The 121896-nt window shown below is 57.8% G+C and overlaps 9 protein-coding genes across 13 annotated transcripts in view; 3 read left to right on the top strand and 6 right to left on the bottom strand.

Annotated features, from left to right (window-relative positions):
• Window positions 1–1949: 1949 nt before the first annotated feature.
• Window positions 1950–12790, bottom strand: TFE3 (transcription factor binding to IGHM enhancer 3). Of its 2 annotated transcripts, XM_029067696.2 has the most exons (10): window positions 12372–12790; window positions 9026–9139; window positions 6503–6785; window positions 6074–6313; window positions 5658–5762; window positions 5163–5280; window positions 4252–4308; window positions 4081–4156; window positions 3810–3957; window positions 1950–3316 (listed from the first exon to the last, which is right to left on the bottom strand). In XM_029067696.2, the coding sequence occupies exons 1-10, from the start codon at window positions 12497–12499 to the stop codon at window positions 2951–2953; spliced, it is 1635 nt and encodes a 544-aa protein (XP_028923529.1). In that variant the 5' UTR covers window positions 12500–12790; the 3' UTR covers window positions 1950–2950. The 2 variants fall into 2 exon arrangements, with proteins under 2 accessions (XP_028923529.1, XP_028923530.1); XM_029067697.2 differs by lacking the exon at window positions 12372–12790 and having other exon boundaries at window positions 8960–9058.
• A 5854-nt stretch (window positions 12791–18644) lies between these two features.
• CCDC120 (coiled-coil domain containing 120) lies at window positions 18645–43503 on the top strand. Of its 4 annotated transcripts, none has more exons than XM_029067691.2 (11): window positions 18652–18703; window positions 34386–34456; window positions 37933–38034; window positions 38513–38646; window positions 38790–38903; window positions 39088–39373; window positions 39483–39539; window positions 39945–40134; window positions 40459–40557; window positions 40700–41500; window positions 41890–43503. In XM_029067691.2, exons 3-11 carry the CDS (start codon window positions 37986–37988, stop codon window positions 42005–42007), a joined length of 1848 nt encoding a protein of 615 aa, XP_028923524.1. In that variant the 5' UTR covers window positions 18652–18703; window positions 34386–34456; window positions 37933–37985; the 3' UTR covers window positions 42008–43503. The 4 variants fall into 4 exon arrangements, with proteins under 4 accessions (XP_039768308.1, XP_028923524.1, XP_028923521.1 ...); XM_029067688.2 differs by lacking the exon at window positions 18652–18703 and adding an exon at window positions 31676–31753 and having other exon boundaries at window positions 34327–34456; XM_029067690.2 differs by lacking the exon at window positions 18652–18703 and adding an exon at window positions 31678–31753.
• A 443-nt stretch (window positions 43504–43946) lies between these two features.
• Window positions 43947–46297, bottom strand: PRAF2 (PRA1 domain family member 2). The gene is made up of 3 exons (XM_029066968.1): window positions 46092–46297; window positions 45764–45981; window positions 43947–44991 (listed from the first exon to the last, which is right to left on the bottom strand). The coding sequence occupies exons 1-3, from the start codon at window positions 46268–46270 to the stop codon at window positions 44852–44854; spliced, it is 537 nt and encodes a 178-aa protein (XP_028922801.1). The 5' UTR covers window positions 46271–46297; the 3' UTR covers window positions 43947–44851.
• A 3593-nt stretch (window positions 46298–49890) lies between these two features.
• WDR45 (WD repeat domain 45) lies at window positions 49891–55427 on the bottom strand. Its single transcript, XM_029067988.2, has 10 exons — window positions 55291–55427; window positions 55113–55187; window positions 54578–54682; window positions 54367–54472; window positions 54178–54272; window positions 53976–54055; window positions 51524–51732; window positions 50912–51013; window positions 50481–50626; window positions 49891–50358 (listed from the first exon to the last, which is right to left on the bottom strand). The coding sequence occupies exons 1-10, from the start codon at window positions 55337–55339 to the stop codon at window positions 50249–50251; spliced, it is 1077 nt and encodes a 358-aa protein (XP_028923821.1). The 5' UTR covers window positions 55340–55427; the 3' UTR covers window positions 49891–50248.
• A 1862-nt stretch (window positions 55428–57289) lies between these two features.
• GPKOW (G-patch domain and KOW motifs) lies at window positions 57290–68110 on the bottom strand. The gene is made up of 11 exons (XM_029068012.2): window positions 67905–68110; window positions 65858–66015; window positions 65606–65745; window positions 62285–62391; window positions 61678–61906; window positions 61254–61386; window positions 60369–60486; window positions 60036–60225; window positions 58884–58953; window positions 58023–58108; window positions 57290–57837 (listed from the first exon to the last, which is right to left on the bottom strand). The coding sequence occupies exons 1-11, from the start codon at window positions 68063–68065 to the stop codon at window positions 57703–57705; spliced, it is 1527 nt and encodes a 508-aa protein (XP_028923845.1). The 5' UTR covers window positions 68066–68110; the 3' UTR covers window positions 57290–57702.
• A 6095-nt stretch (window positions 68111–74205) lies between these two features.
• MAGIX (MAGI family member, X-linked) lies at window positions 74206–89540 on the top strand. Its single transcript, XM_029067352.1, has 10 exons — window positions 74206–74279; window positions 78524–78664; window positions 80665–81140; window positions 81524–81991; window positions 83403–83603; window positions 84005–84102; window positions 84249–84272; window positions 84672–84833; window positions 85065–85203; window positions 87097–89540. Exons 3-10 carry the CDS (start codon window positions 80807–80809, stop codon window positions 87579–87581), a joined length of 1911 nt encoding a protein of 636 aa, XP_028923185.1. The 5' UTR covers window positions 74206–74279; window positions 78524–78664; window positions 80665–80806; the 3' UTR covers window positions 87582–89540.
• A 4043-nt stretch (window positions 89541–93583) lies between these two features.
• Window positions 93584–97902, top strand: PLP2 (proteolipid protein 2). Its single transcript, XM_007668157.4, has 5 exons — window positions 93584–93812; window positions 96383–96538; window positions 96660–96755; window positions 97036–97126; window positions 97282–97902. The coding sequence occupies exons 1-5, from the start codon at window positions 93717–93719 to the stop codon at window positions 97302–97304; spliced, it is 462 nt and encodes a 153-aa protein (XP_007666347.1). The 5' UTR covers window positions 93584–93716; the 3' UTR covers window positions 97305–97902.
• A 294-nt stretch (window positions 97903–98196) lies between these two features.
• PRICKLE3 (prickle planar cell polarity protein 3) lies at window positions 98197–110551 on the bottom strand. The gene is made up of 8 exons (XM_029067916.2): window positions 110369–110551; window positions 109435–109520; window positions 107151–107334; window positions 105249–105362; window positions 103479–103616; window positions 100543–100746; window positions 100183–100369; window positions 98197–99343 (listed from the first exon to the last, which is right to left on the bottom strand). Exons 1-8 carry the CDS (start codon window positions 110408–110410, stop codon window positions 98304–98306), a joined length of 1995 nt encoding a protein of 664 aa, XP_028923749.1. The 5' UTR covers window positions 110411–110551; the 3' UTR covers window positions 98197–98303.
• A 3575-nt stretch (window positions 110552–114126) lies between these two features.
• The window catches only part of LOC100680776 (synaptophysin), an 8568-nt gene continuing 798 nt past the window's right edge, over window positions 114127–121896 (bottom strand). Inside the window, exons 2-7 of the mRNA XM_029068078.2 lie at window positions 121226–121291; window positions 119466–119590; window positions 118797–118995; window positions 118230–118421; window positions 116276–116585; window positions 114127–114358 (exon numbers count right to left, since the gene is read on the bottom strand). Coding sequence (XP_028923911.1) covers window positions 116280–116585; window positions 118230–118421; window positions 118797–118995; window positions 119466–119590; window positions 121226–121291 — 888 coding nt within the window. The 3' untranslated portion in view covers window positions 114127–114358; window positions 116276–116279. The remainder of the gene's footprint in view (window positions 114359–116275; window positions 116586–118229; window positions 118422–118796; window positions 118996–119465; window positions 119591–121225; window positions 121292–121896) is intronic.

Here is a 121896-nt window from a genome sequence, read left to right as displayed (position 1 = left end):
AGCAGTGTGGCCTAATGGAAAGAGCCCAGGCCTGGGAATCGGTGGACCTGGGTTCTAATCCCAGATCTGCCACACAGAGCTGCTGTGTGACCTTGGGCAAATCACCGAATTCCTCTGTTCTCTCACGGACAAAAAATGGGCATTCAATATCTCTTCTCCCTCCTACTTAGACTGTGAGCCTCATGTGGTTCAGGATGATATTGTTTCAACCCTAGCGCTTACCCTGTGGTAAGCACTTAACAAATACCACAATAGTAATAATAGTAATCATGATGATAATAATGTTGTTGTTGTTCCTGCACCAGCAAGTAATTCCCAGGACCAAGCTGCATTTTTCACTGATGAGCAGCTCTGGACAACCCCCACTTCAGCTGCCCCTAAAACCGGCCGCTTCCCAGACTAGCTGTACTCGGTCCCAATTCTTCCAAACGTTTTACATCCTTTTCCGACTCTTCCAAACAGCACTTTTGGCAGGTACACCTGCTGTAGATGGCTTGAGACTTCCTCGACTTTCCTCTACGACCTGGGACAGTTCTCTGCACCCAATAAGGCTCTCTATAAATTGACTGAAAGTTCCAGTGGAGAGTTTGGGGAGAGTAGGGGAGCATTACAAAGTGTCTGAAATCTGGGAATGATAAAGAGTAGTGTCAGGCAGGCTCAGGAGTTCCTCTCCCTCTTCTTCCCCTACACTTCCCCCTCTTTTTCTTGATGGTATTTGTTAAGTGCTTACTATGTGCCAAGCCCTGTGTTAAACACTGGGGTGATCAGATTGGAACACAGTCTCTGTTCCACATGGCACTCACTTTTAAGCAGGATAACAGGTATTTTCAGTCATCTTCAGGAGAAAGTTTGCTTTTTTTTTTAACCTTATGAAAATCCTTACCTGCTTTTCTGCTCACGCTAACGGGACTCTGTCCCAGGTCCTTTCCTTTCCTTGCTCTCCACCGGCTCTCTTGGAGAGCACATCCATCTATGCAGTTTCAACAATCGCCCATCGGGCAATCTCTCGATCTGTATTTCTAGCCCTGACCGCCCCCATCTTCTCTCTTCTCCTCCTGAGACACCTTCACTCGGATTTCCCAACGCAAATTTAACGCAGCACGTATTTTCCTTTCTAAACCCTATCTCCTAACCATACATCGCTATCCTCCCTGGTCTCTAGGCTTGCAATTTAGGGTTCTGGGGCTAATTTATAAATCTGTCACTTCCTCTCCATTCCTTTAACCACAATCCTATTACGGTGACAAGCCTTGTTTGTCTTGGGCCAGCCTATCTACAGCCTTTCCCCATTCCACTGTGCCCTACACACCCAGCAAAGAATCTCTCGCACAATTGGATTATGCCACTCCCCTCTTCAGGGGCCTATAGTGGCTCGCCACCAACTGATTGCTGCATACCTAACTGCTGTCTTCTCCTGCTACAGTCCAACTGACATCCCTTCCTAAACACCCCTCTGTCTCAGATCCATCACACATAGTATTGCCCCCTGCTTGAATGCCCTCCTCCCCGTCCTGCCAGCCATCTTCCTCACCGTCAAAGTTCTACTACAAACTCCCTTCCTGCACCAAATCCTCTCACACTAATTCCCACAACCCTGGATCGGTCCTCAATTCCAGCTGTCCCAGCCCAGGTGCCTGCCTAACTGGAAACCCGCCTCCATTTCTGTTCCACTGTAGAGCCCTGGTCTTTGCACTTTGGTCCGATCTCATGCCTCGTCCCTCAGATTGTAAGCACCTCAAGGTAGGGTCCGTGTCTTCTTCTCATGCAATTCCCCATCGTACCTAACAGAATGCTCGGAAGAAAGCCGATGTTCAATAAATACCACCGATGATGACTGTGAAACTGAGGACGAAAGGAGTCTGGCCATTTTCTCCTAGTGCCCTGCGGGGGGAGGGCCCCCTCGCCCTTCTCCTTCTCTACCGACAACATAAGACGCAGTGAGATGCAGGACCAGAGGGCCGGTATGATTTATTTCTCAGCTTCAGGCAGAGGCCATGATGTTGGGCCGGGGTCTCAGTTTCAATTAAAAAAAAAAAAATGTAAAGAGTGTCCCCTCCCACGCCCTTAAAAAAAAATCGTCAGAGAATCAGAGCCGGAGGGCGATGGCATCCAGCCTCCGAAGGAGCCTCCCGGGCACACGACTGCCTGCCCTGGGGCAGTGGCCGGGCGCACCCCTCTCTCAGACCCGGCCCTCAGGCCCCCTCTGGGGTGAAGTCCGCCAGGCCAGCAGGGGGGTGAGGAGACTGGAGCCAGAGATGGGGAGAACGTGGATGGCTCCCTTTGTCCTAGGGGGAGGGAGGGGAAAATGATTACCCCCACTCCCTCCCGGCCCCCCCTCCGTCCAGTGGGACCACAGGCTGCTTGGAAGGCCCGGGGGAGCCCTTCTGCTTAAGCTCCATTCCCTCCCCTAGGAACCTTCCTCATTCTGCCCTCTTGCCCCCAGAGCAAACCCCTTAAAGGAAGACGCTGGGAAGCTGGGCAGCCTGGGTTCCATTTCTCCTACTCAGCAACACCAAGAGGGTTCAGAACCCTCCTTGCGGGCCCTGGGGCAAGAGGGTCTCCCTCCCTCGGGCAACGGGGGAGGAACTGGAGCCCTCCCCTCCCCAGGCAGAAGGCCTCAACTGGCTCTCGTCCTCACCCCCCTCCGTCCCCTCACCGCCGGCACCCCAGCCGGACCCAGCCTCCGCTCCTTTCCAGGGAAGGGGAAGGGCCGAGGAAGAGAGAGAGTGAGGGAACAGGAGATGAGGGGGAGTGTAGTGGCATGGTTGGGGTGCTGGGACGGGGCAGGGGGAGATGCCCGGGTGCAGGAAGTCCCTACGGCTTGGGGTGGGCTGTAGAGTGCACACAGGCCTTTCTGAGGAGGGGACGGAGCTGAGAAGGGAGCTCAGAGGTGGAAGTGAGAGCCTCGGGGGGCTGCGAGTCTCAGTCTGTACGGGCAGAGCAGGGTTCATCACGAGTCCTCTTCCATGCTGAAGCTGCTGCGGCGGCTGCTGCCCTTGGAGGCGCCGGGGGAGACGGAGGAGAGCAGGGGGTCGGCGGCCCCCAGCGGGGACAGGCCGGCGGGGCCGCCCTCCTCCATCAGAATGTCCTCGATGGCCGTGTCAGGCCCCAGCCCCAGCTGGAACGGGTCCCCTAACTCCCCCAAGGGATCGCTGGAGAAGTTGAGGTCCAGGATGGAGTCGGCGGGAGGGTGAGGGGGCGGTCGGGCGGCAAGGAAGGGTCCCCCCTCTTCCGGACGCCCGGGCTCCGGCTTCAGCGTGTCGGTGGGCGGCGGGGCGGGGAGGAGCCCGTGGATCTGGGCCTGGAGCTCCAGCTCCTTTGAAGGAAGGAGGTGGGGAGGGGGACAGGGAGAGGGAACATCAGTTATTCCTAAAAGGAGCCTTGCCTTGAGCTGGGGGGCAAAGCAATGGCCTAGGGCTGGGGGGTGAGAGGGGTTATTATGATTACTATTACTACTACTAATAATAAAGCCTCCCCTGGGGGGGGTCTCTATTATTATTAGTAGTTGTAGTAATCGTAATAATAATCGTGATATTTCTTAAGCGCTTACTCTGTGCCAGGCACTGCAGTAAGCGCTGAGGTGGATACGAGCAAGTCGGGTTGGACACAGTCCCTGTCCCACATGGGTCTCACAGTCTCAATCCTCATATTACAGATGAGGTCGCTGAGGCCCAGAGAAGTGTAGTGACTTGGCCCAGGTCACACAGCAGACAAGCGGCGGAGCCGGGATTAGAACCCAGGTCCTTCTGCCTCCCAGGCCCGGGCCGGGACCGGAAGCAGGGGGCGCAGCGAGCGGGGCGAGGGCTGACCTGGACGCGGAGCTGCAGGCTGCGGTTGGCCTGCTCCAGGCTGCGTTGCCGGCTTTCCATGTCCTTGGAGCGCTGCTGCTCCTTCTGCAGCTTGCGGATATAATCCACGGAGGCCTTCAGGATCGTGCCTTTGTTCCAGCGCATCTCCCTGGGTGGGGTGGGATGGGCGGGGGCGGAGAGTCTGGGCAGGCAGCTCCTCCCACCTCCCTCTGGCCCTGTAAATCTGCGCCCTCTCCCCCTGCCCGCCCAGGGCCTCCCCACCCCAACTCACGGGTCATTGGACTTGGGGATCAGGGTGCCCAGCTCTTTGATGCGGTCGTTGATGTTGAAGCGCCGCCGCCGCTCGACTGCAAGAGGAGACGAGGAGAAGGGGAGGGGGTTGAGGAGGGGGAGGCCCGCTGCCCGCGAGACCCTGTCCCACTCCCAGAGCAGCCCCACGTACTCAGGTTGTGATTGTCCTTCTTCTGCCGCTCCTTCAGGAGGGCCTTTGCCTCATTCTCTGTGGACGAGAGCAGAGCAGAGAGAATTCAACAGTCAGCGGGGCCAGGAATGGGTGAAAGCCACCAGCGTGGCCCGGCTTGCTGGGAGGGGGCCTGGAGGGTCTCGATTAGCTCTCTGCCCTCCACTTCTCCACTCTCTTCTCCCACTCCACCCCAGCTCCCGCCACTTGGTTCCTCTCAACCCCTCGGTCACCCACCCACACACCCCCTCCCTGTGCCTCTTCTCTCTCGGCTGACCCCAAGCTGCAGCACTCCTTCCTGGCTGGAACTCCCCTCCCCCACCCCATCTGTCAGACTGCTATTTCTCCTCCTTCAAAGTCCTTCTGAAATCACAACTCCCGGAGGCCTTCCCCAATGAATTCCTCATCTTCCGGCCTTTATCCCCTTAACTACCACTCCAGCAGTTGCACGGCGCCTAAGCACTTGGGCACTCACCCCCACCCGCCAACAGACCCCGAGAGCACTTGTGTCCAGATCTTTATGCTATTACCTCCTGTCATTTCTTTTCACATCCATCTCCCCTACTGGACCGAAAGCTCCTGACAAAAATTACGTCTACCAACTCTGTTGTACATCCCCTAAGTACTTAGTACAGTGCTCTGCACACAGTTGGTGCTCAATAAATACCACTGCTCGATTAGGTGAAGAAGAGAGAAAAATCCTTGCTGACCCCCCCACCCCCAGCCCAGGCTTGTTGCCTCAGGCTAGATGAGGAAACCGAAGCCCTGAGCTGGGTCAGAGAGACGGGTCCAGAGTCAAGTGGAGAGGTAGGGGTTCCCATCACCTCTCCCGACTCTCCCCGGCCTAGGGTTTCCACGGAGGACTTCCCGCCAGAGGAGGGGCGGACCCAGACCTGAGATCTCTCTCTTGATGTTGGGCAGGTCAGCTGGGCAGGAATTGCTCACAGTGATGGCCGGGGTGGTTACGCCTTGCCCATTGTAGACATCCAGGAGGTTCCCGGACACCGGCAGCTGGTTGGGGAAGAGACAGAGAGAGATGGAAGGGAGTCTGCGGGAGACACCGTTCCATCCCGTGCCCTAGCTAAAGTCCTTTGGGGACCCAGGCTCGAGCTGGCCTAGGGAGACACTGCGAGGCAGCCCAGGGCACTTCCCTCCGCCTCGGCAAGGGCTCGGAAGAGTCCAACCCTCCGTCCACCCTAGCTTTACATCTCTGGATGGGACAGGCCGATCCCAAGCTCGCTCTGTGCCCTCCTGGCCACAGAGAGGGCGGTATTCTGCCCCAGCTGTGTGGGAGCCCTCCCAGGAGGCCCCCACCGCAATTTAAAGAGCATTGCCCAGATTCCCCACCCCTAACTCCAGCCCACACCAGCCCCCTCATCCCCCCTCACCGTGCTGGGCAGCTGCAGCCCGGCCCCTCCTCCGGGCAGGTAGTTGAGTATCTCGTCATTGTAACTTGACTCCAGGCTGATGATTTCATCGATGACATCATCAATCTGGTAGGGGAATGGACAAGGGATTGGCCACTGCTCCTCTAAGGCCTAGGCGGGGAGGAGGCGCAGGCCACGGAAGAATGGGTCGGGCACAAATGGGTCGGCAGAGAGGAGGCCGACTGCTTCTGCCAGACCTCTCCCTTCTCCTCCCGTCCCACCCCAACCACTATGAGCCTGGCAGAAGGGGCCATTAAGAGAGGCCTCAGTGGGGCACAGGTGCCCCGGAGACCCAAGGGAAGAGAGGTACGACTAGAACCAGGGAGGAGGATGGGGGAGTGGGGTGGGTAAGGGGGGCGGGCACCGTTCTCTCTCACCTCCTTCTCTGAGTTGGAGCTGATGTTGAGCATGGCCATGGGGCTGTTGGGGGCGCTGCCGCTGGGAGGGGGCAGGGCAGGGCCCTCGGGTTGAGGGCTGGGGGCAGGCGGGGGCACGGGAGGTGCCAAGGCCTGGGAGGCCATCTTGGGGCCCAGTGCGGTCGACAGGTACTGCTTCACCTGCTGCCTCTGGGCCTGCTGAATGTGGTACTTGGTGGGGTTCTCCAGGTGCGTCTGGACCTGGGAGAGAAAGGGCGGAGCCGGGCTGACCTTCGGCGACGTGGAATTTTCTTCCCGGCCCCGGAGGACTGGAGCCCACCGAATCTCCGCCCTACCCCGGCCTTCCCACCTCTCCGTTCCCCGTTGACCCCGAGCCCCGGGCCGGGTGTGGGGTTAACCCCGGCCCGGCGGCCACCTCGGGCTCCTCACCTTCAGAACCTCCATAGGCACCTGGGCGGGCGCGGGCCGGCCCATGGCGCTGTTGACGCTGATGGCGGGGGTGGCGGGGACGGGAGGGGCGGCCCGCTCCGCCAGAAACTGGGCCGACGCCGCCTGCTGCTGCTGCTCCCGCCGCTCCTGCTCCTGCGTCTGGGCTCGCATCAGCTGCTGGCGCAGCAGCACGCGTGACGACATGGTGGAGGCCCCGACGGGCAGGCCGGGGGCGCTGGGGGCCGCTGCCGGGGGGCCCGGGGGGTTCTGCAGGGTGGGGAGGCTGTGGGCACAAGGACCACCGGGTCACCGAGGGAAGCAATGCCCCCTGGATACCGGGGCCCCGGGGGGCGGGGAGTGGGTGGGAACGGGCCCGGACGTGTCCACAGGGGAGACGGACTAGAAGGGGAGAGGGGAGGGATCCTGGGCGGAGGGCGCAGGGCGGCCTGGTCCTGGCTCGGTCGTGGCCTGGCCTGGCTCCCCGAGCCTCAGTCCCAGCCCAGAGCAGGTTTCCTTGCTGATTACGAAATCAAAACTGCAACCAAAACAAACTGGGGAAGGGGAGGGGCCGGTGGGGGTTGGGGGGTGTGTGTGTGACAGAGGGGGCTAAACCGGGTACCCCTCCCCCCAGCTCCTCAGATTGGGGGTGAGTGGGAGGGGGGGGTCCCTCCGATCCAAGGCCTTCAGCTTCGTTCCTGAATCGGGGAGGGTGGATTTCCCAATAGAGCCGCTGCCCCCCGGCCCCCCCGGCCCCGGCCTCGATGGCGGCCCCGGCCGCGCCGGCGGGGGCCCGGCCATGACTCAGCACATTCCTGGGCAGCGGCGACAACAGGATGGAGGAGGGGGCGGGGCCAGCCTCAGTGCCCGGTGGCCGGCCGCCCCGGTCACCGGCCGCCCCGGTCACCGGCCGCCCCGGACAGGAGGGTGGCCCGGACAGAAGGCCGGCCCGGACGGGCCCCGAGGCCCACACCTCTCCTTGGGGTGGGGAGAGACCAGGGTAGTACACTAGATCGAACCCTCATCCTGGACGCTGTCCCCCTGCCCCTCCCCATCCCCATCCGATGTCCCCCACTCCCGGCCTGGGTCCCCCTCGCCACACTCATCTTACCCTCTCCCTCCGGGAGAATCCACTCCAACTATCCTCTAAGCTAGGGAATGGAGTGCAGACCAATCAACCCTTTGGTTTCCAAGCTAAGCTGATCTAATCAGAGGCCTTGGACCAAGGGAGTGGGGGGGAGGGTTGAAGAAGGGAGAAGGGGGTAATAAACGAGGGTTGTGGGAGAAAGGGGGGTGGAAGGAAGGAAGAGGAGAAGGGGAGGGCCAAGGGGGACAGGGGACGGGGGCGCGATGGAGAGAAGATGACAGGGAGGAAGGAGAGCAGGGAAAATGGGAGAGAGGGTGAAAGGAAGGGATGAAAAGGGGAGCCAGAGGAGGGAAGGAGGGATGGGGGAAGAGGACAAGAGGGAGGGGGAAGGTGAGCAGAGGGTGAATGAGAGCAGGGGAGGTGGGGCGGCGGGGAGGGGCAGAATGGAAGGGGTCTGGGTCCTGGGTTCTCTCTCTGAGGAGCTAACAGGGCTGTGGAGTTTACTGGGAGGGTAGCCCCAGTTCTGTGAATCACCACTCTGTTCTGAGCCTCAGTTTTCTCTTGGCACGTTTCCAAATGTTTGGGGCTTGTAAATGAAGGGCCAGAGTGCGGTGGTATCATTACCGCTGTGGTCATAAAACACCCAATCTTCAGAATTAGTTGTTCTCCCAGCTGTTGACTTCCTGGTCTCGGCTTGGGACTGACCCTCAGAGAGCACCCCACGAAGCCGGCCACAGAAACACGACCCCTTTGCGGGCCTTCCCCGGAACGCCTCCCGCGCCACGGAGCCCAGGCCTACGTCCACAAGATGCGATCCCCACTATCACCCCAAAGCTTCTGCATGCAGCAACCATGCAGTGCAGAAGCAAAGCCTTTTCTTTCATGGTACTGGTTAAGTGCCTACTATGTGCCAGGCACTGTACTAAAGCACTAGGGTAGATACATGGTATTAAAAACTTTTCAAAACCACAAGCAGAGGGGACGATGGAATACAATCGCAAATGCTTTCTCCATTTAGGGCACGAAGAACGTTAAGACTCGGGAATCCTCGGACAGCATGGATCAGCAGTAGGGATCGGCAGAGGAGGTCACCAGAGGCCGGAGCTACGCTCGCCCGTGGCCCTCCTAAAAGACCATCTGTGCCCATGGCCCAGAGCGCCCAAGCCCAGGGGTTCCCTGTCTGAATCAAGGCTCCAGAGACCTTGAGATTCAGGGAGTCTCCCCCCCCAGCCCCTTCTCCCCCCGACCACCCCAGATAAGAGGCAACGAAGATGACCGTTGGCTTCGGAGCTGGAGGCAAGATGTGTCTCCCCCGCCACCCCCTCGTCACCCCCCGCCCGCCAAACAGGGCTGCTTAGGTTCAGACCACTCACCTGAAACCATCATTCATGGCCAGAAAGAGCCAGGAGGGGAGGCTGGAGGAGGGCCAGGGGGCCTACCTGGTGCCTAGGGGTTGGCTCTTCAGCTCGTAGAAGCTGTCCTGGGTCAGGGACAGGATGTTTTCTAGTTCAATGTCAGCGACGATGCCAGATTCTGGCAGGAGGGAATTCAGGCTGGGGGAAGCAGGGGTTGGGAAGAGAGAGAAGGACCCCCAAATCAATGGAGTTACAACTTCCAACCCCCGATCTCCATTCCCCCTCCCCCCAGCCCTTGTACACAGGGTGCGGGATGGGGTATTATCCCCACCCTCCCATCAGGAGGAACTGTAGGACACGGGTCTTGCATGCGACCCACCAACATCCAGCTCCTCAATTCCTTGAGATGGGTCCGTCTACTCGCATTTCGCACAGGGGTTCAGCCTGAGGAAGCCCCGGGCTCCCCCGTGTCCTGCAGAACATCTCTCCCTAGTTCTTACAAAGTGACTGGACCAGGGTGGATGTGTTCAGGGGTGGTGGGTGGGTCCTGATGTCCTCCCTCTGCAGCTTCCCCACATCTGGTCACCTCACAAGGACCCAGAGCTTTCCGGGAGAGGCCTTAACTCTCCAGTCGGGTAAGAAGTACCTAAGGGTCCCTCCTTGCCCAATTCCCACTCCAGGGGCTGGGCAGGCAAGAGCCGGGAGGGAAGCAGCCGTGTGGGGCACCCTTGCGAGGGCCGGGAGGGACAGACGGACGGGCAGGCAGTCAGGCAGACACACTGGCGTTGGCCACCCCCACCTTGGGCCGGAGAGAGGCCAGAGGCCTAGGCCCAGTTTACCATTAATAGCAATACTCCTTAGAAGCAGCCGCCGAGGGGCAGCACCGAAACACCGAGCATCTTTAAAGGGCCCGCGCCCCGAAGAGGCAGCGTTACCCAAACCGGGCCAGGAGGCCAAGGGAAAGTGAGAACGGACTGAAGGGTATCTTCTTCCACTCTCTGGGCTCTTAAGGCCCAATCACCTCTCCCCTGCCTATTATCCATCAGTCGATCGATCAGTAGCATTTATCAGACCCCACCAAGCGCATTACTCCCATGTCTCTAGTGCACGTTAAAACCCAACTGGCCGTGTTGAAAAGTCCAGAAAACCCGGTGCCAGGCGTCACCCCGACTTCTGCATTCATTCACTGCTGTGAGACCCCAGTATTTTCTAGAACAGGCTCTCCCACTTTGGGTCTCGGCTTCCTTCTCCCCTCGGCAGCCCCACACGTTATCGCCCATCTCCTCCTCCTCCTCTTGAAAAAACAGAACCCATCTCCCGGGGTCAGGAGGGGTGGGAAGCCTTGCTCCCCAGCTCACACACCCTCTACAATATGGCGTTTTCTCCAGGGTTTCAAAGCAAGTCCAAAACCGCCAGGAAGCTTCACCCCGATCCCAGACGGGCAATCTCTCCCTTACCAACCCTAAAGTTCCAGTCTGGCCTCATCAAAGGGAACCGGAGTGGGAGGCCAAGGGAGCGAGGGGTGGCACCGGGGAGCAGAGAGGAGAGAGCGGCTCCACGGGACTTTGTTATTGGCAGGCCTGCTACGGATTGGGCTGCCTGTGTCTCTGTTACGGTAGGGCCTACAACAACACAGAATGGGAGGGAAAGCTGGCCGACTCTCCTTCCTCCCCCCGGGGCCTGGCCCCTTGAAGTCTGGTGGTGGGCAAGGCCAGAGGGGGAAGGAGCCAGGCCAGAGATGGTGCTGAGCTCAGCAGAAGACTGGGGCCCCCAGCAATGTGCTGACAGTGGCAGGAAACTGACTCAGGCCCAGGCCCCAAGCCATCCCATGTTTTCGAATCCTCTTTCAAGGGGCCGGGAGCTTGGGGAGGAAGGATTCTCCATTCCCTTCCTACATGCTCCCAGGAAGTTTGGGGCAGAACCAGGATGAAAGGCCAGCACACAGTGTCAGATCCTCCTATTCAGTCCTGGGGTGGGGGTCGGGGGGGGGAGAAAAGCAAAGAGCTCTCTCAGCTTCCTTCAGTGAGAGGGATTTGGGAAGCGTGGGATGCAGTGGATGGCCCCACCCTGAAGACGGGGGAAGGGGGGTGGGGGACAAGGGGCGATGGTGCAATCTCAGCTCTACAACAAAGCAACACAATCATTAACCCAGCCCAGCTCTCGGTCAGGGAGGGGAGGAGGGAGGCTGGCCGGAGATCAGACAGAGAGGGAGACAGAAACACGGGGGGATCTAAAGCCCAGAGAGACAGGCCGAGGAACCAGGGAACAAAGGCAGCCAGAACTAGAGAGGAAGATCTAAAGCTCAAGAGGATGGAGGGAGATGGTCTTTAAGTGATCTGAAGCTCAGAGCTAAGTGGCTAAATGGTATTTGTGGGGTGTTTACTCCTGACCTGAAGTCTGGAGAGACGACTGGAGGGACATATTAGGAGGCTGGAAGGGTGGGCACACACAGATGAGAAAAGACACTTCCTGGGGATGCCCTTAAAAAGCAGCAACTCCACCGCCTCAGCCAGGATGCCTTTCTGTAAAGTTGCTTGGGTTTGGGGACTTTCAGCTTGCCAGTCCTCATTGACCCCAAAGAAATGCTCTGTGTGTGTGTGTGTGTGTGTGTGTGTGAGAGTCTGTGTGTGTGTAAACCGAGGCAGATTCAGGAGTTGCACCCTGAACCCTGGCGTTCAGACTTCCAGCCCCCTCCTGCTCTCGGTGTCACATCTCCTCGCGGCTCAGTGGAAAGAGCCCGGGCTTGGGAGTCAGAGGTCACGGGTTCGAATCCCGACTCTGCCACTTGTCGGCTGCGTGACCGTGGGCAAGTCGCTTCACTTCTCTGGGCCCCAGTGACCTCCTCTGGAAAATGAAGACCGTGAGTCTCACGTGGGACAATGAGATCACCCTGGATCTCCCCCAGCGCTTAGAACAGTGCTCTGCACATAGTAAGCGCTTAACACATACCAACCTTATTATCATCTTCTCAGCAGCAAATGGGCAACTGATGCCAGGTCAAAGGGGAGTCACTTGTTGACGCCCGATGGTGGGACTCCACGTCCTCACCCTGGGAAGCCTGATTACTGGAGGACAGGAGGCCAGGGACCTGGGGATGGGGCCTGCTGACCCTCTGTCCAACGGAGGACCCCACTAAAGGCAAACCACAGATACCTGGCAACGCTGATGGGGAAAATCCGGGAGGGCAGTTGGGGCCTAGCTCACTCCCCGGGTTTTCGGGCAGGACTGGCGCCCCCGTGCCTCAGTTTCCTCTCGGGAGGCTCAAGGTCTTTCCCTGGGGGGGCCCGTCCGGGCCAGAAGTATTTGGGAGGGTCCCCCCCCCCCCCCGCCCCGGCCTGTCCCGCCTTCCTGCCCGGGGCGGGGAGGCCCGAGGCTCGGGGCCGGGCCCGTCCTTCCTCCCCGCACGCCAACCCCCGCCGCCGGTGGGTACCTGAGCAGCTGGACGGAGTCGGCGGAGCGGCCGTCCTCCAGCAGCACGAACACGGTCTGCGGCGCCCCCGGCCCGACCCCGCTCGACTCGGCTCCGTCCCGGCCCGGCCCGGCCGCCGCCTGAGACATGTCGCTCCGCCCGGGCCCTGCTTCCTCCCGAGCGCCCCGCAGGCGGTCAGGCCCGCTCAGGCCCGACCCCCCAGGTCTCCTCCCCCGTCCCGATCCTCCCGTGGAAGCAGAGTCCGGAGCCGGTTGACCGGCTGGGTCGGGTCAGTCCATGGGCCCCGGCGGCGGCCCCACCGGAGCGGTCCCGGCCGGCTGGGCAGGGCTCGGCTGCCTTCGGCTGGACTCGGCCGCGTTCGGCGGCGTTCGGCGGCGCTCGGAGCCGATCGGGGCAGGCCGAACCGGGCTGTGACTCATCCCCCTCCCTCCCGCCTGGGGAAACTCCACCGGAAGTGACATCAGAGGGGCGGCCCTCTCCCTTCAGCGGGCGGTTGCCTCCTCGTCCTCCTCCACGTCCCAGTCCCCATCCACTCTCCTCCTCACCCTCCCTCCATTCATTCAGTAGCGCTTACTATGCGCAGAGCACTGCACTAAGCGCTTGGAATGGACTATTTAGTTGCCATTGTTTTTACGAGATGTTCTTCCCCTTGACTCTATTTATTGCCATTGTTCTCGTCTGTCCGTCTCCCCCGATTAGACCGTAAGCCCGTCAGACGGCAGGGACCGTCTCTATCTGTTGCCCACTTGTTCATTCCAAGCGCTTAGTTCAGTGCTCTGCACATAGTAAGCGCTCAATAAATACTATTGAATGAATGAATGAACAAATGGGCAACAGAGACAGTCCCTGCCCATTGGGCTGGGCGGAGGGGGATTGACGGGAAAGACCCGCCCTCTCGCCCCGTGAGAGGGAGACCACTGAGGAGGTCCCGCCCCGTCTGGCCTGGCCTTCCTCTGCCACTTCCCCTTATAAATAATAAGAATAATAATGGTATTTGGTAAGCGCTTACTATGTGCAAAGCACTGTTCTGAGCGCTGGGGGAGATACCAGGTGACCAGTTTGTCCCACGTGGGGCTCACGGTCTTCATCCCCATTTGACAGATGAGGCAACTGAGGTACAGAGAAGTGCAGAGACTTGCCCGAGTCACACAGCTGACGGGCGGCAGAACAGAGATTAGAACCCATGACCTCTGACTCCCAAGCCTGGGCTCTTTCCACTGAGCCACGCTGCTTCTTTAAACTGCCAGAGCGGTGGAAAGACAAAACACAACACAAACACACACTCTCTCGCCCTCCACTTCCTTCTACCCACCCCTGACCAACCTGGGCCACTGATGGACTGGAGAAGGAGTCGAGGAGGAAGAGGAGGACCCTGGCCCTCCTCCTTAGCTTCACCTCTGAGGTCTCCACAACAAGCTCAAGAACCTCCTCTCCTCTTCTGCTCCTAAGAACCGAGAGCTGTCCCGGAATGGGGCCCTGGCATTCCAATTGCTGGGCTAATAATCATGATTACTGTGGTGTTTGTTAAGCGTCTATTAGGTGCCAAAGACTGTACTAAACCCTGGGAAGGATATGAGGTAGTTCAGTCAGACACAATTCCTGTCCCACATGGGGCTCCCATTCTGTGGAGCAGGGAGAGCACATATTTAATCCACATTTTACAGGTGAGAAAATTGAGGTATTGAGAAGTTAAGTGGCTTGTCCAGGGTCACACGGCCAGCAAGGGGCAGAGCTGGGATGAGAACCCAGGTCCTCATCTGGACTCCCAGACCTGTGTTCTTTCCACAAGGCCACACTATGGATCAAGACAGTGGAGACTCCAGGAATATTCCAGAGCAGGGAGGAGAAGAAAGAGAGAGAGAAGGGCAGAAGGAAAGGAGGAAGAATGAAGGGGAAAACTTATTGGTCCTCACCTATCCCTCAGATGCCTTCTAAGGCAGGCTGGTCCTTTCTCTTTCCTTCTCTTGCCACGGTTGTGGATACTCCCTTCCCCCTTCTCCCTTCGCTGGGCTGAGCGGGGTGGAGGTGGCTTTCACCATGGGAAGCCATTTCCTGAGATTCAGCTCCATCCTGTTCCACCCCTTTCCACCCCTAGCCACCAATAAAGCCCAAAGAGAGACAACAATGACGCTGAGTCCCCCAACCAACTCAATTTCCAGCACCCTCGGCAGAGAAAGGAAAATGAAGTTATGGCGACCCCTTCCCCCAGCCCTCAAACCTCTCTATTCCACTGCCTCTCTTCTAAGCCGTAATTTACTCAGTCTTAGATCTGTCCCTGGAAGAAGCAAGGGTCTAATGAGGTCAAGCGTTAAGGATCCCAAATTCAATTCAACACTTTATTTCATCTCGACACTGAGGCAAGGTCACGGGTTCACAGTCAGGCGCAACAACACAGCTAAACATTTACTTGCAGACAGGTATATACATGCAGGCGCCAAAAAAATTCAGAGAAGCAGATAGCTGCACACACATACACAGCCTCACATGCCCAACCTGCCATCTGGGCCTCAGGTCCCCCTCTGGGGTGACCATCTGCCTTGGCACCAGCTAACACCTGTCCTTGCCCCTCCTTCACTGGGCCAAAATGAGGGTGAGGGGCTGAGGGTGGACCTTTTGCTCTTCTCAGACCTCTTCATTTCTCTGATCTGCTGGGCTGAGCAAGACTGAGGTCTAGAAGTCGGAATGCAAAGGGAGTGGGAAGGTGGCAATCTTGAAATAATTACCTCCTCACTAGGCAAACTAGATATCAAAAAGATGAATGGAATAGGATAAGGGAGCAATAAGGTCACAGCTAGACTGGAGAGAGCATTGATTCAGGGAAAAAAAAAATCCCGGTAATAGGAGCCAGCAGGCATATGCTCTTTTCTCTCTCTCCTTTATCTTTCTTTCTCTCCCTCCTTTCTCTTTCCCTCTCTCCCTTTTCTCTCCTCCTTCCTCCCCGCCTTTCTGGGGCATCAATTCAAGAAGAGGGCAGCTGTCCCGGGTTCTCAAATCTAATCGGTATTCTTTGAGGGGGGCAGTTGAAATAGAGGTAACTAGGGGAGAACAGTCAAGACCATTTGTTTTTTAAAATTCCACAAACTTCAGAGATCAGATGCTCATGCAGTTCAAGTGTCTGTGTGTGCATATGTGTGCATCTGATGTCATGGGTGTGTGTTTGCTTGTGTTGCCATAGAGTAGTTGTGCATTTATACACAGAGTGCGTGTTTTAGGTTACAGAGGCAGAGAGAGAGGGATTATAGCGGTGGAGAGGAAGAATGAAAATCCATTCATTCATTTCATTCAGTCGTATTTATTGAGAGCTTACTGTATGCACAGCACTATACTAAGCGCTTGGAAAGTACAATTCGGCAACAGGGACAATCCCTACCCAACGGGCTCACAGTCTAGAAGGGGGGAGAAAGACAACAGAACAAAACAAAGCAAGTGTCCAGGCATCAATAGCATCTATATAAATAAATAGAATTGATCTATATACATAGCATCTATATAAGTAGAATTATTGATCTATATAAGATAAACAGAATAATAAATATGTACATATATACACAAGTGCTGTGGGGCAGGGAGGGAGTAGGGGTGACGGGGAGGGCAGGAGGAGCAGAGGAAAAAGGGGGGGCTCAGTCTGGGAAGGCCTCCTGGAGGAGGTGAGCTTTCAGTAGGGCTTTGAAGGGGGGGAAGATGGAGAAAGTGGAGTGCAGTTAACGGGAGCACAGACTGGACTGTAAATTTGGTAGACATATTGCTAACCCTTCTACCCGGCTCTCTGCTCCTCCCAGGCCTCCCTGCCCTCCCTGTTCCTGGGGCTGATGAATGCCCCATTTCAACTGGGGTAGCCCAGAATGGGTTGAAGGGCTTCCGAGGGAATGCGCTGCCCCGACACCACCCACACCCACACCCACACACACCCCTCCCCCCCCACAGAACCACCTCCAGTTTCCCACCATTCATTCATTCATTCATTCATTCATCCATCCATTCAACAGTATTTACTGAGCAACAGATAACGACAATCCCTGCCCAATAACGGGCTCACAGAATACACACACACACACACACACACTCCCAGAACCATCTCCTTTCCCAACCAGCACACACACACACACACACACACACACACACACAGAACCACCTCCTTTCCCCACCAGCACACACACACACACCCCCCCAGAACCACCTCCTTTCCCCACCAGCACACACGCACACACACACAACCACACAGAACCACCTCCTTTCCCCATCAGCGCGCACACACACACACACACACAACCACTTCCTTTCCCCACCAACACAGACACACACACACAGAACCATCTCCTTTCCCCCATCAGCGCACACACACACACAGAACCACTTCCTTTCCCCAACACACACACACACACAGACCCACCTCGTTTCCCAACCCAACATACCCCGCCCCCCGAGAACCACCTCCTTTCCCCACCAGCACACACACACACACACACACAGAGAACCACCTCCAGTTTCCCAACACACACACATGCACACCTACACACAGAACCACCTCGTTTCCCAACCAGCACACAGACACACACAGATCCACCTCCAGTTTCCCAACACAACACACCCACACACAGAACCACCTCCTTTCCCCACCAACACACAGACACACACACACACAACCACCTCCAGTTTCCCAGCTCACACAAGGACACCTACACACAGAACCACCTCGTTTCCCAACCAGCACAACAGACACACACAGATCCACCTCCAGTTGCCCAACACCCACACACCCACACACAGAACCACCTCGGTTCCCCACCAGCACACAGACACACACACACACACACAGAACCACCTCCACTTGCCCAACACACACACACACACACACATTCCCACACAAAGAACCACCTCCAGTGTCCCACCTCGTGTCCCACCAAAACACACACACACAGAACCACCTCCATTTGCCCAACACACACAATCCCCCCCCCGCCCAACCACCTCCAGTGTCCCACCCATGCACCCCCCCCTTCCACTTTACCATCCCCGTCCCCACCCCGAGACCGGTACAAAGACAGCGCCCCTTCCCCGAGAGGGCGAGGCAGACCCGAAAGCGGGCAGGGGCCCAGAGCCGGGGCGGGGGGAAAGGAGGAAGGGGTTTCGAATGATCATTTAATGGCTCTGGTGGAGCGCTGCCCCTGTGCAGAGCCCTGGGCTGAGCGCTTGGAAGGGAAAATGGGGGGGGAGGGGGGGAGGGGGAGAGAGGGGGAGAGAGAGGGAGAAAGAGGGAGAGAGAGGGAGAGGGAGGAAGAGAGGGGGAGAGAGGGAAAAGGGGAGGGGGGGAGAGGAAGGAGGGAGGGAGAGGTGGGAGGGGGGAGGGAGGGGGGAGAGGAAGGGGGGAGAGGGGGGAGAGAGGGAGGGAGAGAGAGAGGAAGGGGGGAGAGAGAGGAAGGGGGGAGAGAGAGGGGGAGAGAGGGAAAAGGGGAGGGGGGAGAGGAAGGAGGGAGGGAGAGGTGGGAGGGGGGAGGGAGGGAGAGGGTGGGAGGGGGGAGGGAGGGAGAGGTGGGAGGGGGAGAGGAAGGGGGGAGAGGAAGGGGGGAGAGGGGGAGAGAGGGAGGAAGGGGGGAGAGAGAGGAAGGGGGAGAGAGAGAGGGGGAGAGGGAAAAGGGGAGGGGGAGAGGAAGGGGGAGAGGAAGGGGGGAGAGAGGGGAGAGAGGGAGAGGAAGGGGGGAGAGAGAGAGGGGGAGAGAGGGAAAAGGGGAGGGGGGAGAGGAAGGAGGGAGAGGGGGAGGGAGAGGGAGGGGGAGAGGAAGGAGGGGGGAGGGAGAGGGAGGGGGGAGAGGAGGGGGGAAAGGGAGGGGGGAGAGAGAGAGGGAGAGAGAGAGGAAGGGGGGGAGGGGGAGGGGGAGGGGAGAGAGAGAGAGAGAGAGAGAGAGAGAGAGAGAGAGAGAGAGAGAGAGAGGGAGAGGGCGAGCGCGCGCGCAGGACCAGCCCTGCTGTAAACCCCGCGGGCAGGCGGAGGGGGCGCGCGAGGGAGGGCGCGCGCTGCCCCGCCCCGCGCTGAGGCGGCTCGTGCCCGAGGCGGGCGCGAGGGCGGGGAGGGCGCGAGCGAGGCGGCGGGCGCGAGGGCGGGGAGGGCGCGAGCGAGGCGGCGGGCGCGAGGCGGGCGCGGGGGCTGCTGGGGCGGCGGCGCGCGGTGGCCGGCGCCTCCTCCCGCCTCAGGGGCGGCCCGGCCCGGGAGCCCAAAGGGGGCCCTCCCCGCCCCCCGCCGCTCGCCCGCCCGTCCGTCCGTCCTCCTTCCCACCCGCGGGGGTGGGGAGGAGGCGGGGCTGCCACCCGGAGCGCGCCCCCGCCTGGCCCGAGCGGTGAGTAGGACCGGCTGAGGCCTCCCGCGCGGGGACGCGCGCGCGCGCGCGCCAAGGCTGCCCCTCCCCCCCCCTCGGCCCACAAAGGCTGGGAGGATTTGCCCCCCCCCATTATTAATAATGAGGATATTCGTTAAGCGCTTACTCTGTGCAAAAGCACTGTTCTAAGCGCTGGGGGGATACGGGGTCATCGGGTTGGGGGGTCCCCCCAACTCCCCTTCATTGAGGCGTGCGTACGATCGTGTTGATGGAGCGCTCACTCGGTGCAGGGCACTGGACTAAGCGCTTGGAAGGGACAGTTCGCAACAGAGAGGCAGTGTCTGCCCCATAACGGGCTCACGGGGGCATCGCCAGGGGCATCGCAAAGGGCATCGCAAGGGACATTCATTCGTACAATCGTATTTACTCTGTGCAGAGCGCTGGACTAAGCTCTTGGAATGGACACTTCGGCAACTGAGACCGTCCCTGCCCCATAACGGGCTCACAGGGGCATCGCAAGGGGCGTTTATTCATCCAGTCGTATTTATTGAGCTCTTACTCTGTGCAGAGCGCTGGACTAAGCGCTTGGAATGGACAGTTCGGCAACAGAGACAATCCCTGCCCCATAACGGGCTCACAGGGGCATCGCGAGGGGCATTGCAAGGGGCATTTATTCATCCAGTCATATTTATTGAGCTCTTACTCTGTGCAGAGCGCTGGACTAAGCGCTTGGAATGGTCAGTTCGGCAACAGAGACAATCCCTGCCCCATAACGGGCTCACAGGGGCATCGCGAGGGGCATTGCAAGGGGCATTTATTCATCCAGTCATATTTATTGAGCTCTTACTCTGTGCAGAGCGCTGGACTAAAAGCTTGGAATGGACAGTTCGGCAACAGAGACAATCCCTGCCCCATAACGGGCTCACAAGGACAATGCAAGGGGCATCGCAAGGGACATTCATTCATACAATTGTATTTATTGAGCGCTTACTCTGTGCTGAGCACTGGACTACGCACTCGGAATGGACAGTTCGGCAACAGAGACAATCCCTGCCCCATAACGGGCTCACAAGGACATCGCAAGGGGCATTCATTCATACAATCGTATTTATTGAGCGCTTACTTTGTGCTGAGCACTGGACTACGCGCTTGGAATGGACAATTTGACAACAGATAGAGACCATCCCTGCCCTATAACGGGCTCACAGGGGCATCACGAGGGGCATTCACTCATTCAATGGTATTTATTGAGCACTTACTATGTGCAGAGCACTGAACTAAGCGCTTGGAATGTACAGTTTGGCAACAGATAGAGACCATCCCTGCCCAATGACGGGCTCACAATCTAAACGGGGGAGACGGACAGCAAAGCAAAACAGAAGACAACATCATCAAGATCAAGACAACATCATCATCACCCCCCCCCCCCCCCGAACCACCTCCACTTTCCCACCAACACACACGTACACACACACAACCACCTTCACTTTCCCACCAACACAAACACACACAACCACAACACAAACACACATAACCACCTCGTGAAAATGCTGCAGTCTCTGATCTGAGAAACCCCGAACAGGCGCCGGGGTTTCCTCTGGGTCCGGATGGGGTGGAGGCCGCAGAGGGACCGGCCACCCTGTTGCATTGTGAGATTTGGGGGGGATCTGTAAAGCGAGGTGCCGCCGAACGAGTCAGTAGCTGCGAGAAAATGGGGGAGAATCTATAGGTTGGTGAGGGTCGATGGAATGACGAGGCTCCTCGCTCCCATTTCCTCAACACGCCTCTTCTTCCTCACTCTTGTACTGTGCGTACTCTCTCTGACACAGAATTTATGATCCAGAAGGGACCGAGCTAATGTGATTTTGCGGGTACGGAGGCTGGGGAGTAAAGAGAAGATTAACTATTGAACCCAGGGACTGTTGGAGTATTCAAAGGGGGAGGGGAGAGAACTTGACATCCGCTGAGCCTCAGTGGGCTCGGCAATTCCATTCCCACCTCAGGAAGCATTGCTTCCCTCGCATGAGGCCTGGACGGGAGGCTCAGTCCAGTAGATACAGTGCTCTTAATAGTAGTAATAATAATATTGGTATTTGTTAAACACTTACTATGTGCCAAGCACTGTTCTAAGCCCTGGGGTAGGTACGAGGTGATCAGGTTGTCCCCCATGGGGCTCACAGACTTCATCCCCATTTTACAGATGAGGTAACTGAGACACGGAGAAGTGAAGTGACTTGTCCAGAGTCACACAGCTGACGTGTGAGGGAGCCGGGATTAGAACCCATGACCTCTGACTTCCAAACCCGGGCTCTTTCTATTGAGCCACACTGCTGCTCTTCTGTGGAGCGGATGGAATGAAGACCCCCCCCTCGCTCTTCCACGTTAGGCCAAGCTTCGCTAAAAGGCTTTGATCTCTGCCACTAAACTCCTGGTGAGGAAACTGAGCGTGAGTCCAGACCGTCTGGTTAAGGAGGAACTCAGAACACCGTGACGCAGGAAGCTCTTCCTTCCGTGGTTTTTTCCCTCCTGGGGGGGAAACCTAGGCTCTTTGCCTCAGTTCCCTTCCCCAGTCCTTCATCCACGGGAGGGTTATTTCTTTCCAGGCTTGGGAGTCATGGGTTCTAATCCCAGCTCTGCCGCTTTTCAGCTGGGTGACTTTGGGCAAGTCACTTAACTTCTCTATGCCTCAGTGACCTCATCTGTAAAATGGGGATGAAGACTGTGAGCCCCATGAGGGAAAACTTGATCATCTTGTATCCCCCCTGCCAGCACTTAGAAGCAGAGAAGCAGCATGGCTCAGTGGCAAAAGCCCGGGCTTGGGAGTCAGAGGTCGTGGGTTTCTCATCCTGGCTCCATCACTTATCAGCTGTGTGACTTTGGGCAAGTCATTTAACTTCTCTGAGCTTCAGTTGTCTCATCTGGAACATGGGGATTAAGTCTGTGAGCCCCATGTGAGACCACCTGTTTACCTTGTATCGACCCATTGCTGAGAACAGTGCTTTGCACATAGTAAGCACTTAACAAATACCAAAATTATTATTATTATTATTATTAGAACAGTGCTTTGCACATAGTAAGCACTTAACAAACACGAAAATTATCACTATTATTATTATTAGAACAGTGCTTTGCACATAGTAAACACTTAACGAACACCAAAATTATTATTATTAGAACAGTGCTTTGCACACAGTAAGCACTTAAATATCAAAATTATTATTATTATTATTAGAACAGTGCTTTGCACATAGTAAATGCATAACAAATACCAAAATTATTTTTATTTTTATTATTATTATTAGAACAGTGCTTTGCACATAATAAGCACTTAAATACCAAAATTATTATTATTATTAGAACAGTGCTTTGCACATAGTAAACGCCTAACAAATACACTGATCATTATCTCTCCCGGGCTTAAATAATAATAATAATGTTGGTATTTGTTAAGCACTTACTATGTGCAGAGCACTTGTTCTAAGCTCTGGGGTAGATACAGGGTAATCAGGTTGTCCCACCTGAGGCTCACAGTTAATCCCCATTTTACAGATGAGGTAACTGGGGCACAGAGAAGTTAAGTCACACAATTGACAAGTGGCAGAGCCGGGAGTCGAACCCATGACCTCTGACTCCAAAGCCCAGGCTCTTTCCACTGAGCCACGCTGCTTTCCTCGAATATTGTTGCTAGGCATTGCTCTATAGCCTCTCCAGCCCAGAAACAGACCCCACCCCGCGATGAGGGAATCGTGGCTAGTCTTTCTCCGGTGGAATCGTGGCAGAAGATGCTGAGGGGAACCCCTTCGCTCCGGGCCAGAGAGGGGGTGTGGGGGAGAGCTGCCCAGCACCGGTCCTCCTGCTGCTCCAGTAGAGGGCATCCCAGGCCCGGTGGAGCCCCGGCCGGTTTCCGTTGGACCGGACCTGGCCTCCAGCTGGGCTCCTTGCCCTCCGGTGGGAAGATCTGGGGGAGACTCCTACGGCGGAAGACACCCCCAACCCCGGGTTTGATTCCTGGTGGGGCATTTGGCCAGAGGGAGGGAGCAGGAAGTTGGGAATCACAAGGGGGGCAACTTCTCACGCTGAGCTTGGGGGCGAATTTGGGATGGGGCTTCCCCGGGGTTGAACGGACCCCAGTCTTGGCCTCCTCCAGCTGGCTCCTGACCTCAGTGGCATTTGGGGGCCGGTGCCGGGGGCAGGCTCCAGAGCCCACTGTAGGTAAGAGGAGCAGCGAGGCTTAGAGGTTAAAGCACGGGCCTGGCAGTCAGAAGGACCTGGGTTCTAGTCCTGGCTCTGCCACTTGTCTGCTGTGTGACCTTGAGCAAGCCACTTCACTTCTCTGTGCCTCAGTTCCCTCATCCGTGAACTGGGAATTAAGACTCAGCCCTTTGTGGAATGGGGACTGTGTCCAACCCGATTTGCTTGCATCCACCCCAGCGCTTAGAAGAGTGCCTGACACCTAAAAAGTGCTTAACAAATATCACTATTACAATTAATAATAGTAATAAGAGGAGCTCCTGGAGCTTAGCAGGGGCAAAAAGGGCCTTTCGATTGGCCCCAGATCTCCACTGAGTTCCAGTACTCTGTTGGGGAGAGAGAAGTTCCCAAACTGGTCCCAAAGTCTGGCAAGAGCAAGAGGAGTCCTTTACCGGCTCCTAGAGCATCCGCCGGGCTTCCCGACGGGGGACGAGGAGCCTCATCCCTCAGGCGGGGGCCAAGGGAGAAATGGAGCCACTCTCTTGGCTTTATTTTTGGCCTCCAAAGTGGGGTGGCTATTGTGACTGTTGGCCCTGCCCAGAAAACTAGGGGATTTCTCTACTGGCTTCCTAAAGTGCTGCCTTCTTTGTCTCCTTATCTCCCCACCTCGTCCTCCCCTGACTTTCCCATCACTGTAGTCCGCACCACCATCCTTCCTGTCTCACAAGCCCATAGCCTTGGCATTATCCTTGACTCTCCTCACTCAATCCACATATTCAGTCCGTCACCAAATCCTGTCGGTCCCACCTTCACAACATCGCTAAAATCCAGCCTTTGGTCTCCATCCAAATCGCTACCTCGTTAATACAGTCACTCTTCCTATCTCGCCTGGATTACTGCATCAGCCTCCTTGCTGACCTCCCAGCCTCCTGTCTCTCCCCACTCCAGTCCGTACTTCACTCGGCTGCCTGGGTCGTTTTTCTACAAAAGTGTTCAGAACATCACCCCTCCTCCTCAAAACGCTCCCATGGTTGCCCATCCACCTCCGTATCAAACAAAAACTCCTCACCATTGGCTTTAAAACACTCTATGACCTCGCCTCCTCCTACCTCGCTTCTCTCCTTCTACAACCCAGTCCTCACGCCTCGCCTCGCTCCTCTAGTGCTAACCTTCTCACTGTACCTCAATGTCTGGCTGCACCCTTCCTGCCTCCGGCATGGAACGCCCTCCCTTCTCAAATCCGACAGACAATTACTCTCCCCACCTTTAAAGGTTTACTGAAGGAACATCTCCTCCAAGAGTTCTTCCCAGACTAAGCTCCACTTTCTCTCATCTCCCACTCCAGGGTCATCCTGCCTTGCTCCCTTTGCTCTTCCACCCTCCCAGCCCCACAGCACTTATGTACATATGTATAATTTTATTTATTTGTCTGTCTCCCCCTCTCTAAGATCGTTGTGGGCAGGGAATGTTACAGTTTACTGTTTTATTGTACTTGCCCAAGTGCTTAATATAGTGCTCTGCACACGGTAAGCGCTCAATAAATGCGACTGAATGAGTGAATGAATGTCTCTGGGAAGTTGAGATCCCTGCCTAGATTCCATTTCTGATGAAATTGTATCTCTCCCAGCGCTTAACACCGTGTTTGGCCTAAGCGCCTAACAGATTCCACTCTTATTAGCTGCACTCCCTGACTCGTGTAAACGTCAGCCAGAGCAGGGTGATGGGACGGGAGGGTAAATTTGTTTAGGTGAGTGATAATCCCACTTATCAGCTGTGTGACTCTGAGCAAGTCACTTAACTTCTCTGTGCCTCAGTGACCTCATCTGTAAAATGGGGATTAACTGTGAGCCTCACGTGGGACAACCTGATTACCCTGTATCTACCCCAGCGCTTAGAACAGTGCTCTGCACATAGTAAGCGCTTAACAAATACCAACATTATTATTATTATTTGTGGGTGGGCTGGGTCTAAATATGTAGTGGGGAAAGGAGGTAGTGCTCTGGGAGGGATCTTCCCAACCAGAAACCTTCCACCTCCTCCTCTCCCTCCCTTCCTCCCGCCTCTCCTTGCCTTCCTCCTCCTCACCTCCCTCCCTCCTCTTCCTCCCTTCCCTTCTCCTCCCCTTGACTTCTCCCTCCTCCTTTCTCCTCTTCCTCCCTCCCCTCTTTTCCTTCCCTTCCCTCAGCATCACTAGCCCACTGCTTCGGAGAGGACCAGCTCCGAAGTACTTTTAGGATTGATCCTCCTCTCTGAGGAGGGAGTGATTTGGGGGTAGACTGTGGGTGGGATGGTCATTAGCAATTGCTTTAGAGAGTAGGTGTGTCCTATTTCCCAGCCATTAGAATCTGGGTGAGTCTGGGGGTTGGGGAAGGTTTGAATGTGTGTGTGCACGTGTGTGCACGTGTGTGGTTTCTTTTAGTCTGCAGATGTGTGAGTTGTGTTGGGGGAGCCTAGAATGATCATCCCACAGGCCTAGGGGAGGGGAATGTGTCTGAGGGGGTGTTGTGTTCTGAATTTCACCTTCTCAAACTGCTTGTGCCTTTGTGTGTGGCCTCAGCTGCTTCCCTCTGCCACAGCTCCTCTGACCCAGTGAACTTTCCAGAGAGGCTGAATTTGTTCCATTTCCTCCAAAATGCTAACTAACTCCCCCCTCCTCCTCACACACATCCCCAGGTCCTCAGTCTGGACTAATGATCAGGAGCAATACAGCTTCGGTATGTGGCGGGGGGGGGGGGGGGGGGGAATGGGGGAATGTCCACGGGGTGGACAACAGACGGAATCGATCGAACCATGACAAGTGGCCTGTCCTTGGGGACATCTGCTTCACAACAGAAAACCTTCAATATCCCAAGTCTGAAGGTTGGTCGCTCTTTCTTGGCAAGGGGACATTCCAGCCAGGGTTCTGTGTGAAAGTCTCCCTTACTGGGCAATCAGGGAAAGCATTCAGCGCTCCCTCCTCCTCCTCCTTAATGGGTTCTAATAGACCTGGGGTCTAGTCCCGGCTCTGCCACTGCCTGCTGTGTGACCTTGGACCAGTCACTTTAATGTATCTGCGCCTCAGTTTCCTCATCTGTAATATGGAGATCCAATACCTCTCTCCCTCCTGCCAAGAGTGTGAACTCCATGTGGGATAGGGACTGCATCTGACCCGATAAACTTGTATCTACCCCAGCACCTAGAACAGTACTTGATACTCTGTGTCAGCGCTTGACAGATGCCACTATAATTAGCAATAGTAGTCCTACTAGGCAGTTCACAGTGCTGCTTCCATAGTACGAGCCCCAGCGCTGCCTGAAGAAGGAAAGAGGGAAATAAGATAGATCTCTCCCTAGCCCTTGGCGGGGGCCTCCGGCGGTACAGAGATTCTAGGCTCTGCCAAAGGAGGAGGCAGGGAGTTGCCCCTGCCTTGCTTCGAAGAGGGAGGCGAGGAGACTCAGCAGTGGAGGAGAGCAGGAAAACAGTGGGCCCCCAACTGTAATGATTTGGCCATTCTTAGCCTCAGGGCCCCGCTGAGCCTCCTCGGCCTGGGTTGGCTGCGGGACTTCAGGCCGGCCGGGGATCTGAGTCAGGACAAGCAGTTCCAGCTCTTGGCCCCCACAGTCTTTCTCTTGGCAGGTGGGAGCGGAAAGGAGGCAGGAGGTGGCTTACCGGGAGGTGAAGGAAGGGACACAGGGCTGTGGGGGAGGTAAGGATGGAATAAAGGAACCTTTGTGTCTGTCTCCCGGAAGCTGCAGACCAGGAAAGGAAGGTGAATTGCAGAAGAGATCCCTGCTAGGGGTTGGGGGAGAGTGAGGGGGGGGGTCTGGGCTAGGAAGAAAAGAGGGGAGGCAGATTGTAAGCGTGGGAGGAAGAAAGAATTGATCTCTCCCCCAGGAGGCCTTCCGTGACTAACCCCTCATTTTCCCACCCTATTCGCCCCTCCCTTCGGCTTCGCCTGTGCATTTGTAGCTGCTCCCCTTAAGCACTTCGGTACTACTTACCTCACCGGGTGAATACTTACCTCACCGGGTGAATACTCCACTTACCACAGCACTTGAGTCCTTATCTTTATATTCGGCCATTTCCCCAAACAGTAATCTATCTGAAGGTCTGTCTGTCTCCCCCACTAGATTGTAGATTCTGTGCGAGCGGGCGTCATAATAATAATAGTGATGACGGTGTTTAAGCGCTTACTGTGTGTCAAGCATTATGTCTACCAACTCTATTTTACGTTGTGTACTCTCCCAAGCACTTAGTACAGTGTTCTGCACGTGCTAAGTGCTCAATAAACCACTGGTTGATCGATTGATGGGAAAGTAGCTTGGCCTAGTGGAAGGAGCCCACACCTGGGAGTCAGAGAACCCGAGTTATAATCCTGGCTCTCTGCCACTTGCCTGCTGTGTGATCTTGGTCAAGTCACTTAACTGCTCTGTGCCTCGATTCCCTCATCTGCAAAATGGAGATTCAATATGTGATCTCCTTCCTATTGAGGCGGTGAGCCCCAAGGGAGACCTGATTATCTACCCCAGCAGTTGGCACAGTGCTTGGCACACAGTAAGAGCTTAACAAAAACCACAATCATTATTGTTGCCTGCTGAGTGACCCTAGGCAAGTCACTTAACCTCTCAGCACCTCAGTTACCTCATCTGGAAAATGGGGCTTCAGTACCTATTCTCCCTCCTCCCACGTTAGACTCTGAGCCCCATGTGGGGCAGGAACTGTGTCCCACTTGATTATCTTATATCGTCTCCAGTGCTTACTCCTACTTACTACTTAACAAATAGCACAGTTAAAATCATTATTAATAATAATAATGGTATTTGTTAAGTGCTTACTCTGGGCCAAGCAATGTTCTGACTGCTTGACCTCTTCTCTCTAAACTTGGGAGAGAACCCGGGTGATGTCCGGCATCCTTCCTCACTCACACTCCAAGGCAGGAGTAGACCTGCCTACTCCTACTTCAAGCTTAGGGGAAAGGGTACTCCCAGGTTACAAAAGGTCCTAGAGACCATCCCTAAGTGGACCTTAACTGGAAAATAATAATAGTAATGATAATAATGCTAATATTTGTTAAGCGCTTGCTATGTGTTGAGCACTGTTCTAAGCGCCGGGGTGGTACAAAGTAATCAGGTTGGACACCGTCCCTGTCCCACATAATAATAATAATTATGGTATTTTTGTTAAGCACTTAATGTGTGCCAGGCACTGAACTAAGCACTGGGGTAGATACGGGAAGTAGCGTGGCTCAGTGGAAAGGGCTTCGGAGTCAGAGGTCATGGGTTCGACTCCCAGCTCTGCCACTTGACAGCTGTGTGACTGTGGGCAAGTCACTTAATTTCTCTGTGCCTCAGTTACCTCATCTGTAAAATAGGGATTAACTGTGAGCATCACGTGGGACAACCTGATTACCCTGTATCTGCCCAGCGCTTAGAACAGTGCTCTGCACATAGTAAGCGCTTAACAAATACCAACATTATTATACTAGCAAATCGGGTCGGACACAGGCCCTGTCCCACATGGGGCTCAGAGTCTCAATCCCCACTTTTCAGATGAGGTAACCGGTGCCTAAGAGAAGATGAGCGACTCGCCCAAGGTCACACGGCAGACAGATGGCAGAGCCCGGTTAGAACCCCATCCTTGGGAGAGCAGCCGAGGGGGTGAAGGAACCAGGTGGGGGACAAAAGACAACAGCCGAGGGTGAGGTCAAATCGGGGGTACACGGGGGGCTCCCCGAGGGGCTTAGAATTTTCTCCCAGCCAACCCAACCATTTGCCATAAGCAGGCAGTTGACAGCTCCTGCCAACCTCCCCGTTTCGTTTCCCCAGGGGAGAAGCCGCAGACAACAGAAGGAAAGATACCGTGTCTTCCAGTCCCCACAGGCCTGGTTTGGGAGGGGAGCGGAAAGCAAAGAGGCTCTGGACCTTAACTTCTGCATGTCTGTACCCTGCTCACAGCTGCCCCGCAAAGAGGGAGGGACAGAAAAACAAGAAGGAGAGAAGCATCAGGGAAGCAGAGGTCACCCGGCAGCTGGGCCCCGGGTTCTTCCTTCCCCTGTTTTTTTTTTTTCCCTCATTTCGGACCATCCTACGCTGAGGCTGGGATTCACGTGTGGGTTTCATGCCTCCCCTTGGGCCTGGCCCGTGATCCAGAGGCTGGCTCGAGCTCCGGAGAAAGGGAGGGGGTGGGGGCCAGCCCCCCAAAAAGGACTCGCCCCATTCTCTCCCCACGCGGCACCCTTGGACTAATGGCTTCTAGAGCCAGCCACTTTTGCATCCTCATCTGGGAATCTGGTAAGAGGCAGCCTATCCTCCACTACTTCCAGGGTCAGGCCAGAGAACTTCCCCCTATCGCCGGCCGTGGAGGAGAATGGGAAGCGGCGTCGCCTAGGGGAAAGACGCAGGCCTGGGAGTCAGAGCCGACGGGGAGGGGGCTTCTAATTCCCGCTCCGCCACTTGTCTGCTGTGTGACCTTGGGCAAGCCACCGAACTACTCTGTGCTTCGGTTCCCTCATTTGCAAAAAATGGGGATTCGATCCTGGATCTCCCTCCTACTTAGACTGTGAGCCCCATGCAGGACCCGATTATCGTGTATTCATTCAATCGCATTTATTGAGTGCTTACTGTGTGCAGAGCACTGTACTAAGCGCTTGGCAAGTACAATTCGGCAACAGATAGAGAGCATCCCTACCCAACAACGGGCTCACAGTCTAGAAGCGGGGAGACGGCCAACTAAACAAAACAAGTAGGCAGGCATCCATCAAAATAGAAAAATAGAACCATCTACGCCAGCGCTTACAACAGTGCTTGGCATATAGGAAGCGTTTAGCAAATAGGGCAATTGTTATTATTGTTATCACCTTCATCTGGGGGAGTCCCTCTCCCGGGAGACCACATCTCCTTGGGCTTTAGTCGGTCCGTTGGGGGATGTCCACGCTACCCAACAGAGGGCCAGTTGGCAACAGGCCGGCCGGAGGAAGAGCCCGAAGACCCGTGGGCGCCCACCCAAGTCCGGGCCGCCTGTCCGGGACCCCCCCAGCGCCCTTTGCAGCCAGGGAGGGGGGTCGGAGGGGGCTCTGCGGAGGAGGGAGGTGGGCAGTGGGGCCGGACTCCTGTGTCCCTCGGCACGGCGGGGACGCCCCCGGCCCAACCTGCCGGGCAGCCGGTGGAGGAATTCGTGGAATGCCTGGCGAGCCCAGCCCCCCACCCACCGTGAACCCAGGCGTGCCCCTCCCTGGGGGGCCGGTGCCGGTGCATACCAGCGGCTTGCCCACGGAGGGGGGCGAGAGGTGAGCGTGTGTGTGCGTTCATTCATATTTATTGAGCGCTTACTATGTGCAGAGCACTGTGCTAAGCACTTGGAATGTACAGTGTTGGGGATGGGGATCCCAAGCTCAGGCCGCTAGGCCGGGGCCGGGGAGAGGAAGCTGGGGCTTAACCTCCGTGGCAAGAGTCCGGGCTTGGGAGTCAGGGGTCATGGGTTCAAATCCCGGCTCCGCCGCTTGTCAGCTCTGTGACTTTGGGCAAGTCACTTTGCTTCTCTGGGCCTCAGTTCCCTCATCTGTAAAATGGGGAGTAAGACTGGGAGCCCCACGTGGGACAACCTGATTCCCTGGTATCCTCCCCGGCACTTAGAACAGTGCTTGGCACATAGTAAGCGCTTAATAAATACCAGCCCTATTAGTATCCTCTGTGACTCAGTTATCTCATCTGTAAAATGAGGAGTAAGACTGGGAGCCCCACGTGGGACAACCTGATCCCCTGGCATCCTCCCCAGGGCTTAGAACAGTGCTTGGCACATAGTAAGCACTTAACAAATACCAGGCTTATTAGTATCCTCTGTGCCTCAGTTATCTCATCTGTAAAATGGAGAGTAAGACCAGGAGCCCCACGGAACAACCTTGTCTCCATCCCAGCGCTTAGAACAGTGCTTGGCACATAGTAAGCGCTTAACAAATACCAGCACTGTTAGTATCCTCTGTGCCTCAGTCATCTGTAAAATGGGGAGTAAGACCGGGAGCCCCACGTGGGACAACCTGATCCCCCGGTATCCCCCCCCAGCGCTTGGAACAGTGCTTGGCACATGGTAAGCGCTGAACAAATGCCAGCATCATCATTATTATTAATAATAATAATAACCTCTGCAGCGCCAGAGCCCCGCGGAGCGTCGGGAGGCTCCGGACGTCTCCGTGCCCGCGCTCGACCTACTTCGCCGTCTACTACCCTGGTTCAGTGGAAAGAGCACGAGCTGGGGAGTCCGAGGTCACGGGTTCGAATCCCGGCTCTGCCCCTTGTCAGCTGGGTGACTGTGGGCAAGTCACTTCACTTCTCTGGGCCTCAGTTCCCTCCTCTGGAAAATGGGGATGAAGACTGTGAGCCTCCCGGGGGACAACCTGATGACCCTGTGTCTCCCCCAGCGCTTAGACCATAGTAAGCGCTTCACAAATACCAACATTATCATTACCACACCGTGTCATCTACTACACAGGCCTCCCCCCCCCGCCCCCCATACACACAGACCGAGGCACACACCTCCGGGAGCGGATGGTGAAGGTCGGTGGGGTGTTGGACGTGGACCATGTCCGAGGGGGGCAGTCCCGAGGTCCGGAGGGGGGGCTGGGGATGACCTCGAACCTCGGACAGGGGAGTCCGGCGGCCCGGATCTTGGCTGCAAGCAGGGCGTCGTGAGTCACTCCCTGGCGGCGCCCTCCGGGCTCCTCGGGCCCGCCGACGGGGAAGGGTTAAAAGGTGGGGCCTGGGCGCCCCCTCCCCCTTCCCTCCCCTTTCCCCTCCCCTGTCCCCGCCCCCCGCCCCCGGAGCGGCCGGCCCGGCCGGGCCCGGGACCGGGATCTCCGCGGGGACGGCGCGACCCCCCACCTGTCGGAGCCGCCGCCCCGCCGGCCAGGTGAGCGACGCCGGGGCTCCGGCCTCCGGGCGTCGGGCTGGAGGGAGGCCCACCGAGGCCTGGCCCGGGGGGGGGGGGGGTGCTGGGGAGGGGGGCTGCTGGGCCGGGAGCTGCTGGGGAGGGGGGCTGCCGGGCCGGGGGCTTCCCGGGGTGGGGGGCGGCCGGGGCCGGGGGCTGCCGGGGCGGAGGACTGACGGTGGGACCCGGCCAGGTTGGAATTGTTAGCTGTGCTGGGCGTGTTGGAAGGCCCGCCTCCCGCTTCCCCACACCCGCTCCCACCTCTTTATCCGTCCCGTGCCCGCCAAAGGGAATGAAGAAGGGACCGGATCGGACCGGGGGTTGGGGGGCGGGGGCCCGCATTCAGATTTCCTGGTCGCTTTATTAACCCTCCGTGGCCGGGCTGGCTGCCGAATGGCGGAGTGGGGCGGGGGGGGGGACGGACGGACTCTTGCCCACCCGCCCTTTTGGAGACAGAAACGGGGGCAACCCACAAAGCGCGACGGCTGGGACCACCCGCCCCCCTTCGCCGGGGAGCTCCGTGTGGGCTTGCAGCGGCGCTTGACACCTAGTAAGCGCGTAACTGTAATAATAATAGTAATAATCCGTTTGGGGGCCAGACACTCCCGCTCTAAAACCCCACCCCTGATCCTCGGGGAGCCCTGCTTCCTCACCTGGAGATTTAGGGGGAGGGGTGGAATCGGGACCCGGGACCCCGGGCCGGCCACCGCCTGGGGCCTTGGGAGGGAACTTGGGGGGGGTCGGAGGCCGGGTGGGGGGCGGGGGTGCCCAGCTCAGCCCGACAGCGGGGGAAAACGATCCCCGCTTCCTTCCCAGGAGGAAACGGCCTTGCCGGGGCGGAAATGGGTTTGGGGAGGTGTCTCCCCGAGGGGGCTAAGCCATCCCCCTTCCTGCCGGCCCCCAATCCCTCGCCCTCCTCTCAGTCCCCTTCCATCTTTCCCAAGCCTCTTTCCCTCCAGCCTCCCTTGCCTGCCTCTGCCGCTGGTCCTCTGTGGGACTCCCTTTGCCCCAGTCCTCCCAGTCCCTAACTAAGCAGCATGGCCTCGTGGCAAGAGCGGGGCTTTGGGAGTCAGAAGTCGTGGGTTCTAATCCCGACTCTGCCACTCGTCTGCTATGTGACCTTGGGGAAGTCACTTAAATTCTCTGTGGCTCAGCTACCTCATCTGCCAAATGGAGATTAAGACCGTAAGCCCCACGTGGGACAATCTGATTACCTTGTACCAAGCCCTGCGCTTAGAACAGTGCTCGGCACATAGTAAGCGCTTAACAGATATCGGGATTATCGTTACGTCCCAACCCCTAAATCCGAGGGTTCCGTAGCCTTCCTTTTTGTCCCCCAGAGGTTACTGGGATCCCAACGGCCAGCACCCCTTCCCTGTAGGGCTCGCCTGCCTTTCCCCGCATGGGGGCTGGCTTTAGGGGGGCAGGAGGCGGAGAGGGGGTTGCGGGCTGCCTTAATAACGGGCTCTTGGATCCCTTGTAATTGCACGTTTAGGCCTCTCAGACACACGTCCCCAGTTAGTAGCGCAGCGGGAGCCGGGGTGGGGGACGCGGCTGAGAGACGGTGACCCGGAGTGGGGTGGAGTGGCGTGTCTGCGAAGGCCACCGGGCCTGGAGTGGAGCCAGGAGGTCGTGGGGCAGGAAGGGAAGCCCTGGAACCAAAAGTCCGCTTTCGGGGAGCGGGTCCCGGGGCCGGAGGAGAGGGTGCCCTCACACCTGGGGAGGTCAGGGAGTGTCGAAGGTGGCCCAGGTCCAGGGCCGCGGCCTCCCGGGTGTGTAAACAGTCATTACCCGGAATCGTCTTTACCCGGAGTGTTTGGGAGACCTGAAAAACCTGCCGGGACTCGTTTCTCCCCACCCCCACCATACCTGGTGCTGACGGCGGCCGCTTCCCTCTCCTCCCAAATTCTGCCCCGTCTGTTCAGGAACCTTTTCAGGACCCAACTAGCCTCCGTCTGCTCGGTGGCTTCTCTCTAGCCACCGCCGCCTCCAGAACCGGCTCTAGGAGGGGCTTTGATTTGAGCCCAGAGGGGGGGTGGGCAGCCGAGGGTGGGGGAAGGGGCGCGGGGCCCGGCGGCAGAGCTCCTGGCTCCACTCCCTACCGCTGAGGACCTGCGTGGAAGCACTGCGAAGGAGGCGGGAAAGCGTTGACTGTGCCTTCCCCACATCTCGGAGAGCTGAGACTGAGGGGTCTGGCTGAATTTTCCGGCTGACAGATCTGGCTTAAAATGCCCGTCTGATGTTCTGATGGGGCTCACGCTCTCAGCTTGCCCTTTGCCAGCTGGAAAGGCCTCTGTGCTCTCCGCAAGAGGAGGAGGGGGTCCTAAGGGGCTTACGCATCCTGGAATGGACAAGAGAGTGTAGCCCACTGGAAACGGACGGGCCTCTGGAGGAAGGAGTGGTTGGGCTCACTGGGGCAACTCCGTGTCCCCCCCACCATTGCCTTATGACTCAGGTGTGGCCCAGGTTGGCAGCCTGGGATTTCTGCTCCCAGCCTGACTCATCCCTTAGTTATTTATGCCTGGGCCTGATGAATGGCATCCCCTTATTCTCAGGGTGCAGTTCTGGTAGATGAAGCTGCCTTACCCAACCCTGGCTGTCTATTTACTCCCAGCCTCCTGCCTCCTCAAATCAGAAGAGTAAAGGTGGAGTCACACAGGCGTCGGGATCAGCCTTCCTGGAGAGGTGAGGGGTCGGTGATCTTGGGGTTGGGGAGGGGGCACCCCGGGAGTCGGGGGCAGTGACAGAGTCACTCTATGTTCTTGGGAGACCAAGAGTTATAAACTGGGGATATGGCAACGGGATAGGGTGGGGAGGGGAAGCAGGGGCACCGGAGAGCAGCGACCTCCTATTCCCTTCCCTAAGCGGGAGAAATGGGATATTGGCAGCTATCCCCATCACCGTGGCATCCCGAAACATCCCTCTAATCACCCCTCTAACCCCTTTTTGAACTTGCTGTGCTGTCCCGAAGACCAAGCTGCAGACTCCTCACCATCGGCTTTAAGGCGCTCGTTCCGTTCTCCCCCTCCTACCTGACCTGGAAAGTCTCCCACTACATCCCAACCCGCACATTTGGCTCCTCTAAAGCCAACCTGCTCACTGTACTTCCGATCTTGTCTGTCCCACCAGATCCCCTCCCCCTTTTCGTGTCCTTCCTCTTGCCTAGAACTCCCCATCTGACAGACCGCCACTCTCCCCATCTTCAAAATCTTACTAAAATCATCTGCTTGACTATGCCCTGATTTCTCTTACCTATTCGCCCTCCTTTCTACATTGCGTATGCACTTGGGGCTGTATCTCTTGAGCACTTTGATTCGCTCCTCAGCCCCACAGCACTTAGGTACCTATCCTAAAACTCTGCCATTTCCCCTAGCTGTAATTTATCTGTTCGTCCGTCTTCCCTCACTAAACTGGAGGCTCCTTGAGGGCGGGAATCGGATCTTCTGAATGTGTTGTTCCGTACTCTCCCAGGCTGCTTACTACTACGGTCTATACGCAGTAGGTGCTCAGTTAGTATCATTGATTCAGTGGGTGGGGAGGAAATGTGAAGCTATGAGACTCTTGCTCCACTTCAGCGGACAGATGGTCCTCTGATGGGCGGGTTCCCGGCCTCGGGGTGCGGGGGAGGGACCGCCTGCTTATCTGTCCTGTCCTTTGGGTGTGGGGAAGGTGAGGTCATTAAGGCCACCTAGATGAGAGCAGGCCGGGAAACTGAGGGCAAACTCCAGGCCTCACGTCACCGGTGAGAGTGGGCGACGGGGCCGGTCTGGGTCCGGGGTGGCCTGGAATCCCAGCCTCCTGGACAGCACGTGTCAGAAAACATCCTTGGGTGTCAGTGCCTCAGCTTATTCCTCCGAGAAGGGAAGAGGATATGGGGGATGGGGCCATGTGTAGCCAAGTGCCTGAGAGGCTTTCCGGAAAGGGGTGGGAGCTGAGCAAGAGGTGGTTGACTAGATTGAAGACAAGAAGCCAGGCCCTTTAGGAGGAGGGAGGGAAGGAGTAGGGAGGGAGGCTCCGGTGTCTTCTCAGTGGGAAGCGGCCTCGGGGTGGAGTGGAGGAGGAGGTGAGGTCCAGGATGAACAGCCCTTGCTCCACCCCAGGGTAGCCTCCCTGAGGGGATTTTCCAGAGAGGACAGGCAGAGAGAAGTGGGGACACACTCTTGTTTATAGAATTTGGATCTTTGGACTTTGCCAATACTGACTATCTTTTCCCCTGCCTGGCATTTCCCCTGGTATTGTTGTCTTGACTGTGAGAGGTGGAATGAGACCAGGTAGGGGGACAGTGGGCAAAGTGTTGGGCCGCTCAGAACTGCCTGTGCCTGCTGACTTGTCGGCCACCCTTGCTCCTCTCCGGGCTTCTGCCTCAAGCGCTGCACGTTTTGCAGGTCGGCCTAAATAGAGAACTGGAAGGGAAGGGGTAGGCAGGGTGGGCATTTCAGGATGGGGATGGTCTTCGGGAGGAGCATCCGGCCAGGAGGAGGGGGTTTTTTGGAGGGAACGTGGGAATCGGCCCTTGGCCTGAGGGCTGTCTAAGGGAGGGGCGGACAGAGGGAGGGAGGGGCAGGTCTTCCCGGGCTGTGGGATTGTGTGAGGAGAGAGGGGCAGGTCTTCCCCGGCTCTGGATTGTGTGACCTTGGGGTCGCAGAGTGGGGACCCGAATGCTGAAGAGCAGGCATCAGGTGGCAAATAGCCAATCTTTTGGGACTCCCCCTGGAGGTGCCCAGCTGATCGCCTTTTTGGAGGCCGGCCCTGGGGGCCATATGGGCCAGTGGCAGGAGCTGCCACTGCTGGCGTGGGAGAAGGGAGGGAGAATCCAGGGAGGAACAGACTGGGTGGGAGGGCGAAAGGGGAGGGACCTAGGCCCCAGAGGCTTGCTCTGGGGGAAGACTAGGGAGGAGCCCAGTAATGTCAGGATACCCAGCTGGACAGAGCCTGGGGCCTAGGGCCCAGGTCGAAGGGTCAGGGCTGCCCGTAGAGTGGGATCATTGCAGCCATCGACCCAGGCCTCACACCTGGAGGGCCGCCGCCCGGCCCGGCCCGTGGGGCTCCAGAGAGCTGCCACTCTGAGAGAAGGCCAGCGGCCGTGGTTACCGCCTCCCAGAGTCCGACTGGTTGGGGCCGGCAGCCCCCTAAGGCGCGGGAAGGGAGGGACAGCTTTTCTCCTGAGACCTGCCACTGTCGTTCTGCCAGGGCGATCAGTGGAACCTGGGGAGGACTTAGACCCCCATCCCATCCCACCCCGGCCTTCCTCCCCGGGACCATCCCGTGAAGAGCCACGGGAGGGAGGGAGGTGGCGGGGTATAGAACTGGGTGTGTCCGGCGGGGAGGCAGTATTCTCTACTCTCCCTTCTACGTGCAGGGTGGAGCTGCGTGCCTTCCTGAGGCAGGGATGCTGCTTCAGCCGCACGGCAGCAAAGTCTGCCGAGGGGAGAGGCCCTGACAGGCTGCTGGGGGAGGGAGGAAGGGGTGACGTGTGAGTTGCATCTGCACCTCCTCTGCCCCTCCCTGAAGCACAACACCTTCACCTTCAGAATTTAGAACCCTCGGAACTTAGAACACCCTCTCCTTTCCTCTCTCCCCCCCATCTCCTCAAACCTTAGCCGTCTAAGATTAAGGCAGCTAAGATTAGGGCTTTGACTGAAACTTGGAGTCCCTGAAGTCTGCCCTCCTGGCTCCCTCCCTCTCCCAGGGCCCTGTGCTGGCAGTGCCTGGAAAAGTGACTCTTCCTCCTGCACCTTGTCCATCCAGCTCTGTGGGCTCTGCCACGAACAGTGCTCTGCACCTAGGAAGCGCTCAATAAATACCGCTGACGATGATGAACTGAGGGGGCCCGAGTCTAGTTGACTCTACTTAATGAAGCTTTACGAGCCCCCCAAGTTCTCCGGTCCCTAGTATAAAATGGAAAAGAATCAGTATTCCGGTTGCCCAGGTACTCGTCTTTACTGCCTCACAGGGGCCTGCGTCAATCCCTCCATCTTTCCGGTCGGTCAGTTGTATTTTTTGAGAGCTTAGGGTGCGCAGAGTATTGTACTAAACACTCGGGAGAGGCCAATACGACATTAAACGGACACATTCCCTGCGGGACGGGCAGGGGTGAGGGGAGGGACGTGGAGAGATTTTAAATTGTGACCTGATGAGGTGTTCTTCACCTCCCCCTCCAGACCCAGCCTAGGGAAAGGCATTGGAGGAAGCCCATTGCCCAGCCTGTCCCAGGATGGAAGTCAAGGGTCAACTCATCAGCTCGCCCACTTACAGCTCCCCAGGTACAAACTCTTCCTGCCCAACCAGTACTCGTGGCCCAGTGGAAAAAGCACGGGCCTGGGAGTCGGAGGACCTGGGTTCTAATCCAGGCTCCGTCACGTGCCTGCTGCGTGTCCTTGGGCGAGTCACGTCGCTCCTCTGGCCCTCCGTCTCCTCATCTGTGAAAAGGGGAGGAAATCCCTAGTCTCCCTCCTCCTTAGACTGTGATTCCCCACCTGGGCCAGTGACTGGGTCTGACTGACTTGTCTTGAGCCTACACCAGCGCAATGCTTAGTACAGTGTTTGGTGCATAGTAAGCACTCAACAGATATCCCAGTTGTTGTCGGTGTTATTCCTCCAAAGCAGGGGAGGGGAAGCCTGGATGGGTGGCTAGCAGAGCAACGGCAGAGAGGTGCTGTCGCCGCCCCTCCCCGCTCCCCTGGGGACCCCCACCCGACTCTTGATTCCTGCACTCACCCCCTACCCCCTCCATCCTCCCAGCCCCCCTGCAAGGGAACGTGAGTCCAAAGGTGAAGATGGAGCGGCTGCGGGAGCTGCTGGAGAAGCAGCGGGGACTGCAGGAGGCGCTCAGCTTGAAACTTAAGGAGCTCCGGAAAGTGTGTCTGCAGGAAGCGGTGAGGGCCGCAGGGGGTCACGGTGGGGGGGCCCGCAGGGGGAGCGGCCAGGTCCCGGAGGGAGCCGGTCGTGGGGAGGGGGGTAGCCCTGAGCGCCTATCAACCCCCCACCCGCCCCCTCCTCCTGTCCCCATGCCCCCCAGGAACTGACAGGCCAGCTGCCTGCAGAATACCCCGCGGAGCCCGGAGAGCGGCCCCATCTCTTGCGGCAGCGGCGGCCCCAGCGGCCCGTGTGCCCCCGGGGGGCCAGGGCAGAGGTGAGCGTGGGAAGGGGGTCGGGGAGGACCGGGACCCCACAGGGTGCGGTCAGGCCTCTCATCCCCCAGGGAGGGAGGGGGGCTGCGCCGCCCGGGCCGCCGTGGGCACCTGGCGGATGGGTGGGTGGGCGGATGGATAGGGTCGCTGAACCCAGCCCAAGGGAGAAATGGCGCCCCTCCGCAGGAGCTGCAGCTCGAGGCGCTGGAACGGGAGGTGTCAGTGCAGCAGCAGATCGCGGCGGCGGCCCGCCGCCTGGTCCTGGCCCCGGAGCTGAGCGCCGAGCAGCGGCGCCGCCGCCGGCAGGTCCAGGCCGACGCGCTCCGGAGACTGCAGGAGCTGGAGGAACAGCTCAGCGAGGGCCGAGCGCGCCTCGGGGCCGGGGCCGGGATCCCGCCCCTCACCCCCGCCTCCTCCGCTGGCCCGGGCCCCGCCCTGGGCCCCGCCCCGCGCCTCATCCAGCTCGGCCAAGGTGGGTCCCCGCTTGCCCGGGTGCTGGGGGCCAGGGCCGCGTAGCAATTTCTGGGAGAGGGGGCAGAGCCCGGAACGGTGTCTCACTTGGTTCCCCCTTCCCTCCTTAGAAGATGCTCTGCATTCAGAGAGCAGCTCTCTATCGGAATCAGCCAGCCATGACAACGGTGAGTGTGGCCTAGTGGCCAGACCTCAGGCCTGAAGACCCTCAGGTCTGAGGGTCCGAGTTCTAATTTTGCCATAGCCCCATTCATGCTGTGTGACCACAGGCAAGTCACTGAACTTCTCTGGGCCACCTGAGTTTCCTCATCTGTGAGTTGGGGATAAAACACTTCTTGGACCTTCCTCCCCCTTAGACTGTGAGCCCCATGTGGGATAGGGACTGCATCCAATTGATTACAGCTGCATCTACCTCACTGCTCTGTACATAGTAAGGGCATAACGGACACCTCAATTTTTATTACCGTTCGATGGTGAGGGTTGGGAGAGGTCGGGGTTCGGATGCTTCCGTAGGCCTGGAAATCCTGGCCCGCTGCCCCTGACGCTGCCCCTTCCCCTGCCTGTCCTTGCAGATGAGCCCCACGGCTTCCCCTCAGGGAAAGGGGGTCCCCAGATGGAATGGCCCTCGCCCCCCAAGGCCCGGGATCAGCTGCGGGCAGTGTCCGGAGGTAGCCCCGAGCGGCGCCCCGGCTGGAAGATACCGCCGAACGAGCTCTGTGGGGACCTGCGGAACCGCCGTAACTCCGTGGCCAGCCCCACCAGGTGGGTGAGCCTGGGAGGGAAAGGGCAAGGGGGTGGCCCCATCACCCAAGCGGGAGCAGGCAGAAAGCGAGGGGAGAACTAAATTCCGGTGGCTGCGGGACTTCTTTCCCCCTGCTGGTTCCTCCCCGCCTCCGCCCCCGGCCCCCGTGGCATACAGGGCCGGGGAGGGGCAACAGGAAGAACTGGGGCAAAGTGGCATTTGGGGAAGGCGAGTCCTGCTTTCGGGAGACGGGGGCCTAGAAGGGTGACAGCCGGGTGCGAGAAGGCTGCCGCTCTCCGAGGTCGGATATGCTCACCCACCCTGACCTTTTCGCCTTCCCTCAGCCCCACCCGCACCCTGCCCAGGAGCGTCTCCAGCTTTGAGGGACGCAGCGTGCCCGCCACCCCCGTCCTTACCCGCGGCGCTGGGCCCCAGCTGTTCAGGTAGGTCCCGGGGAGCCTCTGGCCCAGCCAGCCCGTGGAGTGGAAGATCTGGGGAAGGAAATGCCGGGCCGGAGGGGGTCGACGGAGGCCAGTGAGATGGCCCTCTGACCTCCGCGCTCTCCGGGCTCTTCCTCCCCCTCAGGCCCGAGGGCCTCCAGAGCCTCCACGCCCGCCAGTGGTCAGGTAGCCAGGACTCCCAGATGGGCTTTCCCCGCGAGGGCCCGTGGGACCGGACCGCTCTCTTCGCCGCCCGCACACGCCGCAGCAACAGCTCCGAGGCCCTGATCGACCGAGGGACTGGGCCGCCACCCGCTCCGGCTCCCGCCCCGCCTCCTTTCAAGAGCACCGAGGCCCTGCACGACCGGGCCTTCTCCTCCCGCACGGCCGGCCCGCCTGAGCCTCCCCGGGCTTCCCGGCCCAGCTCGGCCGCCCCCCGAGGCCCCCGGGCCCCTCCGGCCTACGGGGACCCGCTATCGGACTACTACCAGGAACGGGGGCCGGGGCGGAGCTGGGGGGACCCGGAAGGGCCCGGGCACCTCTCCCGACGGGATGCGCCCCCTCTGTTCTACGTGGACAGTCCCATGCTGCGCAGCAAAGAGAACCATTCCCGGGTGGGGCGCACCAAGTCCTGTGGACCCCCGGAAGGGCCTCTTCCCTTCTGGGCCCCGCCCCCACCAGGCCCCCTACCTGCTGCCCGCTTTCGCGGCCAACCGGACCACGGGGAGCGGAGCGCCCACAAAGCCCTGGCCCTGGAGGGGCTGCGGGACTGGTACATCCGTAACGCCAGTGCGTACCCACGGGGGGTGCTGGAACGGAGGGCGCCCCCCGGCCTCTACCCCGGCCCTCGTTTCTATGAGCCGGGGCCCCCGGAGCTCTATGGCTACGGCGCCGTCCCCCCCTTTCCCCATTCGCTGAGCTTCACCGCCCCCCCGCTCTCTGGCAGGTACGGGATGTTGTTCTGACGGCCGCGTGGGGGGCGGCGGGCCCGAAGGGCAGTTTTGGGTGGGAGGGGTGGGGACCTCCTGGGTCCTGGGAGGAGTTGTGCTTCTCCTCCCCAGGGGTGGGGGGGGCCCTAGAGGTCCCCGGTGCCTGCAGAGTCGCCCAAGGAGGAGGCTCCGATCAAAGCCGTCGCCTCCGCGGGGACGCGAAATGGGGGAGGAGGGAGCCAGGCCCTACGTGGGGGAGTGGGAGCCGTGACTCGCCGTCTTGCTCTCGGGCCGATTATTCCCTAATGCGTTTCTTCTCTCCCTGTCTCTGTCTCATTTTCTTCTTTTTTCCTTTTCTTTTTCCCTTCTTTGGGCCTGTCCCCTCCACCCCCCACTACTACCAAAGACACTACGCGGACTTCCTGTGTGCGCCGGAGCTGAGCTCCCACTTAAGTGACCTGAAGTTAGTTGACGGGGAGCGGTCCCCGGACACGGACCCTAATACCCCCGGGACGCTGGTGTAGCCCCCTCGGGCCCCGCAGGGCCCGCCGCCTTGACCGGAGTACCTGGGAACCTGCAGGCCGGGGAGCCGGGGGCTTCTGGTGAAGGTGGAGGGGCTGGCGGGGCGGGGCCGACGGAGGATTTCCGAGGAGGATGCGACCGGCTGCGCCTCGTCTCGGAGCAGGAGCGCGGGTCGGCCCGCCCACCGCCCTCTCCGCTTCGTCTCCCGGTGGCAGCTGGTGAGGGCGAGGCCTCTCCGCTTCCCCTTCTCCGGGCTCAAACCGCTGGCTGGTTTTAGTGGGGAAGCCTGGTTAAAGAGATCAGATCCCTCACCTCTGTCTGCACTCGTTCCCTGTCCTCCCAGCTTTCTTTTCGTTCTGATTTACATTCCTCGGCTGAAGTAGGGCCTCCGGTTTGAAGGGCCTATTCCCGGTTTCTCACCTGTCTCCTACTTCCCTCCAAATTAGTCTAGCGAAACTGTGACGTTGAAGTCTTGGGCTGCGTCCCTCCCGCCCCAAAGAACAGCCCTGGGGTGAGGGGGAGTCCTGAAGGTCGGATTTGAGAGTCTCCTTCCCCTCGGTCCCGGCTGACCGGGCCCTCCAGCTCTCCTCTGGTTTCCATCCTCTCTCACCCTCCATCTCCTACCCGATCTCCATCCTTTGCAGATGGGAGGTGAGCACTTTAGGGGAAAGGGCTCCCCAGTGGAGCCCAACTTCCTCCTCCGGCCTCCCAGGGCAGAGATGGTGGGCTCTCGGCCTAAGGCTTCCCTCCTCTTCCCCGTGGCCCGGGGCAGCAGAGAGCAGGGAGAGGGTAACACCCCCAGACTAGCAGGGACTCTGCTTCACCCCTGCGGAGCATCTGCTGTGAGCACTGGGAAGGCTGGCCCTTTCTTGGGGACCTGCCCTCTTATCCCCTATCTCCCCTCCCCTCACTATTCCGGGGGCACCAGCTGGCTCTCCCAGAGCAGCAGGTTTACCTTGAGTCCCTGGTTGTGATTTTAGCTGTGACCCTGCCTCCCTTCAGTCCGTGAGTGAGCCTCCAGGGGCTTTGTACTGCAACTCACGCAAGGTGGGATGGAGAGTGTGTGTGTGTGTGCGCGCGCGTGTGTGTTTTGTGTAGTTGTAGATCGTCACGGCTGCAGGTGAGTATACGTGTGTGGATGGAGTTGGGGGGGCCCAAAGCATGTGCCAGCGGGCATGTTTTTCGGTGCGTATACTGCTGCGTTGTGGGTGGAGTATGGCTGGAGGTTCGTATTCATGTCTTCCCCAGCAGGATACACAGCTCCTGCCATCCGTGCTCCTGTCACTTTTTAAACAACTCCGCACAAGATGTGTTTTCTACTGTGTTGGTCAGGCCCTCACCCGAACTGGGGGGCTCTAGAGGAAGGGGGTGGGGGCGGGGCCAGGCCCCTGTCGCTCAGTTATTTTATCCTTTCTTTTTTGTACAAGGGTTTAGGGGCTGGCTAGAACCTGCACACTGGAATGAGTTTCTATAATAAAGATGTAAATTGCACCACCCACCCCATTTTGGCTTCATATTCTTCTGTGCCAGGGCTGCGGTCCCTGCCCTCCCCTCCTGGCTCCAGCCCGATTTCCCCGGCGCCAAACTATCATTCCCGACCTTTCCGCCACCGCTCCCCTTGACCGATTAGCTTTCTCAGAAGCGGCACGGTACGGTGGTTAGAGCACGGGGCCGGGAGTCGGGAGGTCACGGGCTCTAATCCCGGCTCCGCCACTTGGCTGCTGTGTGACCCTGGGCAAGTCGCTTCTCCCCGTCTCAGTCACCTCATCTTTAAAATGGGGATGGAGACCGCGAGTCCCTCGTGGGACAGGGAATGTGCCCGACTCCATCTGCTTGTATTCACTCCAGTGCCTGGCGCACAGTAAGCGCTTAACGAAGACCATCGTGGGCATTTCGGAACCCTCTCCCAGGGTTTGACCCATTTGATTCAGCACACCGACCTACACTGGTGAGCACGCAATTTATTATCGAGCACGTGGGAGCCACCAATAAATAGGGGGAAGCAGTGGAGCCAGAGACAAGGGGTAGCAATCCCCATTCAGCTTTCTCCCCCGCTCTCCCTCCTCCGGGCCTCCCCCGGCCCTTCCGGGAGGCAGGGGGGACACTCCGGTTCGTCCTCTCCCCAAGCCCGCGCCCGTGCCACCAGGCAGGCAAGCGGCAGTAGCGGAGGAGAAAAGCCAGGAAGTGAACGACATGGAGGTTGCCAGGAGGAGCCAGGCCAGGAAGAGGACGGGCGGGCGTTGGCTCCTCAGCTCCGGCGGGGGCTCCCTCCTCCTCGGCATGCAGTGGCCCGGGGGCCAAGGGTAGGGATGAGGACTAGGAGGTCAGTCTTGGGAACGGCCTGGAATCCCGGCAAGCCCGCTTTTAATCTGACTCGAGTCCTACCGTGTGTGGGTGTGTCTCCCTTCCACTTTCGATGGTGAGTTCCTCGGGTGCTCCGTCGATATCCTCGTGTTTCCCCTCAGCATCGAGCGGCAACTGTCGGTGCTGGGGCCGCGAGGGAGCAGTGGGTGGCCGAGGCCCCGGTCCTACCCCGGGGGTGGGCAGGGCTGCCGCCCGAACACCGCCCTCCCCCTTGCCCGCTGCCCTGGGAGTAATAATAGTACCGCGGGGGCGGGAGACGGGGCGCCAGGAAGCCTGGATTCTGAGGCGGCCTGCCAGCCCTCCTGTTCCAGGACTTGGTCCCGCCCCGACACGACGTGGCGGACTGTGCGGCGGGTGGGGGGGTGTCGGGGTTCCCTGCCCCGGGGAGGGCGGGAGGTAGGCGGGGGAGGGGGAGAGACTACGGCCGGTGGCCCCAGGAGGGTGGCGGCCAGCCCGCCGCACGCCCGAGGACACAAGACGGTCTAGGACCCGGCCTCCTGCTCCTGCCCCAAGGCTTCCAGCAGCAGCCCCATGGGTGTCCTCTTCAGCCCGATGCTCTCGATCTTATTCTCGATTTTGTTCTTCAGGTTGCGCAGACGCAGGGAAGCGTGGACCAGGATCACTATGGTAGGGGAAATGGGGGGGGGGGGGGAAAGAAGGGAGGGTCAGCGGAAGGAAGAAGGGAGGGAAGGAGGGAAGGTCTGCGGAAGGAAGGAGGGAGGGAGGGGAGGAAGTTGGGCCAGCGGAAGGAAGAAGGGAAGGAAGGGGGGCCAGGGGAAGGAAGGAGGGAGGGTCAGGAGGAAGAAGGAAAGGAAGGGGGGCCAGGGGAAGGAGGGCGGGCCGGTGGAAGGAATGAGGGAAGAGGGATGGAAAGAAGGGAGGGTCAGCGGTAGGGAAGGAGGTAGGGAAGGAGGGAGGGATGAAAAAAGGGAGGGTTAGTGGAAGGAAAGAGGGTGGAAAGGGAGGGTCAGGAGCGGGAAGGAGGAAAGGAGGGAAGGGTCAACGGAAGGAGGGAGGGAGGGATGAAAAGAGGGAGGGTCAGGGGAAGGAAGGAGGGGGGGAGGGATGAAAAGAGGGAGAGTCGGAAGGAAGGAAGGAAGGAAGGAAGGAAGGAAGGAAGGAAGGAAGGAAGGAAGGAAGGAAGGAAGGAAGGAAGGAAGGAAGGATGGTGGAAAGAAGGGAGGGTCAGCGGGGGAAGGAGGAAGGGTCAGCAGAAGGAAGGAGGGAGGGATGAAAAGAGGGAGGGTCAGTGGAGGGAAGGAGGGTGGAAAGGGAGGGTCAGCCGGGGGAAGGAGGGAAGGATGAAAGGAGGGAGGTGAGGGGAAGGGAGGTGAGGGGAAGGAAGGGAGGTGAGGGGAAGGAAGGGAGGAGGGCGGGTGGGCGTTGGGGCTTACGCAGCACGGGTCCGGCGATGCCGAGCAGGAAGACCCCGGCTCCTCCCACGGCCCAGAGCACGAGCAGGCCGGCGGCGAGCACGGAGGCCAGGCAGGCGGCGGGGTGGTTGCGGCGGCAGCGGCGCACGGACGCTCGGCCCTCGGCCAGCCACGCCAGGGCGCCCAGCGCCAGCGCCACCACCAGCGCGCCCAGGACGGTGTGCAGCGGACGCAGGTACCTAGGGCCGGGCGGCGGGTCAGGGGGGGGTCGGGCGGCGGGTCAGGGGGGCCCGCCCCACGCCCCCCGCCCTCCCGCCCACCCGCCCGCCGCCCCCGGCCCCGCACTCACCCGCCCAGGACCAGCCCCAGCCCCCCGCACAGCAGGTAGTTGGTCTGGTAGTACAGAAGGTTGTTCACCACCCGGTTGTGCCAACGCTGCGGGTCCCGGAGGTCCGGGGCCGCCAGGCGCGCCGACCCCAGCAGAAAATCGTCCAGCGTCCGCAGCGGCGGCAGCCGCACCTCCGACATGTTGGCGGCGGAGCTGGGCTCGGCGGGGAGGGGGGCGGGCGGGGCGGGACTACAACTCCCGGCGGGCCTTGCGCGCGGGACCGCGGCCGCCGCGCCGCCCCCCTCGCCGAAGGGCAGGGCGGGAAATGGAGTCCGCGGGCCTCCACAATGGAAGGGGAGGGCCGAAGCGCACGGGGCGGGGAGGGGGCGGGGCCCGCTGGAAGGAATAATTAAAAAAAAAAAAAAAATAGAACGACGGCATTTGTTAAACGCTTACTATGTGCCGAGCTCTGTTCTAAGCGCTGGAGAGGACACGAGGCCATCAGGTTGTCCTCCCTGGGGGCTCACAGTCCTCATCCCCGTTTTCCAGAGGAGGGAACTGAGGCCCAGAGACTTGCTAATAATGATAATGGTGGTATTTGTTAAGCGCTTACTATGTGCCGAGCTCTGTTCTAAGCGCTGGAGAGGACACGAGGCCATCAGGTTGTCCTCCGTGGGGGCTCACAGTCCGCATCCCTGTTTTCCAGAGGAGGGAACTGAGGCCCAGTGAAGTGACTTGATAATGATAATGGTGGTATTTGTTAAGCGCTTACTATGTGCCGAGCACTGTTCTAAGCGCTGGAGAGGATCCAAGGCGATCAGGTAGCCCCACGCGGGGCTCACAGCCCTCATCCCCGTTTTCCAGAGGAGGGAACTGAGGCCCAGAGAAGTGAAGTGACTTAATAATAATGAAAATGTTGGTATTTGTTAAGCGTTTACTATGTGCAGAGCACCGTTCTAAGCGCTGGAGTAGATACAAGGTCATTAGGTTGTCTCACATGAGGCTCACAGTCTTCATCCCCATTTTGCAGACGAGGTAACTGAGGCAGAGAGAAGCGAAGTGACTTGCCCATAATCACCCAGCTAAGTGGTAGAGTGGGGATTCGAACCCATGATCTCTGACTCTCAAGCCCGGGCTCTTTCCACCGAGCCACGCTGACTTGTCCAAAGTCACCCAGCTGACAGGCGGGGAGCTGGGATTTGAACCCCTGATCTCTTTCCTCTGAGCCACACTGCTTCTCACTTTGAATAAACTGAGGGGAGCCATGGTCTTAATCCGCCCTATTTAGTGAGCGCTTGCTCTGTGCAGTGCACTGTACTGAGCCCTTGGGAGAGTAATAGTAATAATGATGGCATTTGTTAAGCGCTTACTGTGTGTGAAGCACTGTTATAAGGGCTGGAGGGGCATACCAGGTGATCAGGCTGTCCCAGGTGGGGCTCACAGTCTTAATCTTAACAGTATTAAGAAAATACCATCCTTAATTCCCATTTTACAGATGAGGGGGGATTTGTCACACAGCTGACAAGTGGCGGAGTGGGGATTAGAACCCACGACCTCTGACTCCCAAGCCCGTGCTCTTTCCACTGAGCCAGCCTGCTTCTCTAATAGATAGAGCTTAGAAACTTATAACCCACGGAGGGATCACTATAGAGTGGGGAAAAGGAGAGAGGGACGAGCTTGTGACGTGTTAGAAAGGAAAACTGAGAGATTCAGAGAGGGGCTGATTACGGAAGGTAAGAGAGAGGAGTCACTGATGACAACAGGCTTGTGGACTTGTTGGACAAGGAGGATGGTGGTGGAGCCAGGGATAGATGGGGCCCCTCCCCAAGCCCCCATCACGGTCACAGTGAAGAGTCATCCCCCCGAGGCCGACGTGAGCCGGGGGCCCCCTACCACCGGACCCCCAGCCCCCCGGAACAGCCCCAAGCTGTTGGAGCAGGACGAGCAGAAACCTGCATTTTCCACATCTAGAAAGGTGTAAAGATCTGGCCGTTGGACTAGGGCCAGGGAGTGGCAGAAAGCCTGGAAATTCCTCCTTTCGGCAGACACCAGCTACAGTTTGTGCTATTGCAGTAGCCCGACTGTTTGTGCTAGAGTTGGTTGGGTCTGTCGTCACCCCCTCAACCCCCCTTTTTGGAGCGCCAGCCCCCCGTTGGGCTAAGGAACCGTGCCTGAACGATTACTTTGGAATCGTATTTTTTGCTGGAGATTAAAACTGCTCTGCCCAGAGTGATGACTGGTATTTGTTAAGCGTTATGTGCCAGGCACTGTACTGAGAGCTGGGGTGGATGCAAGCAGACTGGGTTGGACACAGTCCCTGTCCCAAGTGGGGCTCATGGTCTCAATTCCCATTTTACAGATGAGGTAACTGAGGCCCAGAGAAGTGACGCGACTCGCCCTTGGTCACACAGCAGGCAAGTGGCAGAACCGGAATTAGAACCCATGACCTTCTGATTACCAGGCCTGTGCTCTATCTACTACGAAAGGAGAGTAGTAAGAGAAGATTTTGGGTGCAGGGGGAAGACAAATTCAGTTTCTGTCAGACCGTGTTTGCTGGCCACGGCCCCTTAGGGGAGGAGGCTTGGGATGCCAGCAGAGCTACGAGACTGTAAATAAGGCAGGGGAGAGTAATGGAGTCTTCATCTACATCTGTTGCCAAACTGTACATTCCAAGTGCTTAGTACAGTGCTCTGCACATAGTAAGCACTCAACAAATACTACTGAATGAATCTACAGGGTGGGGAAGAGCTGGGAACAAGTCAATGGACAAACTCCCCAGGAGAACCGAGGTAGAGCGAGAAGAGAGAAGGGCCCAGGACCCAAGGCAGACTGTTGTCGGGATTGTTTTCCGACAGCACTGCCTACCACTCACCTCTGTTCATTGATAATAATTGTATCTGTGTGCCAGGCATTGTTCTAAGCGCTAGGGTAGATACAAGCTAATGACGTTGGACACAGTCCCTGTCCCACAAAGAGCTCACAGTCGTCACCCTGTTTTACAGATGAGGGAACTGGGGCACAAAGTGAAGTGACAGGGTCACGAAGCAGATAGGGGGTGGAGTCAGGGATAGAACCCCGGTCCTTCCGACTCCCAGGCCCGCGCTGCATCCATGAGGCCACACTGACATCTGTTCAGGACCCTCCATGTCCATAGCCCTCGGGGGAAATGGGGAGTCCAAGCCCTGCTAGGGCCTGGCCACCAAACATATTCTCAAAGCGGGTTGGTCGTCACAAAGGCTCCCAACGCGTTGGTTTTCGCCCCACCAGCGGGCCCGGAGGGCAGATGTCCCAGCCGAACTCGGTCAGACCCGACCGAGAAGCCGAAATGGCATCCGGGGGCCGGCCCCGGTGGGCTCCCGTGCCACACTGGGCTTGTGCACGGTGGCGGTGGCGGCCACGGGTCCGTCGGGGCCCATCCCTACGTGGTAAAGAAGCAGTCTAGCGGAGAGGCCTTAGGCCTGGGAGTCAGAAGGACCTGAGTTCTAATCCTGGCTCTTCCACCTGCCTGCTGCGTGACCTCGGTCATATCACCTTATGGGGCCTCAGTTTCCTCTTCGGTAAAGTGGGATTAAGACCGTGAACCCTACGTGGGACACGAACTGTGTCGTGTCCTCATTAACTTGAACCTACCCGAGCACTTAGTGCAGGGCCTGGCACAGAGTTAACCACTTAACACTTACCATTACCACCACCACCAACAGCAGGCAGTGGGGGAGGAGGGCACCCGGAACAAGGACTAAACCATAGGGATGGCGCCAGACCCCCGGGAAGCTTTTGGACCCAGTGGAAGCATCCAAACCTAAAGAGAGATGGGCCACGCTCACTCGTTGACCTCTCTTTATTCCCCCTTTAATCACCCAAGGTTTCCATGGCAACAGGGCATCCCTAAAGCAAAACTGCTGCTCAGGGGGAGAGGAGGGGGCCGAGGAGGGGACCCCAAGACCCCAACCCGTCCAGGCCCAACTACCCCCACCCCCACCCTGGGCTGTCCTGTGAAATGGGGAGGAGAGGGCAGGGCTGCCCAGGCCCGCTGCCCTCTTTACAGCTGTGGGGGATGGGAAGGAAGGGGAGAAGAAGGAAGAAGCCTGAAGTTTCTGCAGGTGGAGGCTCCAGCCTCCCGGAGGGCCCAGAAGGTCCCGGCCCCATCCCGGCTCCACGGGCGGACGAGGTCCCGGGACTCAGAAGTCATCATCGTCGCAGATGTCCAAGTACACGTCGAAGGCTTCGCGATTACAGTTCCCATCCGGAGTGAAGACGTACTTGTGGAAGGTCCCGTCCACACAGATGGCTGCGGAGGGGACAGAAGGGGCCGGCGGGATAAGGCCGAGAGGCTGCCCAACCTCCACCAGCCCTCGGGGGCCTTCGGCCATTCCCCGCCCCGGCTCCTCTCGGCCCATAGACCCCTCTCACCGATGACGGAGTTGACGTTCTTGGAGGTGTTCTTGCCGAAAGCACAGATGCAGGCCGACTCGGCAGGCACGGTGAAGCTGGCGAGGCTCCACTGAGAGTCCACGTACTGGCCGATCATAGGGCCCACCTTGCCCACGCGGGCCAACCTGGAGGGACGGAGGGGGACACCGTGTCTGGGGGAGGAACTAGACCTACCACCTGGAGGGAGGGGGAGTCGGGGCATCTGCCTGGAGGCCTCCTCCGCCCATCCTCCTTAGCCTGGGGGCAAAGAAGCAGGAGCAGGACCGGGGTCCTCAGAGGTCGGAAACAGGGATGGGCAATGTGGGGTCGGTGAGGTGAGCCGGGGGCACAGAGGAGGAGGAGGAAGTGGCGGGGCCGGAGGCGGGAGGTAGAGGAGAGAGGAGGAGGAGACGACGGGGCCAGGGACCTACGCGGAGCGACGATTGAGCTTCGTATCTTTGAGGGCGAAGATGTGGACCGTGCCCTTGTCGCTGGAGGCACACAGAAACGACGAATCGTGGCTGAAGTTAATGCTGTGGAGAAAGAAGGAAGGAGGAAAAGTCCATCTTCCTGGATGGAGGTGGGAGAGACGCTTCCAGAGTAGAGGTGTGAAGAGAGCAGGGTCAATCTTAGAGCCCCGCCTGTCCTGACATCTCGCTACGGCCCAGATCCCTTTCCGGGCGGGGAAGGGGAAGCGTGAACGTTGTGCGGGGGCCACTCGCTGGCGGCGACAGACCCCCGTCCCCGGCAGACCCCGCCAGACGTGTGCCCCCCGGCCCACAGGTTTGGCCATCTCATAATAGGCCAGAGAGTGGGCTTCCCCCAATGTTGGGAAGGACCATTTTCTTCTTGCAGAGGAGGGGAGAGGAGAGGAGGGGAAGAAAGCCCGTTCCCGGCACCACGGGAGGATCAGGGCACACCATTACTTTGGTGCCAAGAGGCTCTCGGGGTTGGGGGTGGTCAGCAGATGCCACGTTCCCGCCACCCATCCCGAGCAGGTCCCGCCTGCGGGGGCCCGGCCTGGCCCAGAGCGGGCAACTAACCAGTACAGCGTGGCCGGGTCGGTGCCCCTCCGCAGTTCTACTAGCTTCTCCTTGGTCTGGGTGTCGAAGAGGCGGATGAGCGTCCCTTTCTGGGAGGCCGAGGCCACGACGGTGCCCTGCTGATTGAGCGAGATGCAGGCGATGTCGCTCTGATGGGCGTTGATGGTGAAGGGGGCAGACGAGGTACCGGGCTTCGTGCTCGACAAGTCCTGCCCCGGGAAAAAGCCCGAGAGAACCGTCATCCTCTCCAAGACTCCCAACTCTCCTGCTCTCCCCACTCTCCGGGTCTTAGGCCAGAATCCTTCCGCGGGCCCTCGGTCTCCCTCCCCAAGCCACAACCGTGTCACTGAGGGACCGAGGGTCCTATTCCCCCTCGCCAGCTCGGAGGAGCGACACTGGAGGCAAGCGTCTGACCAGCCCTATGAAACTCAGCGGCTCGCGCCAAATCCCGGCTTCACTGCTTGTCCGGTGTGAGACCTCGGGCAGGTCGCTTCACTTCTCTGTGCCTCAGTTTCCCCCTCTGTAAAATGGGAATTGAATACCTGTTCTCCCTCCTACTTAGACCGTGAACCCCATGTGGGGTATGGATTCTGTCCAATCCGAATACCTTGTAACTACCCTGGAGTTTAGGACAGTGCTTGGCACGGAGTAAGCGTTTAACAAGTACCATAATTATTATTATTATACTGAGCTCTGAGAAGAAGAGGCCACCCTTTTGAGTAGATGAAGGTGAGAGAGTGAGTGTGTGTGTGATCGTGCGCATCCCGCTCACGGGCCGAAGCAGCTAATCCCAAAAAGCATCCGGGATAGAGCTGATGAAAACAGTCCTGACTCTCATGGAGTGGGAGTTTGAAAACTCTGGATTAAGGAGTTAGACTATTTCACCTGGACCTGACGCAGGCCCCGGCCTGGGTGGCAAGACTGGAAGCTGAGGACAGGTGCTGATCGATTGACTGCTGGGCCGGGGGCCAAACGCGGGCCCTCGGGAAGTCCAGGAACCAAGAGAGTCCTGGGGTCTCAGCCCGAAGAGACGATGACCTCTCAAAGCAGGCAGAGAAATGGGGAAATAGATGGAGAAGGTGAGCGGGAGGGGGCCGGGCTGGAGGACAACTTCCCCCGGTCTCACTAGCTGCCCTCTAGCATACCGCTGCTCTGCCCTTCCGCCTCCCCGCCCTGACTGCCCAGAACAGAGGCCATTCTGGCCTGGGGTCTTTGGCACCCTCTCTCAGCTCTAACTATAACCACGGAACTCGTTAAGTGCCTACCACGTGCCAAACGCTGCTCTGAGCGCTGCGGGAGATAAGACAATTAGGTCAGACACAATACCTGTCCCCCACGAGGCTCACCGTGTCCATTTAGTTCTGTCCTTCCATCCCACAGATCTTCCTTCTCAACTTAAACCAATCAATCCACGGTATTTATTGAGCGCTTCCTCGGTGCAGCGCACTGTGCTGAGTGCTTGGGAAAGTACGCTCTAACAGAGTTAGTAGATGAGCTCCCTGCCCACAAGGAGCTTACAGACTACAGGGGGAGACAGAGTTTATAATTAATTAGAGCCCCAGACTCACACACTTTCCCCAGGGCAGCAAATCTAAAGAGAAAATACCTTAGAAACAACTTTATAAACCCCTGGAGCAGAAAGCACTCATCTTCACCATCTGGTGGCTGTTTCATGGGTAACGGATGGGCTGGGATTCGGGTGAAACTTGGAATTTATTATAATGATAACGACAGTACTATTTAAGTGCTTGCTATGTATCAAGCACTGTTCTAAACACTGGGGTAGTTACAAGATAATCAGGTCCCCCAGGGGATTCACGGTCTAAGTAGGGGGAGAACGGGAATTGGAGCCCTGTTTCGCAGATAGGGAACTGAGGCCCAGCCAAATTGTACATCGCAAGCGCTTAGAACAGTGCTCTGTGCTCAGTAAGTGCTCAATAAATACGACTGAGTGAATGACAGAGTAACTTGCCCAAGGTCATACAGCAGACAAGAGGCGGAGCCGGGATTAGAACCCAGGTCCTCTGACTCCCATATCCGTGCTCTTCCCATTAGGCCACGCTGTTTCCCAATTTGCCATTCAATCATAAGACTCCCAGTCGATCAATGGTATTTATCGAGCGCTGACAATGCGCAGAGCACTGTATTAAGCGCTTGGGAGAGTACAATACCACAGAGTTGGGAAGACACGTTCCCTGCCCACAACGAGCACTTCTCTGTGCCTCAGCGACCTCATCTGTAAAAGGGATTAAGACTGCGAGCCCTATGTGGGACACGGACCGTGTCCAACCCCATTACCTTGTATCCACCCCAGTACTTAGTACGGTGCCTGGCGCTTAGCAAGTAACGAGATCGTTGTTGTCATTTCAACCCCCACCTTGCCCAAGGGGGTTTACGCCCTTCGACAGTCACCCTCCGCAGGGCTCGGAGTAGAAGAGGAGTCACCACTCACCACCAGCTGCAAGCTGCCACATTTGTGACCCGGAAAGGCGAGGAGCTGCTTCTCCAGGCTGGGGCAGAGATCGCAGAGCCCTGGGAGGACAGAGAGGGACCTGAGACTTCGACACCGCTCCCTTACGGGATGAGGAGGGGACGCCGGGGGCCCGGCGGCCAGGTGGGGGCCGTGGCGGTGAGGGGGAGGGGGACGCTCACACCTTTGGGGTTATCTCTCGTGTCAAACTCAAAGAGCTTGCTGGGGTTGTCGGGGAAGGAATAGACGTAGATGCGGTTCCTCAGCACGATGACAATCCTGATGAGGAAGAGCGGGGAGGGGGGAGATCAGAGAGGTCAAAGAGCCCCCCGCCGGCCCACCGCCCGTCCCGGCCCACCGCCGAGGGCCTCACTTGTCGTGCCGCATGCGGACGGCCAGGGCGGGCTTCGTGAAGGTGAACTCCAGCACCAGTTTGTCCTTGCTGTCCTTCCCCTCCCGGGCGTCGTCCCAGATCAACACTGACCACAGAAGGCGGCGGGTCAACGGGGGCGAACCCGGGGGGCGGCGAGCGGGGGCGGGGGCCGGTGGCTGGACCCGAGGGACCCCCGAGGCCCGGGCCGTACCTGAGATCTCCGAGAACTTGGGGTTGCTGCCGCCGCCCACGAGAGCCAACAGGTTGGAGCGGTACAACATCTCCACCAGCCCCACGCTGCCGGCCTGCTCGTGGTCTGAGGGGGAAGGGGCTCGCGTCAGCCGGGGTCCGGCCGCCCCCTCGTCCGGCCTCTCTCCAACCGGCGCGGTCCCCTGGTCGGGGGTGGGGAGGTCTGCCTCCCTCGCCCAGGTGGTCCTGACCCCTCCTCACCCAGGTGGCCCTATCCCCGTCACCCAGGTGGTCCTGCCCCTTCCTTGCCCAGATGATCCTGCCCCCCCCATCCAGGTGGCCCTGCCCCCCTCCTCGCCCAGCTGGCCCTATCCTTCCTCACCCAGGTGGTCCTGTCCCCCCTTGCCCAGGTGGCCCTGCCTCCCCCTCCAGGTGGCCCTGCCCCCCCCGGTGACCCTGCCCCCCTCCTCGCCCAGGTGGCCCTGGCCCCCCCAGGTCACCCCGCCCCCCCCAGGTGGCCCTGTCCCCCCCCCCATGTCCCTGCCCCCCTCCCCCACCCAGATGTCCCTTCTCCATGAGCGGCTCCACGTTGTAGATCCGGACTCCGGTCTCCATGGCGCAGCAGAAGCAGCCTGGAGGGGGAGTGGAGAGAGAGAGAGAGAGAGGAGGGCAATGGGGGGGGGGTCGGGGAGAGGGTGTCCGGGGTCCTCCCGCTCCCGGGGGCTGCGCGCTCACTCTGGTCTTGGTTGAAGCGCAGGCTGGTCACCCCGCGCTGCTGCGCCATGGCGGCCCGGCCCGGCCCGGGGGGGGGGGTCAGGGGTGAGGGCTGCGCTCCATTCCCCCTGCAGCTCCCATCTTTACGGCCCCCTCCGCGGCCCGGGGGGAGGGGCGGGGCCGGGGCTCCGGACCGGAAATGACGTCAGCGCCAGCCGCGGGGGGGGGGGCGGCGCCCGTCCCGCCGCGCGCCCACGGGCGCCCCCTAGCGCGCAGCGGCCGCCCCTCCGCCTTTAGGGGATTCATATTTCTTAAGACTAACGTTGGTCTCTGTTAAGCGCTTCCTCTGTGCCGAGCACCGTTCTAAGCGCTGGGGGAGGCACAGGGGAATCAGGTTGTCCCACGTGGGGCTCACGGTCTTCATCCCCATTCTAATAACGTTGGTATTTGTTCAGCGCTTACTATGTGCCGAGCACTGGTCTAAGCGCTGGGGGAGATACAGGGTCATCAGGTTGGCCCACGGGGCGGGGCTCACGGTTTGCATTTTGCATTTCAGAGTTTACCCCATTTTGCAGATGAGGTAACTGAGGCACAGAGAAGTGAAGTGACTTGTCCACGGTCACACAGCTGACAAGTAGCGGTAGGACCCTTCCTCCTTGTATTATTATCATTATCAGTAGTAGTAGTGGGGCCCTTCCTCCTTTATTATTATTAATATTATTATTAGTCGTAGTAGTAGTCGGGCCCTTCCTCCTTTTATTATTAGTAGTAGTAATAATAATACTCATGTTATTTGTTAAGCACTTACTTTGTGCCAAGCACTGTTCTAAGCACTGGGGGGTGGAGGGGTCAGGTTGTCCCACGTGGGGCTCACAGTCTTAATCCCCATTTTACAGATGAGGTCACTGAGGCCCAGAGAAGTGGAAGGACTTGCCCAAGGTAGATGAGAACCCAGACCCTTCGACTCCCAGGCCTAGGCTCTTTCCACTAGGCCACACTGCTTCTCCAGTTTGACACTGACAAGCTCCAGGCCAGCAGAGCCAGGGGCGGCAGGGCCCACGGAGAATAATGTGACAAGCCTGGCACTAGGCACTGGAGCTAATTCAGCAATGACGGAGGCCCCGCCGAAAATGGCAGACGTCAGTGGGGTGAATGTCAAGGGCTTCAGGGGTATATCCTGGGCATATGGCAATGCACAAGGGGAACTGAGGGCTTTGCCAGGGAAGGCCTCTTGGAGTTGTGATTTTTGGTTGGCTTTGAAGGTGGGGAGAGTGGGGGTCTCTCATATATGAAGGGGGAGTTCCAGGCCAGGATGTTAACAGCTCCCAGCACCAATATTCCCCCCTCGCCCTACAACTCTTCAAAACATTGCTCCAGGTTGCATGCGATCAATGGTATTTTTTGAGCATTTAATATAAGCAGAGCACTGTACTAAGTACTTGGGAGAGTCCAATAGAACACAGTTGGTAGATACGTTCCTTGCCCTCAAGGAGCACTGTGGGAGTATGACGGCACAAGGACCTGGCTCCACTGGGCGCCCCCGTGACGATTTAGTCCTTGGGGGGGTCCCGAGCTCCCACGAGCAAACAGAGTGGGAGTAGAGAAGCTACCACCGTAAGTGGCAGCAGCAAATGTTAGAGCCCCCACACCCCAATACACACACTTCGCTTCCCGGCCTCCCAGGGGGCCGGAGTGGCGGGGCCGGGACACCGGCAGTATGGCCCATGGATAGAGCACAGGCCTGGGAGTTAGAAGGACCTGGGTTCTAATTCCACCTCTGCCACTTGTCTCATGTGTGGCTTTTGGCAAGTCACTTCACTTTTCTGGGCTCAGTTTCCTCATCTGTGAATGGGGAGTAAGACTGTGAGGCCTCTGCGGAACAGGGACCGTGTCCAACCCGAGCACCTCGTATCTACCCCAGCGTTTAGAACGGTGACTGGCATAAAGGAAGTGCTTAACGTCTGCCACAATTATTATTTTTTCCCAACCCCACATCCTATTATGCACCAGTGTCAGCAAATTTGGGAAACTTCTTTTTTATTTACATTTTTTACAGGTAAAAACCTAACAGGGCCCAAGTGCCAGTCCGGGACCCCCCAAGACAGACAGGGCCGGGCTGCACCTCGTCCATCCGAACGAACCCAGACTCCGCCTGGGAGTTGGGAGTCTGCTGGTGTCAAAATCTGGCTGGGTTCAGTCACGTCCAGTCCAAGACCTCCTGCGAGGTCAGGGCTTCTAGAGGCCCGGGTTGGCCGAGGTGGCCCCGAGTCCCGCCGGGCGGTGGTGTGGGAGGGGTAGGGGTAGGCCCCCCCGGTCCTAGCCGGGCGAGGTGACCTGCGGGGCTTCGCTGGGGCTCGAAGAACAGGGGCCTCTGCCCTCCTGTGCTGGGGCCCCCTCTGGATCCGGTCGGGTTCACCGAGAGACATGGAGCCTTCAGTCCTCATCCACATGGCCCACGTAGTGGCAGATGGCGTCGTAGTCCAGCTTCAGCACCGGCCCCTCCTCGTCCCGCTGCAGCTGCACCAGGGCTCGGCTTCGCTCTCTGTCCCGCCGCAGGATCCGCCCCAGCTGAGGGAGGAGAACGTCAGGGCCGCCTGCCTCTCGTGCGGAGGGGTCGGGGGGGGGGGGGGGGGGGGGACGGGAGCCCTGACATCTCCATCCCCAAACCCTCGCCCCGTTCCTCCTCGTAGGGTCTCGGTCAAACGGTCTTGGAGCTGTGAGCTGAACCGGGGGGTAGCGGGGTCCGTACTCACCCGGCCCGAGAACTGGCCCAACACTACCATGATCCAGTTGTCTTCGTCCTTCGGGATGAGGGTCTCCAGCATGGCCTCCTTCACACCTGTGGGCACATTCAACCGTATTTACTGAGTGCTTACTGTGTGCAGACCACTGTACTAAGCGCTTGGAAAGTACAGTTCGGCAACAGATAGAGACCATCCCTACCCAACACCGGGCTCATTCAATCATATTTATTGAGTGCTTTCTGTGTGCAGAGCCCTGTACTAAGGGCTTGGGAAAATATAATGCAACAACAAACAGGGACATTCCCTGCCGACAATGAACTCACAGGTCTAGAGTAGGGGAGACAGACATCAGGTCAAATACAAATCAATAAAATGACAGATCTGTACCTAAGTGCTTTGGGGCTGGGGGTTAGGGGGGTGAAGAGCAAAGCGGTAAATAAAATGACAGATCTGTACATAAGTGCTTTGGGGCTGAGGGGCGAAGAGCAAAGAGGTAAATAAAATGACAGACAAGTACATAAGTGCTGTGGAGCTGGGAGGGAGGGAGAGCAAAGTCAGAGTGACGCAGAAGGGAGAGGGAGATGAGGAAAAGTGGGGCTTGGTCTGGGAAGCCTTCTTAGAGGAGATGTACTTTCAGTAAGGCTTTGAAGTGGGGGAAGAGTGGTTGCCTGTCAAGTGGTTGTGGAGGCACGAGTGGACGGGCAGTTGTCGACGCAGGAAAGGCTGAGGACGGAAACCCCAGCGGGCCATGGGGAACGGGTGCTCCAGGCAGAGCCTGGTAGGAGCGGAGCGGGTGAAGGAGAGCCAGGACTAAGAGTGGAGGTAGAGCTAGTTGGAGACCACCCCTCCCGCCCCACTTTGCTTGCTCACCTTCCAGGACTCGGCCGTCTTCTGTCCGGCAAACACAGGTGTCTGGACTCACAACATCTTCGATGATCATCTGCAACAGGCCAAAGAAAAAACTAGATTGCATTTAATGAGCATTTATTGTGTGCAGAGCACTGGACAAAACAGTAGTCAGCAGACGGGATCGCTGCCCACAAGGAGCTTAGAGTCCAGTGGAAATGGGAATGAGCTGTGAGCCGGACGACAGGAGGATTCTGGAATGCTACGACACTAAGGGCCCCCGATAGGGTGAAAACTTTAAGGAGAATAGGAGTGGGATGAGAGAAGGAGAAAGACCCCGGTTACCATCAATCTATTGATGCCAATCAAACAATAGTATTTACCGAGAGCCTGTGTGCAGAACATTACCCCAGACAGGGGACTATGAAAGTTAGAAGACACAATTCCTGTTCTCATGGGGCTTACAATCTAGACATAAAATTACTGCAGAATAATTTGAGGCAGAGAGGTCAGGAAAAATCCCCTGAAGAAATGGCAAGGATATTGAAGGAGAGGAGGGAATTTCCTGCCACGTCTTTGAAGAGACTGGCTTTCAAAAACATGGTATTTATTAAGTGCTTACTAGATATGCGGCAAGCATTGAGCAACAGGATAGATGCAAGATAATCAGATTGGACACAGTCATTGTCCCACGGGGTATCACAGTCTAAGAGGTAGGAAGAGAGGGATGTTCTCCCCGTTTTACAGATAAAGAAACTGAGGCAAAAGAGGGGTTAAATGATTTGCCAAAGGTCACATGGGTCAGTGGCAGGGCTGGGATGAAAACCCGAGGCTCCTAACCCCCAAGAAGCAGTGTCGAATAGGGGAAAGTACGTGGGCCGGGGAGTTAGGGGGCTGCCCCCTTACACTGGGACCCCCAACGTGGGACGGGGACTGTGTCTAAACTGATTCTCTTCTATCTATCTACCCCAATACCGGGCACATGGTAAGAGTTTAATGAAGACCATGATTACTCTTATCTTCCCAGCCCCATGCTCTTTCCACTAAGCTACACTGCCGGCCCTCCGGTCCCATTCCCAAGGGAGGTGAATCCGCTTCTCACTTCTCTGAGGGTCCCTTGGGAGAGTGGTGGAGATCGGAGTCAAGGAGGCAGTCCTGCGATGAGGGAGCCAGTACCTTGCAGTTGTAGTATCTCCCCGCTTTGTACAGCTTGTCGACGAAGCGCACACGCAGGTCTCGCTGCAGCCAGTGAGGGGCCCGTGAAGACCCGGCCGGCCCACCCTCCTTGCCCGTGACTCCGGCCGGCCCGCCCTCTTGGCCCGTGACTCCGGCTGGCCTGCTCTCCTTGCTCTTGGCTCCGGCCGCCCTGGCAAGAAGCAGAGGCCTGAGGGACTTTGAAGCACCTGGTGACCATGACCTTCCCTAATCCAATCCCAGGACCCCACCCCGACCACAACGGGGTCCTCAACTGCCAAATGGACAGCTTTAACCGCTTCGAGCCCCCGATACCTGTCTGGGGACAGCCTCCTCTTTAGGTCCTTGTCCTCTCGCCGGATGGAGGGAGACCCACCTCTCAGCCTCTGGTCGATGCCATTCTGCAGCTCCGGGCCGGGTCTGGACAGGCGGGCTTCGGGACCGGAGAGAGGACGGGAAGCAGGTTCAGTGCTACCGACGGTGGTAGGTGGGCAATGAGGGGGCAGTGGGAAACACTAGGAGGCTCACTCGGGACAGGAGAAGGAGTTGCTCGAGGTGGCTGGATCCTACCAGGACAGTCACATGGCTGGCGGGTGGGGAGGGAAGGGATGGGGGGGAGAGGGAGTAGTGCTCCTTCTAATTCCATCTCATCTTTCATTGCTGACCCCGTTCCCCACATCTTCCCTCTGGTCTGGAACTCCCTCCCCCTTCATAACTGACAGACCACAGCTCTTCCCACCTTGAAGATCATACTAAAGTCACAGCTCCCCTAAGAAGCCTTCCCTGACTAACCTCTCATTTCCCCACCCTGTTTGCCCTCCCTATGCACTTGGGTCTGTACCCCTCAAGCAGCTGGATCCTCGCCCCAGCCCCACCGCACTTACGTACGTCTCCACATACTCGGCCACTTCCCCCGTTATTTATTTTGATCGAAAGCTCCTTAAGGGCAGGGACCGTGTCTACCGACTCTGTAGTACCGCATTCTTCCAGGCGCTTAAAACAGTGCTCCACACATAATAAGCGCTCAATAAATACCACTGATTGATCGACCGGTTGACTGGACGGCAGCCAAGACAGCAGAAGATGGGGCAAGGTGAGAGATGAGTGAAGAAGCAGTATTGGGCAGAGACCTGAGGGGCACTGTGGGAAGTGGAGGAAAGAGGGCTATAAGGAGACCCAGTGGCTAGGACCATCACTCACTCAGGTCTGTCGCGTTACTGTCGAATTCCTTCTGACTGACTGGCTTCAGCACGTATTCGCTGATGGTCACCATGTGGCCTCCGACCGCCAGCCTCACCATCGCGCGGGCATTGTCGGGGTCCAGCCCCTCCACCTGAGGAACGGGTAGGCAGGAGAGGCCGGGGCTGGGCGGCTTGGATCCCCTGCTCTGCCTCCTCAGACGATCCCTACCGCCCACTTTCCATTTCCTGACACCAAACTCCACTTCCCATCCCAGGGTGGCAGCCCCCGACGGATCCCCGGGACAAACTGCTCCCCTTCCCCTGGTCCCGGGGGGAACAGAAGGGCGAGCAGGCAGCGGCAAGGCTGAATGGCTCCATCACCGCCCCCAGGTTCAGGGGCCTGCTGACCCCCCGGGAAAGAACCCAATAGATCGGGACCTCACCTTCCCGTACAGCTCCTTATGTGGACCGGAGAGGATGAGCACGGAGGCCCCCGGTGCCAACCTCTGAGATTCCCCCTCCTCCTCTTCCTCCTCTTGTCCGGCCGGCCTCTTCTCTCCGGGCCGGGGGCGCCGTCCGGCGGCCCGGGGGCCCAGTTTCTCCACGGCTGCTCTGTCGGCTCCCAGGCCCAACCCTTTGGGGCGCAGCTGATTCTCCTGTGGTTTCACGTCCCTGAGGAAGTGAAGGATCCCTGGACTGTAAACTCGTGGTGGGCGGGAAATGGCTGCGAGTGTATGGTACTCGCCCAAACTTGAGCACAGTGCTCTGCACACAATAAGTGCTCAATAAATGCCACTGATTGATGGATAGAGGGGCATGCTTTCTGTTTAGCTCTCCCCTAGAACTCCCCATCCCTTTGCCCCAGTCCAGCAACCTTTCCCTGTCTCCTGCCATGGCACGGGGGGGTTGGACGGTTTTGCTGGGTGCTCTCCTGGGCCATTTTCCGGGCTCTGAATTCACTTAGCCCAACATGCTCGCACGATCCAGCAAAGGAAACTCACCCATGGTCCCCAGTGGACCTCCACCCAAGCCTCTCCAGGTGCCACTCACTGTTTGAAGGTGCGCCCGATGCCCTCGCCTGCTTTCCAGCCCATCCCCCGCAACATGGCTATCCCATAGGCTTCCACTGGCACCACCTCATAATCCGCCTCTGTCGCCTGAAGGACAGGAGAGAAAACAGAGTTTTAGCTATCAATGGTATTTATTGAGCGCTTAAGAGAGTACAACACAACAAGGTTGGTTCCTTGGTCTCTAGACCCTCAGCTGATTACGGGCAGGGAACGTGTCTGCTAATTCTGCTGTACCGTGGTCCGCCGAGCATAGTGCAGTGTTCTGCACATAGTAAGCGCTCAGTAAACACATGCTCCTTGCCCACAAGGAGCTTACAGTCTAGAAGGGGAGGTAGACATTAGACCATATCATGGATATGGACTTAAGAGCTGTGGGGCAGAGGTCAGGATGAATATCAAGTGCTTAAAAGGGTACAAATCCAAATGCAAGAGTGACACAGAAGGAAGAGAGTGCAGGGGAAATGAGAGCTCAGTCAGGGAAGACCTCTTAGAGACCGGATTTGAATAAAGCTTTGAAGGTGGGGAGAGTGGTGGCCTGTCAGATACAAAAGGAGAGGTAATTACAGGCTGGAGGGAGGATATGGGTAAAGGGGTCAGCTATGAGACAGACGAGACTGAGATACAGTGAATAGGTTGGTGGTAGAGGAGCAAAGTGAGCATGCTAGGGTGTAGTAGGAAATAGTGAGATAAGATGGTAAGGGGCAAGGTGACTGACGGCTGTAAAGCTGATGGAAAGGAGTTTCTCTCTGATGTGGAGGTGGGTGGGTAATTGCTGGAGGTTCTAGAGGAGTGGAGAAACATGGACTGAATGATTTTTTAGAAAAATGATCTGGACAGCAGAGTGACGTATGGACTGCAGTGGGGAGAGACAGGGAGATCAGCAAGGAGGTTGAGGCGGAAATCAAAGTGGGCTAGGATAAGTGGTTGCATTAGCATAGTAGCAGTTTGGACAGAGAGGGAAGAGTGAATTTCAGTGAGGTTGTGAAAGGATATGGTGACATTGAATATGTGGGTTGAATGCGAGAGATGAGTAGAGGATAATGCCAAGATTATAAAGACCATCATTATTAATACAGGCTTAAGAGGTAGGGAGGATGTTGGTGCTCTCTAGAGTTGAGAGGAAAGTCAGGGGGAGCATAGGATGTGGGTGGGATGATGAGGAGTTCTGTTCTCGACATGTTAAGTTTGAGGTGTCAGCAGGACAACCAAGTAGAGATGTCCTGAAGGCAGGAGGAAAGATGACACGGCAGAGAAGGAGACAGATCGGGGCTGTGGATGTATATTTGGGAATACTCCGCAAACCGACGGTAGTTGAAGCCATGGGAGCAAATGAGTTCTCAAAGTGAATGGTGTAAATGGAGAATAGAAGGGTAACCAGAACTGAGCCTTGAGGATTTTCCACAGACAGTGGATGGGAGGCAGAGGAGGAGCCTGTGCAAGAGACCGAGAAGAAGCGGCCAGAGAGATAGGAAGAGAACCAGGACGGGACAGTGCCAGTGAAGCCGAGGTTAAATAATGTGTTCAGGAGAAGAGGGAGGTCTACAGCGTTCAAGGCAGCTGAGAGGTTGAAGAGAATTAGGATGAAGTAGCGGCCGTTGGATTTGTCAAGGAAATCTTGGAGTGGGCAGTTTCCATGCACTGATGGGGGTGAAGCCAGATTCTAAGAGGTCAAGGAGAGAATTGGAGGAGAGGACACGGGCAGCAGGTGCAGAAAACTCACATAAGGAGTGAAGAAAAGAACTGTAGGAGAGAGACGGGGCGATAACTGCAGGGAGCCGTGGGGTCGAGAGAGAGTTTTTTCAGGATGGGGTCGTGTGAACATGTTTGAAAGCAGTGAGGAAGAAGCCATTGGAGAGTGAAAAGTTGAAGTTGGTCAGACGGGGAAGAGATGGGGCAAATGTTTTGATAAGGTGCGAAGGGATGGGGTCAGAGACGAAGAGGAGGCAGGGGATATCTTGAGATACTGCTGCAAAAGACAGGAGAGTCGAATAAGGGGAAGGAGGGACTAGAGAGGAGCAGGGGAGATTATAAGGAGGTCACCTATGACACAGAGGCCAGCTACCACCCCTTCCCAAGAAGAAAAATGGGAGCAAGGAGACATTCTAACAAGAACAGACTCCGATGGGGAAACTGCGACTCAGCTTGCTCCTGGAAATTACGAGGAAAGGAGACACCTCTGGCTCTCCCGTTACCTAGGAATGGTCCGGGGATCAAAATGGAGTTTGGTTGGGCCATTCTTTTCCCCAGATGGCGGAGCCACAATGAATACGAATTAAGTCTGGAGAAGAAATCCCCCTAAAGCCAGGTGTGTTCACAATGACAAGGTGCAACCTCGCTGCTGGGGGAGTTGAATACATGAGTGGTTGTTCTTGTAGCTTGCTGGAACTTGTGCCCCCAGCAACACCACAGAGAGATTTCTTCGATGCAAAGTGGACAAATGGCAGCTACCACACTGAATGGGGGTTGCAGGCTCCTTCAGGAACCTGAGGAGGCCCAAAAGATCCTGAGCAGGGCACTAATCTGTTGCTGGCTCTTCAGTTCTCCGGATTAGCCGGGTCAAACGTGGGTCAGTGGGCAACCTTTCTGATCCAAGGTTATGAGGAGGGCTAGATACTGGAACACAAAAACTTTGCTTTGTGAGAAAGAGGTCAATCTAGTCCTCGCTTGGGGGCATTTGGCCAACTAATGCAAAAGGAAAAAAAAAAAAAAACAGGCCAAGAAGAGACAGGAGCGAGGCCAGGCTGGTTGGGATAGATATGCCCTCCCTTTCCCTCTGCCCCTCCTCCCCTCCCCATTCCCCCTACTCCCTCCCACCGCTCTACCCCCTTCCCCTCCCCACAGCACTGTGTATATTTGTATATATTTCTCTATTTATTTTAATGATGTGTATATATCTATGATTCTATTTATCTATTTTGACGGTATTGATGTCTACTTGTTTTGTTTTGTTGTCTCCCCCTTTTAGACTGTGAGCCCGTTGTTGGGCAGGGATGGTCTCTATTTGTTGCCAAATTGTACATTCCAAGCGCTCTGCACACAGTAAGCGCTCAGTAAATATGAATGAATGAATGAATATGTGGCAGGGCGGCAAATTCTAGGAGGAGAAACCTCCCGGAAAGTAGGATCGAAAGGTAGATGGCAGCAGCTTGTTGAAGGAATGGCGGGACATGGTCCAAGGAATACAGAAGTTCCTGAAGGGGGAGAATAAACAGAGGCCAGAAGCTGAGTGTGGAGCAAGGATGGTTACAGAAGTGAGAAGTAAGCTAGGCCGGGAGGCAAAGGGACAGGCAGGGGGGCTTACCGACTCCGGCCGGAGGCTGACATCCACTTTGTCCCCATCCTCAAAGCCATCAGGGACGCGGTTCTGCATGAGCAGCGGGATCGCCAGATTGGGGTCTACCTGCGAGCCGTTCTCTCGTTCCTCTAGGGACTTTTTCGACTCTGAAGGAAGGGGATAGGGGTCCCACATGGAGCGTGGTGAGGGTCGGCAGCAGGCTCTGGTCCCATGCCTCCATTTCCCCTGGGGTCTCACTTCCCACTGAGGACCGCTCACCTTCGATTATCTCTTTCACTGCCTGGGTCAGAACTCCGTCCTCGGGAGGAGGCGGCTTGGATTCCTTCTGAACAGCGGGAGCCGGTGCTGGCTTCCTCCATTGGTTGTTTTTTATCAGGGGGATGATCAGCTCCTTGGGAGCCTCCGCCGGTTTCACGCTGCCCATAAAAGGGAAAGAAAAAACCGGGAAGACCGTGAACGGCCCGGCGTCACTCTTTCATTCCCTGGCCAAACTCTTCCCTGTAGTTGCCACCTCCCGCCACCATCATCATCCTCATCAATGTTGCGTGTCTACTAGGTGCAAAACAATAGTAAGCATCTGAGAGACCTGACCCTCCCTTCACCACACTTATCCACTTTCTCCTCCCAGTTCTCTCACTTCATTCCTCTCATGCCCACCTACTCCCTGTGCCTCATTCTCAATATTCATATTTATTGGGCATTTACTGTGGGCACAAAACTGTACTAAGCACTTGTCTACCCTCCCCTTCGCCCCGACTCGCTCCCCTTGCTCTACCCCTCTCCCCTGCCCCACAGCACATGTGTATATGCATACATATTTATAATTCTATTTATTTATAATATTGATGTGTATATATCTAACTCTATTTATACTGATGGCATTGATGCCTGTTTACTTGTTCTGATGTCTGCCTACCCCTTCTGGACTTTGAGCCTCCTGTGGGCAGGGATTGTCTCTATTTGTTGCTGAATTGTACTTCCCAAGCGGTTAGTAGAATGCTCTGCACACAGTAAGAGCTCAATAAATACGATTGAATGAACGAATGAATGAGAACAATACAAGTCATATTCCCTGCCCATAGCAATCTCATCTCTCCTGCCTCTTGCTCATAGCCTCCCTTCCCTTCACATCTGCCAAACCACTTCTGCTCTCCCCACTTCCAAAAGTCTACTGAAATCACATCTCCTCCAGGAGGCCTTCCTTGCTTTCATCTATCTCCCCACATCCCTCAAAATCACAATTGCCACTTCAGATCCTCCACATCATCTAAGCACTTGGGTCCTCTGCGTTTCTTTTTTTTAAAGAAGCAGCGTGACTCAGTGCAAAGAGCCCGGGCTTGGGAGTCAGAGGTCCTGGGTTCAAATCCCACTCAGCCACTTGTCAGCTGTGTGACTTTGGGCAAGTCACTTCATTTCTCTGTGCCTCAGTTCCCTCATCTGTAAAATGGGGATTAAGACTGTGAGCCCCACGTGGGACAACCTGATCACCTTGTATCCCCTCCCGCGCTTCGAACAGTGCTTTGCAAATAAGTGCTTAACAAATGATGCCATTATTATTATTAGGTATGCATCTTAACATTTTCTTGCTTCCTCCTGTCCGCAAATTATTTTAGTGTCCGCCTTACCCGATAAATGACAAACTCCTTGGGGTCGGGGATCATGCCTATTTTTACTCTACTGCACTCTCCCAAGCGCTTAGCACATAGGAAGCGCCCATGAAACACTACTGCAACACGACTAGAGAAGCAGCATAGCCTAGTGGCAAGTGCACGGGCCTGGGGGCCAGAGGTCGTGGGTTCTAATCCCGAACCCAGAGGTCGTGGGTTCTAATCCCGAACCCGCCACTTGTCTGCTCTTTGACCCTGGGAAAACCACTTCACTTCTCCTGGCCTCAGTCCCCTCATCTGTAAAAATGGGGATTAAGATTGTGAGCCCCACGTGGGACAACCTGATCGCCTTGTATCTACCCCAGCGCTTAGTACAGCGCTTGGCACATGGCAAGCGTTTAACAAATACTATTAGTAGAAGCAGCGTGGAAAGAGCCCGGGCTTGGGAGTCGGAAGTCATGGGTTCAAATCCCGGCTCAGCCGCTTGTCAGCGGTGTGACTTTGGGCAAGTCACTTCCCTTCTCTGGGCCTCAGTTAAACTCATCTGTCAAGTGGAGATGAAGAGTGTGAGCCCCACGTGGGACAACCTGATGACCTTGTATCCTCCCCAGCGCTTAGCACATAGTAAGCGCTTAACAAATGCCATCATTATGATGATGATGCCGGTCCTGCAGCCGGTCCTGCAGCCTCCCCCTCACCTTTGCAGTTCGTTCCTTTCTACAGCCTTAAGGAAATCTTTCTCCTCCACCGCGTCCTTCCCGCCCTTCGGCTCCACCACCCTCTTCCGAGCGGCCGTGCGAGTGAAGCTGAAAGACACCGGGGCCGGTGCCACTGGAGGCCCCTCGTCGTCGTCGGCCATTTCGGCCTCCTTCCCTCCGGCCGGGAGCGGGGCGCGCACTGCTTGCTGGGATTTGTAGTTCTGCGCCTGCGGAAAACGGGGGCGAAGGGACGCGGGAAAACTACCATTCCCATAATGCAAAGCTCGAAGGGAGACAGGCACCTCCCGAGGCATGCCGGGAGTTGTAGTTCCGAGACTCCCTTTGCCCCTTAATAATTTGTTGGTATTTGTTAAGCGCTTACTCTAAGCGCTGGGGGAGATACAGGGTCATCAGGCGGTCCCATGTGAGGCTCCCAGTGAATCCCCATTTTACAGATGAGGTCACTGAGGCCCAGAGAAGTGAAGTGACTTGCCCCCAGTCACCCAGCTGACAAGTGGCAGGGCCAGGATTCGAACCTATGATCTCTGACTCCCAAGCCCGGGCACTTTCCACTGAGCCACGCCGCTTCTCGTAATGATTGTGGTATTTGTTAGTGGCTTACCGTGTGCCAGACACTGTACTAAGCGCTGGGGTGGATATTTTACAAGCCAGTCGGGTTGCAGAATCCCATGTGGGGCTCACAGTCTCAATCCCCATTTGACAGATGAGGGAAGTGAGGCAAGGAGAAGTGAAGTAATAATAACAATAATTGATTTTGTTAAGCGCTTACGATGTGCCCAGCACTGTTCTAAGGGCTGGGGTAGATACAGGGTAATCAGCTTGTCCCACGTGGGGCTCACAGACATAATCCCCATAATCCCCATTTTACAGATGAAGTGAAGTTACATTTCACAGAGAAGTGAAGTGACTCGCCCAAAGTCACAGAGCTAATAAGTGGCAGATACGGGATTAGAACCCACAACCTCTGACTCCCAAGCCCAGACTCTTTCCACTAAGCCAGGCAGCCTGAGGTCATACAGCAGACAAGTGGGGGAGCTGGGATTAGAACCCACAACCTTCTGACTCCCAGGCCTGTGCTCTGTTATACCTTGGTGCATCCCTGCAACTGCCCTTCAGAGGTGCTTTGGTGAGGAGAGGACTTGAGTCAAGAGGCTTGGGTTCTAATCCCAATTTCACCGCACACCTGTGGGAGTCACTTAATAATAATGTTGGTATTTGTTAAGTGCTTACTATGTGCAGAACACCATTCTAAGCGCTGGGGTAGATACAGGGTAATCAGGTTGTCCCATGTGAGGCTCACAGTCTTAATCCCCATTTTACAGATGAGGTAACTGAGGCACAGAGAAGTTAAGTGACTGGCCCATGTCACACAGCTGACAAGTGGCAGGGCTGGGATTCGAACCCATGACCTCTGACTCCCAAGCCCGTGCTCTTTCCACTGAGCCACACTGCTTCTCTACTTCTCTGTGCCTCCGTTTCCTCATTTGTAGAATGGGGATCAAATACTTGATCTCCCTTCTATTTAGCACAAGGTAGGACAGGGACTGTGCCTGACCTAACCATTCATTCATTCATACATTCAGACGTATTTCATTCAATAGTATTTATTGAGCGCTTACTATGTGCAGAGCACTGTACTAAGCGCTTGGGATGAACAAGTCGGCAACAGATAGAGACAGTCTCTGCCGTTTGACGGGCTTACAGTCTAATCGGGGGAGACGGACAGACGAGAACAATGGCAATAAACAGCGTCAAGGGGAAGAACATCTCGTAAAAACAATGGCAACTAAATAGAATCGAGGTGATGTACAATTCATTAACAAAATAAATTTATTGAGTGCTTACAGTATGCGGAGCTTGGGAGAGTACAACAAAACAATATAACAGACACATTTCCTGCCCATAACGGGCTTACAGTCTAGAGGGGGAGACAGACATTAATTTATATTATTTTAATAAATTACCGATACATTCATAAGTGCTGTGGAATTGGGGTTGGAATGCCCTCCCTTCTCACCTCCACCAAACTAACTCTCTTCCCCTCTTCAAAGTCCTACTGAGAGCTCACCTCCTCCAAGAGGCCTTCCCAGACTGAGCCTGCCCTTTCCCTCTGCTCCCCCTCTCCTCCCCTCCCACCCTCTGCTCTTCCCCCTTCCCCTCCCTCAGCACTGTGCTCATTTGTATATATTATTTATTACCCCATTTATTTTGTTAATGAGGTGTATATCTCCTTGATTCTATTTATCTTGATGATGTTGTCTTGTTTTGTTTTGTTCTGTTTTGCTTTGCTGTCTGTCTCCCCCGTGTAGACTGTGAGCCCGTCATTGGGCAGGGATGGTCTCTATCTCTTTCTCTATCTGTTGCTGAATTGTATATTTCAAGCACTTAGTACAGTGCTCTGCACATAGTAAGCACTCCATAAATGCTATTGAATGAATACAGGAAGGAAGGAAGGAAAGGACTCTGGAATCTTGACCTGTTTTTTGTATGTTGTCACTGACAGGGCTCAAAAAATACTGTTGAAACACCAACTGAATGAGAGACGAATCCCTGCATTCCTCCAGTCACATGGATAGAGTTCCCATTTCCAGGGGCTGTTAATCCATCCCATCGGTCCCTTGAGGCCCTTGCTCACTGCTGTTAGGCGTCTTGTTTAATCAATACAATACTGGTGGACAGAGCTGAGTTAATGACCTGCAGCCACGACCATCCTCCATTTGTCCTTAGTGCTCTTCCCCCACAAGAAGCATAGACCAGAGGGACCCAGGTCCAGAGCATGATAAGAGGGCAATCTATACTCCAATGCCCAAGCCACTCCAAACTTTTTTGGAAACCCAGGATTGAAGCCTAAAGCCTGAGATGCTTTTTTTTTTCCTTCTCCCAGATTTCCAGTGCAGTTCCTACCTTTTCCTTCAATCTTCTAAATTCCTGCTTCAAACACACACCAAGGCACTTCACCCATTCAATCGTATTTATTGAGCCCTTACTGTGTGCAGAGGACTGTACTAAGTGCTTGGGAGAGTACAAGACAACAATAATCATGACACCCTCTCCAGACCCTCACCACCCTCCATAATGGCCGAGAGGGGGTAATAACGAACGGACTGATAAACTTATTAAAAATATAGTATTAAGTTCTTGGTATTTACTTTCTTTTGAAATATCTGATTTGGGCTGATCCAGATAGAGGCACAGAATCGAAGAGGACCCTGCTAGCAGTGAGATTATCTCCCTGGGGGCAAGTGGTGTGTTGAGAATCTCTTACACATTGTGCCCAAGAGAATACAGTGATGTCCATATTCCGGCCCTTTGCCATTTGGGGTCAGAGTAACTCAGACACCAAGGGTTAAGATGATGACGATGGTGTTTGTCAGGCGATTACTACGCGTCAAGCCTTGTTCCCAGAGCTGGGGTAATAATAACTGTGGTACTTGTTAAGCACTTACTATGTGCCAGACACTGTACTGAGTGCTGAAGATACAAGCCGGTCAGGTTGGACACAGTTCCTGTCCCACCTGGGACTCACAGTCTTAATCCCCATTTTACAGATGAGGTAACTGAGGCCCAGAGAAGTGAAGTGACTTGCCCAAGGTCATCCAGCAGACAAGTGGCAGAGTAGGGATTAGAACCCAGGTCCTTCTGGCTCCCAGGCCTGAGTCAATGCTGATTCCCCATGCTACTCTTTAAGAGGGTAAAGGTTTTAAATTGTACTGTCAGTAGGTCAAGTACTTGTTTTTGCGATAACGAAATGGTAGGGTTCACATTTTGAAAGGAACCATCCACATTTTGGAGAAGCAGTGTGGCCTAGTGGAAAGAGCCCGGGCCCGGGAGTCAGAGGACCTGGGTTCTAATCCCGGCTCTGCCACATGTCTACTCTGTGACCTTGGGCAAGTCACTTCACTTCTCTGTGTCTCAGTCACCTCAACTGTAAAATGGGGATTAAAAATGTGGGACAGGGACTGTGTCCAACCTGAAGACCCTGTAACTACTCCAGAGCTTAGTACAGTGCCTGGCCCACGGCAAATGCTTAACAAATACTATAAAAAGCAAACAAAAAAATGATCTTGTCCAGGTCCCTGCAAATGCCCAGAGAACCAGGGCAGCCTGTGATCACAGAACAGGATAACTCTGAGACCTCAACAATAGTAGGCTCTACTGGGCCCTCACCCATTTTGCAAACCATCAGAGTACCTTCTTGCAAAACAACCAGGGGAAAAACAATAGCAAGAAATAAAAAACAAAGAGTAACAAGAGCAACAACAAAAATATATCATTGTCTTCAGCTCAATTAGACAGAATAATGCTAGAAAGCAGCCTGAGCATTTGCAGGCAAAGCTGTTATTTTGGGGGCAGCATCAGCAGTCACTTCAATCACTGGGCACATTGGGAGGAGTGTTTCCAGTTTTTTTCGAAGGCAAAACTCTGCCTTCCTGTGTCCCCATTCCTCCACCCCCATCCAGTCACTGATAATACTAATAATAAGTGTGGTATTTGTTAAGTGCCAGGCACTTGGGTAGATACAATACATTCAGATCAGACACAATCTCTGTCCTACCCGTGGCTCACAGGCTGACACCCGGTGTTTAATTCCCCATTTTGCAGAAGAGGAAACTGAGATACAAAAAAAGCCAAATGAGTTGGCCAGAGGCACACAGCAGGCAAGAGGCGTAGGCAGGATTGGGACCCAGGGATTCTGATTCCAAGTCCCTTGCTCTTTCCACTGCCTCTAAGGTGACCAAAAAACCTTCCCAAGACAAGGCATATTTAGGGCATGTCTCTGGGAGACACCTTTCACTCATCAGCAGCATGGATAGAGGCCGGACCTGGGAGGCAGAAAGTCATGAGTTCTAATTCTGACTCCACCACTTGTCTGCTATGTGACCTTGGGCAAGCCACTTTAAGGGAAGCAGCGTGGCTAGGTGGAAAGAGCCCCGGCTTGGGAGTCAGAGGTCATGGGTTTGAATCCCAGCTCTGCCACTTGTCAGCTGGGGGACTGTGGGCAAGTCACTTCACTTCTCGGTGCCTCAGTTACCTCATCTGTAAAATGGGGATGAAGACTGTGAGCCCCACGTGGGACAACCTGATGACCCTGTATCTCCCCCAGTGCTTAGAACAGTGCTCTGCACATAGTAAGCACTTAACAAATACCTACATTATTATTATTACTTTCTCCTCTGGGCCTCAGTTCCCTCATGTGTAAAATAGGGACTGACACTATGAGCCCCAGGTGAGACAGGGAAAAACCGATTTGCTTGTAATAATAATAATGTTGGTATTTCTTAAGTGCTTACTATGTGCAGAGCACTGTTCTAAGCACTGGGATACAGGATCTTCAGGTTGTCTTGTCCCACGTGAGGCTCACAGTTAATCCCCATTTTACAGATGAGGTCACTGAGGCACAGAGAAGTGAAGTGACTTGCCCACAGTCACACAGCTGACAAGTGGTGAAGCCGGGAGTCGAACCCATGACGTCTGACTCCCAAGCCCAGGCTCTTTCCACTGAGCTCTGCCACTCCAGTGCTTAGAACAGTGCTTGGCACCTAATAAGCGCTTAAAAAAAATCACATTATAGCAATGTGGCTTAATGGAAAGAGCCTGGGCTTGGGAATCAGAGGTCGTGGGTTCTAATCTCCCCTCCGCCCCTTGACTGCTGTGTGATCTTGGGCAAGTGGCTTCACTTCTCTGGGCCTCACTTCCCTCATCTGTAAAAATGGGGATTTAAAAAAAAAGTGTGCCCCACGGGGGAAAGCCTGATGATCCTGCATCTCCCCTCAGCGCTTAGAACAGTGCTCTGCACAGAGGAAAAGCGCCTAATAAATACCATCTGTAAAATGGGGGTTAACTGTGAGTTATGGGGATTAAAAAAAAAAATGTGAGCCTCACGTGGGCCAACCGGATGACCCTGTATCTCCCCCAGCGCTTAGAACAGTGCTCTGCACAGGGGAGGCGCTTAACACATACCACCATTATTATCTTTATTATGGGGGGCGGGGCGCGTGAGGGGGGGGGCGCTGCCCCGCCCCCCCACCGCGGCGCGCGCCGAGGAGCGGCCGCCCGGCGCTCCCATTGGTCGGCCGGCGGGCGGGCGCGAGGACCGGGCAGGCGCGAGGACAGGCAGGCGGGCGCGCGGACAGGCAGGCAGGCGCGCGGGCGGGCGCGAGGACGGGCAGGCAGGCGCGCGGGCGGGCGCGAGGACGGGCGGGCGCGCGGGCAGGCAGGCAGACGGGCGCGCGGGGGCGATGACCGTTGTCCGGGCCGCCTCCCGGACGCCCTCCGGGCTGCTCCTCGGGACGGCGGCGGCGGCGGCGGTCTCGCTGGGCAGCAGAGGTCGCGCCCCCGTCCCGGGAAACCAGGGTAAGGGGAGCCGCAAATGGGATCGGGGGAGCGGGGGAGCTTGGATTTAGGGCGGGAGGGGGCGGGGCGAGGAAAGGGGGCGGGGATAATTATCATAATGATAATGATGGCATTTGTTAAGCGCTTACTGTGTGCAGAGCACTGTTCTAAGCGCTGGGGGAGATGCAGGGTCATCAGGTTGACCCACGTGGGGCTCACAGTCTTCATCCCCATTTTGCAGATGAGGGAGCTGAGGCCCAGAGAAGTGACTTAATAATAATAATGTCGGTATTTGTTAAGTGCTTACTATGTGCAGAGCACTGTTCTCAGCGCTGGGGGAGAGACAGGGTCGTCAGGTTGGCCCACGTGAGCCTCACAGTCTTCATCCCCATTTTACAGATGTGGGAGGTGAGGCCCAGAGAAGTGACTTAATAATGTGGGTATTTGTTAAGCGCTTACTATGTGCAGAGCACTGTTCTAAGCGCTGGGGGAGATACAGGGTCATCAGGTTGTCCCACCTGGGACTCACAGTCTGTAAGCCTGTCAGTAGACAGGGACTGTCTCTATCTGTTGCCAATTTGTACATTCCAAGCGCTTAGTACAGTGCTCTGCACATAGTAAGCGCTCAATAAATACTATTGAATGAATGAATAATCCCCATTTTCCAGATGAGGGAGCTGAGGCCCAGAAAAATGACTTGCCCACAGTCCCCCAGCTGACAAGTGGCAGAGCCGGGATTGGAACCCATGACCTCTGTCTCCCAAGCCCGGGCTCTTTCCACTGAGCCACGCTGCTTCTCCTAATGATGGTATTTGTTAAGCGCTTACTATGTGCAAAGCACTGTTCTAAGCGCAGGGGGTGGATACAAGGTGATCGGGTTGTCCCACGTGGGGCTCACCGTCTTCATCCCCATTTTCCAGATGAGGGCACCGAGGCCCAGAGAAGCGAAGTGACTTGCCCCACGTCACTCAGCTGACAAAGTGGCGGAGTCGGGATTCGAACCCAGGACCTCGGACTCCCCAGTCCGGGCTCTTTCCAAGGAGCCACGCTGCTTTTAGCGGGGGCGGGGGCGGGGGCGAGGGCGGGGGGCAGCAGGAGGAGGGGAGGAGTGGGGCCAACAAAAGGGGCGGGGTCAGCGGGGAAAGGGGGCGGGGCCAAAGGAAAAGGGGCGGGGTCAACAGGAGGAGGGTGGGAAGGGGCGTGGCTATCAATAAGATGGGGGTGGGGCTAACGGGAGGAGGGTGGGAAGGGGCGGGGTTAACAAGAAAGGGGCGGGGCTCATTTCATTCAATAGTATTTATTGAGCGCTTACTATGTGCAGAGCACTGGACTAAGCGCTTGGAAAGTAATAATAATAATAATGTTGGTATTTGTTAAGCGCTTACTATGTGCCGAGCACTGTTCTAAGCGCTGGGGTAGACACAGGGGAATCAGGTTGTCCCACGTGGGGCTCACAGTCTTAATCCCCATTTTACAGATGAGGGAACTGAGGCACAGAGAAGTTAAGTGACTTGCCCACAGTCACACAGCCGACAAGTGGCAGAGCTGGGATTCGAACTCATGAGCCCTTACTCCAAAGCCCGTGCTCTTTCCACTGAGCCACGCTGCAACGGAGACAATCCCTCCCCAACAACGGGCTCACAGGCTAAAAGGGGGAGACAGACAACAAAACAAGTAGTCAGGCATCAATACCATCAAGACTCGCCAGTACAGACCCCACTGGCCACTCCTCGCTCCCATCTCCGTCCCCCGACCCCCATTCTGGAAAGATTTCATTTGTACTTTCCTCCCAGAGCCTAGACCAGGGCCCTGCTGACCCATCCCTGCCGGGAGCGGAGTTGAAGGAACTGGCTGGTCAACTTTCTGTTCCTTAGGGGAAGAATTTGCCTCTGAGAATATCTTCTACCTTCCCCGGGCCCAGGAGAATCCCTACCTCGTGTCAGTATTGGGTTTTTTTGTTTTGTTTTGGTATTTGTTAAGCGCTTACTATGTGCCGAGCACTGTTCTAAGCGCTGGGGTAGACACAGGGGAATCAGGTTGTCCCACATGGGGCTCACAGTCTTAATCCCCATTTTACAGATGAGGTAACTGAGGCACCGAGAAGTGAAGTGACTTGCCCAAAGTCACACAGCTGACAAGTGGTCGAGCCGGGATTCGAACCCATGACCTCTGACTCCCAAGTCCGGGCTCTTTCCACTGAGCCACGGATTGCCCTGGAAGGGAGGCTGGGATGACAAGAGGGCCGCAAAGGATAATAATGTTGGTATTTGTTAAGCACTTACTATGTGCAGAGCACTGTACTAAGCGCTGGGGGGAGATACAGGGTAATCAAGTTGTCCCACATGAGGCTCACAGTCTTAATCAGCGTGGCTAAGTGGAAAGAGCACGGGCTTTGGAGTCAGAGGTCATGAGTTCGAATCCCAGCTCTGCCACTTGTCAGCTGTGTGACTGTGGGCAAGTCACTTAACTTCTCTGGGCCTCAGTTACCTCATCTGTAAAATGGGGATTAAGACTGTGAGCCCCATGTGGGACAACCTGATTCCCCTATGTCTACCCCAGCGCTTAGAACAGTGCTCTGCACATAGTAAGCACTTAACAAATACCAACATTATTATTAATCCCCATTTTTACAGATGAGGTAACTGAGGCACAGAGAAGTGAAGTGACTTGCCCACAGTCACACAGCTGACAGGTGGCAGAGCCGGGATTCAAACCCATGACCTCTGACTCCCAAGCCCGGGCTCTTTCCACTGAGCCACGAAAGCTTACCTATTCGGAGACCTGTGACAGAGATTAGGCCAGGGCAGTTAGTGTTAATTAGAGGCTGTGAGAAACATTATTCAGGGAGGGGCCGGGGGGGAACTGACCAGGACCCTCTTTTCAACAAGACCCTTAGGGAGCAAATTGTCTCTTAAGGCTTCTTTCCCTGATTCTATTGAATGTCTGTCTCCCCCTCTAGACTGAAAGCTAGCTGTGGGCAGGGAACCTGTCTACCAACTCTGTTATACTGTTCTCTGCACACCATAAGCACTCAATAAGTACTATTTTTATTTTATGACACTTTGTTTTCTTGGTAATGTGGTACTAAATTTGTTTATTTTATGGGAAATCCTCGTTCCTCATGGAGCTCACAGTCCGAGTCCCCATTTTACAGATGGGGCAACTTAGGCCCAGAGAAGTTAACTGACTTCCTCAAGGTCATCCAGCAGACGTGGCAGGGCCGGAATTAGAACCCGGGTCCTTCTGACTCCTAGATCCACGCTTTATCCACCAGGGCATGCTGCTTTTGTATTGATGATGATGATTCTTATATGAAAGCCCTTAGTTGAAAAGCTCACAGTTTTATTGTTGAGCTAGGCTCGCCAGGAATGGTCTCCATATAAGTAAATGATCGTCAAACCCCAGACTCCGCACAGTTGCTGTCTCTCTTCCCCTTCATCAGTTCTGCCTCCACTGAGATCGTCAATAGTTAAATTAATCCAATGTTAGCCAAACCGTGGTCCCGGGAGCATTTGTAGGTAGCCTTTCTAGCCACCCAGCCCTTTTCCAGGACCTGTGCATATTCCCCATTTTAAAAATCCTAGTCTCAAGGATCTGGTTAAATGAAAATAGAAAGGGAACAAATGAACGGCAGTGTCCTAAGGATGTCTAGAATAACATTTAAAAATGAAAATAGCCTGAGAATAAACTCACAGATTATTATTATAATAATTATCATTATGTATTTGTTAAGTGCTTACTATGTGCCAGGCGCTGTGCTAAGCACTGGGATAGACACAAGCAAATTGGGTCGGACACAATCCCTGTCCCACATAGGACTCACATTTCCAGATGAGGTAATCCCCATTTTCCAGATGAGGTAACTGAGGCACAGAGAAGTGAAGTGATGTGTCCAAGGCCTCACAGCAGACAAGTGTTGGAGCTGGGATTAGAACCCATGACCTTCTGACTCCCAGGCCCACTGCTCTATGCAGAAGTAGGTCATGTCCCTCAAATACACTCAAAACCCTCCACCGCTATATGTAACCCACAGGAAAATCTTAGTGGGATCATCACTACCCTACCATTCACACCTCTAATTATCTCTCTCTTTCCTGCTCCCCTTTTGAAAATCTCACTGGTTCTCTTTATTCTAGACTTTTCCCTTCCACTGTAGTGGCGGGCCAATGGCAGGAAGTGGGCTTAGAGGTGAGAGGGGTGCAGGGTTGGAGATTCTGAAGCACTGTTTCTCCCTTTCGCTGTTTTGTCTCCGTTGCGTGAGGTAGGCGTCACGGAGCCCGTCCCCGAGAGAGCCCCCTGACCAGTCGGTTGGCGGTCTACCTGGAGGCGGTCAGGGCCAGCCCTCGGCCCCAACCGGGGCCTGAGAACCACACCAGAACAAGACAGGAGACCTTCCCATCCACCAGGCAAGTGAAGAACTCATCTAGAGAGTGTCCATTTCCCATTTTCAATCATCTGAAGTGCCCAGATTGCTCCCTCACGGGACATCCCAGGGCTCCTGGAGACAGGGGACCCGATGGAAGGCACTGTCCCTTGAGGCAATGCTGACTCTGAGTCAGGCGATGAATTCATTTGGGGAGCAGCGTGGCCTAGTGGCTACAGCACGGGCCTGGAAGTCAAAAGGACCTGGGTTCTAATCCCAGTCTTCCACTTGTCTGCTACTTGTCAGCTCTGTGTCTTTGGACAAATCGCTTCACTTCTCTGGGCCTCAGTGATCTCATCTGTAAAATGGGGATTAAGACTGTGAGCCCCAGGCGGGACAGGGACTGTGTCCAACCCAATTTCCTTGTATCCACTCTAGTGCTTAATATAGTGCCTGCACATAGTAAGCATCTAACAAATACAACAATTATTATTATTATTATTGGAGCCTCAGTTACTGCATGGCATAGTGGATAGAGCACGGGCTTGGGAGTCAGAGACTCCTAAACCCGGCTCCACCACTTCTCTGCTGTGTGACCTTGGGCAAGTCACTTAACTTCTCTGCGGCTCAGTTACCTCATCTGTAAAATGGGTATCCAGACTGTGAGCCCCACATGGGTTGGTCCCCGACCCAATTTGCTTGTATCCACCCCAGCTCTTAGTACAGTGCCTGGCACATAGAAAGGGCTTAACAAATGCCATAAAAAGTATATGTGTGTGTGTGTATATAGTCACTTAACTTCTCTGTGCCTCAGTTCCCTCATCTGTAAAATGGGGATTAAGACTGTGAGCCCCACGTGGGACAATCTGATTCCCCTATGTCTACCCCAGCGCTTAGAACAGTGCTCGGCACATAGTAAGCGCTTAACAAATACCAACATTATTATATTACCTTCCACAGACTCTGAGGGGTTCAGAGCAGACACTCCCCTCTAGGAGCTTCTCTTTCAGACACTGTTGGAGTGAGAAAAGAGGTAGGAAGATTTAGAGAAAGATCAGAGAGTGGAGCACAACCCTCCTCCAACTCAGGATACGAGTGTTCTCTCTTTGCAGGGCAGTCCCTGGGCCTGGAGGAACGGTCTCCCAGAAGTAGGGGGCCAGGCCGGGGGCCCCCAGTATGCTCTCCGCTTGGGCCGGCAAGCTGATGCCAATGGGCGGGGCCGGGACAGGGCCTGGGGCCGGGGCCCTGCTCCTGGACTGGGAGTCCATAAAGGGGGACCCCGGTGGCCTCGGGTGAGTCCAGGCGTTCCCAACCAGGAGGAGGAATGCCGGGGAGGAGGGCAGGCCGCAGTGAGCGGCGGAGGGCAGGGAGCGGGGGACCATTTTCACTTGCTCTTCGTTGCTTGTTCCGACTCTAGCGCTAAGAAAGAGCAGAGGTTCTCGGGGGCACCCCCAACCCGGGCCACGGAGGCCGCGGGCGGTAAGGGCATTGGGATAACAGGTGGGATCGCCTTCCTTGGGCCCGGCTGACCACACGAGTGTGGAGTGAAAGGTTTTTGCCCTGGACTCCGGGCCTCACGCGTTCCGCCTCTTTGACAAATCCCGAAAGCTTCCGAGCAGAGCCGGAGAGAGCTAAGTGATTCCAAGTGAGATCGGAAGACGCTCCTATTGGAGCCTCAAAGCCTGCCACTGCCAAAGTCCATCTACCCCCTCCATGTCTCCCTAAAACCGCTCCTCCTTTTCACTCCCACCCTGAAAATGCAAAGTCGCCCCTCTGTGTCGCCTGCTCTGCAGTGAGTGCTGCAATAGTGTGGGCCGCCAGCAGTTGGTGCAGTAAAGCCGAGTCCCCGTTTGAGCGCTTATTGGGTGCAGAACACTGTCCTAAGCACTATAACGGTATAACAGACACACTCCTTGCCCACGGGGAGAGGATGGAGAACCCTGCCGAGAGGCGTCCTTTCTGCTCGTCTTCCCTCCCATTCAGAGGCTACTCATGATGTCTCCTCTCCACTCCAGGTTTTGACTTCCTCCCTCTCCTCTGCAGTGAACGTGGTGTTGGTGGTGGATGGCAATTACACTCTCCGCACTGCCCCCAGAGCGGCCCGGGGTTCTTCTGGGAAACCCCCGCCCCGCTGGCCCCCGAGGCCCCCTTCCAGCCGCCCCCTCCTCGGCTGCTGGACCTCAGGATGCACGGTGTCGGCTGCTGCCGTCGCGCCCGTCCCGGGGAGGAGGGGCGCCCGGGTTCTCGACTTACGGAAGACGTGCTCGGTGGGAAGCTCATCCCAGTGCCCGTGATGCGGAGCCCCGGCGGGCCGCCGTTCCGGGTTAGCGGCCGGGCCGGGCCTGGAGCCCGGGTGAACCGGATCTTGGACTGGCAGCGGTGCCCACTTCTGGAAGAAGGAGACCTAATCGTGAAGCTGAACGGGGCGGATGTGCGGGGCCTGAGCTCAGGCCAGGTAGAGGGGCTGCTGCAGGAACACCTCCCAGCCGACGATGTGGTGCTGCTGGTGCGGAGGGAAGGTGAGGGCTCCCGGACGGCCCCCTTTCCTTCCCTCCGCTCTTCCGCTCTCCCACCCTCTCCGCCTCAGTGTGGTCCGATGTGCCCCAGAGACCGGGATGTCCCCCCCCATCACTTTCCTCGAGCTCTCGGAAGGGTCCCAGGGGCAGAATCCCAATCGGCCTCTAGCCGGGAACTCAGCAGCCGGCCAGAAATCAGTGGCCTAAAGGTCACCTCCAAGCTGAAAAAGAACTGCCCTCCCCATTTACAGTCACAGCAAAGAAGGGACCGAGAGACTGCTCCCAAGCTTCCCCTTTCCCGGGGGGAGGTTTAGTTCAGAGCAGGAGCGGGGGATGATCGGGGAGGAGTTTTCAGACCTTCTTATTGTCTTCTCCCCTCTCCACAGCACCCAGGAGGCAGGCCCCAACACACCGAGAACCGTCCTGTTCACGTTCCCCAGAGTCCCCCACCTGCAGTCCCCTCTGCTCTCCCTGCACCCCAAGACGCCGCCGCTTGTCCCAGCCACCCTCGGCCAAGGGAAAGCCCTGGCTTAGGCCATCTGAGCCGCCCCCAGAGCCCCCTGGGGCTCCTGATCACCCACCCACTCCGTTTCATCCGCCCGGCGCCCGGGCTCCAGCCCCCGAAGCCGTGGAGGTGACGAGCTTCATGGACCCGGAGCCCAGGGATGTGCCGTGGTGCCCCTGGAGGGGACGAGGCCCGGGGCCCCCCCGAGGAGCCTCCGGCCAAAGGACCCTGGACGCCCCGGATGGGCGGGGGTGGGAGGCCCGGGGCCTCGGAGCCCTCACCGAGGTGGTGCTGAGGCGACGGGAGGATGAGGGCTTTGGCATTGTCCTCGTCACTGAAGAGATGGCAGGTCTGGGAGCCGAGGGTGGAGGGAAGGCCCTAGGCCTGGGGCCGGCGACTGGGACGGGTTGATGGAGGAGAGGGAAGAAGAGGGAGATGGGCGGTGAGTTCAGCCAGAAGGCAGGGCCGAGAGGAGCAGGTTGGGAGAAACAGAAGAGAAGGCCGGGCCCACGGCCTTCTCCCCCGACAGACTTCCCTCTGTCCCTGACACCGGGGCCGGTGGCCCGGCGGCGGCATCTCTCCCAGGCCAGTTCCCCTCTGACCCGGAGGGAGGAAGGAGCCTTTGTTCCCTCCCCCGGGGAACACAATGGCCTATTGTGGCGCCGGCTCGGGCGGCCAAGCAAAGGAAGGACGCAGCTGAGTTTCGAGCGCTCCAACCTTTGCTCTGGTTCCCAGGGTGGGGGAGCGGGGGAGGTGCGGGTCCTTGGCCCTTGCGTCCCAGGTCCCAGAGGGTCGGGGCCGGGGTCGGGGCCCGCTCCAGGTCGCTCCAAACCCCCTCCGGCCCTCCCCTCCTTTCCCCTCCCCTGCCCTGCCCTCCCGGGCCACTTGCCAGCGTCTCGTCCGGAAGGCTCCCCTCTGCCCCGAAGGGGTTCAGGCTGCCCTGCCTCCCGGCCGAGAACCTGCTCCGCCAGGCTCCCTGCAGGGCCCAGGGCAGCCGGAGCCGCCATGGAGCCGAGGCGCCGGGGCCCGGGGCCCGCGGCGTCCCCCGCAACCGACCTGCGCCACCGGTTCCAGGCCCTGCTGAGGAGCGCCCGGGACATCAAACGTAACTGCGGGCCGGGACCCGGGACCAAGGCGCACGGATAGGGAGGCCTTTGGTTCCCTCCCCTTCCTTCGGCCCCTTCTCGCTGCCCAACTTGTAATCCGTGCCGGCGGCCGACGACGGGATCCGGGGGGGCCGGAGAGTTCCCGGGCTCACCCTTGTCCCGGGAGGGGTGGCCTGACGGTGGGAGGGCCGTTGGGCCCCGTGGGGATTGGGAAAAGGCGTCTTGCTAAGGGGAGCTCGGTGACAGAAAGAGGAACTGGAGGGAAACAGGTGGAAGGGAGCGGGAGACGGAAAGGAGGGAGGCGGGAACCCAGGAGTTCTGGTTGGCTGGGCTAGAATCAGCCTATGGGTATGAGGGTATCAGTCTGAGTGTGTCCGGTGGGGTGTAGGGGGGTCTCTAGGTATCCCCCCGCCCCGGCAGGTCACGAAAGGCGAGAGGGTGTTTTTCCAGGCGTGTTCGTGTCCCCTGCCCCGGCTCGACCTCCTCTGTCTGGGTTAATATCCCACTAGGCCCCGTAGCTGCCGAAGCTCTTCCCCCTCCCCCAGCCCCGGGCCTCTGTGGTAAACACTGTAGCTCTTGGAACGGCCATGGGGAAAACAGGTACTGGGAGGCAGCCCTGGTGTGGATACACTTGACTCCCTGTCTTTCCGCCAGCTGGCTCCCTAGTCTCCCAACGCATCGCCAAGGTCCGCCAGGGCAGCCCAGCCCAGCGGAGCGAGGGTCTCCAGGTGGGCGACCGGCTGGAAGGGGTGGGCGGCCGCTCCATCTTCGGCGCGGCGCCCAGGGACATCGGCGACCTCTTCCGCCGGGCCGGGACCACCCTGCGCTTGCGGATCTTGCCTCACGGGGAAACAGGTGAGCGGACCAGAGGACAAAATTACCACCTTGAGGGAGTAGGGTCACGGAGGACAGGGTGGGATGACGTAGAGCGACCGGTTCCAGGAGAGTGGGGGGTGGAGGGTGACTACTCGGCCAGAGGACACAGTCCCGCTCCTTGAAGGGGCCGGGTGTTGGAAGTACGAATGCCGGGCAGAAGCAGATCTTTTGAGGGCAGGGTGAGGCCTGGGTTGTGGAAGGGAGAGGGGAGAAGAAGGGCAGCAGGTTTGCATAAGGAGCCTAGTGAGGAAAATGGGGTTTAATAATAATGGTGGTATTTGTTAAGCGCTTACTGATTGGCACCAGGCATTTAAGTTAGAGGCTGCCGGACTCTGTGGCCCTGCCCGGGTATCTCTACTCACCCAGATCCTCTCCCCTAGGAGCTTCCTGTGACTCTGATGCTGCAGACATCGAAGTGAATGACAGTCGCATGCCCCACTGTGTCCCCATGGTGTCATCTCGGGGTCCCATTTCACAGGTACTGCCTTTCCCCACCTGAAGAGCACTCTTAAAGAGACCTGATCTTAATGGAAATATGAAAGGAAAATGCCGTAATCAATCAATCGTCCTGAGTGCTTTCTGGGTGCAGAGCTCTGTACTAAGCACTTGTTCCTTTGAGCACAGCAGGGAGCTCCTGACCCGGCCTGGGTGAGTGTGCAGCCCCGTAGGTGACCAGGTCAAACCCGATCAGGTAGGGTTGGGCTTACATGGCGTCCACCAGCCCACCCAGGCGTTCAGTTTCAGCCTTTCGGGCTGGAGCAGCTGCAGCGGCGGGGATGCTGCCGGTCCAGAAGCAATCCCAGGCCAAAGCAGGAGTGTTCATTGACCGCATTTCGGCGGAACGCCACCCCTCCCGTGTGGTAGTTCTGCAACCGGATGGTCGTGCCCAGCCCCTGAAGCTACAACTCGGATCCCAGCTGGCTCTGGACATGGATCTGGGGCTCCGGGGGGAGGGCTGGGCGAGGAGCAGGGGGGACCGCGTTGGATCGGGCTCGGGATGTCTGGTCCTTTCAAGGCCAGTCACTGACGATTCGGCTCTGGTTGTAGAGCACTTCCCGGCCGCAGGAGTCAGGTCGGTACGTGGTGGAGTTGCACCGAGGCCCCAAGGGCTTTGGCTTCAGCTTGCGGGGTGGTAGCGAGCACAACATGGACATCTTTGTGCTGGGGCTGATGGAAGGTGGCCCGGCCCAGCGCAGTGGCAAAATCCAGGTGAGAGCTCAGCGTGGAAACGGGGGAAGTTGCCTCGGGAGAACTGGGATCATCTCCCTTCAGGGATAGAACTTGGCAGTGCTTCCCAAGCCCGAGAACAGAATCCAGGGGAATGGGTCCCCGTGTCTCTACTCCAGTCCCAGAGTCACGCTCCCCTCGGGCCCCCCTCTACCTGGTTGAGACGTTACAAGGTTCAGTCGATACGACTGTGCTGGGTGCCCTCCCCGGCAGGTGAGTGACCAGCTGATGGAGATCAACGGGCAGCCTACGGGGGGCATGACCCACGCCCAGGCCGTGGAGCACATCCGCAACGGTGGCAGCCGCATCAGTCTGGTGCTTCGGAGGGGCAACGGCGCGGTCCCCGGATATGGTACACGGCGACATTCCCGCCGGGGCCGGGTGGGGCAGTGGTTGGGGAAGATCTTGGGCTTCTCGGAGGGAAGGTCGGCCCAGCTCACCCACTACTGTGCTGCTGAGGGACGGGAAGGGTCCTGGCGACCGTACCACTTCTGCCTAACTAGATTTTGGGCGCTCACCAAGCAACAGGCAGGGCTCCTGTACTTGTGCCGACCCGAGCCGGACGAAACCCGTACCCCTTCCGTACCCTCATTCCGTCACCGCTGGGCCTCGCGAAGCCCCCTAGGGTCCAGGCCTCTCTGAGGCCCCGGGCCGGTCCGAGGCCCCGGGTCGGACCGAGGCCCCGGGCTGGTCCAAGGCCCCTGGCCGGTCCGAGGCCCTAGTCTGGGCCGAGGCCCCAGGCTGGTCCGAAGCCCCCGGCCGGTCCGAGGCCTCGGGCCGGTCCGAGGCCCCTGGCCGGTCCGAGGCCCTAGTCTGCACCGACACCCCAGGCCGGTCCGCGGCCCCGGGCCGGACCAAGTGTCCAGATGGGTCCCGGGCCTGGGCGCTGCCTTCTAGGGGCCCTCTGTGCCGGCCTGGTGTTGAGCAGCAGCCGCAGCAGCAGGCTGGGCCCCTCCCTCCCCGCCTCTCCATCATCCCCCGACGCCGGGGGCGGAATCTGAGGGTGGGAACGGGGGACCCGGAGAGCCCAGAAGCGGGGTTGGGCCGCATCTCAAAGCTTCATTATTTCTCTGAATGATCTTCTCTTCCTCCGTCTCCCGTCCCCTGGCCCGGCGGGCTCCGGCCGGTTCCTCCGGCCCGTCCCGATCCCGCCTTTTTTCTCCCGCACCTTCCCGGCCGGCGGGGCCGTGGGTTGGCCGGGAGGGGGCGCTCGCCCCCCGCCCGAGGCCGCGGGGAAGCGCCCAGCCCCGCCGCTAGGGGGCGACGCCTGGCCGAGGCCCGGCCCCCTCCCCCTCCTGGGGCTTTTCTGACTTGTCCGCCCGCCCCCTCCCCTCCCCTTACCTCCCCAGTACGCACAGAAGGAGAAGCAGCGGCAAGACCCCGGGCTGGGGAGTCACAGGTCATGGGTTCTATTCCCCAGCTGGGTGACCTTGGGCCGGTCGCTTCAATAATAATGATAATGTTGGTATTTGTTAAGCGCTGCAGAGCACTGTTCTAAGCGCTGGGGGAGATACAGGGTCATCGGGTTATCCCACGTGGGGCTCACAGTCTTCATCCCCATTTGACAGATGAGGGAACTGAGGCCCGGAGAAGCTAAGTGACTTGCCCAGAGTCCCACGGCTGACAAGTGGCAGAGCCGGGATTCGAACCCATGACCTCTGACTCCCCAGCCCGGGCTCTTTCCACTGAGCCATGCTGCCTCCCCAATAACGTTGGTATTTGTTAAGCGCTTACTATGTGCAGAGCACTGTTCTAAGCGCTGGGGGAGATACAGGGTCATCAGGCTGTCCCTCGTGAGGCGCACAGTCTTCATCCCCATTTTACAGATGAGAGAGCTGAGGCCCAGAGAAGTTAAGTGACTTGCCCACGGTCACACAGTTGACAAGTGGCAGAGCAGGTATTCGAACCCATGACCTCTAAGTCCCCAGCCCGGGCTCTTTCCACTGAGCCACGCTGCTTCATTTCTCTAGGCCTCAGTGACCTCATCTGGTAAGTGGGGAGGAAGAGTGGGGGCCCCGTGTAGGACAACCTGATGACCTTGTGTCCCTCCCCTGCAGCGCTTAGAACAGTGCTTGGCACATAGTCAGCGCTTAACAAATACCACCATTATTATTATTATTACACACTCACACACACTCTTTCTGCCCCCTCCATCGCCCCCCAGGACCGAGCGCAATGCCAAAGAGGGGGACATACCCCTAATCCGTCCCCTTGTTTCTCTCGCTGCCCCCCTCCACCCCCTTAGGCCGCGGCCGAGCCTCGGACGGGTCCGGGCCAGAGGGAGACGCCGGCCGGGGACCTCCGCCGCCCAGCCCGGCCCCCCGGCCCCGGGCCCGGCCCCGGCCAGGCCCGGGCCGCTCCGACCGGGCGGCCGAGGAGAGAGCCACGCCGCGGGAGCCCCGTGGGGACAAGCCCGGCCCCGGGGCCCGAAGCCGAGAAGGGGAGGGCGAGACAGAGGCCCCAGGAGCCCGTGACCCCGGCCGAAGGGCGACCCTCGAGACTTCTCCGGGCCCCTGGCTAGTGCCCAGCAAGGAGCGGGTTTCGCAAGCACTGCGGAGCCCCGGGTGTCCCCAGAAGGACCCCAGAAGGTCAGGCGGGACCCCGGCAAAGGCAGGGAGGCCCGAAGGAGGAGTTGAGAGCCAGACCGGGCCTCTTCCCGCTGCCTCCCTCGGCCTGGGCCACACCTCCGCTCCGGCCAGGGCAGTGGAAGAGGCCGTCCTGCCATTGTGACAGTCTTCAAATTATGCAATGGCTCCTTCCGCTCTTTTTCTTTTTTGGCCGCCCATCTCCTCTCCGGGGAGGTGGATGGTCTCCCCTATCTCGCCCGTGAACAGCCGGGGTCCAGAGAAAAGCCGGCTGAATGCAGCTCCCGCCATATTATGCAACCGAACTGCCTCGTTCTCCCCTGGCATGCAGAGTACTGTCGGCAGCTCCCACCCCCGCGTCTGACCTATGCAGTGGTTAAGTGTCTCTCTCTCTCTCCCCCAGCCTTTCCCTAGCCCTGCTCCCCTCCTCCCCTCCTTCCAGGTAATAAAAGAGTAGCTTCGAGTTTAGGCCTGTTTGAGGACCCCGCCCACTCACTACCAGCTAGTTTTAGAGTCCCGAGAGAAGCTGCTGCAGAATTCCTCGAGAAGAAAATCCAGCCGGGCTTCTCACCCTGCCCCTTCACTCTTCAATCAACCCAATGAATCCATGGTATTTATTGAGCGCTTTGCTCTCGACTCTGACACTAGTTGGGTTTCAGGCCTTCCCGCTGAGGTGAGGTTCCCGTACTTCAGTCCCCTTTCCTTCCCAAGCTCTCATTCTACCGGGGGCAGGTGTCAAGGACCGGGTGGGAGAGCCCCGACTAGGGCCCCGGGAATAGGACACTGCATTGGTATCTCTCCTCTCGTCTGACCAACTCCGGCTTCAGCGGGAGAGCAAGTCCTCCGCCTCTACGCACCTCCTTCCGTCTCCCACTGAGTCCTGTGTCCCTCTCTCACTCCTGCAGTTTGACGAGAGTATTCAAAGCAGGGACATGGCATTTTAGGCGGGAGGATCAGACTCCGGGCCCATCTTCTTTTTGCCTGCTGGTTCCCTTACCCCTCTCCACCAGGGCTTCTCAGCCCTACCTCGGAAGACCAGAAGCTAGTCGTACATAAAAAGGTATCCAAAGTCCGCCATGCAGGAGAAATCACTCTCAGAAATTGGCCTCAGAAATTACTCTCTTCACACCCCAAATCTCCCAACTCTCCCTTTATTTCTAGAGACATATATCTCAAAGATGCTTTGCCAGGGTAGCATCGGGGACCGATAGCGTTCAGCCCATGGAGGACTGAAAATTGTGAGTTTGACAGATAGTCCTGACTCTCAAACGTCAGGCTGACAGGTTTAGGCTTGAAAGCAGCAGAACAGAAAATTGTTTAGTTCGAGCCCCGAGTCACCTGGCTCCATTCACTAGACTTCTTCCCGCGTGTTGTTGGAATAGGGGTATAAATTTGTCACGGGCGGGGAACGCGTCTGCTAATTCCGTTGTACTCTCCCAAGCGCTTAGTACACTGCTCGGAACATAGTGAGCGCTCAGCAAATACCATTGATTGAATAGAGGTGGGCACTAAAAGCACAGTCCTAGGCAGAGCATCCTGTGCGTTACCCTCCTTGCCTTGATCTGATCTTTTCCCCCTCAGCTCCACTTTGGAACTGAAGTTGACCTGAACGATGGCTGGAGATCCCAGGCAGGTCTCCATCCCCTTCGACTGGGTGTCCCCTATCTTTGGAAACTTGAGGTTTTTTCTGGTCTAGAAACGGTAATGTGGCTGGCGGGGTTTGGTCCCTAAGCTCTTACAACTTCCTGCTTGTGGCTCTCAGCAATTTCTGAACCAGCCCTGGGGAGCTTTGAGCTCAGACCCCAGAGCCCACCTCCACTTCCTTCCAAACCACCATTCAGAATGCGCTTCTCAGGTACCATGATCCTATCCACATGGCACAGGGCAAGGGAAACAGGTTGGATCTCTGTGGTAGTTATGGACATGTCACTCGAGTGTTTTCGTACTGTTGCTAAATTCAGAAGTTGCCTTGGTTTCTCACTTATAAATAGGACAGAATCGAAAAACCCGAGTCATGTTGCTTCCTTTCCTTCCTGCTAACTGGCATAGGATGCCCAGTGACTGTTTTTTAAAGGATGCCGATGAATAAAAAGGTCTTACCACAGAGCCTGGCTCATTACTGGGACAGGAGCCCGAGGGTCTCTCTAGTTGCTCAGTAGGTCTTTGGTGGGCTCTTTGTTAATCTGCCCTTCCCTGGCTAGCGGGGAGCCCCTGCTATGTACCAAGCACTGTTGTAAGCCCCGGGGTAAATACAAGATGATCCGGTCCCACATGGGTCTCGCAGTCCCAGTAAGAGGGAAAACAGGTATTGAATCCCCATTTTGCCGATGAGGAAACTGAAGTGACTTGCCCAAGGCCAAGTTTTGGAGCCGGAGAGCCCCTGGGATGTAGGGGATGAAAATAAAGGAGGTTTAGGGTTGGAGGAGCGAGCAGGTGGGGACTGGGGGCTTGGGAGAGGTGGGCGGACTTTGAAGCGCTAACACAATTTAGGGGTTGGGAAACTTGGGCCTTGTTGGCCCCCGGGGAGTCCAGCCCAGGAAAGAGTGGGAATGACATGGGAATGAATACCATGTGGGTAACGGGGCTTATGGCTTCCACGGACAGGGTGCCGATGCCTGTAATTAGGCTTAGGGTAGGCGATGTAGTCTCTTCTTATTTCGTTACGCATTTTCCGGCAATATTTTTGAGGGGATTTCTCTTTAGTGTTTGCGGTAGAAAAACGTCATGTGGCCGTGTTAGACTTTGAACTGATCTAGCGAGGATTAAACACTAGAGGTGTTTAAAGTATGCATAGCACATAAAGGAATTTCCTATTTTTTCCCAGAAGTTCTGCAAGAGATCCTAATTTATAACAGGGCAATCTCTGGGAAAACATTGGTCACGATACCGCCATCTACAATGCAGGCTTATTTTTAGGTTACCATGTCTACTCTGCTGGTGTCGTGAGAGGGCTAACAATTGCGTTTGTTTTTTAAACTCCTATTGTAGCTGCTCTGATTTAGGACTGCGGTCATGGGTTCAAATCCCGACTCTGGCGCTTATCAGCAGTGTGACTTTGGGCAAGTCACTTAACTTCTCTGGGCCTCAGTTACCTCATCTGTAAAATGGGGATGAAGACTGTGAGCCCCATGTGGGACAACCTGATCACCTTGTGTCCTCCCAGCGCTTAGAACAGTGCTTTGCACATAGTAAGTGCTTAACAAATGCCATTATTATTATTATTTAACCACTGAGTAGGTTAAAGTAAGCCCCAAGGCCCCATCCAGCCTCTCTCTGCTATTGGTACCCAGGAATCTGAGGAAAGGGAGCGCAAACAGAATCATACTTGTTCCGGAAAGGGTGAGAGGAATCAAACCTTGGTCCGAGAGGGAATCTAAAATAATAATAATAATAATAATATTGGTATTTGTTAAGTACTTACTATGTGCAGAGCACTGTTCTAAGCACTGGGGTAGATACAGGGTAATCATGTTGTCCCATGTGAGGCTCACAGTCTTAATCCCCATTTTACAGATGAGGAAACCGAGGCCCAGAGAAGTGAAGTGACTTGCCCACAGTCACACAGCTGACAAGTGGCAGAGTCTGGATTCGAATCCATGACCTCTGACTCCCAAGCCCAGGCTCTTTCCACTGAGCCACACTGCTTCTCTGAAAAAGGACCCTAATCAGGCCTGCAGTTCTCCTTTTCCTATTCCCTTGGTCTGGAGCAGATAGAATTGCCTCAAGTCCTTGAGAAAGAGGATACGTCTGATTCGATTTCTCCTTCTCCCCCTTTCTGCAGCAGCAGGCGTGATTCCATTCTGTTCTGAGTGTCTGGCAACTCTCTTCCCATTTGGCAGTTAGATGGAAGAGATGAAAGTTCCCCTGACCCCAGTGGGAAAGGAGTGTACCGGAGTCCACAGTTAGATTCCTGACTCAGAACAACCCAGCCTCCTGGGTATGGAGGGTGGGGTAGGAGAAGGGGACCACACCTCAGTCTCTATTGAGTTAAATCCATGGTTTGGGAATATTCCCTCCACGCAGGCGCCCCACCCGCCCCTCCAACTCCCTCCCTCAGCCCCGACTGGAAACAGAGGCATTGGCTGGATTGGACCTTTGCCCCAAATCCGTCAGGAATTTTTCACTCCTCTAGCAATAAGAAACCAGGGGTTCTGCTCCCTCCCAAAGCACAGAGCCAGCTCGGCCTGATGTTGGCTTCTTGGATCATTTCACTCCTGTTTGTCAGCACCGAGTTCCCCTCTGAACTTAAATTGGGGATTATCATTAATGATTGTTAACTGGTTACTATATGCCAAGCACTGGGGTAGATACAAGGTAATCAGGCTGGACACGGTGTCAGTCCCAAGTCTAAGTAGCATGGCTCAGTGGAAAGAGCCCGGGCTCGGGAGTCCGAGGTCATGGGTTCTAATCCTGGCTCCGCCACTTGTCAGCTGTGTGACTTTGGGCCAGTCACTTCACTTCTCTGGGCCTCAGTTACCTCATCTGTAAAATGGGGATTGAGACCGTGAGCCCCACGTGGGACAGGGACTGTGTCCAACCCGATCCGCTTGTATCCACCTCAGCGCTTAGTACGGTGCCTGGCACATTGTTAAGTGCTTAACAAATACCATAATTATTCTTATTATTAAGTGAAAAGGAGAACAGGTTTTGAATCCCGATTTTACAGATGAGGAAACTGAGGCTCAGAGAAGTTAAGCGTCTTGCCCAAGGACAGGCAAGTGGAGGAGCTGGTATCAGAACCCAGATCCACTGACTCCCGCCTCCCTGCTCTTTCCACTAGGCCAGACTGCTTCCCTAGGGAATAGGAAAGGATGTGGGGGCCAGGGATCCCAGCCTAGTGCCCCTCAGATGGAGGGAGAACCAGAGGCTTGAAATCAGTACCCCGGCCCGAAAGGAGATCCAGAGGGGGGACCCAAACACCATCGGGGAAAGGAGCTGTTCTGCTGGTCCGAGGAGAGGCCCAGGTTTCAGAGCTGCAGTTTAAGTCACTCTGCGCCAGTCTGCTCTGAGTAAACTCCACATTGGTTGAGTCCTGACCACAGATGAGCATAGACTCATTTAAAAATATCCACCACGCCCCTGTTGCCATAGCTCATGGGCTGGCGACAGGCCCCTATTGAGGAGAGCAAGGGGGGGTGGTTCTGGGTTCCGCTCCCCCTGAGGGAATCCATCAATTGATCCATGGCATTTATTGAATGCTTACACGTGCAGAGCACTGTACTAAGCGCTTGGGAGAATACGACAGAGTTGGTAGACGTGTTCCCTGCTCACCGGTAGCTTACAGTCTAGAGGACCGTCTAGCCAGTTTAGGGGCCTACTGGAGAGAGCACAAGCCTCGGAGTCAGGGGACCCGGATCCTAATCCCAGCTCTGCCAGTTGTCTGCTGGGTGACCTCGGGCAAATCACATAACTTCTCTGGGCTTCAGGCCCCTCATCCATTAAGTGTAGATTCAATATCTGTTCTCCCTCCTACGTACAACGTGAAGCCCCACGAGGGACCCGATGATCTTGCGTCTACCCCAGTGCTTAGTACAGCGCTCGGTACATAATGAGCCCTTAACAAATGCCACAGTTATCATCAGAGGGAACGAGCAGCGGAGGTCCTTTCCAAATGGGGGTGCCATGCCCCGGGGGGAAGAGCCCGGGTGTTGTCCCATTGGGGATGCTCTCAGGGGGCTCGTGCTCCCGTCCCCCACGCCCTTGGGGTCCGGCACCGATGCGGGGGAAGGATGTCCCGGGCCAGGAACCATAGGCCGCCGAGAATAAATAGGGCCGGCTCCTCCGGACCCAGGGCGGTGTGGGAGATCCCAACAGCCACATAGCAGGAATGGGCAGAGGCGGGGCAGCCAAGGCTGGAACTTTTTTTGGAGGAGGGAAGCAGAGTGGTGGGGTGTGCTCCCGGTGCATTCTGCGAATGGAAACGGTCGGTCCCGAACTGCAGGCCAGGAAGCTCGGGCCCGGGGGGCCTCCTAAACTAGCAGGGCCCCTCCCCGTGGCTTTCTGCCACCTGGCACTGCCTCTCTCAGGGCCGCCCTGCCCTGCCCCGCCGGGCCCGGCCCCCCAACTCCTTTAAAGGGTGGAGGTGGGAGCTCCCCCTCCGCCCCCGGTGATTCACTCCTCCCGCTCTCCCCAACCCCTTCTTCCTGGTGCCGCCCGGGCTGGGGCTGGGCAGGGCTGGTGTGGCCAGACGGGAGGGTAGCGGCCTGTGTGCGAGCTGCCCGTGCGGACCACCCCCCCGGACCCCGACCCCCAAGGGGCTTTGGAGCCTCCACCCGTCGGGATGGCCGACATGGAAAGGGACGCGGCCCCCAACTGCTGGGCAGCCTGCACCGGCTACACGCAGACCCGCAAGGGACTGATCCTCATCGCGGAGATGGTAAGCGGGGGACGGGGTGGGGGATCGCTCGTCCTTCCTCCGCCGACCCCCATTGCGGGGGCGGGGAGGGAATTCTGCCCGTCGCGGGCCCCGAGGTGGGGGCGGTCCGGGGAAGTAGGCCAGTCCTCCAGCCTCCCGGCGCTTAGCACGGAGCCGGGCACAGAGTAAGCGCTTAAGAGGAACGGTGGTGATCATAATCGCCGCCCGCAGATTTAAAGTCGCTTCAGCACCAAGCCAATCGTCCTTTAAGAGCGGGGGCTGGGTGGGTGAGTGGGTGGGTGTGTCCGTGTTCCCGCGTGGCGGGGTATTGGGCTTCTGGGCGCGGGGCCTGGGCGCCCCCCGCTCCCTCTCGCGGAGGGTCCGCGCTACCGCGCATGCGCGGGAGCGGGGCGAGTCCGCGCCGGCCTCGGCGCGCGCGTCCCCGTGCGCGGGCGTGGCCGGCGGCTGGGGAGCGAGCGGGCGGGCGGGCGGACGGACGGACTGACTGACTGACGGCCGGCTTTCCTCGGAGGGAGGCCGCCTCCGCCCCTCCGCTGCCGGAGGCGGGGGACCGGCCGCACCCAGGGCGGGGCCCGGAAGGGGTGGGGAGGGGGTCCGGCCGGGGGGGGCGGGGGGGATGACCCGGCCCGCTGGGGGCCGCTCCGCCTCGGCCGCGCGCTCCCGCCGCCCCGCCTCAGCCGCGCGCTCCCGCCGCCCCCTCCGCCGCCTCTCCGCGCAGGCGCACGGCCGTGTTGGGCCCGTCGCCATGGCAACGCCCCTCCCTTTCCCCCTTAACCGCCGCTTTTAGAGCGGAGAGCAGCTGGGGCCCGGCTTCTCGGCCCGCATCTGCCCCCGGCCCCGGGGCGCTTATCTGCGCCCTCCATCTCCCTCCCTCTGCCTTCCTCCTTCCGACACCCGGCCTGAAGCCAGGAAACCCGCTTTCCAGCCGCTCCCCCAGAAGCAGCGGGCCTCAGTGGAAAGAGTCGGGGGTTCAAATCCCCGCTCCGCCGCTTATAAAATGTTGATGTGTGTTAAGCGCTTACTATGTGCCGAGCACTGTTCTAAGCGCTGGGGTGGACGCAGGGGAATCAGGTGGTCCCACGTGGGGCTCCCAGTCTTAATCCCCATTTTACAGAGGCCGTCACTGAGGCCCAGAGAAGTGAAGTGACTTGCCCACAGTCACACAGCTGGCAAGCGGCAGAGCTGGGATTCGAACTCATGAACATAACATAATGTCGATATTTGTTAAGCGCTTACTCTGTGCAGAGCACTGATCTAAGCGCTGGGGGAGATACCGGGTCATCAGGTTGTCCCACGTGAGGCTCACAGTTAATCCCCATGTTACAGATGAGGGAACTGAGGCACAGAGAAGTGAAGTGACTTGCCCACAGTCAGCTGACAAGTGGTAGAGTCGGGATTCGAACCCATGAACTCTGACTCCCAAGCCCGGGCTCTTTCCACTGAGCCACGCTGTTTCGCTTATCAGCTGGGTGACTCCGGGCAAGTCGCTTCTCTGGGCCTCAGTCACCTCAACTGTAAAATGGGCATGAAGACTGTGAGCCCCACGTGGGACAACCTGATCACCTTGTAACCCCCCGGCGCTTAGAACGGTGCTTGGCACGTAGTAAGCGCTTATCAAATACCATCATTATTATCCCCACTTTCCCCGCCCGGCAATGGTGGCCTCTCCTCATCGGTGGCAGTATCCCTCTCCCGCCCTAGAAAACTCCACTCTTCATTGCTCTCATCCCTCCTCTAGAGGATTCATTCAATAGTATTTATTGAATGCTTACTAGGTGCAGAGCACTGGACTAAGCGCTTGGAGCGTACAATTCGGCAACAGATAGAGACCATCCCTGCCCCATAACGGGCTCACAGTCTAAACGATGTCACTGGGTCATTCTTTCCACGAACTTGCCTGCTCTGTGGCCTTGGGAAAGTCACCTAGATTCCCTGTGCCTCAGTTTCCTCATCTGAAAAATGGGGATTAAGACTGTGAGCCCCGTGTGGCACAGGGGCTCGGTCCAACCAGATAAGCTCGCATCTCTCCCGGATCTTAATACAGTGCCTGATAAGCGCTTAGCAAATACCACTAAAAGGCAAAACAAAGAACGAACCAGTTCAGGCAGGTTACCCCAGAGCTCCAACACGATGGGCAGATGGAAGGGGAAACTGAGGCACATCCTAGAAAGAGGATCTTCCACTCCAGCACTGCCCTTCCTCATCCCGTCTCCCATTCATTCATTCAATTGTACTTACTGAGCACTTACCGTGTGCAGAACACTGTAAGAAGCTCTCGGGAGAGTACACTACAACCATTCACACCCCCTACACCAATCAATCGGTAATATTTATTGAGTGATTACTCTGTGCAGAACACTGTAGTAAACACTTGGAAGAGTACAATAGAGGTCGTGGATACTATCCCTGTCTTGGAGGAGTTTAAGGTCTAAAGCGGGACCGGGGGGGAAGCGTGGAGACAGACTTTAAAATCAATTACACCGATCCTCTTTGGGTCTCTTCCGTCTTTGGTAGAGGGCCGGGCATGGGATTCTAACCTGACGGCAATTTCCAACTTGTGTCTTGCTCAGATTTTGTGTGTGGTGATCCTAATCTGCTACGGTGCCTCATATACAGTTGGCTATTCCACATTACCCATAGTCGAACTCGTCATGGCCGTCGTACTCTTCATCATCTTCATGTGCAATTTCCACCACCAGCTCAATTTCATCAACTGGTTCTGGACCGTAAGTGTTGATGGGCCAGGGCGATCTGGGGAAGGGGTGGTGGACCCAGAAAAGGAGGAGGGACCCAGGGAGTGGCGGCATCATGGAACTGATGCTGATTCGTTCTCTTCCCTCCACCTAGGATTTCTTTCGCGCTGCCATCGCTTCCCTGCTGTTCTTCATCACCTCCCTCATTGTGTTGATAAGGAGCAGGGATGGCGTTGCCATTGCCGCAGGGGTAAGAACTTTTTAGAGGGGGAGTTGAGGAGGGCAGACCCAGGGGACAGATGAGACTTTTCAGCCGGGGCCCTTACCTAATCGGGGCCACCAGTTCCCCCAGATCACAAATTAGCCTTCGCCCGTCCAGGACATCCTCTCTGCTGAAGGGGGTGGGGGAAAGAGGCTAAGAGACCGGCCTCTAGGTTCCTCCTCACCTAAGTCATTTCTGCTTCCCTTGTTTTTCCTACCGCAGCCAAATAAGCGTATGACCTCTTGTTACTTTTCCTCTCCCTCCTCAGGTGTTTGGGTTTCTGGCTGCCGTTCTCTTTGCCTATGATGCCTACACTATCTTCCCCTCTCTACGCAAGAGGCACACGGCTGCTCCCACAGGTAAGTTCCCTCCGTCACGTGGGAAGGGGGCAGGAGAGCCCTCCTTGGCTGTAGGAGACCTGGAGAAAGGGAGAGGGATTGGGAGGGAAGGGAAGGAGGATAACGTTGGAGGCCGGGGGACGTCCCTCCTCACCCTGCGTTCCCTCTTCACTCAGAGTCTCCAGATGGTGGTGTATAGCCCGCCCCAAACTGAGGATGGAACAATTCAGCCCAAGCGAGACGGCCAAGTCGCCCACCAAAATCTGATCATCCAGAAATCTGCATTCACCCATCCCAGACTGTTCTGGCTCACTCTTCCCCACTCTTGTCTTTCCCCTCTTCCAGCTCAGGACCATGTGCCTTAAAAATGGGACAATGAGTACCCCGGTTTCCCTGCCCTGGACTGTTTAGTTGGGGGCGCTGGGATGTCCCACCTGGATCCAAATCCAAATGCTTCAGTTTCCCCCTTGAGTCCCAGTCTTGGAGATAGGTGGTAGGCGACAGAGGCTGGGACGTACAGTGAGCTTAAGGGGGATGGGGCCCATCCTCTCCCGCAGCAAACAGGAGGGAGGGGAGGAGGGATAGCCCCACCAGGGACAGCGGGGAGAGGAATGGGTCACTCGCAGTCACCTAGTGGGAATCACTCTTCCTTAACTCACGTCCACCTGGCCGTGGTCGGAGTCGAGTGAGAAAGGCAGCGCCTCTCACCCCCGGTACAGCGGCCGGGTTTTTGCAGCTTGTCTTCCTATTTCTTATCGCGGTGAATAAATAAATGGATCTGGGGGCCGGGCATCTGACCGCGTTCTAGCTTTTTTCCTCCACCGAGCGAGTAGCCCTGTCTGGCGCTTGCCCTCGGGAGATGCCTGTCCCTCGACCCGGGACCGGCCCTGCCCCTCAACCCAGGACCTACCCTGCCTGCCACCCAGATCTGAACTCACCCCCGGGGTAATAATAATCATGATCAATAATAATCGGGGCTGCCCCGAATCTCAGGCCCCAACCTTCGGCCCTGCACTTGTCGGGGCACCGCTGACCGATGGGCTCCCGCCCTCCGGTCCTCAGAGCGACGCAGGCACAGAGGAGCCACGGGGTTTTATTAGAAATGTTAAATTAACCTTTTCATGAAAAGTTTGGGGGCCTCAGGTGGGAAGGTGGGGGTGATGGAGAGGGGGGATGAGCCGCCTTGGGGTCCCCTGGCTCAGGCCACGCTGCAGTTCTTCTCCCGGCCCGCCCGGCCCAGCCCGGCCCGCACCGCCTTCCCGCCCTCCTCCTCCTCCTCCTGCGGGGCTGCGGGACCCGGGCGGGGGCGCAGGTGCGGGGGCAGCGGGATGGGCTCGCCCAAGAAGTAGCCCTCCTCGCCTGAGTCCGAAGAGGAGGAGGAGGAGGAGGAGGCGGCGGAGGAGGACGAATCCCAGCCGCGGTGCGAGCGGGAGTGGCGGGCCGTGCGGCGGGGCCGGGGCCTGCGGGTGCCGCGCTCGGGGCGGGGCGGGGGGCTGCGGGGCCGCCGCCGCGGGGGACCCGAGGCCCCGTCGCCATCCCCGTCCCCGCAGTCTGACACGAGCGGGTCCCGGAAGCTGACCCGGGGGGCGGCTTGGCGGGCGAAGGGCTCGGGGGCGGTGGCGGGGGTCCGTCCCGCATCCTCCCCGCTCCTCAGCCCCAGCTCTGGCATGGAGTGGCGGTGGGGCCCGCCGCGGTGGAAGCGGGACGGCGCCTCGGGGCCGTGCGGGAGCCGCGGGGAGCCGCCCGACCCCGAACCCCGCACCGGCCCCGCACCGGCCCCCTGCCCCGCCCCAGAGACGGAGCCGCCCGGGGCCGCGGGACCGGGGGCCGCGGGGCCCGGGGTCTCGGTCCTCCGACGCTGGCCCCAGCAGGACGGGTCCCCGGGCCGGTGCGGGCCCGGCCGGACGGGAGAGCCGGCCGCAGGGCTCCCGCTCCAGCTGCGGCGTGCGGGAAGGACCGGCGGGCCGCCCTCCGCCCCGCTGAAGGAGACCGAGCGACCCAGCTGCCGGGCGTCCCGGGGGTCCCGGGGCGGCGGGCGGGGCCCGTGCAGGGCCGAGTCGGCCGAGTCGGAGGCCCCGGGCTCCTCGCCCAGGCTGCAGGCGCGGGAGCAGAAGATCTGCCCCTGCTTGGGCAGGAAGGGCAGGCCCAGGAGCGGCCGGCGGCAGCGGCTGCAGCTGAAGCAGCGGTCCGAGGCGTGCCAGTGCTGACCCTCGTAAGTCATCTGGCCCTGGTCGATGCCTGTGGGGGCACGGACAACTCGGGGGGTGCCCCCGGGCAACCGGGTCCCCCCCACCCCCCCCACAACAACAACAGACAGTGCTTGGCACACTGTAAGCGCTTAAATACCATCATCATCGTTATTATTAATAGCGATGATGATGGTATTTCTTAAGCGCTTCCCACGGGCCGGGCACTTTACTAAGCGCCGGGGCAGATCCAAGCGAATGGGGGCGGACACGGTCCCTGTCCCACGTGGGGCTCGCGCTCTTAATCCCCATTTGACAGATGAGGTCAATGAGGCACAGAGAAGCGAAGGGACTTGCTCAAGGTCACTCAGCAGACAAGTGGCGGAGGCGGGGTTAGGACGAGTCAGAGATCACGGGTTCTAATCCCGGGTCTGTTACTTGTCAGCTGTGTGACTTTGGGCAAGTCACTTCACTTCTCTGTGCCTCAGATACCTCGTCTGTAAAATGGGGATTAAGACTGTGAGCCATGGGGGACAACCTGATTACCTTGTACGCCCCGCGAGCGCTTAGAACAGTGCTTGGCACAGAGTAAGTGCTTAGCAAATGCCATTATTATTATTATTATTGTTATTAGATCCTCTGCCCCTGCCGGCCCCAAGAGACACCCCTTCCCCCCACCCCCCCCCGCCAGCCACGATGGCAGCTGGCCTGCCGGCCACCCTTCCTCAACCTCCCTCGGGCGGCTCCCGGGGCGGGGTGGCCCACGCGGGCCGGGGCGAAGCCGAGACGAGAGCAAGGGTCTTGGGGGAGGAGCCGGGCGGCCCAAGGAGCCGCGGAGGAGGAACGGGACGGTCCGCGGGGTCGCGGGCCCGGTCCCAGACTGTGTCTCACCTATGTGTTCCCCGCAGCTGTCGCAGTACTCTGCGTGTCGCGCCTCGTAGCAGGGGCAGCAGTGCGGCCGGCTCTCCCGCATGATGTAGCGCTGCCCGCCCAGTGCCTCCTCGCACTCGAAGCAGCAGAAGTGACGCATGTGCCAGTGGCGGCCCTCGGCCTCCGTGCACTCGGCCGCGAAGATGATCTAAGGGGCGGCAAGGCGTGGAGGGACCGGGGCGGCGCTCGCACCATCCTCCAGGGCCGGGGTGGGGGGGACCGGTCGTGACCTACCGCCACCCCCGCCCCGGCCTTCTCCCACCACTGCCCCGGCCGGCCTCCTCCCGCCGCCCCCCGCTGCCCCGCCGCCCGGGGCCTCACCTCGTCGCAGGCCTGGCAGCGCGGCTTGAGGCGTTCGGCGTGGTGGCGGCCACAGTAGATCTTGCCCCCCTGGTAGAAGTAGATGAGGTCCACGAGCAGCTCCTGGCAGCTGCTGCACACGAAGCACTGGGGATGCCAGCAAGCCCCGTGCCCTGCCCGGCTGGCGAACACGGCGATGTCCCCGCCTCGGATCTGCTTCCCGCACTGAGGAGAGAAGGGAAGACTCGGAACCGAAGCGGACGGTGCTCCCTCCCCTCCGGGAGAAGAGCGTCAGCCCCCCCGGGGTGCGGAGGAAGGGTCAGGGGCCAGGCGGAGACCCCGAGGCCCAAGCTCCCAGCCTCTCCGCTCCGGGCAGGGAGGTGAAGAGGACCAGGGCTGGCCCCCAGCAGTGCACCGGAATGGGGGGAATCCAGCTTCTGGTCAGTTCGGCTTCTGCGCCGTGGCTTCGTTCGTTCATTCGTTCGATAGTATTTATTGAGCGCTCACTGTGTGCAGAGCACTGTACTGAGCACTTGGAATGTACAATTGGGCAACAGATAGAGACCATCCCCGCCCAATGACGGGCTCACGGTCTACTCGGGGGAGACGGCGGAGCAAAACAGAACGAAACAAAAACAGCATTATTACGATAAATAGAATCAAGGGGATGTACACCTCATTAACAAAATAAATAGGATAATAAAAAATATGTACAAATGAGCACAGTGCTGGGGGGCGGGGGGAGGAGCAGAGGGAAAGGGGGCTCAGCTGAGGGGAGGTGAAGGGGGAAGGGGGAGGAGCGGAGGGTGGAGTGGGGAGCAGAGGGCGGTGGGTGACCTGCTAATAGTCCACTGGACCACAGTTCTCTGGACTGGGAGCTTGTTGTGGGCAGGGAATGCGTTTGATATTATATTGTTCTCTCCCAAGCGCTTAGTACAGTGCTTTGCACACAGTAAGCGCCCAATAAATATTAATAATAATAACCCCTCCCAGCGAGGCTCAGTGGAAAGAGCCCGGGTCTGGGAGTCAGAGGTCGTGGGTTCTAATCCCGGCTCTACCCCTTGTCAGCTGTGTGACTGTGGGCAAGTCACTTTACTTCTCTGGGCCTCAGTGACCTCAACTGTAAAATGGGGATGAAGACAGTGAACCCCACGTGGGACAACCTGATAGCCTTCTATCTTCCCCAGCGCCTAGAACAGTGCTCGGCACAGAGTAAGTGCCTAATAAATGCCCTCCCCGCCCCCAACAGCTTGAGAGGTTGGGGGACGAATAATGGATCTGGCCAAAAAGCGTGACTTAGTGGAAAGAGCCCGGGCTTAGGAGTCAGAGGTTATGGGTTCTAACCCCAGCTCCGCCACCTGTCAGCTGACTCTGGGCAAGTCACTTCACTTCTCGGTGCTTCGGTTACCTCATCTGTAAAATGGGGATGAAGACCGGGAGGCTCACGTGGGACAACCTGATGACCCTGTATCTCTCCCAGCGCTTAGAACAGTGCTTGGCACATAGTAAGCGCTTAACAAGTACCAACGTTATTGGCTCAGTGGAAAGAGCACGGGCTTTGGAGTTAGGACTCATGAGTTCGAATCCCAGCTCTGCCACTTGTCGGCTGTGTGACTGTGGGCAAGTCACTTAACTTCTCCGTGCCTCAGTTCCCTCATCTGTAAAATGGGGATTAAGACTGTGAGCCCCACGTGGGACAACCTGATTCCCCTATGTCTACCCCAGCGCTTAGAACAGTGCTCGGCACATAGTAAGCGCTTAACAAATACCAACGTTATTATTATTAAAAAGGCCTCTTGGCAGTGCCCACGGGCGCTGCCACGCCCCCTGCTGGCGTATGCGGGCAGCTCAGCAAGGACGAGGATGGGCCTGGGGGGGACTCGAGAAATTCCTCTAGAGAAAATAAAACCGATTTTCTTAAGAGATAATAATAATAATAACATTGGTATTTGTTAAGTGCTTACTCTGTGCCAAGCACTGTTCTAAACGCTGGGGTAGATACAGGGTCATCAGGTCGTCCCTCGTGGGGCTCACAGTCTTCATCCCCATTTTCCAGAGGAGGGGACTAAGGCCCAGAGAATAATAATAGTAATAATAATAATGTAGGTATTTGTTAAGCGCTTACTACGTGCGGAGCACTGTTCTAAGCGCTGGGGTAGATACAGGGGAATCAGGTTGCCCCACGTGAGGCTCACAGTCTTCACCCCCATTTTACAGATGAGGGAACTGAGGCACAGAGAAGTGAAGTGACTTGCCCACAGTCACCCAGCTGACAAGGGGCAGAGTCGGGATTCGGACCCATGAGCTCTGACTCCCAAGCCCGGGCTCTTTTCACCGAGCCACGCTGAGATGCTATTGTGATTCCATGTTCAGGACCGAGGGGATGGTAAGGGGCACATAAGACTTTTATTGAGTCCTGTGAAAGCGGTCGACCAACTTGACGCTCACTGGGCTTTGGCTCTCTTCCCCACCCCGGCACCCCCAACCTGCCACACACACACATCTATGTGTGCTGCCACAAATGGTTGGCAGCAGTGGGCAAATCACAGGCGTATGATCTGAATTTGCCCAGGCCACTTCTGCTTGAAATGCTTAGTACAGTGTTCCGCTTAAGGTAAACGCTCAAAAAACCCCACTGATTGTGTGACAGAGGGAAGGGGACCATCCAGCCTGGGGACTCAGTCTCCAATTGGTGAGCTAGAATGCTCAGAGGAAACCCTAAGAGGTTATTCTTGCCGTGCACCCTGAGGTTTAGGATGCAGTGGCTCCATTCCCTACCGGCCCCTCCCCTCGGACTGCGCCCGCCCCCTCTTCCTTCCAGCGTCCCTCCCCTGCAAGAACAGCTCTTCAGATTGGCCTCTGGCACTCGCCCGCCCACCACCCCCATCACCCCCTGCCCGCCCCGTGCCAGTCTCCCCCGCTCCATTTCCAAATGATCTCTTTCCCGCTCCCTGCACCTGTTCACAGATGGCCCCAGTGATGGTGACGGGGAAGAGTCGGACCGTGCCCCGGCCCAGATTCTCTCTCTTTCTCTGCTGGCTGAAGAGTCGCAGCTCCCGCTTCTCCTCCTCCTCCAAAGAGTTGCAGTACTGGGCCTGGAAATGCGGGGAGCGGGGTTGCGGGGGGCGGTCGCAGTAACAGAGGTGAAAGTCAGATGGGATCGGGAAAAGCATCAGCGCTGGTGTGCCCGGACCGGCTTGAACTGTTTCAAAATGTTTGTGTTTTTTTGTTTTGCTCCCTTTGGACTCCTCGGGGGCTGGGAACAAACTCGGCCCGGAGGCGAGCCCCAGTCAAGGCCCCGTGGGAGCCCCGGGTTGCAGCGGGCCAGGCAGCTGGCGTACCGACGGCGTGAGTCGGCGTGGCTCTGTGGAGGAGACCCGGGTGTGCCAGCCTATACTTTGGCCATCGCCTCTCCCCAGAAGGAAGGACCTGGCCTCCGCCCTGACCTGGGGCTCTGTAAGGTTCCCCTCACTCACCCCGGGCTGGAGGAGGCGTCCGAGTGTCGCCACCACCCCAGTTGGCACTGCCTTGCTTTCTCCCTCCGCCCCGCACCCCATCTCCTCGGCACAGCCAGGCCCTTGAATCCCCTGCACCGCTGCCGGTCCCTTTACTTCCGGCTTCCCACAGCCTCCATGCAGACCGGCCCAGGCCTCCCCTGTGGGGAACAGGCTCCACTTCTGAACCTAAAATTCTCTAGAGTCGGCCCTGGACGGCACCGGAGACACCGGGACCACAGACACATGGGCGGATCAAAATTACGCGCCACCCCCCGGCCAAGCCTTCGAAGCCTTATTGAAGGCACATCTCCTCCAAGAGGCCTTCCCTGACTAAGCCCTTCTTTCCTCTTCTCCCACTCCCTTCTGAGTCACCCTGACTTGCTTCCTTTACTCTTCGCCCCCTCCACCGACCAGCCCCACAGCACTTACGTACATATCTGTAATTTATGTTGTCTGCCTCCCTCTCTAGACCGTTGTGGGCAGGGAATGTATCTGTTTATTCTTCTATTTTACTCTCCCAAGCGCTTAGTAAGGTACTCGGCACACAGTAAGCCCTCAATAAGTACAATTGACCGACCCAGGTTACCGGCTGGTCTCTGAACACACAATCTCACCCTGGGTGAAGGCCAGCCTGGTCAAAGGCTCCACAAGTGCATTGATGTGCTCTCCTGTCTCAGGCGTAGGAATTCAAACCTCTCCTCTGGTTTCCCGGTCTCCCCACCTACCCATCCCACCTTCTCCATCCGGCCCTGACACTGGTCCACTGGAAAGAGCGCTGCTCAGAACTGAAGCTCATCCTCTGCTCTGGATGGGAAGCTCCTTCACTTCCTCGCCCCTCCCCACGTCTGGGCCCCTATCTGCACCTGGCCCTGCACCTCATTCCACTCGCTTTCCCCTTCCCAGCTGCTTCCCTCGCTCCTGCCCGCTCACTCTTGGCCCCTCTCCCGTCCCCCAGATCTCTCGGCACACTTGCCACAGAGAGAGTCCATCCTCATCCAAGGCCCTGCGATTCCGATTTCTCGCTCCTCTTATTTTCCCCCAGGCTGGGATCTTTGGCCCTTCTTCTAGAGTCCTGAAAGAAGTTGGAAACGGAAATCTGTCTATCAGCGGACAGTCCTTCGGTCTGGCCTCACTTCCTCGAGCCTGGGGGTTCCTGGGTCCTGTCATGAAGCACGCCGAGCCTCCAGCGTCTGACACAAATACCCCAGATCGGGCAGCAGGCATCCTCACCTCACTGTCATGGGGGGGCAGTTGATGCAGCAGCTGTTTGATGCGGTACTTCTCCCCAGGGCTGTTCACGTAGGGCACCTTGTCCTCAGGGAGGCAGCTGAAGAACTGGTACACCTGTGATGGGGCAAACCAGCTGTAAGGCGGGAGAGGAGAGAGGCCGGTGGAGCGATCCACTCTCACCAACAACCCGGGTCACTCCCCAGGGTGTGACCACGGAGGTACCCTGGCCCTACATTTGGGCACGACAGCCCTGCTCCTTGTCGCTGGTATGTCAGCCCTTCGGATGCCACCCTTTCCTTCTCTGAAAATGGAGAGAGGAGAGAGAGAGGCCCCACCCTGGATGCCCTCCCTACCAACTCTTGGAGAGACCGCAGCAGCAGCGGTGGTTCCAAACCGAGGTTACCTTCATTCCCTCCTCAGCCCATATCCTGGGTTTATCCACACAGCAAGACACCCAGACTCGGCACTTAGGGACACTTCTCTAACAGATGGGCCTCTTCCCTTCACAGAGTCTAGCCCGGACCCCAAGCTTCATGGCAGCAGCAAGCAGCAGCAGCACGGACCTGGATTCACAGCCCCCCGCCACCGGCCCAGGTTTCTTCTTGTAGTGGTGACCCTTGACCTGCTAGACCCCGGTCTATGTCCTGTCCCCTGGGAGGCAGGACTGGAGCCAGAACTGGAGCCAGGTACAGGCCAACCCTTTTCCTCCTGCTCTCCACATCTGTCCTTCTCTGCGCCTCCTTTCCAGCTGTGGTTGTGAACGTTGGACTGAGTCGAGAGGAGCCAGAAATTCCACTCCTTTAGCCACAGAACCCTGCTGTTCTTACTGTATTTCTCGTTCTTTCATGGGGAGCTTGTTTTACTGTTTCAGCTTTCCTTATTTGTCACCACACCCTTCTCCCCACTTTCTTAGATTGTGAGCCATTTGGGGACCATGTCTATTTCCTCACCTGGGTATTTTTTCTTAGTTCTTAGTATAGTGATCTGCACACAGCGAGCAATTACTCTACACTGTTACTACGACTATTACTATTGTGGTCCAGGTCTGACTGTTTGCAAGCTCTGTGGTTTGGTCTCTGGCTCTGTTCACAGTGACTCTCTGCATCTCTGGATGATATTCTTTCCTACCCTTATTCTCCGGAATGCACCCTCCACACTTTTTTTTAATGGTATTTGTTAAGTGCTTACTTTGGGTCAACCACTCTTCTAAGCGGTGGGGTAGATACACGATAATCAGGTTGGACACAGTCCCTGTCCCACGTGAAGCTCACAGTTTAAGTCAGAAGGAGGAGGATTTAATCCCCATTTTATAGATGAGGAAACAGGCCCAGAGAAGTTAAGTGACTTGCCCAAGATCACAAAGCAGACAGGTGGCAGAGCCAGAGTTAGAAGTCGGGTCCTCAGATTCCCAGACCCATCCACTTTTTTTTTTTAATAGTATTTGCCACATGTATGTGGCAGGCACGTACATGGCGTTGGGGTAGATACAAAATAATCAGGTTGGACACAGTCCTTGTCCCACACGGAACTCCCAGCTTTAATCCCCATTTTTCTGGTGAGACATCTGAGGCACGGAGAAGTTAAATAACTCGCCCAAAGTCACAGAGCAGACCAGTGGCAGAGCTGGGATTAGAATAGAGATTCTCTGACTCCTAGGTCCGGGCTCTTTCCAGCCAGGCCCTAATGACTCCTCTGTTAATGTCCCCCCTCACTTCTCAAAGCTGCCGTGAAGATCTGGGAGAGGTGGCCAATGAGAAGGGCCATACTGGGGCAGGGGACGAGCCTCCAGCCAGCCTTCCTGCCCTGAGCCTCCCACCTGAAAGGGATACTTAGGGCCTGTCCCCCTCCCCCCCACCCCCGTCAAAGGTGGGGGTGACCGGTCCAGGTCCCCGGGCCCGTTACCTGCTCCGGCTTGAGGCCCGGGGGCACCCAGGCGTACTCCTCCGAGGCACAGCCCGAGTCGTCGTCGGAGATGGAGTGGCGCTGGAAGTCCGAGATGAGCCGGCACATCATGCGCTCCAGGTTCACGGGCACGCCGCTCACCGCGTGGTCTTCCCGGGGACACTTGCAGTGCTGGCAGATCTTCCTGGGGATGGGGTGGCCAGACAGGTCAGATCCCGGTCCCCAAAGACCGACACGGAGGAGGAGGCCGGGGCTCCTGGGGGAGGGCTGGATTGACCGACTGCAGGCCAGGTTGGCTGACACAGGGCCGAGGGGCAGGTAATCAGGGGGCCCGTCTGGGGCTTGGGGAGGAGGAGGGCGGTGCTATTGCAGATCTAGGGTGAGAGAGGAGGGGAAGACGGGCTAGAACTCGAAGATTACGCCGTCAGGGTCAGCCAGACCAGGGTGGCACCAGCAGGAAATATAGACGAGAGCGGAGAGGTAGGGACCCAGGAAGAGTATGTAAGCTTGCTCTCGGCCCTGACCCACGTTTATTTCTAAAAGAGAGATAAACGATGATGGTATTTTTTCCGTGTCTACTATGTGTCAAGCGCTGGAATCGATACAAGATGATGGGTCGGACACAGTACCTGTTGCATAGCCTAAGTAGGAGGAGATGAAGTAATAATAATAATAATAAATGAAGTATTGATTTCCCTCCATTATACAGATGAGGAAACCGAGGCACAGAGCAGTACAGTGACTGGCCCAAGGTCACATTCATTCATTCAATAATATTTATCGAGCAGTTACTATGTGCAGAGCACTGTACTAAGCGCTTGGAATGTACAATGGCAGGCAGGTGACGGAGCCAGGATTACAAGCCAGGGCCTCCGACGCTCAGGCCGGTGCTCTTTCCGCTGCACCCCTCTGCGTCTCACCTTTCACGTCAACACTCCACCCTACTTCCTAAACCCAAAAATATAATGCTGTCCATTTCCTAAATACCCCCTGTTGATCGTGATGAGACGTAAGCTACTTTTCTTATACGTATGTGTACGTGTCACCTTGTCGCCTTCGGATTGGCTAGGAGTCTCCTCGGACTTCAAAACCTCTGACTGGCTGCCCGGAGGGAGAGGAAGAGAAGAGGGGAAGAGCCTCGATGGGGGCAAAGGGCCCAGGTGATGGGAAGCGACGGCGCTTACTGTGTGCAGAGCACTGTACTAAGCATTTGGAAGAGTACACTCTAGTGTGGTAGACCCCATCCCGGCCCTCAAGGAGCTTACAGTCTCTCAAGGAGCTCACAGTCTCGAGGGGCACGTGACCTGGCCGGGCAAAGGGTGAGCCAGGCACGGCCGCCCCCGGAACCGGGGGACCCCGGGGCGGCCGGTGAGCGGCCGAGTCTGTCTGGGGGCCAGCGGCCGGAGGTCGGATTGTCCACCAGAGCTAGGAAAGGCGGAGACGGGGGAAGAGTACCGTCACCTCCTCCTCTTTCCCCAGGCGGAGCCCCGACCAAGAAGCGTCATTGCCAGAGACGGGAAGAAAGAAAAGCAGGGAGAGCACACGACAGTTTCTGCAAAGTTTTTTTTAACTAGTTGGTGGCGGGTCTCCAAGCGAGTGGCACCCCAATTTGCCCCCATCCCCCGACAGCTAAAGGAGCACTGGGGGACGGTGCCCCCCGACGGCTGGGGGTGGGGCAAGGAGAAAGAAGGGGGCTGTGGAGGTCGTCGATGGGGGGGGTGAAGAGGAGGAAATGCCCCGCTGCCGTTTTCGGAAGGACCCTCCCCTCCTCTAATGGGGGAGGAGAGGCGGCCGGGCAGGCGGGGGTTGGCCGGGGGGTTGGGCAGGGTGGGCTGGGCAGGGGGGCTGCGCGGGGCGGGCCGGGCCAAGGGGGATGGGCAGGTGGGATGGGCAGGGGGTGCCGGGCAGGGTGGGCTGGGCAGGATGGGCCGAGCAGGGCAGGCTGGGCGGGGGGGCTTGGCGGGATGGCTGGGCAGGGGGTCTGGGCCAAGGGGGCTGGGCAGGGTGGGTTGGCAGGATGGGCTGGGCAGGGCGGGCTGGGCGGAGGGGATCTGGGCGGGAGGGGGGGGGTGCTTGCCGGGGGAGCTTCGGGCGGGTGGGCCGGGCGGGAGGGCTAGGCAGGGCGGGCTGAGCGGGGGCGCTGGTCTGGGGGGCTGAGCAGGAAGGGGTGGACAGGAAGGGCCGGGCAGGTGGGCTGGGTGGGGGGTTGGGGCAGGGGGGTTGGGCGGGAGGGGCGCGGGGCCGAGGCCAGGGGGTTGCGTCTGTGCGTGTGTCCGGCGGTCACCTCCATCCGTGCAGCAGGAATCCGGGGCACTGGTCCCCGCAGGCGTTGCACGGCTGCCCTCGGTCGGGATCCTCGGCCTCGGCCGCCTGACACGGGAAAGCGGAGCCTCCTGCCCAGCCCGTCCGGTCCCCCCGCCCCCAGCCCGCTCCTCCCCGCAGGCCGGGGCCTGTCCCGGCCCGGGCCGGGGGCAGGGCCGGGCAAGTCCCGGCAGAGCCGGAGCCGGAGAACGCCCTCCCGCTCCCCTCGTCGGGACTCCCGGGGGTCCGGGATCCGGCCCATCCTCCTTAATTCGATAGTATTTATCGAGCGCTTACTACGTGCAGAGCCCCGGCCTAAGCGCTTGTTAATAACGGCGGCATCTCTTAAGCGCGTACTAGGCGCCAAGCACTGTTCTAAGCGCTGCGGGGGCGGGGGGGGGGGGGGGGATCCGAGGTGATCGGGTTGCCCCCCGTGGGGCTGCCGGTCTTCATCCCCCTTTTCCAGATGAGGTCGCCGAGGCCCAGAGAAGCGAAGTGACCCAGTCACCCAGCCGGCAGGCGGCGGAGCCGGGAATCGGAACCCACGACTTCTGAGTCCCCAGGCCGGGCCCGGGGGCGACGGGCAGTCGGGGGAAAGTGTAAAACAGACTCACGCGCCCCGGGGGGACGACGACGATGGACTCGGGGTCCGGGGGGAAGGGCAGCGGGAAACGCAGAGTTGTTGTGTCCCGCAGGGTCCAAGCCGGGGGGCCGAGGGCAGGGGACTCAGAGGTCGTGGGTTCTAATTCCCCCAGGGTCAGTGTCCTCCCCGGAGCGGGCCCCACCTCCCAACCCCCGGCCCGCTCCTGCTCCTGCCCCCCGCCCGGCCGCGGGGCTCCCCTTTCCCTTCCTTCCTTCCTTCCTTCCTTCCTTCCCTCCCTCCCCCCGGGCTCCTCCCGCCGACCGGACGGACTGACCCCACGGCTCGAGCGGCGCCTCCGTGATCCCCGCGTGAACATGGCGCGAGCCCGGGGCGGCCAGGGGACACCTCAGGACACGACGGGACGGCGGACGACGGCTCCCGGCCCGGCCCGGCTCGGCCCCCGCTCCCTCCGCTCTGTTCCGTAAACCCGACACCACCGACACGGCCGCCCGCCCCCTCCGCCTCCTCCCGCTCCCGGGGGGGGGGGGGGACCCACCCCGCCCCCCCCACCCGGGACCGCCCCCCACGGGGGCCGAGGCCACGCCCCCAGGGACCGGCCGCCCCCTCCCGGACCGAGGTCACGCCCCCCAGAGACCGAGGCCACCCCCCCCAACCCAGCCCCGTCCATCACGAACCTAGGCCCCGCCCCCAGAGACCTAGGCCACGCCCCCAAATCCAGCCCCTCCCCTCCCGGACCGAGGTCCCCTCCCCCAGAGACCCAACCCCGCCCCCAGACCTAGCCTCCATCCATTCAATAATAATGTTGGTATTTGTTAAGCGCTTACTGCGTGCAGAGCACTGTTCTAAGCGCTGGGGTAGATCCAGGGTAATCAGGTTGTCCCACGTGAGGCTCACAGTTAATCCCCATTTTACAGATGAGGTCACTGAGGCACAGAGAAGTGAAGTGACTTGCCCACAGTCACACACGGCTGACAAGCGGCAGAGCCGGGAGTAATAATAATAATAATAATAATGTTGGTATTTGTTAAGCGCTTACTATGTGCTGAGCACTGTTCTAAGCGCTGGGGTAGACACAGGGGAAGCAGGTTGTCCCACGAGGGGCTCACAGTCTTAATCCCCATTTTACAGACGAGGTCACTGAGGCACAGAGAAGTGAAGTGACTTGCCCACAGTCACACACGGCTGACAAGCGGCAGAGCCGGGAGTCGAACTCATGACCTCTGACTCCGAAGCCCAGGCTCTTTCCTCTGAGCCACGCTGCTTCCCCTAATCAATCGTATTTATTGAGCGCTTACTAGGCGCGGAGCACTGGACTAAGCGCTTGCAAGGGCCGATTCGGCAACAGAGAGAGACCATCCCCGCCCGGTGACGGACTCAGGGTCTAAACGGGGGAGACGGTAGTGTGGCCCTTACCCCAGAGCCCCGACCGGAGAGAGGCGGCGTGGCTCACTGGAGGGAGTCAGAGGTCAGGGGTTCGAATCCCGGCTCTGCCGCTTGTCAGCTGTGGGACTGGGGCCAAGTCACTTCATTTCTCTGTGCTTCGGTGGCCTCATCTTAAGACGAAGACCGTGAGCCTCCCGGGGGCCAACCTGATTAGCCGGTATCTCCCCCAGCGCTTAGAACAGTGCTCCGCACATAGTAAGCGCTTAACAAGTACCAACATTATTATATTATTATTATGAACCACGCCCCCAGGGCCCCCAGGGCCCCCCGGCTCCAGTCCGGCCCCAGCCTGGCCGCTCCATGGTGCCGCCCCCCGCTGCCCCCCAGTCGGGTCACCCCTTCCCCACCTCGCTCGGCCCCGGATCCCCCAGGTCAGTCAACCCGCCGCCCCCCGCCCCTTCCTCTGCCCCTCCGCCCATCTTCTCCTCCCCCGCCGAGGGGCAGGGCCCAGCCTCGCCCTGGGAATCGGGGGTGGAGGGGGTCACAGCGGGCCGGGGGTCACGCCCGCCATTGATAAGGGATCGGCCGCTGAGCGGGGGCGGCAGGGAGGGGGCCAGACCGGGAGCTCTAATTAAAGCCGCCTAGGCGCCGGGCCTTTCATCTCTGCCAGCTGACGGCGCCCAGCAATTACCTGCCCGGGCCCAGCCGCCTCACCTCGCGTCTGGGGGGGGGGGCGGGAAGATGAGAGGCCGGGGGAGCCCAGAGCCACGGACGCCTGGACCAAAGGCCGTGACGGAGTAGGGCCCAGGGAAGGGGGCCTGAAGAATCCGGGCATCGCAGTTTGGGCTTGAACCCTCCCGTGCCCTGGGAGCCTCCCTCCGGCGCTTAGAACGGAGCTTTGCACATAGTCAGCGCTTAACAGATGCCGTCCCAGGCGAAGCAGGGATGGGTTGGGGAGGAGTGGGTCCCCGAGACTGTCGCCGATCCGACCCGGGGGCCGCACCCAACCCTCTAGCCCGCGGGGAGATGGACAAACGGACACGAGATCAGAGAAACGGGGAGACGGCGGGGGTCAGGCACAAGGGCAATGGACCGACAGGGCGGAGAAGCGGGGAGGCAAGCGAGACGGCCGGGTGGATGGCGAGAGAGAGAGAAGAAGGGAAATGGCAGAGCAGGGAATGGTTCTGTTTATGGTTGTGCTCTCCCAAGCGCTTAGTACAGTGCTCTGCAAAAAGTAAGCCTTCCGTAAATACGATTGATTGAACGAACGAACGAACGTGTAGGGAAACACTGCGACAGGTGGACCGAGAGGACAGAGGGGATCTCGGAAGCTCGCAGGTCGAGTGGTCTTCTGCCAACCTCCAGGTGTCCCAGGGCATTCTGGAAGCCATGTCTTGGGACCCCTCCGTTGGGCGATTTATCAAGGCAGAGTGGGATCTGTTATGCCAGGGATGCCCGGGGCGGGTCCCTCTAACCTCTGTAACCGTCTACTCCACCCTGCCTCCTCCCCACACGGCCCCACCCCACCCCACACAGACAAAAAATAGGCGGTGGGGTGTATCTTTTTTATTGGAAGGAAGGAGAGGAAGAGGAAGGAGGGAGGGGAAGGGGGACAGGAGGAAGGGGGTGATTCATCTTTGTTCTTCCTTGGAGTTGGGGGGGGGGGACAATATTGGGAACGGGGAACAGCTGGACAAAATGGAAACACACAAGCACGTCACCATCAGGATCACAGACGAAGCAGAAGGGGAGGAAGGAAGGAGAGAGGGAGCGCGCGCCAGCAGAAGGCAGTGGGGGGTGAGTTTGGCCCCCACCTTCCCAGCCACAAATCCAGAAATTGCATCTTGATGCCTGGGCTGGGTGATTCAGGGCCAGGGAGGGGCCATGGGAAGAATCGGGAGAGGAGGAGCTGGATGGGGGGAGGGGGGAGGAAGGAAGAATTGGAAGGGTGGATAAGGGGGGGGGGGGGGACGCCTCCCTCAATCCTCTGGCCTGTCTCCTGCCCACCAACCCTCGTCCAGGATTAATCCCCTCCCCTCAATCTCCCACCTTTTTCGGAGCCTGGCCAGCACCCTTTCCCCGAAGGTCAGAGAGGCTTCCCCAGCCCCCCTCCCCCAGGTCCAGTGCCCCCTCCTTTGATCTCTCCTCCACTTTGCCCACTTCCCCTCACCCCATGCTGCATCCCTAGTCTCAGTCCGGACCCCGGCCGGGATCCCCGGCCCCGACCCCACCCCCTTCTCCGGCCCCCTTCTCCACCACTCTAGCCCTACCCCTCCCTTTTCCTCCGCCCTCCAGACCCCCATTCGACTTCCCTTTGCCCACCTGCCCCCTGCCCTGCCTGGGTCAGGGGAAGAGACAGGGAGGCAGCAGAGGATGCCGGTGGGGATCTGGGGGGAGAAGGGCTGAGCCGACGCTCTGGGGTGCTGCTCCTTCTTAGGACAGGCCGGGCTCGTCCCTCGCCTCCCACGGCCTCCCACGGCCCCCTCTCCCCTCCCCACCGGAGACTGGGCTGAGAAGAGAGGGGGAGGGCCAAAGCAAGGCTGGGAGGGGTGAGAGAGGGAGGGGGGGTAAAGAGGAGAGTGGGGAGGGAGCAGGGGTTGGGGAAGCGGGAGGGGGGGCGAGGGGGCAGGCTCCCCCGCCCCCTCTCCCCACCGCCCGCTGCCAGCTTCTAACGTCCTTTCAGCTCCATCATGACTAACACACAGCGCCACAGAGTGTCAGGGTGGGGGCGGCAGGTGGGGCGCTCCAGACAGATATATATATTTATATATAATATATATAAACAGCAAAGACAACTACGGCCCCGGGGGCAGGCGCTGGACTGCCTGGGGCACGGAGGGCAGAGACGAGGGGGCGGGCACTGGGGCCGGCATCCTCCTGGGGCCTCGCCCCCCTCCGTGGGGGCCTCCCGGGCATTAACCTGCGGAAAGAGAGGAGAGGAGAGGAAGTTGGGGGTAGGGGGAGAGGGGAGGGAGCCCGGGGAGGGTTAGGAGCAGGGAAAGAGAAGGGAAAGAGAGGGGCTAGGGCAGTTAAAGGCCGGCGAATGAGAAGCCGGATTGACCCGAGCGGGGCGATCGGACTTTCAGAGGGGGCCGGAGAGGGACCCCCGGCCTCTCTTCCTCGGGCCAAGGCTCAGGCACGCAGGCCCTGAGCTGTTGGGACTTAGAGTTGTCCCTGGGTGGTCCCCATGGCCCTAAACGGGGACTCTAGGGATGCCAGGGACGGCACAAGCCCGACCGGGCTCTGACCTGACTCGGCCTGACCCGGTCCTACGGGCTGGCAGGCTGACCCCAGTAGGTCGGTAGCGGGTGGCCGGGGGCAGGGATGCAGGAGATCAGGCCTCGAGGACAGGAGGGGGACTGGGGCGGCCATCCAGTTTCCCACTGACCAACAAGGCAGTAGCTGGCTCAGCAGAGGCAGAAGCCCAGCCAGAGAAACAGAAACAGGCAGGCAGGAACACGGAGAGGTAAGACCCAGAAACAACCACTTTGTCCTTCGCCACGGCGCTCAGATCCTCTCTGCCCATATCTCTAAATCCCTCTCCTCCTAGATTCTGCAACCCCTATCGCTTTCTTCTTGCCTAGGTCCCATTTTCCCACCTCTCCCCAGTCTTCCTCACGAAAAGCACCAGCAAGCCCACCCCCTTCGAGCCACATCTCCGTCTCTAATTTTCAGCAGTTTCCCATCGGCCTCCAGAACCAACAGAGCGCTGCCGGGTTTCTCCACGGGGCCGCCCCCTTCCTGCTCTCGTCTCCCGGATTCCCCCACCGAGGCCTTCTGTTCCAGAACAGTCTGCCCTCATGGGACCCTCCCACTCGGGCCTCCCCTTCCTGCCGTGACTTCGACCTGGATGCCAAGGCCCGAGAGTACCGAGGTGCTTGCTAATAATAATAATGATACAATAAGGATAACGATCATAATAACGGTGGTATCTGTTAGCTCTTATTACGTGTCAGGCACTGTATTAAGTCCTGGGGTAGATACCAGCTAATCTGGTTGGACACAGTCCCTGTCCCACAACAGGCTCACAGTCTGAGGGGAAGGGAGAACAGATGAGGAAATGGAGGCACAGAGGAGTTTAGCGACTCGCCCGAGGTCACCCAGCGGGCGAGTGGGAGAGCCAGGATTAGAAATTCAGGTACTGTGACTCCCGGGCCCGTGATCTTTCCACTAGGTTCTTGGATGGGATAGGAAATCCCTCTTTCCTTTCTCCTGAAATCCCCACCCTACTCAGAATGAAAAGTTGGCAGCTAAGCCTCTGAGAATACGCCCAAACTCTCCATTCTGCTTCGAATAGCCTCCCTGCTCCTGGATACCATACCACCCCCCCTCTCCTTCCTAACATTGCAGCTTATGGGCCACCTCCTCCAGGAAGACTTCCCTGATGAATCCCTCCCACCCACTCTCCAACTAGCCGGCACCATCTGTGACCCACCCCGACTTATGAGGGTAATTATCCTATCTATCGATTTACAAGTTGGCGTTCTTATCTTCGTTATTACTGTAAACTCTGTCGGTTCTCTAACTTGTACTCCAATTGCCTAGGACTGCGTTCTGCCGCCTGAAGAGCTGAATAAATAGGTTTCAAGTCAGAGGCAGATACGGAGACCCAGGGAGGGAGGCAGAAATACCAACACGGATACATACACGCATCCAGGGACACACTGGCACACCTAGTGAAAGAAACACAGATACGTTCACCCAGACATAGTGCAAGTATGAGCATATGCCCTCAAACCACACACACGCACACACAGACATCCTTTTAGGACTGGTTCCAGCCCCTCCCTCTCCCACCTCCCTATTGGGTAGGGAGGTGCCCAACCCCATCACTCACCAGCCTACATTTGATTGGAGAAGGAGGTGGGCCCTCCCTGTCCATAGCCCTGCTGGTTGTAGTCGGGTTGCTGCCCGTAGCCCTGCTGGCTGTAGTCGGGCTGGTAGCCACCCTGGGGGCCGTACGAGTCCTGCTGGCCATAGCCTCCAGGCCCCTGGCCATAGCCTGACTCTCCATAGGCATCCCCAGGAGCTGGCTGCTTCTCAGGGGCGGCAGGCGGGTACTTCATGAATGGGGCCACCCAGCCGGTCTCCTTGAACACAAACCACAGATTTCCAACCCACAGGACCAGATTCAGAAAGCCAAAAACCTAGAGCAGAAAACCAGAGAGAGAGAGAGAAGGAGGAGGAGGAGGAGAGGGAAAAGAGAGAGAGGAGAATGATGACGGAGGATGGGGAGAGCAAAAGCAAGAAGAGAAGGGGGACAGCAGGAATGGGAGACAGAGGAACATAGAGAAGAAGGGAGGAGGGAGGGAGAGAGAGAGAGAGATAAGTTAGGCCCGCAGCTTCTTCCTGCTTTAAATGGGTGGGAATCGAGTCCTGTTTGGGCCAGATGATAATAATAATGATTATGGTATTTGTTAAGCGCTTACTATGTGCCGGACACTGTACGAAGCGCTGGGGTAGATACAGTCAGAGCGGGTTGGACACAGTCCCTGTCCCGGTTGGGGCTCAGAGTCTCAATCCCCATTTTACGGCTGAGGTAAAAGAAGTAAAGCGATTTGCCTAAGGTCACACGGCAAAGTGGAGGAGCTGGGATTAGAACCCATGACTTTCTGACTCCCAGGCCCGGGCTCTATCCACTAGGGGTTGACCTGGCCCAGGCCCTGTTCGAGCGTGCGCTAGGCCAGAAATGAAATAGGCTGGGATTTCCTTCCGGGCGCCCTGCTGCCGCCGCCGCCGCTCAGAGCCTCTGGGTTAATTAAGCGGCCCCACCAGTGGTGCTCCAAATGAACAGCAGGTGCAGGACACCGGGCAGCCTAAATCCAGCCCGAGGTCTACCCACTCTGCTTCGCCAAACCGAGTCCTCTCTTTCAGCGCCTTCTTAAAAGGTGCCTTCCTCCAGGAGGCGTTTCCCGATTAAATGCCGCCTCCTCCTAGCCAGGCTAGCCCTCGATAATCACTTTAGCGCTCCTGTATTTCTGTTGATTTAAATGTATTCGTCTGCGTGAATTTATTCATTTATACTAGTGTCTACATCCCCCTCTACTGGCGTACTGGATAGAGCATGGACTTGGTAGTCAGGAGGTCATGGGTTCTAATCCTGCCCCCGCTACCCGTCTGGTGTGTGAACTTGGGCAAGTCACTTCACTTCTCTGTGCCTCTGTTACCTCAACTGTAAAACAGGGATCGAGACTGAGAGCCCCACGTGGGACAGGGACTGTATCCAATCCAATTTGCTGGTCTCCACCCCAGCGCTTAGTACAGTGTCTGGCACATAGTAAGTGCTTAACAAATACCATTATCATTATCGTTATTATTACTAGACTGTAAACCCAATGTGGGCAGGGAACGTGTTTACGGATTCTGTCACACCGCACTCTTCAAATGCTCTGCACACCGTAAGCGTTCAATAACTACCGTTGATCGATGGGTCCATTATGTCTTTTCTCTCTCAATCTGTCAATCAGTGGTATTTATTGAGTTCTTACTATGTGCAGAGCACTGTACTAGTGCTTGGGAGAATACATGTTCCCTGCCCACATGGAACTGCCTTCAGTGCGTATCCTATTCAAGCGGGGGGAGGAGAAATCATAGTGTTTATTTTAATTTATTCCCCAAGCGCTTAGAGATTTTTCCCCAACTGGGACTCGGTATGAACCTCTGACCCTGTCCTAGCCAGACCAAGGGTCTGGGGGCTCCCCAGGCAGATTCGATCTCCTGAGGACCCCCTCCCCCCATTCCCCAGTCTCCCTCTTTTTTCTCCTCAGCCCCCCGGAAGCAGCCTGGCTCACCACAGAGGTATTGAGGCCGGACGTCACGGGATCCAGCTTCTCCTTGCACTCGTTACCTCGCTGCTGACACACGGGCATCTCCTTGATGATGTTCTCTGGGTCCGTGACCATCTTGACATCAGACAGGCCTTTGGCCCAGGCTGAGGAGCTCACCAGCCACAGGAAGGCGAAGACGGCTGTGACGGTGAAGTCCTGGGGAAGGGGGAAGGGGACAGGGCAGCTTCTGCCCCGGGGCCGCCAAAGAGCCACTGAGGGATGAGGAATGGCAGCTGAGAGGTGAGCCCAAGTCCCAGTGAATCTGGCCCCTGAGGGGGGTCAGTCTAGGCTACTTAACCTCTGCCCTTGAGGGTGTTAGTCGCTACTGAGTCCAAATGATCCCACTGAGTGCCTTAGTCGGTCCTAGAAAGAGGGGTTTGGACGGGAGAGGACAATAGGGAGGGGGCCTCCCTCCCTTTTCCTGACCAACAGGGCCCAAGTGACTTCAGGCCCTGAGTCAGCCTCCTTGGTCCCCCTATGGGGTCTCTCTGGTCCTCTCGGGCCTGTTGGGGACCCACTGGGGTGACTCACGATCATAGGGCCCTTGTTGTTCTCGCGATATTTGTTCTGGAAGAAGAAGTAGACCACCAGGGCGCCCAGAGAATAGAGGAAGGCAAAGACGGCGACCGTGACGAAGAACTCGGCCGATGAGGAGTAGTCTCCCACCAAGAAGACCTTGGACGTCATCTCATTTTTGCAGGTCGGGGCATCGAAGTACACTTGATGCAGCCTGATTGTGGGGGGAAGGGACAGGGAAAGGCTGAGGGTCCCAGGCCCCACTGGCCTACACGGGGAGGGGCGGGGGGAGGCCGTCCCATATCCTCTGCCCATTCTCTGGCCTAACCAAAATGGACTCGGCCGCTCCTCGGGGCTGAGTACGACAGCGTGGCGGGCGGCTGGGGGAGAAGCTCCGGCCGAGTCCTTTGACTGTCGCCCGAACCCGTCTCTCTGTATTCGTCTGAAATCAATCCACTCTCTTCTAATTAGGCCCACGGTTATTTTGCCTTTGCTCAAGTGCTTTCCTTCTCTGTGGTTTTGGAAATCTCCTCAGCCCCCTTCATCGTACTCCTCCACTGGTTCCCCGACCCCTGCCCACACTCGGCAAAGACTGGGGAAGAGAGGCGAGGCTTTGGCCGAGGGACGTGGGGCACAACAGGGGGCCGGGGGGAGGGAGGAACCCGGGGATCGTGGACGGCCCACCTGAAGGGATAGGCGAACTCCACTGCGATGTTGAGGTCACTCTCCGATTTGTTGGCGCAGTCCACGCTCAGGCGCAGTTCGCCCGTGTAGCTGCCGCAGGTCGCGAAAGCAAAGATGGCGAAAACCTGGGGGCGGGAGAGGCCGTCGGCTGGAGGCTTCCTCTCACCCCCACCAGCCCAGGCTGGAAAGTCGGGGGGGGGTGGTCTGCAGAAGTCTCCCCGTCAGCCTTGGGGGGGGGGTTCCTTGATGACTGACCACCACTCTTCAAAGCCTTTATAAAAGCGCATCTCCTCCAAGAGGCCTTCCCCGATTAAGCCCTTATGTCCCCTACTCCCCTCCCTTCTGCGTCACTCTTGCACATAGATCTTTACCCTTGAAGGACTTAGCCTCAGCCCCACAGCGCTTATGCCCATAATTTATTTTCGGGTCTGTCCCCCGAGACTGTAAGTTTCTTTCTGGCAGGGGCTATGTCTACCGACCCTGCCGTAGAGTACGCTCTCGAGTGTTTAGTTCGGGGGCCTGCACGTATTAAGCGCTCAACAAATACCATTGATTGATCGATTGATTGCATCCTCCCCACCGCTCCAGGAATTCTAATGTCCCACGGGAACCCCGAGCATCAGGGCGCGTGGGCGCCATGGCCCGGACATGCCAGCAGAGAGGAAAGGCCCCTTCTCCACACTCCCAACCTGGCTGACGGGCCAGAGAGCAGATGGGAGCCTGGAAGCCCTTCCCCCAGCCTAATCCCCAGAAGAGGGAGGGGTCGCTATCTAGGCCAAACGCTGCCCAGATCAGGGTGGATTACTGAGAGGGGGATGGGGGGCAGTGTTATCCTCTAGAGCGCTACCCCTTCCCTACATTGCCTCCTCCCCTCTGAAAAACTCCCTACTCCTCCCTGCCCCCTCCCTCTTCTCTTCAGGGACACCCTTAGCCACAGCCCCAATCCCCCCCCCCGCCACGGCCCATACGTTTCCCCTTCTCCCGGGACATCATCCTGGAGGAGGAACAGCTCCATAGCCTCTGGAAATCCGATGTCGTGCAGTCGTCTCTCTCTCCTCTTCCCTGCTCCCTCCCCTATCCCAGGAACATGCCCCTCCTCCCTGGCTCCTAATTACTTAACGGCGGGTGGAGTCTCTTGGCTCCTAAATTCCTCTGCTCCTCCTAGGAGACCCCAGAGGGGATGGAGGAGACAAGGGACTGGGAGACAGAGAAGGACAGGAGGCAGGGAGCTGCAGAGAAGCCCGTGTCCACAGGAGGGACCGACAGTCCTCTTGACGTCACAGCAGAGGACACGCCCCCTCCACCCCCGTGACGTTACCATCAGCGACCCTCCCCCGGCATCAGACGTCACACCGCCTGGCTCCTCGCCCGGCCCCCTCCTCGCCGACGTCAGACAGGAGGCTCCTTTCCCGTGCCCTTTGCCCGGCAGCTGGGTTCCTCATTCGTGCATCCATCCGGTCGTATTTATGGAGCGCTCGCTATGTGCAGAGCGCCGTACTAAGCGCTTAGAGTGTGCGATTCGGCCACAGCCGGCCCCCTCCCCTCCACACGGTCCCGTTACGTCAAAACTGGACTCTTTCTTCCCTCTGCCCCCCCCCCGTGATGTCACGGCTGGCCCGCTGGCCCTAACCGGAGGCGTCGAGGCTCCCAGGCCCCGCCTTCATGACGTCGTCTGGCCGGCTCTCTTCACCCCCTTTCCCATTCCTCCCCCCCCCCCCCACCCGGGGCGCCTCTCTTTTCCCCAATCTGGGGTGACTCACCCATTCCAGCACCTTCACGAAGCCCAGGGGCTCCTTCACCACCCGGAACTGACCCCCGGCCACCAGCTGGGGAGAGAGAGAGAGAGAGAGAGAGAGGAGGGCGGGAGAGAGAGAGAAAGAGAGAGGGTGGACCAGTGAGAGGGGGGAAATTGAGAAGGAGAGAGAACGGGGTGGCAGAAGGCAGGGAGAGGAGAGTGTTCGGAGGGGGGTTAAAGAGAGACCTGGAGGGAGGGAGGGAGAGGAAGGATGGAGAGGGCGGCTCAGAGGGGAACGATGAGAAGGGAAGATGGAGAGGGGTCAGGGTGAAATGACCTGGTGAGAACGGGGAGCGTACATGTCGGGGCAAGGGCTGGGGTGCGGAGTCTCTGTCACCCCGCCAGTCTCTCGGCTGGCTTCGGGGGCAGTGCCGGCTGCGGAGGGGGAGGAAGGGAGTCGAGGGTCCCGGCTGAGGATCCCCGAGCCGTTTCCCGACCTAAGGTTGGGGCCGATTCCGGGCCCGCGCCTCACGCTCTCCCCTCCCTCCCCCCGCCCCCCAGTCTTCGTGTGTTCTTCCAGAGGATATTTCTGGGGTTGGGGCGCTGGGGTTCCTGGAGAACAATATTCCTGCTCCTCCAATCCCTAACGCCGCGAACCTTTTGCATTCCTTTGCCTCCCCGTACGGACTCCCTGCT

The sequence above is a fragment of the Ornithorhynchus anatinus genome, chromosome 6, assembly GCF_004115215.2.
Source record: "Ornithorhynchus anatinus isolate Pmale09 chromosome 6, mOrnAna1.pri.v4, whole genome shotgun sequence".
NCBI classification, from domain to species: Eukaryota; Metazoa; Chordata; class Mammalia; order Monotremata; family Ornithorhynchidae; genus Ornithorhynchus; species Ornithorhynchus anatinus.
The sequence above is the reverse complement of the archived record's forward strand: the minus strand, read 5'-3'. Positions and strand labels throughout refer to the sequence as shown.

Coding starts and splice junctions, on each gene's coding strand:
- TFE3 (XM_029067696.2), bottom strand. CDS start 12,499: ATGTCTCAGGCGGCGGCCGGGCCGGGCCGGGACGGAGCCGAGTCGAGC. Junction 6,314..6,502: donor TGCCTATGGAGGTTCTGAAG/GTGAGGAGCCCG, acceptor TTTCTCTCCCAG/GTCCAGACGCACCTGGAGAA. Junction 5,763..6,073: donor GCTCCAACTCAGAGAAGGAG/GTGAGAGAGAAC, acceptor TTCCCCTACCAG/ATTGATGATGTCATCGATGA.
- CCDC120 (XM_039912374.1), top strand. CDS start 37,986: ATGGAAGTCAAGGGTCAACTCATCAGCTCGCCCACTTACAGCTCCCCA. Junction 39,374..39,482: donor CCTCATCCAGCTCGGCCAAG/GTGGGTCCCCGC, acceptor TTCCCTCCTTAG/AAGATGCTCTGCATTCAGAG. Junction 41,501..41,889: donor GCCCCCCCGCTCTCTGGCAG/GTACGGGATGTT, acceptor CTACTACCAAAG/ACACTACGCGGACTTCCTGT.
- PRAF2 (XM_029066968.1), bottom strand. CDS start 46,270: ATGTCGGAGGTGCGGCTGCCGCCGCTGCGGACGCTGGACGATTTTCTG. Junction 45,982..46,091: donor CTGGGGCTGGTCCTGGGCGG/GTGAGTGCGGGG, acceptor GCCCGGCCCTAG/GTACCTGCGTCCGCTGCACA. Junction 44,992..45,763: donor CATCGCCGGACCCGTGCTGC/GTAAGCCCCAAC, acceptor CCCCTACCATAG/TGATCCTGGTCCACGCTTCC.
- WDR45 (XM_029067988.2), bottom strand. CDS start 55,339: ATGGCGCAGCAGCGCGGGGTGACCAGCCTGCGCTTCAACCAAGACCAG. Junction 55,188..55,290: donor GCGCTTCAACCAAGACCAGA/GTGAGCGCGCAG, acceptor CTCCCCCTCCAG/GCTGCTTCTGCTGCGCCATG. Junction 54,473..54,577: donor CAAGTTCTCGGAGATCTCAG/GTACGGCCCGGG, acceptor TTCTGTGGTCAG/TGTTGATCTGGGACGACGCC.
- GPKOW (XM_029068012.2), bottom strand. CDS start 68,065: ATGGCCGACGACGACGAGGGGCCTCCAGTGGCACCGGCCCCGGTGTCT. Junction 65,746..65,857: donor AGTGAAAGAGATAATCGAAG/GTGAGCGGTCCT, acceptor CCCTTCCTTCAG/AGTCGAAAAAGTCCCTAGAG. Junction 60,487..61,253: donor CAGTAACGCGACAGACCTGA/GTGAGTGATGGT, acceptor CCGGTCCCGAAG/CCCGCCTGTCCAGACCCGGC.
- MAGIX (XM_029067352.1), top strand. CDS start 80,807: ATGCACGGTGTCGGCTGCTGCCGTCGCGCCCGTCCCGGGGAGGAGGGG. Junction 81,141..81,523: donor GCTGCTGGTGCGGAGGGAAG/GTGAGGGCTCCC, acceptor CCCTCTCCACAG/CACCCAGGAGGCAGGCCCCA. Junction 85,204..87,096: donor CGGCGCGGTCCCCGGATATG/GTACACGGCGAC, acceptor CCACCCCCTTAG/GCCGCGGCCGAGCCTCGGAC.
- PLP2 (XM_007668157.4), top strand. CDS start 93,717: ATGGCCGACATGGAAAGGGACGCGGCCCCCAACTGCTGGGCAGCCTGC. Junction 96,539..96,659: donor TCATCAACTGGTTCTGGACC/GTAAGTGTTGAT, acceptor CCCTCCACCTAG/GATTTCTTTCGCGCTGCCAT. Junction 97,127..97,281: donor GCACACGGCTGCTCCCACAG/GTAAGTTCCCTC, acceptor CTCTTCACTCAG/AGTCTCCAGATGGTGGTGTA.
- PRICKLE3 (XM_029067916.2), bottom strand. CDS start 110,410: ATGTTCACGCGGGGATCACGGAGGCGCCGCTCGAGCCGTGGG. Junction 107,335..109,434: donor TTCCTGCTGCACGGATGGAG/GTGACCGCCGGA, acceptor CCCCATCCCCAG/GAAGATCTGCCAGCACTGCA. Junction 100,370..100,542: donor GCTGCCAGGCCTGCGACGAG/GTGAGGCCCCGG, acceptor GCCGCCCCTTAG/ATCATCTTCGCGGCCGAGTG.